Source organism: Alnus glutinosa, chromosome 9 (assembly GCF_958979055.1).
Source record: "Alnus glutinosa chromosome 9, dhAlnGlut1.1, whole genome shotgun sequence".
NCBI classification, from domain to species: Eukaryota; Viridiplantae; Streptophyta; class Magnoliopsida; order Fagales; family Betulaceae; genus Alnus; species Alnus glutinosa.
The window spans coordinates 19,295,095-19,433,364 of record NC_084894.1 but is presented as its reverse complement, the minus strand read 5'-3'; the positions used below and the strand labels follow the sequence as shown (position 1 = coordinate 19,433,364).

General features: G+C 37.0%; 8 protein-coding genes and 1 pseudogene across 9 annotated transcripts; 4 read left to right on the top strand and 5 right to left on the bottom strand.

Annotated features, from left to right (window-relative positions):
- Positions 1-23,796: 23,796 nt before the first annotated feature.
- LOC133878365 (exonuclease V, chloroplastic-like) lies at positions 23,797-41,107 on the bottom strand. Its single transcript, XM_062316907.1, has 7 exons — positions 40,520-41,107; positions 27,020-27,124; positions 26,231-26,352; positions 25,391-25,540; positions 25,137-25,290; positions 24,829-24,905; positions 23,797-24,286 (listed from the first exon to the last, which is right to left on the bottom strand). Exons 1-7 carry the CDS (start codon positions 40,904-40,906, stop codon positions 24,076-24,078), a joined length of 1,206 nt encoding a protein of 401 aa, XP_062172891.1. The 5' UTR covers positions 40,907-41,107; the 3' UTR covers positions 23,797-24,075.
- Positions 41,108-43,942: 2,835 nt separating this feature from the next.
- Positions 43,943-49,227, bottom strand: LOC133878190 (exonuclease V, chloroplastic-like; annotated as a pseudogene).
- A 3,658-nt stretch (positions 49,228-52,885) lies between these two features.
- On the bottom strand, positions 52,886-58,218 carry LOC133878643 (exonuclease V, chloroplastic-like). The gene is made up of 7 exons (XM_062317217.1): positions 57,775-58,218; positions 56,290-56,394; positions 55,691-55,812; positions 54,580-54,729; positions 54,355-54,508; positions 53,898-53,974; positions 52,886-53,399 (listed from the first exon to the last, which is right to left on the bottom strand). The coding sequence occupies exons 1-7, from the start codon at positions 58,111-58,113 to the stop codon at positions 53,171-53,173; spliced, it is 1,176 nt and encodes a 391-aa protein (XP_062173201.1). The 5' UTR covers positions 58,114-58,218; the 3' UTR covers positions 52,886-53,170.
- Positions 58,219-64,123: 5,905 nt separating this feature from the next.
- On the top strand, positions 64,124-68,996 carry LOC133877140 (probable LRR receptor-like serine/threonine-protein kinase At3g47570). The gene is made up of 2 exons (XM_062315386.1): positions 64,124-67,207; positions 68,376-68,996. Exons 1-2 carry the CDS (start codon positions 66,280-66,282, stop codon positions 68,744-68,746), a joined length of 1,299 nt encoding a protein of 432 aa, XP_062171370.1. The 5' UTR covers positions 64,124-66,279; the 3' UTR covers positions 68,747-68,996.
- Positions 64,281-66,082, top strand: LOC133876818 (LRR receptor-like serine/threonine-protein kinase EFR). The gene is made up of 2 exons (XM_062315062.1): positions 64,281-64,574; positions 64,733-66,082. Exons 1-2 carry the CDS (start codon positions 64,281-64,283, stop codon positions 66,080-66,082), a joined length of 1,644 nt encoding a protein of 547 aa, XP_062171046.1.
- A 6,934-nt stretch (positions 68,997-75,930) lies between the features above and the next one.
- LOC133878192 (vicilin-like seed storage protein At2g28490) lies at positions 75,931-78,457 on the top strand. Its single transcript, XM_062316706.1, has 5 exons — positions 75,931-76,477; positions 76,893-77,074; positions 77,158-77,238; positions 77,310-77,717; positions 77,813-78,457. The coding sequence occupies exons 1-5, from the start codon at positions 76,021-76,023 to the stop codon at positions 78,275-78,277; spliced, it is 1,593 nt and encodes a 530-aa protein (XP_062172690.1). The 5' UTR covers positions 75,931-76,020; the 3' UTR covers positions 78,278-78,457.
- A 2,150-nt stretch (positions 78,458-80,607) lies between these two features.
- LOC133877079 (protein disulfide isomerase-like 5-1) lies at positions 80,608-85,710 on the top strand. 2 transcript variants are annotated; one of them, XM_062315314.1, is made up of 5 exons: positions 80,608-80,836; positions 81,079-81,137; positions 81,253-81,428; positions 85,174-85,274; positions 85,444-85,710. In XM_062315314.1, the coding sequence occupies exons 1-4, from the start codon at positions 80,717-80,719 to the stop codon at positions 85,266-85,268; spliced, it is 450 nt and encodes a 149-aa protein (XP_062171298.1). In that variant the 5' UTR covers positions 80,608-80,716; the 3' UTR covers positions 85,269-85,274; positions 85,444-85,710. The 2 variants fall into 2 exon arrangements, with proteins under 2 accessions (XP_062171298.1, XP_062171297.1); XM_062315313.1 differs by having other exon boundaries at positions 85,174-85,279.
- An 18,289-nt stretch (positions 85,711-103,999) lies between these two features.
- On the bottom strand, positions 104,000-106,721 carry LOC133878617 (elongation factor 1-alpha). Its single transcript, XM_062317181.1, has 3 exons — positions 106,585-106,721; positions 105,321-105,801; positions 104,000-105,223 (listed from the first exon to the last, which is right to left on the bottom strand). The coding sequence occupies exons 2-3, from the start codon at positions 105,780-105,782 to the stop codon at positions 104,342-104,344; spliced, it is 1,344 nt and encodes a 447-aa protein (XP_062173165.1). The 5' UTR covers positions 105,783-105,801; positions 106,585-106,721; the 3' UTR covers positions 104,000-104,341.
- Positions 106,722-129,533: 22,812 nt separating this feature from the next.
- On the bottom strand, positions 129,534-132,716 carry LOC133877047 (elongation factor 1-alpha). Its single transcript, XM_062315279.1, has 3 exons — positions 132,581-132,716; positions 130,861-131,341; positions 129,534-130,763 (listed from the first exon to the last, which is right to left on the bottom strand). Exons 2-3 carry the CDS (start codon positions 131,320-131,322, stop codon positions 129,882-129,884), a joined length of 1,344 nt encoding a protein of 447 aa, XP_062171263.1. The 5' UTR covers positions 131,323-131,341; positions 132,581-132,716; the 3' UTR covers positions 129,534-129,881.
- Positions 132,717-138,270: the final 5,554 nt, after the last annotated feature.

Genomic DNA, 138,270 nt, shown 5'->3' with positions numbered 1-138,270 from the left:
ATTAAGAAGCAGGGTGCCAACTCCACACCCAATTTGTTAAACTCCCAACATTTCTGGTAATGTCTTCAATTGTATCGCTCTTCAATGCCACCACAATGTCCTCAATCTAGATAACTTTTTTTCGCCTCCTAAAGCAGAACTTGAAAGATTTCACACTTAATAATATTGTTTGAAAGCTTCGACTCTGTGTAACCTCTATCACATCAATGGTTTTTGAGGGTCAATAAGATTAGAGAGAGGGACCAAAAACAAGGACAAAAAAATCTAGTGACATGGAAAAAGGTAATGGCAGTACCTTTAGAGTGTACATGCAGGTGAATATTAACAGCCTGCTTCCGCTATCTGCAACTATTTGTTATCCACACATGCAGATGCGGATAGCCAAAATTACTATCTGCACATATGGATTTGGATAACAATTTTAGGGTATGCGGATGCGGTTAATAACTATATCCGCATATCCTTTATATATTATATATTTTATATATGAATTATATTTAATACATTAATAAAAACGACGTCATTTTAGATTATATATATGTTATGTTTTACTGTTTGGTTGGCTGTATTGCTTTCTCGGGCAACACTTTGGCAAAAAGGCAAAAGTAATACGAAATCAATATATTTCAAAAGATTAGGGCTTAAAAAAAATAAAAATTAAAATAAGTCAAAAATACTCAAAATCCACCTAAGTTATTTTCAAAATCGTTTAAAATAACTAGGCCTTAATAGAGACCAAAAGAAGGTCCAAAAGACTAAAGTAGACTCATTACCTAATATACAGATAGCGGATAATAACTGCAATAACCGTGTGGATGCAGATAGTAAAAACATGACGCGGGTGCGGGTCCGGATATCTAAGATGATATCCGATTTTTTGCGTATGCAGATATTGCAAATAACCGCATCTACATCTATATGTACACTCCTAGCTACTACCTCCTACTCAAGCGATCATACAACACTGAGTTGTCAGTGTGAAGCACATGCAACAATTCGATCAAACCATCGCTCGGGAAAGAATTATCACAACCATGGTAGTCAACTATGTTCCCTCCTCCTTACATCAAATCCTCAAGCTCATCGCAAACTTGCAAAGTCAACACTTTATTATTGGACCTATCACCAATATTACAATGAACGTATCATATGCATTACCAATTTTTGCTTGAATTCAGACGGAAATAATTTATAAAGGATTCAACCTCAACTCACACAGGGAATAAGATCCTATCAATTTCAAATGAAATTAATAGTATTTATTTTTTTGTCAAGATTTGAAGTTGCTGTATTTTACGGTATACATGATATCAATATTGGCACATCTTTTAATTTTTTTTAATAATATAATATCATATACACCTTTATATGCATTAACTTTAAATCCTAACTATAAAATAGATATTATCTATTTCAAATGGAATGAAGAGGATTCTTGTCTACATCACACTCCACCCCTTATTTTACGGGTTCGGATATGCACCATTTGGTCCAAAGACCATTGTCTAATCATGCATTGTGAGTTGTCAATTACATATTCATGTTTCTTTCAAAGTATCCATGGAGACTCACGTAATCGACATCCATTCTTCATAACCATAAATTGGAACTGGTTGGAGAGATTTTAATTGCCAATCTATGGTTATGAAGAATAAAAGTTGTTTTTCTATACTTTGTATCTTTGGTAAATAGTTTTTGTTTTTCTTTTGATTATTAGTTATCATAATTTCATTATTCTCTTTTTTGCTTCTAGTTATGTGTTTTGTCATGTATACCTAATAGGGTCTTACCTTTTTAAGAATATATTGATTACTTATCAAAAAAAAAAAAAAAAAAAAAGATACTCTCCAACCAATACAACACCATAAGGCAAAAAACCATGCAGAAGTAAATTCAAACATTTATGGAAAGATAACAAAAGCAAATATATTATTACTTCATTCTTTCAATGAAATCCATGCTCTCTATACCACTACAAAAAAAAGATATATAATATCCGGATTTTCTATTAATTTGACTAAACAATTTATCTCAGATTAACAAGGAAACATTATTTATACTCTCATCAAGCATGTTAACTTATACCTCTATTGACGAAGCAAAAGCGATAAACATAAAAGAGAAGAAAAGAAGGGAAAAATACAATTTAGCCCCTCAAACTTCTATCCTTTCGCCAGATTTCCCCCTAAACTACCAAGGCTTGCACTCTGGCCCCCAAACTACCAAAACCTTTGAAAAATGCTCATTTTGGAGAAATATCCCCATAATACCCCTGCCACATAACATTTTTCAATTAAAAAAAAATAATATATTCAAAGCAAAAAATATATTAAAAAAATTAAAAAAAAATAGAAAAAATTAAAAACTAAAAAAACTAAAATTTTATTTTAATTTTCTTTTTAAAAAAATATTGCAGTTGACCAAAGAACGTACTGCTTCTTTCCAGCATTGTCGTTCGGCACAACGTACGCCTGCAGTTTAACAAACTCGTCACTGCCTCTCCGAACGCGGGCATGACTAATTTCCTATCCTTCAATGTTTATGATATTGATCTTTCGAAGGTTATGAATGATTCCAATCTGAATCTTGTTTTGTTACAAACGATGAGCAAGTCTATCATCGTTGTGGAAGACCTCTATCGTTGTGGAAGAGCTTGTTTGTTGATGTTCATATCCATTTTCCTCTCTGTGATTTTTCAAAACGTTGGTCAATAGCTACCTAGAGCTCAAGGATCACAAACTTCTCTCTCAAGTGGAGAATATTTTCCAGAGCAAGGTGAGCTTGAGCTCGGCCGACATCAGCAAGCTAATGATTGAGAATCAGAACTGGCCGAGCCAGGCTATAAAATCCGTCATCACAGCGTTGCAAACGGATGGTAACTGGAGGAGTGTCGGGAAGATCGGGTCACGGTTAAGAAATAACGCCACCCCAAACACCCATCTTATTTTAAAAAAAAAATAAAAAAAAACTAAAAATAAGAAATAAAATTTTAGTTTATTTTTTTTAAATTTTTTTAATATCTTTAATATTTTTGAAATTAATTATTTACCTATTTTTTAATTGAAAAATGACATGTAACAGGGGTATTATAGGGATATTTCTCTAAAAATTGGCATTTTTCAAAGGTTTTGGTAGTTTGGAGGGCCAGAATACAAGCTTTGGTAGTTTGGGGGGTCATTCGGAGAAAGAGTGGTAGTTTGGAGAGCTAAATTGTATTTTTCCCAAAAAAGAACAAAGAATAAAAGAAAAGGACAAAAACTATAAGTCTCTCTTAGTCGACACATAAACAAAATGAAAAAGAAGAAACAAAAAGAAAAGATAGAATGAAGAAAAATAAATGATTTTTGCAAAAATAATATTTAAAGCATTTGGTGAGTTTCTAAATAAGACTTGGATTTATTTTATGTAATTTCTAAGTTATTAGTTTTTTTTTTTAATATTTTGTAATTTTGCAGTTTTTATTATTTTAAGTATCTAATGTTTAAAGTTATGTTTTAATAGGGTATTCCAAATGGCATATTTAAGTAATAAGTCATGCCGTTGTGATGCCCAAAAAAAAAAGTGATTATTTTATAAAAGTGTCATTACGCCACTCAAATATTTTAAAGTATTTTTAAGCATTATTAAATGCAGTTATTCAGCCCAGACTTTATAAGATTAAAATAAGGTTATTTGTGATATTATTCCATTCACTTGTTTTTAAAATGTAAATCTCATTATCTATATTAATGTAGTTATTAAGTTTATTTGATATAAAAATAAGCCATATGTTGGCTTAAATCTATTTTGGTATCTCACCATTTCAGTTAGAATATCTGAAACAGTGCCTTAGAAAAAAAACTGAAATAGTGGCTGCTTTGATATTATAAAAGTTCAGATATTTTGGGTTGCAAAACTTTGTTGTAAAAATAGTGAGTTTTAACTATTATACCTATTTATATATATATATATATATATATATATATATATATATATATATATATATATATAAAGAAAAAAAGAAAAAAAAAGGTATTATGAGATCTATATGGATAAATAGATATTAAAGGCCTTAATAAATACCGTGGTAAAGTCCGCATAAAATATTAGTACTAAAATGTAATTTGATTAATTTTATATGCCGAGATAATGTTTAAGCAAAAATAGAGATTATAGTAAGGTTTAAAGGTCAAAAATCAGAATAGTGTTTAAATGCATTTTTAGTGAATTATACTAATTCACTATTATTTGTACTAAAATATATTGCAGTGAACAATTATTTGTGAACACTATTTGAAGAAAATAATTGTGAGTATTTCTTACTGACTGGGGATGATACGTAGTGGTCTTTGACGATGTTTTGATTTCTGCTTTATTTAATTGTATACGAGTTGTTTGGAGCATTGCATATGTTACGGTTTTTGCATATTAGACTATTGAGAATTATGAACCTATTAATAAGAAAGACCGATGGTTAATGTCCCAATGCAAAGACTGCGGGTTAAAGTCTCAAAGCACCATCAATCAATCTTTGAAGACCGAAGGTTAAAGTGCCATGGCAAAGATCAACGATTGGAGTCCTGAGGTAATACTGATTCAAACCATAGGTTCAAATAAGACCAAAAGTGGTTAGAGTCTCCAGACACTAATCAATAATAACCAATAATAATACGGCTAGGGTTTAAGTCTTTAAGACAATAATTATTAATAAGACCAACGGTTAAAGTCCTAAGGCAATAACTGGGGGTTCAAGTCTCGAGGCAAAAATAAGTATAGAAGATTATGCATACATATAACTGTTATCATATGATTGTATAGTGTACTTTTAAATGATGCAATATTTCATTATGCTATTGAGGACTGTTAACTCACTTGACCACAGTACTGTGGGATTGTGGTGATAACCACAATTACATGCGAGTTTATGCAGGATGGAAGGAAGGAATGAACTACTAACATTTATGTTTAAGGCTGAGACCTTTTAATATGTAATATTTTTATGTGTTCGTTTGTATTATGATAAAACAGTGGTTAAGTATTATTAAGTGCCGCATGTGGCACATATGTTATTGCTTGGAATGTATCTATTATATTAGAACACATGGTTCGTATTTTTTTATAATGAGGTAATTCAGTTAGCTCTGAAGTGTTATGTTCCCAGTTGTTAAGAAAAAAAAATATATAATTCCCTGCCAATTCTTAATTCTGATGATGTCGTAATGTCACATGGAACTTGAAATTTTCACTTACGTTTTTTTGTAAAAAGCGAGGCGTTACAAAAGAGAAGTTGTTCTCAATACACAACATTAACACAACTTATAGAAACTGATAATAAAATAAAGAGAGAAAATACAAAGATTATGATGGTTCGGCTTATAGCTTACATCTATACGTTAGAGCCTTATATGCTACATCTTTCCTTCATATTTGATTTGAGAACAAGACTTTATTTATAGAGCTTTACATGTGATTTGAATAACTTTCAATACAAACATATCTCTTAGATTAGGGTTAATAATCATTTAATCTACGGTAATCAAATCATTTAAATATCTCAAAGGATTTCTATCCTATAACACACGTTAATAAATAAAACTAATAATATTGGCAAAAACTTACTATTCCAATACAATTGATCCAAACTTATAGTAAAACCCTAAAGCTACAAAATGAAATAAAATTCTCTTAAGACTAGAAATAAAAAAAAAATTGAGAAAAATACAATATTTATGAAAATACTTGATTGCTACGTCAATCTTAAGATGGAAATATTCTAAAGAAATTAAGAGAATTATGGGAAGTGATCATGGTGGAGATCTTCATAATCAATCAGTCAAATATTTCCTTCTTTGAGAACATCTGGTAGTTGACCATTTCTTTTCTTTCTTTTATCTCCTTGGTTTGGTTCATTAATATGATATATGTTATGATCTAAAGAATCAATTTTGTCGGCACATCATAACCCAATTAATTAATTCCCATCAGTACTAAAAGTCTCGCTGGTAATTTTTTCTCACTCATGACTGCCGGTCATTTCTTGCTCTTCTTCGACCTGCCGATAATTCATCTCTAGCCATCAACCCGACTAGTAATGTACGATGCCTTTTCCTTTTGTACTTCCACCGCTAGAGATTGGTTGAGTTGACATTCTGTTTACTCGATGCCGACGATTCAAGATGTTCTACTTAAAATCCTTTATCCGTTGGAACAACAGGATTCTGACAGTAAAACATTTTCGTCCTAGCTTATTAATAATTGGTTGGTAAATCCCTTTTCTAGATGGTAAGGTTGCTCCTGAGTAACCCTGCTTGTAATTAACCCAGATGGTAAAACAAACCCCTTCGAAAATAGGAGGCCATTGGAAATGTGACGCCCCACATCGCATGGGTATGAGAATGAGGATGTGCTTATATATATATATATATATATATATATATATATATATATATATATATATATATATATATATATATATATTCGCACCATTCTTGACACAATGTGTTTTAAACTCCTGATGGTCATTAACCTATTAAAACTCTGTAGTTAAGCCTGCTTCTGCGATAGTAATACCAGGATGGGTAGACTTCCTGGGAAGTTTGGTTTGGGAAGCCAAAAACAAACAATATTATGACAAGTAAACGCTCATGCAAACACACAGGGAGAGAGAGAGAGAGAGATGTAATACTCTAAAAAAAAAAAAATACAATTAGCTAGTAAATTTTACAACAATAAATCATCTTTATCGATCCCTCATTCCTATATAATGAATACAAAATAATGGTAACAAATACATTTGATTTGATGCACAAATTATCCATACATGTCTAATACACTATTGACTACTGTGCCATATCCCACAAAAAAAAAAAAAAAAAAAAACCAATGTCGTATGGCTTTGGTCAGTGGAAAGGTTACAATATTTGCTTACCGCAACAACATCACGAAGGCAGTTGATAAAAGCAACATAGAAGGAGGACAGTGATTTCTCCTAACTTGGTGTACCATCTGCATGCTTGGTTTGAGTGGGACAGAAATTAGCAAATTGACAAAACCAGCATTTCCAACGTTCTGGTGTGCAACGACCTTCTCACTCTCCCATCCAAAACTTGAGACAAGAACGAATTTCACTCTTGACCCAATCAGAATCAGAGGGAAAATGTTCTTCACCATGCACTATATTATCCTTTTAAAATTCATATCTGCTACAAGTGAACCAAATCAAGTCCTTGCTAAAAAGGAATGTTACAAGGTTGTTGCATGCTAAAAAGTACCGAGGTACAGACATGAAGAAACATCCTAGTATGAATATTAGTGAGTTTGCAAGTGTGGACCATCACGGTTCCTCTAATGCATGAACAATATGGCAGTAAGTGCAGCAACAATTTCAAAGGTGTCATTGCCACTTCAATCAAGGTGGAAAAGTGGATATCTTCAAGAGTTTCTCTTTCCTAAAACCATTTACTGTAAACTAATTACCTTTGTTTGCTGATGTTAACTAGCCAGTCAGATTAGATTACACGGGAATAAGAACCCATGCAGTTTAATTTTACTCTCTCTTTCTCAGAAAAAACTTGAAATTAAATTTGAACCGTTGAAAAATCTACAGGAGATCAACCTCTGGTAGTTCTTTTTTTACATCATCCTCTGCATCTTAATGATAGTTCCTATTATTGGAAGCTCAACAAATCCAAAACGTAAAGAAGTTAAAAGTTTTTAATAAATAAAGGCATTTGGTTTATTAAATTGATGTCTTAAGTTTTCTTAAACCAAAGCCTTAACTTAGAAGAGTTATTGGGGTTAATTTATTGTAATAAAGAAGAAGAAGAAAAGCCTTTGGTCGTTTGTGTTTTGTATGCCTATATATATAGGCTTTGTAAGGTGTTTTGAAATAAGAAAAAGTGAAGAATATTTCCTCAACTCTTCTCTAAGTCTTATTTTGTCTTCTAGTAATAAAAGAGAGAAAGAGTGAAAGAGAGATAGAAAAGTGACTAGTTAGTAAACTAGTTTGTCTTTCAAATTGGTATCAGAGCCCTGTACATTTCGCCAATTCCCATTTTTTGTCCATTCTAGAAATGGGTTCCAACATGGTCTAGCAACAAATCCCTAAATTATTAAAAGATAACTATGGGTCGTGGTCTATCCAAAGGAGAGCCTTGTTTAGGTTTCAAGATCTGTGGGAACTCATTACTGACGGATATACAAAACCAACTAAGGATCAGGAAGTTGAATACACAGCAGATGAGAAGAAGAATCTTAAGGAGCAAAGGAAGAAGGATAAAAAGGTCTTGTTTCTACTTTATCAAGCATTGGACGAGTCTACCTTCGAGAAAGTTGCCGAAGCAATGACAAGTAAACTAGCATGGGAGATTCTAGCTTCCATCTTCAAAGGAGACGAACAGGTAAAATGGCTCCGTCTGCAATCATTACTGGGCTAGTTCGAGGCTCTTCACATGAAGGATGGAGAATTGGTGTTTGATTATTTCTCACGATTGTTGGTAATCGTGAATAGTTTAAAAAGAAACAATGAAAAGGTTAATGACATCTGAGCCGTTGAAAAGGTACTTCGATTCCTTTCCTCTAAATTTGAGCATGTAGTTGTAGCTATTGAAGAGTCTAAGGACTTGAAGAATCTTACAATTGAGGAGTTGTTGGGTTCATTACAAGTACATGAGCAAAGGATGCAGAAAAAAGCTAATTCTGGTGTATTAGAACAAGCACTAGAGTAAAAAATCACTCTAAATGATGTCAAGGCAAATTCAGCTCCAACCATGGTCGTGGTAGAGGCCAGGGGTGTGGTATTTCTCAACAACCACGTCAAAGTCAGCAGGAGACTCAAAGCTTTAGAGGTTGGGGACGAGGAGGCTACCGAGGAAGAGGAAGATCACATATGGACGTGGAAACTCCAAAAATATCCAATGCTACAATTGCAAGAAGTTTGGACACTATGTCTCGAATTGTTGTCACAAAGACGATGAATAAGGTTCGTAGTGATTCTATTTTACTTCTCGCTCATGATGATTCAAATTCAATAGATGAGGTTTGGTACCTCAATTCTGGCGCAAGCAATCACATGTGCGGGAAGAAAGATCTGTTCGTAGAACTCACAGAAGGAGTTCACGAAAATGTGAACTTGGGGGACTCCTCCAAACTATTAGTTGAAGGCAAAGGGAAGATAAAAATCTATCAAAATGATGGTAAGAAAGGGTACATTTCTAATGTTTATTATGTGCCTAACATGAAAAGAAATATTCTTAGCATTGGGCAGCTGCTCGAGAAGGGGTACACCATACATATGGAGAACTACTCTCTCATTTTAAGAGATACACATGGTGGAATTGTGGCTCATGTTCCAATGGCCAATAATCGCATGTTCCCGTTACATCTTAACATAAAATCCGAGAAGTGCTTCTATGGACTTAAGGAAAGTGAGTCATGGAAGTGGCATTTTCGGTTTGGTCATCTACATTTCAGCGGCCTAAAGCTACTATCTTCAGCTAGCATGGTGCATGGGTTACCAGTGATCAAGCCACCGAGCAATGTTTGTGAAGGATGCATACTTGGAAAGCAAGCAGGACTTTCTTTTCCCAGCGGAAAATCTTGGAGAGCAACATCACCATTGCAACTAGTTCACACTGACATATGTGGACCAATAGACCCCATGTCCTTAGGAGGTAATAGATACTTTATTACCTTCATTGATGACTTTAGCAGAAAACTTTGGGTTTATTTTCTTAAAGAAATATCAGATGCATTTACTGTATTCAAGAACTTTAAAGCTCTTGTTGAAAATCAAAGTGGTCATAAGCTTGTAACTCTCCATTCTGACCGAGGTGGAGAATACACCTCAAAAGAATTTGATAAGTATTGCAAGGAACATGGCATAAAGCATCAGTTGACTACTGCTTACACACCACAGCAAAACGGGATTGCCGAAAGAAAGAATCGTACCATTCTAAATACGACCAGAACTATGCTCAAGGAGAAAGAGCTGCCAAAACAATTCTGGGCAGAAGCTGTGGCGTGCTTATCTTATCTACTCAACTGATGTCCTGCCAAAAGTGTCAAGAATATGACACCTCAAGAGGCATGGAATAGCTACAAGCCAAGTGTTGCACAACTAAGAATCTTTGGGTGTGTTGCATATTCTCAAGTTCCCGAATCCAAGAGAAAGAAGCTTGATGATCGTGGTGAAAAATGTATCTTCCTTGGATATAGTGAAGAGTCGAAAGTATACAAGCTCTACAATCCACTAACAAAAGAATTAGTGGTTAGTAGAGACATTATATTTGATGAAGAAAGAGTATGGAGCTGGAGTGATGAAGAGAAGGCCAAAGAACAACAACTCTTGGAGGAGCCTGAAGAGCTCACAACAGAAGCTCCATCAAGTACCCCACCATCTTCTCAGCCTACCACACCGTTCGCAGCACATAGAGACTCTACACCTTCTATAGGAGGTAGCAGCAGCAGATCCTCCACAAATCAAAGTAAGATGAGAAGTCTTAGGGAAATCTATGAGCAAATAGAAGATGGAGGACTAATCTTTTCAGCCTATATGCTGATCATGAGCCTCTTACCTTTCAAGAAGCTGTTGAAGAAGATTGTTGGAGATTCGCAATGGAGGAGGAGATACGTGTTATTTAAAAGAATGACACTTGGGAGTTGACAACACTCCCACCAAACCAAAAGGTTATTGGTGTCAAGTGGGTGTACAAGATCAAATGCACTACAGAAGGTGAAGTTTCTCGATACAAGGTAAGACTAGTAGCTAAAGGCTACAAACAAAAGTGAAAAATTAGATAGACTTCTAATTTAACAAGTGTGTGCAAAAAGTGTGCAACAAAATATCAAAATGCAGAATTAAAGAAGGCATATATTTTATTGATGAAGTGAAAACTCAGTTAAGAGAAAAACCACTCCGAGGCAGCCAAACCCAAGATATTCACTATTCAGAAGACAAGACTAGTTACAAAGCAGTAGCACTCATATAACCTTATGCAGTGGTCGTACCTTGAACTCTGACGTGTAACCCAACACGAACGCCTTCCAACCAGGTCTCCTACCTAAAGGGATCTTTGATGGAATCCTTTACTTTAGGGCCAACCCCTAAGATAGACTTCAATTTAGCTCAGCAACAGCACACAAACAACAACAGCTTAAGAGAGACTAACTTCGCATAATAACTCTAAAATATAACTTTCTAAGCACTACGGAATTCAATACTAAATTCTTACAACTTTCAAGCCTAGTGACCTCTATTTATAGGCCGCAGGTTCAAATGAGCGTCTAGCTTTAAATACCTAGGCGTTGTTCGGATGGTAGACATAAGGCGTCCAGATGGACAATTGTGCGATCGGCTTTCCAAAATTCGCAGAAATTCTTTCTTGATTTGAGCCGCGTCTGGACGGTGTTGCCTTATCATCCGGACCGTCGCACTTTAGCTGCACGCAATTTTCATAACAAGGCTTGGTGCGTCCAGACTATAGGATCCGCCTTTCGGACGGTTGATTTGATGCACGCAATTTTCATTTATGATGCTCGCGCGTCCAGACCAAGAAGACTGACGTCCAGACGTCTTGATTTTGAATGCACGACTTGCCTTATGGATGAGCGCGTCCGGACGGGAATCCCCATCGTCCGGACAGTTGCAGCTGTCTTCCCATATATGTGTTTTGGAAAGAAATCCATAGCTGATCGAACATTCAGTGGCGTCTGGCCGTGCTGCTGAAACATCTGGACAAATGTAAGTTGGAACAATGAAAAGCTTCTTGACACAGAGGAAGGTCTAGACCGAAAGTTCTCGTTGTCCAGATGGATGATGCTTTGGATAATTGGGCGTCCAGACGGTTGCAAGGGAACCGAATTTAACTGCTTAGAAATCTTCACAAAGTCTTCTTGAAGAACATAAATAGAAGAGTAGACCCTGGATAAAACAGCTTCCCTATGTAAAAGCATCATTACGCAGAAGTGATTTTGTCCAACAGAATGAAGCCAATTACACCAACACACCCCGCATTTGGCCATTATGGGACAAAAATCACTTGACCAGTTTAGAAATGCAATCCCAATCCAAATCAAAAATTACTCCCCCTTTTCGTCACAAATGGACAAAGGGTAAAACAGAGTAATGAGAAAAACCACACAACAATTACTCCTCCTAAATGTCTCAGAAGGACAAGGGTAAACAGAGTTATAAAATCCAGGAGTTAAAATAGTTTAACAAATTATCCCAAAAATAGACAGAAAAATTGTCTCAAAAATAAAATCAAGCAGCCTTTGCCATAGATGCATCTTCCTCATCATCACTGCTGGATGGATGATGGTACTTGAGACACTCCTGGAGATCTAGCTGGTTCTGCTCTACACTGAGGTTAATAAAGTGAACCTCTTACTGCATGGTAGAGATGGACTACTGCATAGATGACATGGTCAACTGCATGGAGCTCATACCCCCCTGTATAGATGCCAATGCCTCCAAAATCTGAGCATAATTGGCATTCTACTGAGGTGGTGGAGCAGTCTGAGAAGAGGATGCCATATCCAGTACTGCTATAGGAATAGGAGGGGGCTGTGGTACATCATTATTCTGATCATCTCACCGCAGCTGGGCATTGGACTTCATCAAAGTCTGCTTGCTGATGGGATCTTGGATCTTCATCTTCAGCTCTCCAACAACACCGATGCCTGACTGTAGAATAATCCGTGTGAGCAGACAGCCAAAAGGGAGACAAGTGTTGCCCTCATCGCGGGCCTCCAGGATAATCCCCAAAATATACTTGCACAGGCAGAAGGGCAAGTGAGGACAGATGGCATATACAAACTGGGCCCTCTTCAAGATCAGATCATTGTGCCTAACAATGGGCTAGAGGTTGTGCTGAACAATCTTGGCAAGCATGCAATGTGGAGTAGTCAGGGCACCGATCCTGATAGAAGTGGCATTCTCCTCTCCCTGAGGGACAACATGAAAGAATTCTCTGAGATCATCTAGAAAATGAGGCAAGACTACCTCATTATATGGATTGGCATAAATCTGGAGTACTGGCACCCCAATGAACTGACTGATGATCTGAGGATCAACAGTGATAATATGTCCGTCCATCGAAGACTGAAGAACTACTCCATGATCATCAGTCTGAAGAACCTCGAGGTTTGCATAGAATAATCGGACAAGCCTGGTGAGCACAACACAGGCACAATTGTGCAGATAACCCCAGTTGTAGGTTTGAATAATCTCGTGGATACTGTCCAGAGGAACCACCATGATGTTTGAACGAACCACATTTCTCTCGGCAATGACTGGTCTGTCCATAATTTTAGCTCGAAGGGCTGCCTTATCTCCTTCTGTCCTCTGTCGGACTCTGCGTCGTGGACTGCCAGCAGACATGATTTTGCAAAAATAACCAACAAGGTTTGCCAAAAATAATCTTAAAAAGATTAGATTCTTGTTAGTTCCAAAGAAAATCCGACATTATAACGGCAGTGAAATAGACTTTTTCAAAAAATTACACCCAACAAAAATCACAATATGGTCCAAAATTCCACTGAAACATAAGATCCCAACACAGCAGAAATCACAAATATGCATTTCATATTCTCAAAAACATTCCAAAGGATATTCAATATTCTATCAATTATTAAGATACTGAGAGGAATAAAGAGAACATAGAAAATACCTGGAAAGAAGAGAAAATAAGCACAAGAGGACAAAAGGAGCTGAGATTTTGAGAAAACAACGAGAGAAAGAGCAGTAGAAGCCAAAAAATCGAGTGGGGACAAGGATATACGGCTGCTAGGGTTAAAAGCTCGATTTAAAACCTAGGGGGTCCTTGTCCGAACGATTCACTAACCCGCCCGGACGCGCGTTGCCATATAAGCATGAGACAGGCCGCGCACGTTCGGACATATAACCTTACCGTCCGGCCGTCTGTGCCGCATCCGTCCGGACAAAGGAGATGCCGTCCAGACACTTCACATTGACAATACAGAAAATGAAGGAAAAATTTGCAGACAAATATTTTTCCTAATGTCAGCTTTAGAACACGCTTGTATAGTCAACTAATAAAACAGTCAGATAACATCTCAAAACTATGCAGAGATATAAAAGAGAGTTCAGAGTTCAATCAGAACAAAATTTTCCTGTAGACAGAAAATTTAAAATAGATTACTCAACTCATGCAACGCATGTATGTGTGAAGGCTTTTACAAAAGGTTATGAAATTCACTGATATGACTTAAAGCAACCAGATTTTCTAAACAAGAGAGAATATCAATGAAATATCAGTCAAAAGTCAAACCTTATAAGGTACTAGGGCCTAGCTACCCTCATCTGATATACTCCCCCTAAGATGCAGCACTCAATTGTTTTACTTGTACCATGAAGGACAAGGTAAAATTTTTACTTGCACCATGAAGGATAAGATATAATGCTAATTTAGCACAAAAGCAGTGAATATAAGCATATAGCACAGAAATCAGAAGAATTACTGCTTGTTTCTTGTTTGTGCTGCAACCTAGAGAGAATGCTAGAATTTTAAGGCTCTAGGTTCAACGAGCATGTTGGTCAATTTGACTATCTTATCAAAAACTTCTCTTTTATTCAGAATTTCCAGAAGCAAAAAGTGAGAGAGGAAAAAAAAAATATACCAGGGGAGCCTTGGATAGTGCATATTTTCCTCGCATGAGGAAAGTAACTATCCAACTTTTGCATGCACAGGAAAAACTTGACAGATATAGTCGTAAACTCTCAATCATATCTAAGCAAAGTAGATTGATGCACAATGAACTAAGATATCAAGCAAATATACAAGCAATATCCGACATGCTAAGAAAAGAAAAGAAAATTCTTGCATTTTCTCCCAAATTTTATTTTATTTTATTTTTATAAAAATAAAAGCATGTTATATGGAAATAACATCATAAAATAAACATGCAAGACAAGATCAAACCTGTGAAGGCTCAACGTTGCCAATACAGAAAAACAGTTGCCCGACATGCTTTTTCTGTCTTCCCCAGATAGTACCTGCAATGTTCTCTCAAGAGAAATAGGGGGGCAAATAATAGTGGTTCCAAGATTGCACTGTAAGCACCAGATATAGTAAGTAAAAGATCAAGCAATCAAACCTGATGCCCTAGGATTATGAACCAAATCCTAGGCATAAATACCTTCACCGACTAGGTCAGTTCATTCCCTCTCATGGGGTGAATGTCTTCCTTCTTCCTGAGCCAAGCCTGCCTTCCTATGGGTGGTTGTTGCCAGGACTTCATTTGCTGATCCATCCACTGCATCATGCATTGCATCTAGATAGGTGGCTCCCTACAGTATAGATCATCTTCCTCCTTCTGTGGCTTTTTAGAGTGTTTGGATTTGGTCTTGGATTTGCCACTATGACTGGCAGGTACAAATCGCTGATGAGGCCGCTGATGTTGAGGAGCCCGGCGCCGTGGGGCATGATGCCATGAGGCTTGATGTTGAGAAGCCTGATGCCTGAGAGCTTGCCTCCATGGAGCTTGATAAGGATCCTGATGCCATGGAGCTTGATACTGAGTTAGAGGTCTTGTGCCGTAATTTGCTTTTTTGGGTACTTCTTTCTTGACCTTTGCTCTCTGAGCTTTGAGGACGAAGCACTAGGGTCGAAGATGCCCACTTAAACCGTAGTGATGGCATATAGGAGATTTTCTGATGGTAGGAGGCTTTTAAGTACCCGAAACATCTCCAGTGACTTTCTCCTTCCCTTTTTCTTCAACAACGGGTGGAGGCTTGGGGACTGTAGGCTTAACAAAGACAGTCTTGGAAGTGGAGAGAAAATTAGAAGCAGGAGCTACATACCCGAGACCAGTCTTGTCAGTTGGGCTTTTCTGGATTGACAACGTGTGAGTCAGCTTTTCATTAGTGACCCTCTCCAATTGAAGCTGTGTCTCTAGTAGCTTCTCCTCCAACCCCTATATCTTGAGCAGCAACGAACTCTTCTCAGTCTGTAAACTGTTTAGATCATGAATGTGCTGCTTGCGAGCTTCCCTCAGCTTTTTGAACTCTACATAGAGGGTTTTGTAAGCCTCCTTGAGTTCTTCCTCATCATCACTGTGCTCTGAGTAAGAATCTTCTTCTTCTACATGCGGAGCCACAAAGGCTAGAAATTTCTCTTGGTCAGGAGCTTCTTCTTCTTTGGGCTTATCACTGAGAGTCGCGTTATATGCCTTCCCATTTCCCTGCTTGAGGTTCCCACAGTCAGCCTGGATATGCCCAAACCCTGACCATTCAATACATGGGCCTCTGGGATCTTTCTTCTCAGCTTCCTCATGTTCAGATTCTTTGGGGGCCTTCTTTATTCTTTCGGAAAACTTCTTCTTGAATCGCTCATTCCTCCTTAATCTTACAAAATTTTTGGCCAGCATGGCCACAACTTTTTCTTCATCCTCAGAGTCATCTTCAGATGAAACTTCGACCTTCTTTTTGGAAGCTTTTAGGGCAATGGTCTTCATTTTCTTGACCAGGGGGCAGGAATAGCTCATAAGTTTGAAGAGATCCCACAAACTCTTCAATCTTCATTTCTTCCAAATCTTTGCTTTCTTCAATAGTTGTTACCTTGATTCTAAAATGCTCAGGCAAAGATCTTATAATTTTACTGATGGGTTTTACATCCGAGACGGGTTTCCCAAGACTCACCATTGAGTTTCTTAGGTCGCTCATTTTGGAATAAAACTCTTTGAATGTCTCATCCTCCAACATCTTAATTTCTTCAAATTTAGATATCAACATTTGAAGTTTGGCAGATTTAACAAGTTTAGTGCCTTCATATGCTATTTCTAAAATTTTCCACGCTACTTTAGCAGATTCACTGTTTGAGATTCTTGCAAATTCAAATGGTGAAAGCGCTTGACGAAGAGCATGGAGGGCTTTATCATTGGAAAGTCGTGTGGATTTTTCAGTGACTAGTTCGAGAGTTGTATCTGCTGGCTTGGCCCAATCAGTTTCAACAATATTCCAACAGTCAATAGATTTTAAAAAGAACCGCATACGAGCTTTCCAATAGCCATAGTTCGTACCATCAAAGGCAGGAACAGTATTAAGATTTTGAGACATTGAAATACAAGTAGAAGTCAAAGGAAAGATAACACTCAAGAATTGAATCTAAACAGAGTGTACCAAGCTCTGATACCAAATGAAAAATTAGATAGACTTCTAATTTCACAAGTGTGTGCGAAAAGTGTACAACAAAATATCAAAATGGAATTAAAGAAGACAAATATTTTGTTGACGAAGTGGAAACTCAATTAAGAGAAAAACCACTCCAGGGCAGCCAAACCTAGGATATCCACTATTCAGAAGACAAGACAAGTTACAAAGTAGTAGCACTCACATAACCTTATTCAGTGGTCGTACCTTGAACTCTGACATGTAACCCAACACGAACGCCTTCCAACCAGGTCTCCTACCTGAAGGGGTCTTCAATGGAATCATTTACCTTAGGGCAACCCCTAAGATAGACTTCAATTCAGCTCAGCAACAGCAAACAAACAGCAACAGTTTAAGAGAGACTAACTTAGCATAATAATTCTAAACTATAACTCTCTAAGCACTACGGAATTCAATATCGAATTCTTACAATTCTCAAGCTTAGGGACCTCTATTTATAGGTTGCAGGTTCAAATGAGTATCTGGCTTGAAATACCTAGGCGCCGTCCGTACGGTAGACATAAGGCATCCGGACGAACAACTGTGCGATCGGCTTTCCAAAATTCGCAGAAATTCTTTCTTGATTTGAGCCACGTCCAGACAGTCGCACTTTAGCTGCACGCAATTTCCATAACAAGGCTTGGCGCGTCCATACCATAGGATCTGTCGCCCGAACGGTTGATCTGATGCACGCAATTTCCATATATGATGCTTCCGAGTCCGGACCATCAAGACTGACGTCCGGACGTCTTGATTTTGAATGTACGACTTGCCTTATGGATGAGCGCATCCGGACGGGAATCCACATTGTCCGGACGGTTGCAGCTGTCTTCCCATATCTGTGTTTTGGAAAGAAATCCATAGCTAATCGAACATTGAGTGGCGTCCGGACATGTTGCTGAAACGTCCAGACGGATGCAAGCTAAAACAGTGCGAAGCTTCTTAAAAAAGAGGAAGATCTGAATGGAAAGTTCTCGTTGTTCGGACGGATGATGCTTTGGACAGTTGAGCGTCCGGACGGTTGCAAGGGAACCAAATTTAACTGCCTTGAAATCTTCACATAGTCTTCTTGAAAAACATAAACAGAAGAGTAGACCCTGGATAAAACAGCTTCCTTGTATAAAAGCATACACATAAGTGATTTTGTCCAACAAAATGAAGCCAATTACACCAACAAAAAGTACGACATCGACTATGAAGAGGTCTTTGCACCAGTTGCGAGACTTGACACGGTGAGATTGTTGATCGCACTTGCCGCTCATCACAATTGGAAGATAAACCAACTTGATGTCAAGTCAGCCTTTCTCAAAGGCATCCTTGAAGAAGAAGTATACATAGAACAACCGGAATGATTCATAATGGAAGGAGAAGAAAGCAAGGTGTACTGCCTTAAAAAGGCATTATATGGCTTAAAGCAAGCACCAAGAGCTTGGAATGCACGCATCGATAGTTACCTTCATCGAAATAGCTTCACCAAATGTCCATATGAGCATGCTGTTTATATGAAGAAAAACCATCGAGTTGAATTTCTAATTATTTGCCTATATGTTGACAATCTGCTATACACAGGAAATAGTAGTGAAATGTTCAAGGAATTCAAGCAATCAATGTTTAGGGAGTTTGAGATGACAGACAAAGGGTTGATGTCCTACTTTCTTGGCATTGAAGTGAAGCAACAACATGATAGAATTTTCATATCTCAAAAGAAGTACGTGAATGAGATATTAGAGAAATTCAAGATGGAAAGCTGTAACTTTGTGAGTACCCCAGTTGAAACAAGTATAAAGTTGTCAAAAGAAGGAGATGGTCGAGTTATTGAACTAACTCTTTACAAGAGTTTGGTTGGAAGTCTGAGGTACTTGACGATCACAAGGCCATATATTGTCTAGGGATAATTGCACCGTTGGTCCCTGTGTTATACCATAATTATTTTTCACTCTCTATGGTTTAAAAAGTTCATGGGAGGTCCTCATGGTATGTAATAATTACAAATCGATCCCTAACGTCAAATTCTGTTAAAATTTTTAATAGATTCCTTCAAATGCCATGTCAGCGACACGTGTCCCAATAAGATGGCGATACGTGTCCATCGTAATAAAAAAATATAAATTTATTAAAAAATAAATAAAAATACTTATTTTTTTAAAAAAATAATAAAATTAAAAAAAAAAAAAGAAAGAAGAAAGCTCAAAGGGGTGGCCTGGCCGCCCCCAGCCACCACCCCTTTGAGCTTTCTTTTTTTTTTTTTTTTTTAAAAAAAAGTATTTTTATTTATTTTTTAATAAATTTATTTTTTTTTTTATTAAAATGGACATGTGTCTTCATCTTATTGGCGACACGTGTCGCTGACGTGGCATTTGACGAAATCTGTTAAAAATTTTAACAGAATTTGACGCCAGGGATCGATTTGTAATTATTGCATACCACGAGGACCTCCCATAAACTTTTTAAACTATAGGGAGTGAAAAATAATTATGGTATACCACAGGAACCAACGGTGCAATTATCCCTATTGTCTATGGAGTTGGACTTGTAAGTCGATACATGGAGACACAAATGGAGACTCATTGGTAAGCTGCAAAAAAGATTTTAAGGTACATCAAAGGTACTCTGAATCTTTGGTTTATTCTATGCATATGGTGATGAAGCAAAATTAGTTGGTTACTCGGACAGTGATTAGGGATGTAACCAAGATGAGAGGAAAAGTACTACTAGCTATGTGTTCTATTTTAGTTCTATAGCATTTTCTTGGACATCCAAGAAACAAACAATTGTAGCCTTATCTACCTATGAGGCAGAGTATGTGGCGGCTTCGTCTACGGTTTGTGAAGCTATATGGCTAAGGAATCTCTTGAAGGAACTAGAACATCCACAAGAAGAACCGATTGTGATTTGCGTGGAAAACCAATCAACTATAAAGTTAGCAAAAAATCCAGTACAACATGGGAGGAGCAAACACATTGACACTAGGTTCCACTTTCTTAGAGACCATGTGAAGCGGAAGACAATAGAGCTCCAATATTGCCACACCACTGAACAAGTAGCAGATATATTTACTAAGCCATTATCAGGTGCAATTTTCACGAGGCTAAGAGACATGCTTGGCATGAGGACAGTTTTGATTTGAGGGGTGTGTTGGAAGCTCAAAAAATCCAAAACGTAAAGAAGTTAAAAGTTTTTAATAAATAAAGGCATTTGGTTTATTAAATTGATGTCTTAAGTTTTCTTAAACTGAAGCCTTAACTTAGAAGAGTTATTTGTGTTAATTTATTGTAATAAAGAGGAAGAAGAAAAGCCTTTGGTCGTTTGTGTTTTGTATGCCTATATATATATGGGCTTTGTAAGGTGTTTTGAAATAAGAAAAAGTGAAGAATATTTCTTCAACTCTTCTCTATTTTCTCGACTCTTTTCTAAGTCTTATTTTGTCTTCTAGTAATAAAAGAGAGAACAAGTGAAAGAGAGATAGAAAGGTGACTAGTTAGTAAACTAGTTTGTGTTTCACCTATAACTTCTACTAAAAAAAAAAAAAAAACCAAACAATAATAATATAGAGAAAATTAGACAACATTAGTTTTGTACTTACCTCAATAACAGCAGGTCATGAGCAGGGGGCAACATGCTGCATGTATGTCATCGATCGTGGTACGATCAATGTAATCGATTGTGGTACGATCAATGTGATCGATCATGGTACGATCTAAGTGCGATCGATCGTGGTATGAGCAAGTTATGAGCAGAGGGCAGCATGCTGCATGTATGTCATCGATCGTGGTACGATCTATGTGATCAATTGTGGTTCGATCAATGTGATCGATCATGGTACGATTTAAGTGTGATCGATCATGGTACAATCTAAGTGTGAACGATCGTGGTACGATCAATGTGATGGGTGGTGGTACGATCTATGTGATGGATCGTGGTACGATCTATGTGATAGATCGTGGTACGATCTATGTTATGGATTGTGGTACGATCATGTGTGATCGATCGTGGTACAATCTCTGTGATCGATCGTGGTACGATCATGTGTGATCGATCGTGGTACTATCTAAGTGTGATCGATCGTGGTACAATCAATGTGATGGAACGTGGTACGATCTATGTGATGAAACGTGGTACGATCTATGTAATCGATCGTGGTACGATCTAGTGATTGATTATGCTATATATATTAATTAATGTTATATATAGTATATAGGGTTAGAGTTATTATAAATGGAGTCGTTTTTTATTTCATAAAACGGCTCCAATTGGAACTGTTTTAACAAAAATGGCTCTAATTTGAGACATTTTTTTTTTTGTTTAAACAACTCCAATTAGAGCTGTTTTGATCAAAACGGCTCCATTTCGAATCCTTTTTGTTAAAATGACTCTAATTAGTATAGTTTTCACTAAAACGGCTCAAAATTAATTAGAGCTGTTTTAAAAAAACGGCTCTAATTCGAGCCGTTTTAACTACAACGGCTCAAATTAGAGCTATTTTAGTTAAAACGACTCTAATTAGAGCCGTTTTGTTAAAGCAGCTCCAACAAAAACAGCTCAAAAAACCTTTTTTTTGTAGTGAAATCAGTACTCTGTAAGTGGACCAATCCCCAATACAATGAGCGTATCATATGCATTACTGATTTTTGCTTGAATTCACACGGATATAAAGGATTCAACTACACCTCACACAGAATATGATGGTCTCAATTTCAAATGAAATTGTTAGTATTTGTTTTATGGTCAGAATTTAAAGTTGCTGCATTTAACGGTGTACATGATACCAATATTAACACATCTTTCAAACAATTTAAATAATATAACATTATGTACAATTTTATTCCACCAACTTTAATTTAAATCCTGACTATAAAATAAATACTATCTATTTTAAATGAAATAGAGGATTCTTCTCTACCATACCTCACACTCCACCCCTTATCATGATTTCATTATTCTCTTTCCTGCTTCTAGTTATGTGTTTTGTCATGTATATTTCTTGTATTCCTGATAGGATCTTACAATTTTAATAATATATTGATTACTTATCAATAATAATAATAATCTCTCCAACCAGTACAACACCAGAAGGCATAAAACCATACGGAATTAAATTCAAACATTTATGGAAAAATAACAAAAGCAAATATATTTTTAGTATTTTACTTCATTCATTCGGTTGAAATCCATGCTCTCTATACCATTACAAAAAAAGGATATAAAATATCTGGATTTTCTATTAATTTGACTAAACAATTTATCTCAAATTAACAAGGAAACATCATATATATTACTCTCATCAAGTATGTTAACATATACCTCTATTGACGTAGTGAAAGCGATAAACATAAAAGAGAAATGTGTTCTCAATACAAAACATTAACATAAGTTATAGAAACTGATAATAAAACAAAGAGAGATAAAGAAAATAGAGAAACTACAGAGATTATGATGGTTTGACATTTGGCTTACATCTACACGTTAGAGCTTTATAAGCTACATATTTCCTTCATATTTGATATGAGAACAATGCTTTATTTATAGAGCTTTACATGTGATTTGAATAACTTTAAATACAAACAAATCCCTTAGATTAGGGTTAACAAATCTTTTAATCTACGGTAATCAAATCATTTAAATCCCTTGATTTATGGGATACAAAAACAGTTATCTCAAAAGATTTCTATCATTTAACACGTTAATAAATAAAATTGATAATGCTGGCAAAAATTTATTATTCCATTGATACAATTGATCCAAACTTATAGTAAAACCCTAAAGCTACTAAATGTAATAAAATTCTCTTAAGAATGGAAATAAAACAAAATAAGAAAAATACAATATTTATGAAAATACTTGATGGCTACGTCAATCTAAAGATGGAAATATTCTAAAAGAAATTAAGAGATTTATGGGAAGTGATCATGGTGGAGATCTTCATAATCAATCAGTCGAATCTTTCTTTCTTGGACGACATCTGGTAGTTGACAATTTCCTTTCTTGCTTGTATCTCCTTGGTTTGGTTCATTAATATAATATATGTTATGATCTAAAAAATCAATTTTGTTGGCACCTCAGAGACCAATTAATTAATTCTTATCAGTACTGAAGGTCTCGCTGGTAAATTCTTGCTCATGACCGCCGGTCATTACTTGCTCTTCGTTGACCCACTGGTAATTCACCTCCAGCCATCAGCCCGGCTGGTAATGTACGATGGAGATTGGTTGACATTCTGTTTACCCGATGCCAACGGTTTAGGATGTCCCGCTTAAAATCCTTTATCCATTGGAACATTGGTAAAATATTTCCTTCCTAACTTACTAACAATCAGTTGGTAAATCCCTTTTCCTAATGGTAAGGTTGCTCTCGAGTAACCCCGCTTGTAATTGACCCTAACGGTCAAACAAACCGTACCCCTTCAAAAATAGAAGCCCATCGAGAATGTGACACGTCCCACATCGCCTTGGTGTATATATATATATATATTCGCACACTTTTTGACACAACGGCCATGGACCTCCTAGGAAGTCTAGTTCGGAGGAGCTAAAAGCGGACAATATTGTGACAAGTAAACGCTCATGCAAACACATGCCCGGGGGAGTGGGGGGGAGAGAGAGAGAGAGAGAGATGTAATAATCTGAAGAAAAAAAAAATACAATTAGCTAATAAATTTTACAACTACAAATCATCTTTATCCCTCATTCCTATGGAATGATCGAATACAAAATAATGGTAATAGATACATTTGATTTGATGCACAAATTATACATACATGTATAATAAACTATTGACTACTGTGCCATATCCCACAAGGAAAAAAAAAAAAAAAAAAGAGCCATTGGCATATGGCTCTGGTCAGTGGAAAGGTTGCATTATTTGCTTACCGCAACAATATCACGAAGGAAGCTGATTAAAGCAACATAGACGGAGGTCAGTGGCTTCTCCTAACTTGGTGTACCATCTACAGGCTTGGTTTGAGTGGGACAGATATCAGCAAATTGACAAAACCTGCATTTCCAACCCTCTGGTGTGCAACGACCTTCTCGCTCTCCCATCCAAAACTCGAGACAAGAACGAATTTCACTCTGGACCCAATCAGAATCATAGGGAAAATGTTCTTCACCAAGCACTGCATTATCCTTTTGGAATTCATATCTGCTCCAAGTTAACCAAATCAAGTCCTTGCTAAAAAGGAATGTTACAAAGGTTGTTGCATGCTAAAAAGTACCGAGGTACAGACATGAAGAAACATCCTAGTATGATTAGTGAGTTTGCTAGTGTGGACCATCACGGTTCCTCTAATGAATGAACAATACGGCAATAAGTGCAGCCACAGTTTCAAAAGTGTCATTCCCACTTCAATCAAGGTGGAAAAGTGGATATCTTGAAGAGTTTCTCTTTCCTAAAACCGTTTACTATAAACTAATTACCTTTTTTAGCTGATGTCAACTAACCAGTCAGATTAGACTACCCGAGAATCAAAACCTATATATGCAGTTTAATTTTATCCTTTCCCTTTCTCGTAAAAAAACTTGAAATTAAATTTGAACAGTTGAAAAAACTACAGGAGATTGATCTCATGTAGTCCTTTTTACACCATCCTCTGCATCTTAAGATAGTTCCTACAACTTCAGCTAAAAAAAAAAAAAATCCAAGCAATAATAATATAGAGAAAACAACATTAGTTTTGTACTTACCTCAATAACAGTAGGTCATGAGCAGGGGGAAGCATGCAGCATGTATGTCTAAAATACCTCACCACATCATCAAGGGTCTGCACAACCAAAGTAAAATAACAAACAATTATCCAAAGCCCTTTACCTTTGACTCTATATTGCTTGCCATTTTACCATTGCCTGTATAAATTCATCCCATTTTCTTGGTACAGATTAAAGTAAATGATAAATCACTAACCACAAGCCAAATAAAGGGAGCACCATGCAATTTGGCCTCCCTGATTTCTAGATTGCAGTAAGTAGTAATTCAAGACGGAGAGGATCTATACCTTCGTAGGAAACCCTGACTTAGTACTGTTCTTCGTGATTTCTTCGGACAAGATATAATAAGGATTCAAGGAAAAGAAATTGAAAAACTGTGTAGAGGGGAAGTTATCAGCTACTAAATTGTCCCACAAATACTTGTAGCACATCAATTGCAGCCTGCCAATATAAATGTGCATGTCATGATTTTGTTGATGCATTAGCTAACAGTCGCTCATCTCAATCACTTTGGAAGGGGAAGCCACTATAATTTGCATACCTTCCGTTTCTTTGTTGTGGTTCAGCAGGAGGTGTTTTTGTCATACGAGTCTTTGTCTCTACTAAGATTGCGTTTGTATCAGTTTCAGTTACTGATATCCGAACCTCATCAATCTTTCCCACCATCCATACACCTTCTACAAAGCCTATCCTGATTTCGTTTAGTCCATTGGCAAGGGAAAAAGAGGTAATAAAGATCAATCCTCCAAACAGAAATGAAGCGGAAAAATCAAATTTTAGAAAAGCATTGCCCCAGCCAAAAACAGAAAAATGTACATGTATATACCAAAAAGAAACGGGTAATTACCTTTTCCCCCATCAACTACCAAAAATTACGCGATGCCCTCACAAACTATATCAACTCGACCAAAATAGAGCATCCAACTACTAACTTTACATATTTCGCCCCCTTTCGTCAGTCAGACCCGTTAACTTGGACGGAATATGTAAATTTTGACTGTTAAATTTGATTAAAAGACAAAAATGCCCTCAATTGGTCAAAAAAATATTAATAAAAACATTTTTTTAATTTTTTTTTGTCTAAATTGAGGGCATTTATGTAATTTTTGAATTTGAATTAGGGTATTTAAGTCTTTTCACGAGTTAGACTGACAGAAGGGGGCTAAATGGATGAAAATGGTAGTTGCATGCTCTATTTTGGTCAAGTTGGTAATTCGTGAAAGTATCGCGCAATTTTTGGTTGTTGATGGGAGAAAAGGTAATTACCCAAAAAAAGAAACATTCTTACGAGCTTTGCCAAAGGGAAAATATGATTTTATAAATTTCTATGTTGGTAAATCACCACTTTTCCTAATTGATTGCCGCAAATGATTGAACTTACAGTGGCAGCTCGCGTGTTAATCCTTCGAATAATAATTGATTTGCACGAATTATAAAATTCATCAGCCTCACAGCCCATACGTCCTCAACTGATCTGACTCGAACTTCCACCTTTTGTACAACCTGCCCAGAAATAGAATCAGGATCAGATTATTTTACAAGTGAGTTTGGGAGGACATAGAAGTTGACAAATAGAAAGCAAAGCATTCATTTTGCTGACCAAAAGAAAATAGATGGGTTAATCGAATGATCTTCAAGAGCAAAATTACTTTCAGTGGCTAAGTTGACGTCTAGTAACTAATTACTATGTCCTCCAAGTCTGCTACCTATATTCTCTGTGCACTTTGTATATAGTATTTGGTTACTCACATCAATTTTTTCAGGGAAAATTGATGCGAACCTACTAGTAACAAACACAGGAAATGATATATGGGCTCGTTCGAGGGAGCCGTGAATTTCATTGGCAACTTCAAGGGAGTCTTGACCTCCGGTCAAAACACAGAAAACCGTATTATAAAACAATAATCAACTTATATTTTTGTTATCGATAGTTCCCTTTAAATAGGAACAATATACCACTGATTACATAAAAGACCAATTAGGTCTTAACTTCTAGGACTAGCTAGGACTCTGACTCTAATAAGAAAAGAATTTGAATTAAAAATCTATTCCTTATTAGATCAGATATATTCTTTATTGGACTCTAACATGGCACTAGGCAATACCAAATAATTATGACCACATCAAAAATTAACTAAGAAAATGTGAAATATTGAGGTTAAATGCATACCTCTCCTTCAAGTATTGCATGGCGAGCCATTCCTGTTCTCATAGCTTGTGTACTCTTTGGCTCTTGATAGAGAAGAACAAACTCCTTTTGTTGTTCGCACCATTCCTATTGTAAGCATGAAATGAGAAAGAATGTGAGACAAATATGTTTCAAATTAATTCGATTAGTTGAATGGACTTAATCGCATGATAATGAAATTCAAATTAGTAAATTTTCTATAACAAAACTCAGCATATTAGGCTTGACATTACAATTACTACATACATATGATTTGACATCTGAAAAGGGCCTAAAAATTTGTGAGGCAGGACCCGAGCCCACACATACACACATATAAGGGTGATAGGTTACTGGTGATTGAGATGTAACTGGAAAATAGGATTGGCCGGACGATGGAATTGTAAACTGGAAATCGATTTGAATGAAACAGTTCCCTATTTCAGGTAGGAGAATGTACCATTTTATTAATAACTTTATTAACAACAAAAATGGTCTTTAAATAGACTACATTGATAAGATTTCAAGTGTTAAAATAATGCTAAGATTAACTTTAATCGTAATCTTAAATAACCTAATCGTATTTAATTGAAATTCTATTTTAACTCAACTCCTAAACCTATCTCACTCTAAATTCATTCCTAACAGAGGGAGAATGAGAGAGAGAGAGAGAGAGAGAGAGAGAGAGAGAGAGAGAGAGGAATAAATTCTTGATAGTTTCTAATTGCCAGCACAACCAGTTATTGTTAAGATTATGATATTCATAAGTGTGATAACAAAATTGTTCATCGCTAGTATTGTGAGATTAGTAAGTAAACCCACATAAGATATTAGATCATGTCATTTCTTAGGGAATTTTTTTAAAATTTTTTTTATTTGGCCTTGTTCAACTGTAGTAGTAGATTTGTTGGGATTCTTCCACCCATCCCTGTATCTTTTTTTTTCTTTTTTTTTGGATAATCAAAGTATTCGGGCTTCGCCTCGACTAGATTTTTGGGACATCATGTAAAGCGACTAAATTTTTGCGTCGGACAAAGCTCGGGTTTTCACCCGTGAATGTGACCCCAAAGAATTGTTTGTATTCATGGGAGTCGAACTGTAAATCTGATGCTTTATGAGGCATCATGGTCAAGTGACTTACCACTCGAGCCATCCAGTTTGTATCTTGCTTCTATTTAGTCAATAAAACTTAATTAATATTCCCAATTAAAAATAAAAATAAAAATTTGCAACCTGAAGCATTACGATTCACCCACGATTAAAGACCTTCACTTAGATGAATAATTAGACAGGGATGTTCATTGTAAAATCCCACCAAAGTAGGGTCCTAGATGGAGAGGCACTTGTGCCTGCAGCCCAAGACTATCACCATTAATGGCAACTTGTGATAATTTCATAGTGCTCAGCTTTTTTTCTTTACCTCTCAAGCAAGAAACTAGAGAGCACGGTGTCTGTTGGGGATAAAATTAACCCCGAAGACACTTGGATTCTAATATGGAAACGTCTCGGTGTTATATCTCGGAGTTACATCTCGGTCATTTGTTACGACCCAGCAAAGGAAGATCATCTAGGTATAATGACGTCTCGGTATGAAATATCCCGAGATCTCCTAGTCTAGTCGGAGCGAACATATCTCGGATATTTATACCTCGGAGATTTAACAGAAACTACAAGACCATACAGGAAGTTTGAGTTACAACCCGAAATAGAAGATTGCCTCGGAGTAATAACACCTCGGTGTGATAACACCTCGGATAATATCATCTCGGCATAAGAACATCTCGGATCTCCCACAATCCTGTTATGGTGCGGTAATATCCCGAGATCTCCTAGTCGGAACGAACATGTCTCGGGTATTATCACCTCGGGGGTTGGTCGAAGTGCACCGCAGTAGTCTTAGAATTTGACAAGGCCAGTATCCCAAAAGATCAGGGATAAGCCTCCATTCCATAATTAATGGGATAAGGTAGATAAAGACACGGAATTAAAAAGGTATGAATGCAATCCAATTTGAACTCTGCAGCCTCATTCGAATTCCCTGAAGGTAAGGACAGGGTTCAAACAGAATAGGACTCAAACTCCTAATCCAACTGCGTTTCAAGGAATCTAATAAGATTACAACTGCCGGCCTATAAATAAGACCACCGCACCAAGTATGAAGGTACATGCATTCTCTGTGCTTTTGAGATTACAGATATTCTTCAGAAAATCGGTTTAGATCTGACTTAGGCATCGGAGTGGGCGTAGTTGGCACCCCCGACGAGTTGTTTGTTCTTTTGCAGGATTGAGGTTGTAGATCAGAACCCAGCAGCGAATCACTAGGCGACACGTCACCATACCGGAAACTGTATCAACAGTTTGGCGCCGTCTATGGGAACCGACTAGTTGTTCTTATGAAAATCAAATCCGTAATGGTGACTACGAGATGTTCCAATCCGGTTCAAAACGAAACCCAAGGAGAGGTGCAACCTACTAATCAAGATGATGTCCGTGGAGAAGCGGAATCTACTGGTCCAGAGGCCAGAATAACCCAACTAAGTCAACAGTTGGCCCAGGCGCAGAAGAATGTAGAGGATTTGCTGGCTCAGAATGCTTTGCTCACAGCTGCTCAGACTCCGCCACCATTCAATCACGAGGCGGTTGAAGGAACAAATCCTGATGGAAACCCCGAGGGGTAAGGGGAGAAAGCCGTGCCACGAAATGAGGACCATGTGGTGCCCGTCAATTTGGTTCCACCTACGGACTCCGAAAAAAGGCTGCAGAAGATGGTCCTAGACTAGGACGCAAAGTACGATGCACTATCGAGAACTATTGATCAGAAACGTGACGAGAAGGAGTCTTTCGTTGACAACCTTTTTCAGCACCAGGAGTCAATATTTACCGAAGAAGTATCCAACTTCGACCTGCCCGAAAGGTTTAAGGTACTTGATATCCCTATTTTTTCAGGTAGTGAAGATCCGGTAGAGCATTTGGATAATTTTCGATCTCACATATCCTTGCACAAGACACCTAACGCTGTGGCGTGCCGAGCTTTTCCTCTCACCTTGTCAGGAAAGGCCCGAGACTAGCTCAGAAATCTTCCCCCAAGGTCGATTGATAGTTTCGATGCTCTTGAGAGGAAATTCCTGGCCCAGTTCGTGTCCGGAAGAGCCAAAAGAAAACCTAGAGGGTACCTACTCTCTGTGCGGCAGGGACCGAACGAGTCTTTAAAAGACTATTTATGGAGATTCAACCAGGAGAAACTGGAGACAAAAAGCGCACCAGACGACTTCATTTACGGTGCAATTTTCCAAAGGTTGAAGAAAGACGGACCACTGATGGCGGACTTGGCGTTGAAACCACCGAAGGATCTTCATACCTTTATGGTAAAGATAGACAGGTACATTAATCAAGAGGAAACACTCCGAGCCTTTCTCGATAATTCCCAGCAGCAACACCAGCCTTCCATCGAGAAGCCCAAGAAGAAGAAGAATCCCGAGCCCATGCAAGACGTTGGTCCCGGAGAGTATAAGAAGGTGAAGAAGAATTTCAGAGATTACAAGTGGACTCCATTAAATGCCTATCTCACTGAGGTGCTTATGGAGCTCAGAAAAGATCCGAATTACCAGAGACCGAGACCCATTCCAGGAGATCCACCTCCGCGCTTGGCTCACAAATATTGTGCCTTCCATGATTCATATGGTCACCACACCGAGCAATGTGTGTCACTGAGGCAGTTGATTGAGAAGTTCATTGAGAACGGGAAACTAGTCCGATTCCTCGTTAATGAAAGAAATCAACGGGAGCGGGACCAATATCCGCGGCCAAGGAGGGAGGAAGATCGGAATGAAAGGAGAAATTATCAACCGAGACAAGAAGAAAGAAGAGGAAGAAGCCGAGAGCCAGCACCTCAACCTCGGAGGGACGAAAGAAGGGAGAGAAGTAGGAGCAGAGCTCGAGTGGCACAGAAAGGCAATCTCCCTATCATCCACACTATCTCGGGAGGATTTGGAGGAGGAGGCGAGTCCAACTCGGCTCGGAAGGCGTATGCTAGGCAGCTGAATGATTTCGAAGTATATTCGGTCCAGAAGCCCCCAAAGTCTCGGAAATAGGGTTCTCGGATGATGATTATGCTGGGGTCTCGCTTCCGCACACAGATGCCCTTGTGGTTACCTTAACGATAGCAAATTATCAGACTCGGTGGATCCTCGTTGACACAGGAAGCTCGGCTGATATTCTGTTTAAATCAGCTTTTGATTATATGGGAGTTCCACGATAAAAGGTGGTCCCGGTCTCATGCCAGTTACAGGGTTTCGCTGGAGAAAAGGTGTTGCCTCTCGGTTCTATTGATCTACCTGTAACGGCAGGGACTTATCCGAGGCAAAAGGTCATTATGGTAAAGTTCCTGATAGTTGACAGAGTCTCGGCCTATAATGCCATCATAGGACGGACAACTCTCAACGACTTCAAAGCTGTGACTTCAACACCGCATCTCGGCATGAAGTTTCCAACAGAAGAAGGAGTTGGAGTGGTTAAAGGAGACCAGAAGGAGGCTAGGCGTTGCTACAATCTATCCTTAAAAGACACTCCGAGGCAGCACAATCTAGGTGAGAAAACTAAGGAGGACGAAAAATAGCAGTCATCGTTGGGGGAGCCTGTGGAAGCCTTGGAGGAGTACGAAATAGGTGACTCAGGAAAGAAAGTTTATATAGGCTCACAACTCCCTCAACCCATGAAGGAAGATCTGGTGGCGTTCTTGAGGCGCAACAATGATGTATTTGCCTGGAGAAGATATGTCGGGGATTGATCCTTCGGTCATTGTCCATAAGCTAAATGTGGACCCAAATCATCGCCCTGTGAAACAGAGAAGAAGGGCTTTTGCCGCCGAACGAAACATAGCTGTTGCGGAAGAGGTAGAGAAGTTGCTGAAAGCTGGATTTATCCGAGAGGTAGATTATCCTGAGTGGCTAGCCAATGTGGTGCTGGTAAAGAAGTCTAATGGCAAGTGGAGGATGTGCGTAGATTTCACTGACTTGAATAAGGCATGTCCGAAGGATAGCTTTCCTCTGCCTCGAATAGATTTATTGGTCGATTCGATGGCCGGACACGAGCTCTTAAGCTTTATGGATGCCTTCTCGGGATACAATCAGATCTACATGGAAGAAGCAGACCAAGAAAAAATTGCTATCACAGACCGAGGACTTTACTGCTATAAGATGATGCCCTTCTGTTTGAAGAATGCGGGAGCCACATATCAACGACTTGTGAACCGAATGTTTCAAAATCAAATTGGCCGAAACGTTGAAGTATACGTAGATGACCTGCTGGTTAAAAGTATTCGGGCAACCAGACACATAGAAGACCTCCAAGAGACTTTTCGGACTCTAAAAGAATACAACATGAAGCTCAACCCCACGAAGTGTGCCTTCGGAGTTTCTTCAGGCAAGTTTCTGGGGTTCATGGTGTCACAGAGGGGCATTGAAGCAAATTCAGAGAAGGTCAGGGCTGTCCTTGAAATGGAAGCCCCGAAAACAATAAAGCAACTCCAACGGCTGACAGGAAGGATTGCGGCCCTAAATCGGTTCATATCAAGGTCAACAGATAAGTGCATTCCTTTCTTTAAGATTTTAAGGAAAGCATTTATGTGGAGTGAAGAGTGTGAGGAAGCTTTCGGGAAGTTGAAGGAATACTTAGCCAACCCACCATTGTTGAGCCGCCCAACCGAAAGGGAGATACTTTATCTCTATTTGGCAGTATCCCCTTCAGCGGTAAGCTCGGCGCTAGTCCGAGAAGATTCAGGAGTTCAGAAACCTGTTTACTTTACAAGTAAAGCATTACATGGCGCGGAAGAAAGGTACCCTCGGATCGAGAAGTTGGCATTTGCTTTGATTATCTCAGCTAGAAGATTGAGGCCATACTTTCAGGATCATGCTATCAGAGTCTTAACTGAGTATCCGATGAAGAAGGTTTTGCAAAAACCTGACCTCTCGGGAAGATTAGTCAACTGGGCAATGGAACTCGGACAATTTGATATCGAGTTTCATCCACCGACGGCTATCAAAGGACAAGTTCTGGCAGATTTCCTGGTAGAATTCTGCAACATTCCTGAAGCAGAAGAACTTCCTAAGGAGTCAACCTGGGTTGTTTTTGTAGATGGCTCTTCAACACAGGGCAGAAGCGGAGTAGGTGTTCTCCTCAGGAATCCTGAAGGTCAAGAGTTCGATTTTGCTGTAAAACTGGACTTCGTCACAACGAACAATGAAGCTGAATACGAAGCGGTGATAGCGGGTTTGGCATTATCCCGAGAGATGGGAGCAACTAATGTCGAAATCCGAAGTGATTCTCAAGTGGTCGTAGGCCAAGTCCAAGGACAATTCGAAGCACAAGAAGACCGAATGGCCAGGTATTTGGAAGAGGTGCGCCGATTCCAATCTTATTTCAAAAGGTTCGTCATCACAAAGATACCTCAGGAGGAAAACATCCGAGCCGATGAGTTCTCGAAGATTGCATCGGGAACAGATAAGGAGATTGAAGCATCTAGAAGGCAAATTATTGTTCTGACCGAGCCGTCAATAGCCCCAAGGGCCAATGTTATGGAAGCAGATTCAACACCGGATGAACCAGAGTGGGCAAGGGAGATAATTCAGTTCCTCAGACATGGGTTGCTGCCCGAAGACAAGGTCGCGGCTCGGAGGGTGAAGATACAAGCGGCACGGTTTTGCCTTCTCGGAGAAACACTGTACAAAAGAGGATATTCCGAACCCCTGCTCAAATGCCTCTCCAAGGCCGAGTCGAATTATGTTCTTAGGGAAATCCATGAAGGTGTGTGCGGAGACCACTCAGGAGGAAGGATGCTGGCGCAAAAAACCATCCGAGCAGGCTACTATTGGCCTACAATCAAAAAAGATTCGGCTCTTCTGTCAAAACCTGTGACAAATGCCAGAGGTTCTCAAGAATTATGAAAGCAAGTCCCGAGAAGCTTACCCCCCTCACTTCTCCATGGCCATTTGCGAAATGGGGGGTGGATATAGTTGGTCCAATGCCGATAGGGAAAGGTGGACGGAAGTTCTTGGTTGTAGCTGTAGACTATTTTACTAAATGGGCGGAAGCAGAAGCATTAGCAGCTACAACCACAGCAAATATTATAACTTTCCTTTGGAAGTCGGTGGTGTGCCAGTTCGGGATTCCTCATGCTTTCGTCATGGATAATGGGAAGCAGGTTGACTGTGAACCATTTCGGAAGTGGTGTTCGGAACTCCATATCCGAAACCATTATGCTTCGGTACTTTACCCAAAGGCAAATGGTCAGGTAGAGGCAACGAATAAGACCCTGGTAAAGACTCTGAAGAAAAAGCTTGATAAGAAGAAAGGAGCATGGGTTGAATATGTTCCAGAGGTGCTGTGGTCGTACCGAACCACAAGAAGAACTCCAACAGGCGAGACACCATTCTCACTTACGTATGGAACCGAGGCGGTGATACTGGTCGAAGTAGGATCTTCAAGCTTTCGTGTAGCTCACTACAATCCAGGACTCAACAACGAAAAAGCTAAGGTACATCTGGATCTTTTGTAGGAGAAAAGAGACGACGCTCAAGTCACATGGGCAGCATATTAGAATCGAACAACTCGGTACTTTAACAAACAGGTAGTACCCAGAAAGTTCCAGCTCGGAGATTGGGTACTCAAGAAGGTGAGCTTAATGACGAAAGATCCAACGGAAGGAAAAATGGGACCTGAATTGGAAGGCCCCTATAAGGTAGTAGGATGCCATCAGAAAGGGGCTTACCACTTAATGACCAAGACAGGGAAGATACTTCCGAGATCATGGAATGCCGAGCACCTGAAGAAATATTTCATGTAATTTTTTGTTTTTTCCAAACAATTTTATATTCAATAAAGAATGTTTCTTTCCAGTACATGTCATCAATTGTAGAAATCCAAGAATCAATCTGAGCTTCCCCCTCGAACGACTCAAAAGAGTTATGGGTGACACTTAGAAAAGAATCCACTTGCATTCTTTCCTCGAACAACTCGAGATGGTCATGAAAAGAATGCAGTAGAAAGAAACCCCTCGGTTAGGGGTTAAGGGAAGGCTGAGAAGGTCCGAAGTTTCTCAGTTAGTCCAACACTGAGAGCAAGAAAGAACAAATAGTCTCCTGGATTTGATCGATCTATGAGCAGCAGTCTGAGATAGCATGGAAACACTTCTTCATCAAACCTCCCCGAAGATGATCAAGCTACATCAGCGTCCATCTGACTCCTCACCTCGAACGACTCGAAAGAGTTATGGTGGGATGTTCAGGAAAGAAATCCGTCCGAATCCTTTCCTCGAACAACCCGAAAGGGTCATGGAAAGGATACAAAGGGTTGAAACCCCTCGGTTGGGGGTTTCCGAAGGATGAGGACTAGAATCCGCCCGATTCCTTTCCTCGAACAACCCGCAAGGGTCATGGAAATGATACAAAGGGTTGAAACCCCTCAGTTTGGGGTTTCCGAAGGATAAGGCTAAGGATATCCAAAGAAGAATCCACCTGGATCCTTTCCTCGGACAGCCCGAAAGGGTCATGGAAAGGACACAGAGGGTTGAAAAGTCCCGGTTGGAGGTTTTCGAAGGATAAGATGTTGGATATCCCGATTAGAATTCCCCCGAATCCTTTCCTCGAACAACCCGAAAGGGTCATGGAAAGGATTCAATGGGAAGAAACCCCTCGGTTGGGGGTTTCCGAAAGGATAAGATTAAGAATGGGTCCAAATCCTTTCCTCGAACGACCCGAAAGGGTTATGGAAATGAAACAACGGCAAGATTGAAAGTTTCGGAAAAGACAGGAAACCTCTTGGTTGGAGGTCTCCAGATGCTATGAACACAGATCATCTAAATTCAGAAATGAGGAAATTGAAAGGATAAGACTCCAATTAGGTAATTTCATTTCATTGATATATAAACTCTTTTACAGATTACAAAATTTTAGAAATAAGGAAAAGATTCAGGCCCGAGGACAGCTTCTAGCTTGTAGGATCGTCAAGAGGATCCTCTCGGGGATCCGGTGCGTCGTCATCCCAACTTGGAATGTCTGGCATGACTTCTTTACCGAATTCATCCATTTCTAAGATTGCTCTCTCAGGAAACCCAACCAGTTGCGGCCCAACTGTTTTGGGGTCAAACTTATATTTGGAGCTTGTTACTAAAGTTCGAAAGTTCTCGAAACCCCAATTGCATCCCCGAGCCCAGCTCTGGTCCCGAAGGACCGGCACATAGCTCAGTTGCTTTAGATAGCGCTTCAGTTTTGCTTGACCCGCATCATATCTAGCCCTAAGCCTAATTAAGAGACTCTCCGAATGATCCTGCGCTTTAACAGCTTTGTTTCTTTCATCCTCAAGTCTTTCAACTTCGGCCTTCAGCTTGTCCTTTTCTGCCTCAGCATTTAAGGCATTCTTGCACGCTTCCGAGCATTCGTTCTGTACGGCTGACAAGCGAGAGGATAACTGATCTGCACAATCAAGCTCGGTAGAAAGACTTGCAACAGAGAGAGTATACCGCTCATTGGCCTCCATCACTTCCTTCTTCAAACGAGCATTGGCAGAGCGCTCCTCGGATATAATCAAGTCCGGGGCAGCGAGCTCTTCATCTCTAGATTGAAGGAGGGCCTTCAAAGCTGCCACTTCTTTCTCCAAACTCGAGACTTGAGCTTGCACTTTAGGGGCTGGAGCGATAGGTTGAACCTGACGATTTTCATACCTCTGCCAGAGGGCAGTCATCTTCACCAGAAGCTACAAGAAAAAGGTAGGCAAACTCTAGATTAAGAACTAAAAATGGGTCTAAATGAAGGCTTGTTCTCGGAAACTCACTTGATAATGAGATATAAGAATGCCTTGCACAATTTTGTCGGGGGATGAAACCCCTGCATTTCCTAAGAACCCTTCCGGAATCAGATTCTTTATGGCCTCCATTGGATGACCAAGAAGGCCTCGGCCCAAGACCTCAAAGCCCGCGGAAACTCTGGAAGAAGAACTGGGGCCTATAGAGGGAGCGGTTTCTGCATTCGGAGATGCCTCAGACCCAAAAGGCCTTAATTCAGAAGTGCTGGCCTCAGTATGGGACCTGTCCCTAGCAGAAGCTTCGGGAAGCAGATCTGCTTCGGGAGTGATGACTTCGGTATGGGACCTGTCCCTAGAAGCTTTGGGATGCAAATCTGCTTCGGGAGTGATGGCCTCGGCATTAACCCCCGATCCTTCAGGCTCTCCGAGACCAACGCCCGGTGTATCCCAAACACCCTCTCGCTGAGAAGTCTCTGGTTCTCCGGTATTCCCCCTCTCAGTTGTTCCTGTTTGAGCTTCGTTTGGATCAGGAGCTGTACATGGTTCTTGGGGGGTTTCATGCCCCATTTCACAATCACAACTGGGGGGTGGCGGAGTTTTTGGACGCTCTGATGAAGGAGTCCGAGGAGTGCCATCTTCCACAAAGCCTTCGACCGAAGCTTCATCTCGGAAAGTACCAACATCCTCATCCCTCTCTTCATCAGATTCACCACCCGAAGGGGCAGACTTTTGCCGTACCTTCTTGGCGTCAGAAGGCCTTATAACCGCCTTACCCCACATCCGCTCAGCCTCTGAAATTATTTCGACAAGATGATCTTGAGCATTGAATTTTCGCTTCCTTGCCGGATGCTTCACCCTACGTGTGACTTGCACGTCGCAGGCCTCAGTTCTTGGTTCATCCCCCTCTTCAAATCTCCCTGGGGCCGGACTATTTATTGTGGAAGCTCCAGCATGAGTTTCCTCAAGAGGAGTCTCGGGGCCCTGATACGATGCCTCGGAGCCGAACTCATCCCTTAAGATAAAAGGGGGCGTAGAACCAGCTTCTTGTGTAGGAGAAACTTCCAGAACGAAACCCTGAAAGCTCTCTGATCCCTCTTCGGTATTGGTTCCAGCCATAGACACTCTCAGAGGGGTTCTCTTCACACCCGAGGCAGCCAACGGGATTTTCTGCGTCTTCCTCAAAGGAGCGTCCTCAAGAATTTCTTCAGCTCGGCCAGAAGGTCTCTTCTTGATGAAAGGCCTTGGAGACGGAGGCGCATCATTTCTTCTCTTGACCGCCCCTCTTTTGGTGATTGTCCTCTTGTCTCTCGGAATATTGTATCCGAGAAACTGCCTCAAATTCTCCTCGGTCACAAGATTGTCGAAATCGACTTCCTCAAATTTCTCAACTTTGACCCTAACTGCAGACCAGTCACTTATCTTCTTAACATCCTCCTGTTCGGACATACTAAGTGAAGGAGTCTCGCTTCGGTCGGGCCGTAGCAATTGCCAAGTCCGAGGCATCCTACGGTTCTCGGGCAAAAGAGTACCTTTGGAGCATTCCCATTCCCCAGAAACTCGAAAAAACTGCTGCTCCCAGAACTTGTTGTTTGTTAACCCACTCTTGAGTTTGATGAATATAGGGGGGTGACAAACATATAGTTCAATCATTCCCTCTGAAGTCTGCCTTGGTCTATAAATGTTGAAAAACTGCAGAATCTTCATCTCCTTCTTCAGTACGAGCCTCCAGAGGATGTATGAAGCGAACAGATATCTCCAGGCGTTAGGCATGATCTGACTAGGAGTTACCATCAGAAACAGGACAAAATCCCGAGCAATCTCCGGAAAAGGCAACTGGAGCCCAGCAAGAAACATCCGCTCGAATAAGGTGATGTCGCCGCCATCGATAAGCCAAGCATCAGGTGCTTGATAAAACATCCTCACTGTTGGAGGAATGTCATAGTTCAGACACTGAACACCCTCATGCCTTTCAAGAAGAGCGGTTTCCACCCTACTCTCTAGGAGAGAAAGGTCTATGAAGCCGTCGGACCTTTTAGTTCGGGCCCGAGATGTAGCAGGAACATTTGAAGCTGCCTTCTTGGGAGCCATTTGAAAAAGGAAGGAGGAACAGAGGTTTCAGAGAAAGAAAAGAACTTAGGAAGAGGACAACAATGGAGGATAAAGAAAGAGAACGAGAATATGTCAAAGAATGAATAGTGAAAGTATTCCAAAACATTAAATCCACTCCCCCCCCCCCCCCCCACGTGTCTGAAATATCAAAGGGCGCCATCATGTCAATATCTCCGAAAACTGAAAAGGCGCGCGTTTCAGATCTAGGAATTAAATGGCACTACCTCGATAATATCGCGACATGATGATAAAGGACGGCGGTACAGAGCTGACGTCGTTACTGGAAAAAGAAGCGGTAAGGTTCAAACATTTTAACTTTTGAAAAGACGTGCCCTTTACAGTAGCAGGTACAGGTTGGCAGACAACTAATAATTCTCTTATTTCGATTTATTTTTGAAATTAGAGAATTAGGGGGGTAACTGTTGGGGATAAAATTAACCCCGAAGACACGTGGATTCTAATATGGAAACGTCTCGGTGTTATATCTCGGAGTTACATCTCGGTCATTTGTTACGACCTAGCAAAGGAAGATCGTCTAGGTATAATGACGTCTCGGTATGAAATATCTCGAGATCTCCTAATCTAGTCGGAGCGAACATATCTCGGATATTTATACCTCAGAGATTTAACAGAAACTACAAGACCATACAGGAAGTTTGAGTTACAACCCGAAATAGAAGATTGCCTCGGAGTAATAACACCTCGGTGTGATAACACCTCGGATAATATCATCTCGGCATAAGAACATCTCGGATCTCCCACAATCCTGTTATGGTGCGGTAATATCCCGAGATCTCCTAGTCGGAGCGAACATGTCTCGGGTATTATCACCTCGGGGGTTGGTCGAAGTGCACCGCAGCAGTCTTAGAATTTGACAAGGCCAGTATCCCAAAAGATCAGGGATAAGCCTCCATTCCATAATTAATGGGACAAGGTAGATAATGACACGGAATTAAAAAGGTATGAATGCAATCCAATTTGAACTCTGCAGCCTCATTCGAATTCCCTGAAGGTAAGGACAGGGTTCAAACAGAATAGGACTCAAACTCCTAATCCAACTGCGTTTTAAGGATTCTAATAAGATTACAACTGCTGGCCTATAAATAAGACCACCGCACCAGGTATGAAGGTACATGCATTCTCTGTGCTTTTGAGATTACAGATAATCTTCAGAAAATCGGTTTAGATCTGACTTAGGCATCGGAGTGGGCGTAGTCGGCACCCCCGACGAGTTGTTTGTTCTTTTGCAGGATTGAGGTTGTAGATCAGAACCCAGCAGTGAATCACTAGGCGACACGTCACCATACCGGAAACTGTATCAACAGTGTCTGTCAACCATTTGAAAGCAAGTTTCAATTTGGGCCTTCTCCAAGTTATCAACTGTCACAACGTTGAGATTGTTATGGTTGTTAATTCAGGGTTAACAAACAAAGCCATACATTAATACATATTGATCATCATCACTCTCTAGCTGTGTAGCATTCATCACCATTTCTGAAAACTTCAAACCACAATCAAACATGAAAATCTTCAAAAACTAAATCACACCCATTGCCAAAACCCAAAACGAAAGCAAACTAACAAAAAAAAATTCCATACCGTGGAAGTAACATCACTGACGTACAATCCAGTCTTGCTCCTAAATCGGTGGAAAAACGACGTCTCGACCACTCTGCTCCTCTTTTGGGCACTCCTAAGACTGCCTAAATCCTCAATATCGGATTCCGCACAAAACGACAACTTTCTCTTAGCCTTGGATGGGGGGGAAGTGATTGGTTGGATAGACTTCCCTTTACTCTGGAACTGAGAGGGTGAACGAGTTGCAGGAGTTGCAGAGGAAGAGAGAGGAGAGGGAGTGGCGGCCGCTAAGGCAGCTTCAATGGAAGCCATTTCTTCCTCGCTCACGAGCTCCATTTGAATGCCGAGATCACCACTGTTGGTGGCGGTGGTGGTGTTAATGGATAACTTGGAGAGTGACTCGTGCATTTTCAGATATACCAGTCTCTCTGTTCCGAAGGTTTCTGGGTTTCAGACCTTTTGGCCGTTGCACCGTGGGGTTGTAGTGTTACTTTTGTAGATTCCCTGCTACATGTTACCGTTACTAACAGAAACTAAAGTCCACATATATGGGTCCTTCCTAACCTCCTTGCTCAAAGAGAAGTCCATGTTCCTTACCAGGTAAGCAAAGTCCAAGTAACCATGCCGTATTCTTTTCTTTCTTTTTCTTTTTTCTACTTCTTTTCTTCGCTCTTCTTTTCTTTTTCTTTAAAGCAAAGATGTCACACGCAGCAAAGTGGGAAATAAAGCTAGTCTTGCCTTTGTACGTACAGTTTGGCTTTCGTTCTGATTCAGTGAGAACAAGGCGTGTTGATGACGCATGCATTTTCAATACGATTGGTCTGGATAAATATATTGGAAAAATAATAAAAGAAAAAGAAAAAGAAAAAGAGAAAGACATCTAGAGAAAAAACATTTTATAAGAGATTGATGTGACACAAATTCAAAGGATAAACTTAGGTTTTAGACGTGTAGGTTTATTTATTTAATAGATCTATTTGGGGAGGTGGAGGATGGGAAAAAGGAAATGGTAAGAAATTAGACTCAGTGACCATTCTTCAGTTTGAAGTTCTTTGAAAAAGAATAGAACAGGCGTTGTATTATTTCATTCCTATCAAATCCTAGCTTTTTTTGTTATCCAAAACTAGGTGGAACACAAGGATACGAGAAGTAATGCAAATTACGTTTTTTTTTTTTTTTTTTTTTCGTTAAATTTATCATTAAATTTGTAGAATTTTGTGCGGTTTTATAAATTTTATAGTAAATTTGTAAATCTCTTGTATAAAAATTAACAAGAGAATAAAACTAAACATTTCTCCAAAATAAAATAATAATTCTCAACTTTTATACAAGGTTACTATAGAAATATTTGTAGAATTACATTCCTAATACTCTATATTCCTTTTTAAATATTTGCAAAAAAAGAGAAACGATTTTCATTTATTTTTCTAACAAACAACAAAAAGAGGAACTTAATTATATTTTCTATTTCTTCTTTACTTTAGTTTTCTATTTTTTCAGTTCTTTAATGAAATCCCAAACCCACCGTAAAAAGAATATGAATGATTTGTAAAAAGAATATAACAGATGAACAAAAATTTTCTTCCAAACTGGATTAGATTAATTTTCTCAAACACAGTCTATAAAATTGACACCCGTGAGGCCTTGAACATTTGAAAAGCACATATTATAAAAAAAAAATAAAAAATAATAATAAAAATAATAATAAATAATAAATAAAAAAATAAATTTCACAAACTCTGCTTCAAAACATGCATTCCCTTCCAAAATTATTTAGTTTTCTTCTTCCCCCACTTCATAAAACCCACCAACCCAACCAGTAGTATTGCGCACAGACCCCAGTGAGAAAAAGTCCATGTGTTAGTCTGTGATATGCACTGGTTTTGCTGAAGATGAAGAGCGGAGGAGAGAGGGAATGGTGTGAAAGAGTCATGAATGGATCTCATCAATCTATTGAACCAGAGAGCCTTCGGTTTTTAGATGATTTCAAATAGGACTCTCATTTAACTTATCGTCTAGTTAATTAACAAAATGCAACATCAAACTAAGATTAATGTCACATCGCTTTTGTTTTTACGTACCACAGGAAACAATGACTTTAAATTATAAATATACTCACTTTTTTCAAATCTTTCATTTAAAAAAAAAAAAAAAAGAAGAAAAAACAAAAAACAAAAAAGGCAAAAGTATACGTAACTCCCCCAAATTATTACTTTATTGTCAATGTCTCTCTAAACTATCAATTATGTCAATATTTCCCCCTAAATTATCAAAAAATGTCAATGTCCCCCTAGTGACAAAAATATCTTTCATAAAATAATTAAAATTAAAAAAAAAAACCAAAAAATTATTAAAAAAATATAAAATAACAAAACATTATATAAAAAAAAAATTAAAAAACTAGTTTTTCTTTTTCTTTTTTTTAAATAAAATTTTCAGTAATTTTTTCGTTTGTTTTTTTTTTTTTTTTTTAAAAAAAGATATCTTTCTTTTTTTTAATTTAATAAAAAAACAGGTTTTTATTTTTTCTTTTTCTTATGTTTTTCTTTTTTTAAAAAAAAAAAAAAAAAAAAAAAAAAAAAAAAAAAAACTGTTTTTGTAATTTTCAGTTATTTTTTTCGTTTTTTTTATTCAATTTTTTTTTTTTTGTTTTAGTTTTTTTTTCGAATTTATAACGACATTTTTGTCTTATTCAAAAAGTTTTAAGGTTATTTTTATCTTTTTGTTGGTCTTAGGGGGGGGGACATTGGCATTTTTTGGTAGTTTGAAATGGGATATTAACACAATTGGTAGTTTGGGAGGTATATTGACAATTGGGTGGTAGTTTGAAAAGTACATTAACAATTAGATTATAGTTTAAGGGGGATATATATATATATATATATATATATTTCCAAAAAAAAAAAAAAAAAAGAGGTAACAGGCCAACTTTGTCGCATAGTGCGCACAATTTGGACATGACATGTTAAACTAAACGAGAGCCACGTGGCATTAATTTATTGGTTTGATATGGCATATCATTAACCTGATTGGAAAGTTGATGAAATGACTTATTTGAAATCAGAGAAAAACCAAATGACCTAATTGCCATAATTGAAAACTCTAGAATAAAATTAAAACTGCATGAAAACCTAAGGACTAAATTTAATTTTTGCAAAATCAGAAACTTCCAGCAACTTTTACAAAATGAAACTTGTAGCTTTTAAGCTCTATCATTAAATGAGCTAAACATCAATGAAAAAAATGGTATGTTCATATTTGTGGAGGTTGTCCAAGTGCTTCCCAAAGTTTTTGCAACAAAAACGCACACCGACACGAACACATATTCTGGTGTTGATATACATGCATATTCTTAACAGAAAGAATTTTATTTTTTCAAATTTACAACAAATACATTTTTGTGCGTAGAAGATACATAATCCACTCAGGTGCTTCAGGTCAAAGAAAGCTTCAATAACATCGATCTATGCTTCTTTGCATGAAGGCGGCATGTTTTGCTCACTGAGTTTATAGAGAGAACTGATTCGAAGACATTAAAAGAACATAATGTCAGTACTTTTCTCTAGCTTAGTTTACGATTTTCCTAGGTGCTTGTACGGTTTGGAGTCATAGGATCAGGAATCAGAATCAGTGTTTGCAGGACAGATAGAAGCAAACTGACAGTACCGGCATTTCCAACGCTCTTCTTCTGGAGTGTAACAGGCTTCCCGCTCCCCTAGCCAGAACTCAAGACAACCCTGAATTTGATTCTTGAGCCAATCTGAGTCAAATGCAAATTGATCTTCGCCAAGCAATGAATTATCTTTTTGGAACTCATATCTGCTTGAAAGCAACCGGGTAAATGTCTTGCTAGAAGCAACTGACTAATATTGTCACCAAATATATCCACATGAAGCATATATATCAGACAATAAGGAAAATTTCAATAATGCTCAACAACCCACTTCCCAGTAGGAGTTTCCTCCTTTATTCATGAAGAAGATGGCTATAGTTGAGGCACTAACATAAGAAATGCTAGTCCAATATCAGCCAGAGTGGAGTAGCCAACTAAAAATATAGCATTCTCTGCTTTCAGAAAACATTTCATGTAGACTGGTCTGTCAAACTTAGCACGCAGAACATGCAATTTTATGTGGCAATCCAGCTTCATGCGTACTGATAGAAACTTCTTAAACCTTTTTTTTTTTTTTTTTTTTTTTTTTTAATTAATCAAAATTTATTAAAAATCGAAAGGGCGAAACCCAAGTACACGGAAAAGAGAAATACTTAAATAGAAAAATAACTATTTTACCAAGGGAAGAAAAGCATCAATTTTCTACTCACCTCAACAAAAGCTGGTCATGAGCAGGGGGTAGCATGCTACATGTATTTCTGTATAATCTCACCATGCCATCAAGGGTCTGCAAGGCCAAAGTAAAAAAGATATAAATAAAAGCATGGATGGAGTTCTTAATTATCTGAAAACTCTCTAATGCTATAATATTATTCACGTTTTCACGGTTATGTAGAGATTCACGCAAATTAGTTGGTAGACATCTTCTAGGACTTATTATCAAAAACATGTCAAACCACTGATGAAAAGAAGCTACCATCACATTGTTAAAAGTGTTTTAGTAATTTTATTTTCAATAACATGTATAAGTACCTCTAAAAAATGTAAGAAGGACTTGTTTTTCTTACTTGGACAACCAAGGAAATGAGCATTATGATGATAGGAACATCACACACACACTCTCATCTCTCAAACTATTTAATTAATGATTTAAGAGAGTAAGAGAGTGCTTACCTCTGCCGGGAACCCTGAGTCAGCGGTTCTTTCCCTAATTTCTTTAGATAAGACAGAATGACGATTCAGGGTAAAAAAATCAAAAAACTGTTTGGAGGGGAAATGGTCAGCAACTAAATTGTCTCACATATACTTGTAGCACATTAGTTGAAGCCTGGCAAAATATAAGTGGATGTCAAAACTTTATTCTGATGCATTAGCTAACAATTCTTCATCTATGCATACCTTCCATTCCTTCTTTGTGGTTCAGCAGGAAGAGTGTCTCGAACACGGGTCTTTGTGTCAACTAATATCGGGTTTCTATCAGATTCTGTTGCAGGCATTCGGATCTCATCGATCACTCCCACCATCCATATACCTTCTGCGAAGCCTATTCTGATTTCATAAGCAGCTATAGTCCATCAGCAAGGGGGAAACAAATATTAAGATCGGTGATCCAAATTCCATCCACGTATGAGTGAGACAGATGCAAAAATAGAAAGGAAAAAGATACCCTCTGACAGAAAGACCAATATATATTATTTCTTATCAAGTTTTAGAAAAGCATTCTATTGCATGTGTAGAGGCATTTTCTCTCTTCTTCCCAACAAAAGAGGAAGCATTTTATAAACTTTCCATGTTTTCGTTATCCATACTGATTTCAGTTTATCCAAAGCATTATACAATTAGGACAATACGATGGACTTTGGTAAAACACCAAGTAATAAATAATCAAATCTGCTGCACTTTATCAAAGGTCAGCACACTCTTTTCAAGCTGGGGCTCATTTCCAACCCATACAAAACTGTTCTCGAGGTATCTGCTCATCATTCACATAGAACTATGATCTAGTTATCCTGTGCTATTCAATAACTAATCTATTTTAGATGCTATAAATCACTCAATTAGGATATGATAACCAATAATATGGAAAAAGTTCAATTCTAAATTCAAATAATTTTTCAAAACTAAATCCTGCATCCAGAACAAAGTAACATTTAACTCAAATAAAACACAATGTGCTTCAAAATTATACAATGAACCACTAGCAAGTGCAGAAAAAACATTAATTGCCATGTGGTCATTAAGAGCTAGCTAAACCATGGCAAGCTAGAAATTTAGTTGGGAGACAGCCAGATATGATTGAACTTACTATTAAATCATCAATTCTCCAAAAAGCTTAAGTTAATAGAAAATAGTGAATTTAATCATTAATTTAATATTTTTAACACTTGCGCCTTACACTTTATTAATAAGATTGGTTTCTTACTTATAAAAAATAAAAATAAAAATTAATATTTTAACACTCCCTTGGGTGTGGGACTAGACAACGCATAAAATATTTTAAATAAAATGGGGGATAAACTGTTGAGCTAGGGTTCAAACACATGACTTATGCTCTAATACTATATATTAAATTACTAATTATTCCAAAAGCTTAAACGGGTAGGATATGATCCTTCAAACAATAATTGATTAACACCAATTATAAAATTTAATTCAATATTCGAACACTTACAGTGGCAGCTCACGAGTCAATCCTTCAAACAATAATTGATTGACACCAATTATAAAATTTAGAAGCTTCAAAGCCCATTTGTCTTCTTTAGATTTGCCACGAATTTTTACTTTTTTCACAACCTGCCAAATATACAATTGAGATGGATAATTGTACACAGTGGACATAAGAAACACATAGAAGGTGACTAAACAAAACATCTATTCACAGAAAGGAACCGCAAGGTTGAGATGGAGGGGATTGATATTTACCTGGAGTCCGTGGAGGCTCTTGTAGTTACAAATCTGCACGGACACCAAATTGATGAAATTATAAGAATGAATACAATATGCACTTATACTATTTTAGTAATATACAGTACTGTGCATGTATACGTACTGTAGCTAATATTATTTCTATTTCGTTCACTTAATTTCAACAGTTTCTTAATTTCATACAACAGCATTTCAGCCAAATATGTCTGCTATATTATTTAAGTTTGACAGGTTGATGAATTATACCAAATTTACCAGAAAAACAATCCATTTTGGACTTGGGGAGTTACGGGTTCATGGCAACAAGAGGCATATATGCATGTAAAATGCAGCATTAGTTGTATATCATGAGTTTAAAAGCGTACCTCTTCTTCAAGCTCTGTGTGCCGAGCACTACCTGCTTTCATAGCTTTAGTAGTTTTACGCTTGCCACGGAGGAGAACAAACTCCATTTGTTTTTGGCACCATTCCTGATGTGAACATGAAATTAAACCAATGTGAGATGAATACGTTTCGGTTTCAATAAGTTATATGGATGACACATTAACTTCATGACATCAATATATTATGAACTTTACCAGAAACAATGTAATGTGCAATGAAAGCATTCTCCTGCTTTCATCTCAGCTAACTGTCTCACTTTTGTGCCACATAAGCTAAATTAAGTTTAACTTTCGGACTTCTCCAAGTTATCATAAGCAAACATTTTTGTTTGTTATGGTTGTTAATTCAGGGTTAACAAACAAAGTCATATATTAATACATGTATATTCGTCATCACTCTCTAGCTGTGTAGCTAGCATTCATCACCATTTCTCCAAACTTCAAACCACAGTCAAACATGAAAATCTTCAAAAACTAATGTTCCGTTTATTTTGGCACAAAATGATTTCTGAAAAATGATTTTGGCATTTTACGGTGTTTGGTAAGGGCGAGAAGAATGGTCAACAAAAATCATTTTCAGTTTGACCGTAAAAACTTCTTTAATTTTTTGAAAACGATTTACGATTTTCAAAACTCTAAATCGTTTTTCGAAATTAAACTCTTCGTCCTTGCAGACATGTTTGATATCTGATTGCTGGAATCCGGCAATGGTTAGTCGTCAGAATCTAATCAGCGCCGGAATCCGACAACATTTTGCCACCAGAATCCTACCAGCATTGGAATCCAACAACATCCGACCACCGTCGCCAAATTCCGGCGGACCAAAATCCGGCCGGATCTCGGTTATGGTCAGAAGCAGCCGGATCTGGATGGATCTAGCCGGATTTGGCCAAAATGGCTAGGATCCGGCCAAACCTGCTAGCCTGAATCCGGCAACAGCGGCCGAAAGTTGCCGAATTCCGGTGACAGTTGCTAGATTTTCGCCTTTCATAATTTTTTCGTGCGAGCCAAACGCCGTAAAATATTTTCAATAAAATTATTTTTTTAAAAATGATTTCGCCGAAAATATTTTATGATAAAAATCATTTTACGTCGAAACAAACGAAGCATATATCACACCCATTTGCCAAAACCCAAAACGAAAGCAAACTAACCAAAAAAAAAAAAATCCATACCGTGGAAGTAACATCACTGACGTACAATCCAGTCTCGCTCCTAAATCGGTGGAAAAACGACGTCTCAGCCACTCTGCTCCTCTTCTTGGCACTCCTTTTTTTTTTGGATGAATTCTTCTTGGGACTTCTTTTTTCTTTGGATGAATTCTTCTTGGCACTCCAAAGACTGCCTAAATCCTCAATATCGAATTCCGCACAAAACGACAACCTTCTCTTAGCCTTGGATGGGGGGGAAGTGATTGGTTGGATAGACTTCCCTTTTCTCTGGAACTGAGAGGGTGAACGAGTTGCAGGAGTTGCAGAGGAAGAGAGAAAAGATGGTGTGGCGGCCGCTAAGGCAGCTTCAATGGAAGCCATTTCTTCCTCGCTCAGCTCCATTTGAATGCCGAGACCACAACTGTCGGTGGCGGTGGTGGTGTTAATGCATAACTTGGAGAGTGACTAGTTCATTTTCAGATATATAGTCGCTCTGTTCTGAAGGTTTCTGGGTTTCAGACCTTTTGACCGTTGCACCGTGGGTTTTTACTGTTACTTTTGTAAATTCCCTGCTACATGTTACCGTTACTAATAGAAACTACAGACTACAAGGCTCCTTGCTCAAAGAGAAATCCGTCTTCCTTACCAGGTAAGCAAAGTTCAAGTAAACATGCCATATTCTTTTCTTTCTTTCGTTTTTTCTTTTCTACTTCTTTTCTTTCGCTCTCCATTTCTTTTTTCTTTGTTTTTTTCTTTAAAGCCAAGATGTCACATTCAGCAAAGTAGGAAATAAAGCAAGTCTCGCCTACTTTAATATAGTTTGGCTTTCGTTCTGATTTGAGAACAAGGCGCGTTGATGTCTTGCTGGCAATTGCATTTTCAATACCATTAATGGTCTGTTAAATATATCGAAAAAATAAAAAAAGAGAGATGAGAGAGAGGAAGGGTAAAGAGATATATGGGCTACATTTTTACCATATTTAATTTTCCATAAAACTATTACAAAAGCCTCTATTTATAAAGAGCCATGAGTAAGTAGTGAATAAGTAAACCTAGTACGTAAACTAAGGAAAGCAAATGAACCCTAGAATGGAATGGAAATAAACATAGAGAATAATATAATATTCTTAACACGTCTTTTATAGTATCAGGATAGGGATATCTTGGGATCTAACAATTTTTTCTCTCTGTGCAATCGTGTAGGGGGTGGTGAGAGGCCTTCGATAAGGCCCCTTAATTGTTTGAGTAGGGTCTCTCTATTTATATTAGAGGTGTACATGCGGGTGGATATTAACCGTTCGCATCCGTTATCCCCACATGTGGATGCAGATGCAATTAATACCAAAATAATGTTGTTTTGAATGAGAAAATATGTTATATATACATTGGTTTGGTTGGTTGTGTTACTTTCTTATGTAGCACTTGGGAAAAAAACAAAAGTATTGTGAAATCAATATATTTTCAAAAGATTAACTTTTTAAAAAAATAAATAAAAAATAAAACAAGCTCAAACTACTAAAAATCAGCCTAAATTATATTCAAAACCATTTAAAATATGCTCTAATAGAGACCCAAACAAGGCCCAAAAAACTCATTACCTAATATGATGTTAGCGAATAATAACCACAATAACCACTCGAATGAGGATATTTAAAACACGATGTGAATATCTAAAAGTGATATCCGCATTTTGCAAATACGGCTGCAAATATTGCGAATAATCGCATCTATCCACAATAGCTTCTCTTAATTTTTTCCTAAACCATTAAAATATATATATATTTACTTTTACTTCTTTTTTTCTTTCATTTCATGACGCCGGACAAAATAACGATTATTCTATAGGCTAACCAACAGGTAGTTTGCAAGGAAGAAAACAAAAAAATTACCCCAAACACAGAAACAAACTCTGAATTCGATAAAATTATCAATAATCAACAACTGTTGGAAAAACGTCCACAAGCCGGGCTAATATAGCTGAAAATTCAGAATTTTACCAAAAATAGCAAAATCCCAAAAACTCTAATAAAACGAAATACAGAATAAAATAAACAGTCTGCCAAAAATATGGCCTAAATTGGACTTAGAATCACCTCCTAATCAATGATAAACGAAAAGTTACCATAAAAGGAAAAAAAATATATCTAAAATTAAGGTTTTGGAAGGAAAAACAACGGGTTTTGGGCTCGAAACGAGGCGCATCGAGCGTAGCTGGGTGGCCACGATGTGCGCACCGAAGAGAGCTTTCCGAATTGAGGTCATATGCGCAAATCGGATACTCGGAGCCAAAGTTATGGCCAAAATACTGCAGCGCACTCGAAAATTGCCCCAATTAGGCTAAATCACGATTTCTTTCCAATCTTGCACTGATCTGCCTGCTCCAGGTAATTTAGCGCCATCAATGTGCAATCTGACAACTCAGCATTATCTTATTTGGATCCCTCTGCATCATTTCATCTCTCTCTCTCTCTCGTCCTTGAAGGCAAACACTGAGTCAGCCACTCCTTCCCTCCAAATCGACCTTGTTCAACTTCTGATGTTCTAATTTTTGAACAAGACATATCTGAAGTCTTCTAATTTTGGACTTGGCTCAAAATCTTGGACTTGTCAGTGATGGGTTTACTGGAAATCTGCTGAAAAATCTAAACAAACTTGGACTTGCGTGGGAAGAGCCTTGCGTGGAAAGCAACTGAGGCAGCGGATTTTGATCTAGCTCCGGCGAGCTCTAGACCAGGATTGCCCTCCAATCTCCTCAATATCACTCTCTAGACCGGTTAAACCTCCAATCTTTGCTGACGGAAAGTGCTTCACCGCCTCCGACTCCTCCTCCAGTGAGCTCTCCACCTCCCACCTCACCTCCTCCAACTTAATCTCTCTCTCTCTCTCTCTCTCTCTCTCTCTATGCAAGAACTAAGGGGGAAGGGGGAATTGTTTGAACAAAAAAGAAGAAAGGGACGAAGGGTTGGGGCTACTGTAGAAGGAGAGAGAATGGAGTTTATGATTATAATAATCATTGGAAATGCTACGGTGCTTCCCAATTTTAGCATTCTCAATGCTTAGGAAACTTGTAGGGAATCTGCTACAAATGTTTTTTTGTGATTTTCTTTTACATTTTTCCTTATATTTAGGGAAGGGAACCATCTATAGGGTATCTGCTGCTAATGCTCTAACCATTTTCTCTAAATTTAAGGAACAAAATTACTTTTTATTTCCTTATAAAAAAAACATTTCACAACATATTCCCTTATATTGTCTTATATCAATTAAATACTCTTTCTTTATTCTTTTTCTACATTTCTACTTTTTGTCATTTTTATCATTATATAATTCATTGGGTAGCACTGCAGCTACCCAATGGTTTAGGAGAAATATAGGGAAACTAATGTAGATGATTTTTTGTGACTTTTTTAAAATTTTTCCTATATTTAAGGAAGTAAACTACTTATAGAATATCTGCTACTAGTGCTCTTAATCTGTGACGTGGACAGTAGTTTTGTTGAAGATGAAGAGTGGAGGAGAGAGGGAATGGTGTGAAAGAATCATGAATGAATCTCATTAATCCATTGAACCAGAGAGCCAAACTAAACCGAAATCGAAAGGGAAAAATGAAATTAATTTCTAATTTTTTTCTTGAATTTCAATTTAGCCTTTAAGTTTTCAATTTTTACAATTAAGTCCTTCGGTTTTTATATGATTTCAAATAGGACTATCATTTAACTTATCACCCAGTTAATTAACAGCATGCCAATCAGACTAATTAATTAATTTCTCATCACTCTTATTTGTACGTGTCACAGGACAATTAATTTAAGTTATAAATATACTCTAAAAAAAAAAAAAAGTAAGAAAGAAAGAAAGAAAGAAATAAGAAAAAAAAAAGAGAAGAAGAAGAAGAAGAAAAAGTGACCAGCCAACTTTGTTACATAGCGCACACAATTTGCACACGACATGTTAAACAATGCTACATGGCATTAATTGATTGGTTTGATGTGGCATATCATTAATTGATTGGACAAGAAGTTGATGAAATGACCTATTTGAAACGAGAGAAAAGCCAAATGACCTAATTGCCAAAATTGAAAACTTGAGGATAAAATTAAAACTGCATGAAAAGCTAAGGACTAAATTTGACTTTTCCCAAAAACATATAAACTTCCAGCAACTTTTACAAAATGAAACTTGCAGTTTTTAAGCTCTATCATTAAATGAGCTAAAGATCGATGAAAAAAATGGTATGTTCATATCTGTGGAGGTTGTCCAAGTGCTTGCCAAAGTTTTTGCAACACAAACGCACACCGACACGAACACATTCTGGGGTTGATATACATATTCTTTACAGAATGAATTTTGTTTTCGAATTTACAACAATGAATCGTCATAGCCTACAACAAACGCATTTTTGTGCGTAGAAGATACATAATCCAATCATGTGATTCTCAACCAGCTTCAGGTCAGCAATACACCGCAAAGAAAGCTTCAATAACATCTATGCTTCTTTGCAGGAAGGTAGCATGTTTTGCTCACTGAGTTTATAGAGAGAACCGATTGGAAGACACTAAAAGAATGTCAGTACTTTTCTCTAGTTTAGTTTACTATTTTCCTAGGTGTTTGTATGGTTTGGAGTCATAGGATCAGGATCAGTGTTTGCAGGACAGATAGAAGCAAACTGACAGAACCGGCATTTCCAACGCTCTTCTTCTGGAGTGTAACAGGCTTCCCGCTCCCCTAGCCAGAACTCAAGACACCCCTGAATTTGATTCTTGAGCCAATCTGAGTCAAATGCAAATTGATCTTCGCCAAGCAATGAATTATCTTTTTGGAACTCATATCTGCTTCAAAGCAACCGGGTAAATGTCTTGCTAGAAGCAACTGACTAATATTGTCACCAAATATATGCACATGAAGCATATATATCAGACAATAAGGAAAATTTCAATAATGCTCGACAACCCACTTCCCGGTAGGAGTTTCCTCCTTTATTCATGAAGAAGATGGCTATATTTGAGGCACTAACATAAGAAATGCTAGTCCAATATCAGCCAGAGTGGAGTAGCCAATTAAAAATATAGCATTCCCCGCTTTCAGAAAACATTTCATGTAGACTGGTCTGTCAAACTTAGCACGCAGAACATGCAATTTTATGTGGCAATCCAGCTCCATGCATACTAATAGAAATTTCTTAAACCTTGTTTTATTTTTTTTGATAAGTAATCAAAAGTTATAAAAAAAATTGAAAGGGTAAAACCCAAGTACACAGAAAAGAGAAATACCTAACTAGAAAAATAACTATTTAACCAAGGGAAGAAAAGCATCAATTTTCTACTCACCTCAACAAAAGCTGGTCATGAGCAGGGGGCAGCATGCTACATGTATTTCTGTATAATCTCACCATGTCATCAAGGGTCTGCAAGGCCAAAGTAAAAAGGATATAATATAAAAGCATGGATGGAATTGTTAATTATCTGAAAACTCTCTAATGCTATAATATTATTCACATTTTCATGGTTATGTAGAGATTCACGCAAATTAGTTGGTAGACATCTTCTAGGACTTACTATCAAAAACATGTCAAACCACTGATGAAAAGAAGCTACTCTCACATTGTTAAAAGTATTTTAGCAATTCTATTTTCAATAACATGTATAGGTACCTCTAAAACATGTAAGAAGGACTTGTTTTTCTTACTTGGAGAACCTAGGAAATGAGCATTATGATGATGGGAACATCAAACACACTATATCTCAAACTATTTAATTAATGATTTAAGAGAGAGAGAGTGCTTACCTCTGCTGGGAACCCTGAATCAGCAGTTCTTTCCCTGATTTCTTCAGATAAGACAGAATGAGGATTCAAGGTAAAAAAATCAAAAAATTGTTTGGAGGGGAAATGGTCAGCAACTAAATTGTCCCACATATACTTGTAGCACATTAGTTGAAGCCTGCCAAAATATAAGTCGATGTCAAAACTTTATTCTGATGCATTAGTTAACAATTCTTCATCTATGCATACCTTCCATTCCTTCTTTGTGGTTCAGCAGGAAGAGTGTCTCGAACACGGGTCTTTGTGTCAACTAATATCGGGTTTCTATCAGTTTCTGTTGCAGGCATTCGGATCTCATCGATCACTCCCACCATCCATATACCTTCTATGAAGCCTATTCTGATTTCATAAGCAGCTATAGTCCATCAGCAAGGGGGAAACAAATATTAAGATCAGTGGTCCGAATTCCATCCACGTATGAGTGAAACAGATGTAAAAATATAAAGGAAAAGGATACCCTCTGACAGAAAGATCAATATATATTATTTCTTATCAAGTTTTAGAAAAGTATTCTATTGCCTGTGTAGAGGCATTTTCTCTATTCTTCCCAACAAAAGAGGAAGCATTTAAACTTTCCATGTTTTGTTATCCATACTGATTTCAGTATATCCAAAGCATTATCCAATTAGGACAATACGAAGGACTTTGGTAAAACACCAAGAAATAAATAATCAAAACTATTGCAGTTTATCAAAGGTCAGCACACTCTTTTCAAGCTGGGACTCATTTCCAACCCATACAAAACCGTTCTCAAGGTATCTGCTCATCATTCACATAGAACTATGATCTAGTTATCCTGTACTATACAATAACTTATCTATTTTAGATGCTATAAATTGGTCAATTAGGATATGATAACCAATAATATGGAAAAAGTTCAATTCCAAATAATTTTTCAAAACTAAATCCTGCATCCAGAACAAAGTAACATTTAACTCAAATAAAACACAATGTGCTTCAAAATTATACAATGAACCACTAGCAAGTGCAGAACAAAGATTGCCATGTGGTCATTAAGAGCTAGCTAAAACCATAACAAGTTAGAAATTTAGTTAGGAGATAGCCAAATATGATTGAACTTACTATTAAATCATCAATTCTCCCAAAAGCTTGAGCTAATAGGAAATAGTAAATTTAATCATTAATTTAATATTTTAACACTCGCTCGTGTGGAACTAGACAACACGTGAAATATTTTAATTAAAATGGGGGATAAACTGTGAAGCCAGGGTTAATACAAAAGCCTAAACTAGTAGGAGATGATGAATTTAATAATTTAATTTAATATTCTAAAACTTACAGTGGCAGCTCACGAGTCAATCCTTCAAACAATAATTGATTAGCACCAATTATAAAGTTCAGAAGCTTCAAAGCCCATGTGTCTTCTTTCGATTTGACACGAATTGTTACTTTTTTCACAACCTGCCAAATATACAATTGAGATGGATAATTGTACACAGTGGACATAAGAAAGACATAGAAGGTGACCGAACAAAACATCTATTCACAGTTACAAATCTGCATGGACAACATAGAGGTAAGTTGAATGACCTTCAAGGTATTAAATGTAGAATGTGTACCAAAAAATTATTTCCAAACACCAAATTGATGAAATTATAAGAATGAATACAATATGCACTTATACTATTTTAGTACTATACAGTGTGCATGTATATGTACTGTAGCTAATATTATTTCTATTTCATTCACTTAATTTCATACAACAGCATTTCAGCCAAATATGTCTGCTATAATATTTAAGTTTGACAGGTTGATGAATGATACCAAATTTACCAGAAAAACAATCCATTTTGGACTTGGGGAGTTATGAGATCATGGCAATAAGAGGCATGCATGTAAAATGCAGCATAGTTGTATATCATGAGTTTAAAAGTGTACCTCTTCTTCAAGTTTTGTGTGCCGAGCACTACCTGCTTTCATAGCTTTAGTAGTTTTACGCTTGCCACGGAGGAGAACAAACTCCATTTGTTTTTGGCACCATTCCTGTTGTGAACATGAAATTAGAACCAATGTGAAATGAATATGTTTCGGTTTCAATAAGTTAAATGGATGACACATTAGCTTCATGACATCAATTATGAACTTTACCTTTAGGAAATATTATGATGATACCAGAAACAATGTAATGTTCAATAAAAGCATCATGAAAAAGTTTACTAGAATTCTACCTGCTCAGATGCCTTGCAGGACTATAGAATGAAATTAAAAAGAAATGGAATTGTTGATGTAAATTAAGTTTGATAATACAATTTCTATAACAAATAATATCACATTCAGGAGTACGAAAATTAGGTCTGCTCATTAATTTGGGTCATAGAAAGGAATGCAAAAGCCAAATTTGGAAAATAAATTAACTTAGGTTGTCTATAAATGAGGCAACCAACATACATAAGATAGGAAGGTGCTTGCTCTAGAAAAGAAACAGATTGGCATTTGCTTCACAAGCAATTTCCTATGATCCTTGCCCTCTCTAACTTTCATCTCAGCGTTACCTCTCATTTATGAACCATCTGGATGAGTTTGTGTTTCCACTTGTGAGCTCAAGAGGAGTTACAAGTACTAGAGATTAAGCAAACGGTATCAACCTCCTATCGTTATGGAAGTCAATTCTATATAATCAATTTGTCCAAAATCCCATGGCCAACTGGCCATCTAATAGATAAAAAGGATCAAGATAATACAAACCTAAACCTCGCTATTCTAGCTTCACGCAAGTAAAAGTTGATAGCACAACTACAACCAAAAGTACAATGATTCTCATATAATGATTCATACATGGGAAATGCTCATAGCAGTCATGCGCAAGTCAACTTGACTTTTAAAATATAAATGGCATTGAGAACTAACAATTAAGAGTATGTCTACAATATAAAGCAGAACTCCTTCATGCTATCTCTACACATACAAATTGTGCATACGTATTGCATTAAGATTACAGTGATCGTTGATTTACACTTACAGGTGAGCTTACCACCGCGGCACCGCCTTAAGCACTATAGTTTGCTGAAGAGAAACCATATATGCAAGTTTTCGGAAGTTGCCGCAATTAGTCAGCAGCATTTGTTTATGCAAGTCTCAAACTAAACAAAAATGGTTGCTTCCCTTATCAAAATCAAAATTACGGTCCCTATATGCATCAAATAACGTTAACATAAATATAAACGAACCTACTTGCACACACAAATCAATCTCTAGCATTCATCATCACAAAAGCTTCAAAAGAAAACCACTAAACTTAAAATTCTAGCAAAAACCAGTTCAACCCATTTCCCAGAACCGAAAATTTCTATATTCAAAGCAAAAGTTGAAACTTCAACAGAAACCAACAAGAACCCAGACCCATTATGAAAAAATATTCAATACCGTGGCAGTGATATCAGTGACAGACAAGCCCTTGTTTCTTCTAAACCGATGCAAGAGGGGCACAGCCTCTTTACCCTTCTTCTGGGTGTTCGCAAAGTCGCCCGAATCCTCGATGTCCACTTCGGTGTGACCCGAGAAGCTCCTCTTGGACAGGACAGTGATTGACTGAATAGACCTCGCGTTCCTGTGAAAATCAAAAGGTGGACGAATTGCAGGGATCGAAGAGCGAGCGGCGGATAAGGCGGCTTCGATGAGAGCCATCTCTTCTTCGCTCACGATTTCGATTGGGATCTCGGGAACGCTGTTCTTAAGGGGTGACTCGGAGAGCGACCCGCTCATCCTGGGCGTCGTGGGCGATCGGGTGGGTTTCGTGGAGAAATGACCGTTGGGATCGGCACGCTTGAGGGGCGAGTCATCGGTACATTGTCCTGTAAATTTAACGTTTTCAAGTTCGGACCGATTTTGCGTGTCACTTGTACCTAATTTATATGTACCCTTTAAACATTTTATTAATAATTAAAATCAAACAAAAAAAAAAATTTTTGAGACAATCATATTGGATGATTAACAATTATTATTATTTTTTCTCTATCGGATGGTTCAAACAATTATTAAATCACATCAGAAATTGGATGATTCAAAAAAACTATTGGATAACTGAAATTTTAAACCCTTCATTTTCATTTATTGAGATTTGACTTTCATTTTAGGGTTAAAGACATATTTGTAACATTTGATTTAAAAATTTTATTTTTTTGTATTTCAGTTTCATTTCGTTTCACAAATGATACTCGAGTTTTGAAAAAAGACTGATTTTGTATCTCTGTCTATTTTTTCGTCCAAATTTTAACGAACTATTACATGTCAACCAATTAAAAATGACACATGGCATAATATAAAAAAATTAAAAATAAAAAACTTAAAAAATTAATTAAAAAATTAAAAATAATAAAACGTAAAAAATATTAAAAAAAAAAATTGATTAAAAAAAGAAAAGAAAAAAATAAGAGGGGCGGCTAAGCCACTCTCTTGACTGGTCTGGGGTGTCAACCACCCATTGCCAAAGAAAAAAAAAAAAAAAAAATTGAAGAAATAGGTTTTGGCCTTTGGGGGTTGCTTAAGAAGGGGGTTTTGACCCTTGACGGTAACCGAACCACCCTTGAGGGCCCACAGGGTTGTTTGGCCACCCCCAAGAGCCAAAGAAAAAAACAAAATTGAAGAATAGAGTTTTGGCCTTTAGGGGTGGCCGAGGGCCAAACCCCTTCAATTTTTTTTTTCTTCGGCCATGGCCATCCCAAACCGTTCAAGAGGTGGCTCAGACACTTCTCTTATTTTTTTTCACTTTTTTTTTCAATTTTTTTTTTTTTGTTTTTTCAATTTTTTTTTTTTTTAAGTTTTATTATTTTAAATTTTTTTTAATTAATTTTTAAAGATTTTATTTTATATTTTTTAATTAAATTTTTTTTCATTGTGACACGTGTCAACCTCTGAGGGTTAACACGTGGTAGGACATTAAAATTTGGACGAAAAAATAGACGGAGGTACCAAGTCAGTCTTTTCCCAAAGCTCAAGTACCATCTGTGAAGCAAAATGAAACTTAGGTACCAAAAATTAAAGTTTTTAAACCACATATACCAAATATGTCTTTAACCCTTCATTTGATTATCTATTTTTTTATAACAATTAATCCATTTATAATAGTTTTTTAAAGTAATGCTATATACAACAATTTTATCTCATTAAGTTAATGTGGTAGTGTCAATCAGTCTTTAAGTAATGCTATTTAGTATACTACTATACAACAATCATACAACTAAAATGCTGTGGAAGTGAAAATTAGGGCTTCTTTTTATTTTATTTTTATAAATTTTATTGTCACATCATCAATTTGTATGACAGTCATATAACAGTTTAGTAAATAACATTATTCATCAACCTTTATATATATATATATATATATATATATATATATATATATATATATATATATATATATATATATATATATATATATATATATATATCTTAACAACGTTTAATAATGGGATAGCGGTGGAACGGGATTGTAATATATATCATTTCTAAACCTTTTATTCTCACCTAAAAATGATCAACTTTTATAAATAAAATTTATGTGAAGATATCGAGCCGATGGTTTTCACTGGGAGGGGTTGGTTTTCCACCTCCCCCTATCGGTGTTGGTTTCCCTCTGGCTTCTCGTGAGTCAGGGTGTTTTTTGTTCCCCCTGAGACGGTTCAGTGAGGTTAGTTTTCTCCCAACCTCTAGGGTTGTGGAGCTTTTGTTTCCTCCCGGCTAGATCTAGTGGAGGCTGACCATCCTCTAGCCTGCTTGGGCTATGGAGGCTTTGTTTAACGGTTTTTCTTTGTTTTTCTTTCGTTTTGGCAAGATTGTTCATCTCAAGATGTCTTTTTTAGGGAAGTGGCCGAGCCAAAGTGTCGTCAACGGGATCTTTTGGCCGATTTTTTTACTGTTTTTCTTTTGATTTTAGAAGCCAGATTTACACATCTCCGCCGATTTTTGATCGACACGCGCTCCCCAGCCGCGTTCCCCGGCGTTTTCCGCCCCTGCCACCACAAGCACCGGTCGTATTGGTCGTCAGTGATCGGCGCGTGGTGTACACGCGCCTGGGAGCTCTTTGCTCCTTGGTGCACGTGTGGTCACGCTCCACCTTTTTTCGGGCCGTGCTTGGTGGCAGCGGGTTCTCCGGCGTCGGATCTTCGTCTGGGTGGGTCCGGTGACGGCGCGTGTAGTACACGCACCTCCGTTCGGCGGTTTTTAGCCCCCTCTCCCACTGCCGGCAGCTTGTTTTTGGATTTTCTGCTTTTTGTGTTTTGTGTTTTTTTATCTTATTTGTCTCTGGTCTAGGCCTGCTTGTGTTTGGATCAATTTTTATGAGAATATTTGTTTGCAAATTGCTAGATTAACCATCTTTCTTTAGAGAATGAGCGTTATTGTAAGAGAGGCCAAAACGTCATTTTTGTAAAATTTGTATTTCTGCTTAGGCAGCTGTTTTACTAGAGAGTTGGGGGGGTCATATCCCTTACTTTCAAGTTGTAAGCCTATGGGTTGTCTGCAGTATTAATGATAGCACATGCTATTTTGTTAAAAAAAAAAAAAAAAAAAAAAAAATTATGTGAAGATCTATTTTTTATACTAAAAAAAAATATATCATGTTTCAAATATTAAATAAGATATTCAGAACCGAACCATGTGTAAATCACGGGGAGTTACCTGTAGATGGATGGACCTAACGATACCATATCAACCTTACAAAGGGCTCCACCTTTATCAGATGAAGTAAAGAAGATTCCTTATTGCACCGTTCAAATTGCTTTTTCCTTTTAAAAAAATATAAACTATTAAATTAATAGAGAAAAATACACTTATCCCCTCGAACTATTATTTAATTGTCAATATCTCACCCAAACTACCAATTGTGTCAAGGTTCTCCCTCAAACAACCAAAAAATATCAATGTTTTCCCTAATGGAAAAAATACATTTCATAAAATTATTATAATTAAAAATAATAATAATAAAATAAAATTACAAAAAGTTATAAAAATAAAAAACAAAAAACAAAAACTGGTTTTTTTTTTTTTCCTTCTTAAATTTTTTTTTATAATTTTAATTTTTTTAAACAAAAAAAAAAATATTCTTTTTTTTTTTTTTGTTTTTTAATTTTGTTTTTCTTTTTTTTTTTTCGTTTCTTCTTTTCTTTTTTATTTTTATTTTTAGTTATTATTATTATTTTTAGTTATAGTTTTTTTTTTCTGAATTCATAATGACTTTTTTGTCTTATTCAAAAAAATTTATAGTCATTTTTTTGTTAGTTTTAGAAGGACATTAACATTTTTGGATAGTTTAAGAGGAGATATTAACACAATTAATATTTTAGAAGGAATATCATTTATTTATGCATTTTTCTTTTGACCGTTGGGTCATTTAAACTCTTTTACAAACCATTGATTTGATTTAGAGATTTGTTTAGTGCTATTAACTTACATATTTTTTTTTTAAAAAAAAAATTATCATTAAATTTGTGAGACCAATATGTAAGTCCGACAAATTTAATTATGAATTTACACATTTTTGTACAGAAATAAACAAGAAAAAAAGAAAAAAAGAAACTAAACATTTTTGTTGTTGTTCTAACGACTAGATGATGTTACTATTGAATTTCATTTTGACCGTTCGGACATTGTAAATTGATGTTCTATCGTTTTGACGGTTGGTCATAAATCATCTCGAGAATTCTCTTCATTTAGAAAAGTATCAAGTGACATTGACACGCGATCTCTATTTTATAACCTTTGTTTTGTATTTCTTCATTGTTTTCTTTCGATTTAGTGTTGCTGTTAGGGAGCTCAATCTTTTTTTGATTTTTGGTTCTTTCACTCTCTTCTTTTTTATTCAGGAATGGTAAGGATTCTCCCTTGATTTTTCTATTCAATTATAAAAAAAAAATAAAAAATAAAAAACTAAAGATATGTACTTATATATAGAATTTTTCCCATACAAACTTTGTGAGCTTTACTACTAGCAGCATAATGACTGATTGCAAAGTTCACCTAGTGTACATGACTTTTATTCTTAGTGTTTTTCTTTGTGGTTTTTTATTGAACAGATTAAATGGTTGTTTATTTTTGACCTTCATATTTAGAAGCGTGCCCTTAACAAAAGTAGCTAGACGCTATGTATAATCTAATCCTAATATAAGAGATTGCGTATCAAAAAATTTGATTGGACCGAGTTAAATATTTCGGAAGGGAAAAATTTAATTAGTCCTCCATTTAATAACAAGACAAAATATTTAAAAATATGTATATTAATGTCAAAAAAAAATTGGTCTAACACGAGAGGAAAACAAATTACATGCACCCATTAATTTATGGCCATTGAGAATATGGTATATATCGGAACAATTGCTCTAAATTAAAACTGCCTCCTTTAGGAGCATTTTGCATAATAAAATGTTGCCATTTCTCGAAACTAGCTCTTTACAAGAAACTTCCCGTCGTTTATGTAAATATGTGTCGTATGTGTTAATCAACTTATATTTAACGCACGTTTTTCTTACGAAAGCTAGTGTATAAATTAAAGACATATATAATTTACAAGTAGTTGAACTTTTTTTCTTTTTTTTTAGAAGTAAAATATATTATATTAAAAAAGAGAGGGTTCCATTGAAAAAATATATCCCAGAGAGGTTGGGCTCCCATCGAAACAGAGGACGTATATGCATCAAGATTCAAAACAGAGGACAAGCAAGAGCATGATTCTCACGAGCAAAACCAGTATGGACACCAAAACAAAGAAAGAACAGAGACATGACGATCACGAGCAAATAGTTGTACTTGATATATATCTCTCAGCATGAGCTTATATATGCACACGTACGTACATAAGCTCTTTTTCTTTTTTGGCCTATTTCAAAATGTAATGACAAAATGCTAGTGAATAGTGATCATACTCTTCTCTCCAAATTAATAAGAGAGTTTAGAAGTCTACAGGCTACTGCGTGCTGAAAGGGGTAGTCAGGAAAAGTAGACATATATTGAATAGCTTCAAACTACTACAGAGCTTTCGTGGCTCTCTCTGATTTAGTCTTCGGTCATTAGCGAGTGAGCTTTGGGTCCATTGAATGTGGCCGAGTGTGGTGGACTCCACACCACGTGGTCTTTTTCCTTTGTTTCTTTGTTTTTTTTATATGATACCACCACAAACAATTGAAATTATCCTGTGTCTAAAGGCATTGATGAAGTTGGAATTATGAGGAGGAGTAATGCTGTGAGAAGACTTTAGTCATCCTCCTTATAGTATTACTCTATAAGAATTACTGTAAGTCTGTAAGCTGAAAGTAACTCATTGGGTCACAATATGATTACTTCAACAAACAAAGCAGAAAGAGTAGAGATAAAGAGGAATATTTGTTACGTTAAAATAACAGATAAAGAAAGTTAAAATTCTACCCAATAAAACACTGTAGCTTACCCAATATTTGTGAAAGGTGCAAAGCATCTGATGTCCGTGACTTTTTGGAAAATTTTGAGAATTTTCCCACATGACATTGCAAAATATCTAAAGAGGAGACATTGCAAAATATCTGAAGAGGAATGCTTTAATTGAAATTTTTGAGAATTTTTCCACATGATATTGCAAAATATCTAAAGAGGCATGCTCTAATGGAAATTTTTGAGAATTGTTCCACATTATATGATTGATATCTAAAGAGGAATTTGTGTGGCTCAGACTTCCAAGTGCATGGCCAATTATTTAAGAGGAAGACGCGTGACTTACGCTTCCTAACTATTTCCAGTCATGGAAGAAGACTCAAGTCTTCTGCGCACTACGTACAGACTCAGCCCAAACCAAGAGAGTCTAATCTTTCACTTCCACTATATATATATATAACCCGCGTCAACACCATTGTCATCCCCACCGCCACCACTCAAACCCTTCTTTCTCGCGCGCACTACGATCAACCATGCAAATAGAAAGGCCATCCCTTCTCTTCCTCTGCTTGAGTTTTCTGTTGGTGCAGTCATGCATGTTTCAGCTGTCTCAATCGACTTTCAGTAACTTTACTGATCGATTAGCTCTCATTACCTTCAAATCCAATCTCAGTTCTAGTCCAAACCAAACTGTCCTGGCTGCTAACTGGTCCACAGCAACCAACTTCTGCAACTGGATTGGGGTCTCGTGTAGCCGGCGCAGGCAAAGAGTCACCGCTTTGGACCTTTCCTACATGGCCTCCAAGGCAGCATTTCTCCTCACATTGGTAATCTCTCCTTCCTCGTCTCGCTTGATCTAAGAAACAACAGCTTCTCCAGCTTTCTGCCCCATGAGATCGGTCGCCTCCGCCGCTTGAGAATACTCCAGTTGTCATCCAACCTATTGGAAGGTAATATCCCTCCCACTTTGCATTACTGTTGGAAGCTTCAAAAAATAGAGCTTAGCACGAACCATCTTGTGGGTGCCATTCCGTCGACCCTCGGCAATATTTCTTCGTTAGAGTACTTGAATCTGCAATTCAACAGCCTCACTGGTCCACTTCCTTTTGCCATCTTTAACATATCCTCTCTAACCAAAATTGGTCTTACAGAAAATCAAATTTTGGGAACTCTTCCAATGGATCTGTGCAGCCACTGTCCTAAACTTCAAGAACTTAATCTTACGGACAATAAATTCAGCGGTCGGCTCCCTTCACAGATGAATTATTGCACAGAACTTGTAGTCTTGTCGTTATCATACAATAAATTTGATGGGACCATTCCAAAAGGCTATGGGAGTTTGGAAAAGCTTAAATATCTGGTTCGTGGAGGCAACAACTTAACTGGTAATATACCTCCTACCATAAGTAACTTGTCGAGGTTAGTTGAGTTTGGAATTGAGATAAACAACATTAAAGGAAGCATTCCCAGTGATTTATGGCGTCTTCCAAATCTGTATAAATTGAATTTTGGATCCAATGATCTCATTGGGGCAATCCCCCAAAGCCTTTTCAACAGTTCCTCTCTACGACAACTCCTCTTGACCAATAATTCCTTTTATGGAAATCTTCCATTTGATAATGGCCTTTCTTGCCCTAATATTGAATATGTGGTTTTTGGTATGAACCAATTTAGTGGTCGGATCCCATCATGTCTTTCAAATTGTTCCAAGCTTTCCATTGTAGATTTTCATACAAACTTACTCTCTGGGCCAATACCCACAAGTCTTGGACGCTTAAAAAACCTTGAAGAAATTTATCTGAATAACAATCAGCTAATAGCAGAGCCAGAAGATCAAGAGCTTAATTTTCTTTCATCATTATCTAATTGCAGATATTTGAAAATGTTGTCCATATCAAAGAATCCCTTGGATATTACTCTTCCTCGTTCCATTGGAAACTTTTCTGATTACCTTAAGTCCATTGTTGCATCTGAAACCCAAATAAAGGGTCATATTCCTATGGAAATCGGTTCCTTGAAAGGCTTGAACTGGCTTCATTTGAGCAGTAACAATTTGACAGGAAGCATACCGTCCACGATTGGGGGATTGGAGAGTTTGCAAAGATTGTATCTTGATATTAATAAGATTGAAGGATTCACTCCAGAAGGCGTATGTCAGTTAAAGAACATAGGCGAGTTAGATCTCTCAACAAACAAAATCTCTGGATCCATCCCAAATTGCATGTCAAATCTCAGTCATTTGCAATATCTAAACCTTAGTGTTAATAGATTGGAATCATCACTACCATTAAATTTATGGAGCCTTGAATATCTACGGGTTTGGACCTTTCATTGAATGCCCTTGGTGGGGATTTGTCTCCAAACATGAATAAATTGGATGTTATTGAACACATAGATTTATCTTGAAACCAAATTGTTGGAAATATTCCAACCATCATTGGAGCTTTCGAAAGCCTAAGTTTTCTTGACTTATCAAGGAACTCATTTCGAGGAGAGATTCCACAAACTTTTGGAGACTTAAAGGGATTGGATATGTTAAACCTCTCATATAATAATCTCTCTGGTTCAATTCTTAAGTCTCTTGAGGCACTTTCATTTCTCAAGTACTTGAATGTGTCTTTCAATGAACTATCCGGAGAGATCCCATCAGGTGGGCCTTTTGTGAAATTTACAGCTGAATCATTTTTAGGAAATAAAGCACTTTGTGGGAATCAACTTTTCGATGTTCCACCTTGTCCAAGTTCTGCAAGCTCCAAAGGATTAAGGGTGAAAGAAATTTTGCTTAAATATTTTCTACCTGGAATTAGTTCAATTATTATCCTCCTAGCACTGGTTTATATGCTGAGAAGATATCAAGAAAGTAAAATGCAAGTTCCAAGTTTACCTAATGCAATGCCTCTGTTGGAGCATAGAATGATATCATATCAAGAACTTTGTCAAGGGACAAACAATTTTTGTGAAAGTAACTTGCTTGGAGCCGGAGGTTTTGGTTCTGTGTACAAAGGAGTGTTGTCTGATGGGACAATTGTTGCTGTCAAAGTTCTAAATTTGCAATTGGTTGGTGCTTTCAAGAGTTTCGATGCTGAATGCAAGGTGTTACAAACAATCCGACATAGAAATCTTGTTAAAGTCATAAGTACATGTTCCAACCCCGAGTTTAGAGCTTTGGTCCTGCAATACATATCGAACGGCAACCTTGAAAGATGGTTATACTCTCACAACTACTGCTTAAATCTTCTTCAAAGAGTAAACATTATGGTTGATGTTGCATCGGTGTTGGACTATCTCCACCATGGTCAATCAGAACTTATCGTTCATTGTGATTTGAAGCCCACCAATATCCTTTTAGATGAGGACATGGTTGTACATGTTGCTGATTTTGGCATTGCAAAAATTTTAGCCAAAAACAAAGATTTCATACAAACCAAAACTCTTGGTACACTCGGCTACATCGCACCAGGTAGACAACTTTACCTTTGTGTTTTTCATTGCTAAAGGGCTTACTAATAGTGGCTAACATCATGATCAATATATAGTGTGAAATTTCAAGAATAAGCTAATATCATTAATGACAAACTTAACAGTAGTGGCTATTTCAAGAATAACAATGTACATGCATGTCAATTTTCCGTTTTAAATCTAGGCATTAAATTCATAGTTGCACTCACAAAAAAAATTACACAAAATATGATTGCTTAGTCGATGGATAATTACCTATTTATTTCTTTATGTATTGATTGCTAATTATTTCTACAATATGTTAATATATATATATATAGTAAGGAAATTTGTGTTATATGAAGTAATTCATTAGAATCAATATATGTAGTGTAAGTTTCAATATTGGACTCATAAATGATTAAATGCAACAACTATTTTGGTTTGACTTATCGTATGCTCACTTTATACACATTTTTATAACATTCTTAGAATATATTGACAAGAAAAGTTTAAGGGCATGTTTAGGTGTGCTATTTTTTTGTATTATATTTTATTATTTTTTACTATATTCAAAATTGTAAATATTGAAAAAAATTTATTTTTTGAAATTATGTTTGGATGGTTTAGAAAACCTTTAATAAAATTGAAAAAAAAATTGAATAAAACTTGAGTAGAATTCAAATTTAGCAAACAACCCATGTATTTCAAAAATAATAAAATATAATAAAAACAAATGTACTACCCAAACCCTTAGTTGTAGTGCTGATCAACACCCAATACAAAATAAATTCAAAGTCAAACAAGCACATTCATATGCACGTATAAAGGTCTATATATGAAGATATTTTGGCCATGTAATTGAAGATATTTTTACTTCTGTAAATAGTTATCAAAAAAAGGAACATTGTTGTTGTGATGCATTAAGCGTATGTAACAATTATTCCCAACAATACAATTCAGCACATGAAACATATATATGGACTCATCAAAAGTTGTTCATATCATAATTATAATTCCTTTTCAAATAATCTGTTACACATATTCTTGGTGTACGTGTTTGTGTGTGTAATAAAAGCTTATATTAATTTGTAAAATACCTTTTTAGTTTTTGGCTAAAATATGTGGATTCCTTTATTTTATTATTATTACTAACTTAAAGCCTTCTTGAAAATTGCGAGGGTTGATAGAGTTTGGGTCTGAAGGAAAAGTATCCATTAAATGCGATGTTTATAGCTATGGCATAATATTGTTGGAGATGATAACAAGGAAGAAGCCTACCGACGACATGTTTGTAGGAGAATTGACTTTGAGACAATGGATAAATGGATCACTTCCTGACAAAATGATGGAAGTTGTGGATGACGGTTTATTAAGAATAGAACATGGAAGAGACGTAATTTTCATGGAAAGCATTTTTTCGTCTATAATCGAATTAGGCTTAAAGTGTTCAGAAGAATTACCTGTTGAGAGAATCGATATCAAAGACGTGCTTGTCAAGCTTAACAAAATCAAATTGACACTTTCTGAAAACAGAAACAGGGGTGCTCGATATCTTTGATATGGGTTTTGCATGTTTTTTCTTTTTACTTTTATAAAGTTCTTTTTTTTTTTTTGTTCTTTTTTTTCTATTCAAGTAGAGAAAATAAGAGTTACAAAAGGTAGTTCTTTTTCACTTTTTATGTAGTAGTTAAGAGTGGTATGTAATAACTTTGTATGTCTTTTCATGTTTAAACAAATGGTTTGGGATTTCCTACCATCTTCTCCCTGTGACTTTTATCATCTTCTTTCTCCTTATCATTCTCTAAATTCTAATAAGAATCCATGTTATATATATATTTGGTTTTTATTATATAATCTTCGATAATCTATTACTCTAAACCAAAATGTTAAAAGAATAAAATAACAATAAACACAATGAAGATTTTATTGTCACATAATGATCGAATACATGGTTCTTAAAGCTTAATTAGGTGCAGTAAAAAATCTACAATAGTTTTTCCAAATTGTCAGATTTAATTTCAATTTTTTCATAAGACAGAAATTGAAATTAAAGACGATTGAAAAAATTAAAGCATATATACACTAAAAAAAAATCGGCATGTAATATAATTTTTTATAAAAAGCTTTGGAGTAAGATAAAGTGGTGGTGAAAGAGATTAATTAAGTAGCCATTACAATGCATGGTCTAGCTAGAGTTATTGATGCCGCGGTAGAGATGAAACTCACTAAATATTCTCACCAAATTCTAAAAGACTAAAACCAAAGGCCAAACTGTTGAAGAATTAAGTTAAAGAACTGAATTAATCTTCTTCTATTTTTCTTTTTTCTATTACTCTCCCCTGCTACCAAAAGCCAAAGACCCAAAGAGCTAGTAGTGTTTCTTGCACAATTTTCGTGCAATTTTTGTACAATTTTAACTTTTTTTAAAGTCAATCATTAAACATTTAGGGCTCACATGTACGAAAACAAATTCAATGATTGATCATGAGAAAAAGTTATTAGGGTTGTACCAAAGTTGTACAACAGTCATTTCTGAGCAAAAAGCTTTGTTTCTCTAACGGGTTATTTTTTTTAAAAAAAAAAAAAAAAAACTTCACTTATAACGCTTGATCTTACATCACTTTTTCAATTATGGTATCTATCTTTAAAAAGTGTTAATTTAATGTATCAATCTTTTAATTTTTTTCAATTTCAACTATCTGTTAGAATTTTCCGTTAAATCCTGTCAAAATTCTCAAAATACCCTTATTTTTTTTAGGAAAAAAAAATGTAAAGATCTAGGTGTTGGTCAGAATTTAACGGAATTTGCAAAAATACTCATGCCTAAATATTTGAAAAAATAAAATACAGGGGTATTTTGGAAATTTTTATAGAATTTAATGGAAAATTCTAACAGATAGTTAAAATTGAAAAAAATTGAAATATAGATATCCTAAATTAACACTTTTTAAAGATGAATACCATGATTACAAAAGTGATGAAAGATAAGTTATTATAAGTAAATTACGATTTTAATGACGGATTAGAGTTTCGACTGCATGATTAAGGTTTTTACATGTGTAGATTAGTATTCCTAGCATATGGTGTCTAATATTAGAACATGATTTACAGTGAATTGATGATTAAGATTTCCAAAAGTGAGGAGGATTGCCCAAGGTAAATAAGTACTTATAGAAATGTATTTTCTCAACATGCAATATGTTAATGAATTGAGCATGCTTAACTTTTCAAAAGAATATGTCATGAAGACCTGAGCCTACTAATTTTCACAACATGTGTATAAATGCTTCAAATAGGTATTTGCTTATTATACAATTTATACTAATTGAACATCTTGTGTGAATCATCATGTATGGATGGCGGACACATGTTATATGGCTTGACCATATGGTCAAAGAAATTTATTAGGAAAATATCATTTTAGCCTCTAAAATTACCACTTGTTTTGCAACTAGCCCCACAAACTGCCAACACTCCGACTCTAACTCCCCAAACTACCAAAACATTTGAAAAATGTCTCATTTGGTAAAATATCCCCATATTACCCCTGCCACGTGTCATTTTTCAATTAATAAATAAATAAACTAAAAAAGAAATTAAAAAATTGAAAACTATAAAAACTTTTTCTTTTTTTTTTTTTTTTGAAAAAAAAAATAGAAAGTAGGTGTTTGGGGGTGGCTCGCAGGTGGCCGATGCCACCTCTGGGGTGGCTCACGCGCCAATCCCCGACCCCCTAGGGGTGGCTTTCGGGCCACTCCTAGGCCACTGAGGGTAGCTGCGTAGCCACCCCCAGCCACTAGGGCTGCCCGCACGGCCACCCCTTCCCCCAGGGATGGCCATGCACCACCTCGACCCCTAAGGGTGGCTTTCGAGCCACCCCTAGGCCACTGGGGGTAGCTGCACGGCCACCCCCCAACCCCAGAGGTTGCCGCGCACCACCCCCTGACTCCTGGGGTGGCTCACGCGCCACTCCCCAACCCCCTAGGAGTGGCTTTCGAGCCACCCCGAAATCCATTTGGGGTGGCTTTCGGGCCACTCCCAGGCCACTGAGGGCAGCCCAGGCGGCCACCCCTTCCCCCAAGGATGGCCGTGTAAAGGATGGCCGTGTACCACCCTTGACTCCTAGGGTGGCCGCGACCCACCCCCAGAGGTGGCACCAGCCACCCCATTTTCCATTTTTTTTTTTTTTTAAAAAAAAAAGAAATTTAAGTTTTTTTTTTTAGTTTAATTTTTTATTTTTACTTTTTAGTTTTTTTAGTTGTTTTTTTTTTAAAAAAAAAAAAAATTATTGAAAAATGACACATGGCAGGGATAATATGTGGATATTTCACCAAATGGAAATTTTTTCAAGGTTTTGGCAGTTTGGGAGGTCGGAGTCAGAGTGTTGGAAGTTTGTGGGGCTCGTTGTAAAACGAGTGGTAATTTGGAGGGCTAAAATGATATTTTTTTCAAATTTATTTCATGTTTAGCCTCAGATCCAATGGTTATTTGTGAAGGGCGCACCATGTACGGATGTACCATCATTACAGTTTTTCTAGTAGCCTAGGCCACTTGAGATTGAACTCAGTCGAGTATGTGGCAATATCCTAATCACTAATTTTGTATTACAGGTCCTACGAGATAGCACCAAATTGAGCGGGAATGGGTTAAGGACTCGAATAGACCATATGAAAGAAAGCTATGACTACTAATACTTATATACTTATATATGTATAATACATTTCTTGCATTAAGATACAAGTGAATTGTTACCGTAATTATGCCTATTTCGTCTCAAAATAAAACACATTTTCTGTGGCATAGTAACAAAGGCAACACTTATGATTTTGTGAAAGAAAACACATGCATATCTAAGGAGCTAGGTTACATACTATTATTATAATTATTACTAACTTAAGGCCTTCTTGAAAATTGCGAGGATTGATAGAGTTTGGTTTCGAGGGAAAAGTATAAATCGAAGGCAATGTTTATAGCTATGGTATAATATTGCTGGAGATGATAACAAGGAAGAAACCTACCGACGACATGTTTGTGAGAGAATTGACTTTGAGACAATGGATAAACGGATCACTTCCTGACAAAATGATGGAAGTTGTGGATGACAGTTTATTAAGAATAGAACATGGAAGAGATGTAATTTCCATGGAAAATATTTTTTCGTCCATAATCAAATTAGGCTTAAAGTGTTCTGAAGAATTATCAGATGAGAGAATCGATATCAAAGACATGGTTGTCAAGCTTAACAAAATCAAACTGAGACTTTATGAAAATAGAAACAGGGGTGCTCGATATCTTTGATATGGGTTATGGGTTTTGCATAGTTTTTCTTTTGACTTTTATAAAGTACTTTCTTCTTCTTTTTTTTTTCCTATTCAAGTGGAGAAAATAAGAGTTACAAAAGGTGATTCTTTTTCACTTTTTATGAAGTAGTTAAAAGTAGTATGTAATAACTTTGTATGTCTTTTCATGTTTAAACAAATGGTTTGGGATTTCCTAGCATCTTCTCCCTGAGCCTTTTATCATCTTCCTTCTCCTTATCATTAATTCTCTAAATGGATCTAATAAGAATCCATGTTATGTATTTGGTTTTTATTATATAATTAACCTCGAATAATCTATTACTCTAAACCAAAATGTTAAAAGAATAAAACAACAATAAGCACAATGAAGATTTTATTGTCACATAATGAATACATGCTTCTCAAAGCTTAGGTGCCGTAAAAAATCTATGATAATATTTTCAAATGGTTAGATTTAATTTCAAATTTTTTATAAGAGGGAAATTGAAATTAAAGACCATTGAAAAAACTAAAGCATATATACGCTAAAAAAAATCGGCATGTAATATAGTACTTTTTGGAGTACGGTAAGGCGGTGGGTGAAAGAGGTTAAGTAGCCATTACAATAATTAAAAATAAATAAATAAAATAAATAAATAAATAAAAGAAGAAGAAATAAATAAATAAATAAATAAATAAATAAAAAGAAAGAAGTAGCCTTTACAATGGTCTAGAATTGATGCTTGACGTGGTGGAGATGAAACTCACGAAATATTCTGACCAAATTCTCAAACCAAAGTCCAAACTGTCGAAGAATTAAGATATAGAACTGAACTAATCTTTTTCTTTCTTTTCTTTTTTTTTTTTTTTTTTTTTTTTTTTATTATTTATTATTTTTTTTTATTTTATTACTCTTCCCTGCTACCAAAAGCCAAAGACCCAAATCCTTTTTTTTTTTTACGACCCTGAGCAAAAAGCCCTGTTTCTCTAAGGGGATATTTCTTTTTTCTTTATTCTATTTTTTTTTTCTATTTTTTATTTTAAACTTCACTCATAATTCATGATCTTTCATCACTAATTAGGGTGTCTATTTTTAATGTCAATTTAATTTATCCATCTTTTAATTTTTTTTTTTTCAATTTACTATTTGTTTGAATTTTTTGTTAAATCTTGTCAAAATTCTCAAAATACCTCTATTTTTTTAGGAAAAAAAATTTGTAAGGATTTAGGTGTTAGTCAGAATTTGAAATTTTTTTAAAAAAATTAAAAACATAAAACACATGGGTATTTTGAAAATTTTGATAGAATTTAACGGATAATTCTAACGGACGGTTGAAATTAAAAAAATAAAAATAAAAAAAATTGAAAGGTGAATATCGTAAATTGACACTTTTTAAAGATGAATACCCTAATTATAAAAGTGATGAAAGATTAGTTATTTTAAGTAGATTACGGTTTTAATGACGGATTAGAGCTTCGACCGCATGATTAAGGTTTTTACATGTGTAGATTAGTATTCCTAGCATATAATGTCTAATATTAGAACATGATTTGTAGTGAATTGATGATTAAGATGTCTAGAAGTAAGGAGGATCGCCCGAGGTAAATAAGTGATTATGGAAATGTATTTTCTCAACATGTGATATGTTAATAAATTGAGCATGAATAACTTTTCAAAAGAATATGTCTTGAACCTACTAATTTTCATAACATGTTTATAAATGTTTCAAATGGGTATTTGCTTATTATACGATTTATAAATATTGAACATCTTGTGTGAATCGTCATGTACGGATGGCGAGCACATGTTATATGGGCTTGACCATATGGTCAAAAAAATTTATTTTATGTTTGGCCTTGGATCAAATAGTTATTTGTGAATGGCACACCATGTACATATGTGTTATCATTACAAATTTTCTAATAGCATAGGCCACTCGAGGTTGAACTCAGTCAAGCTGCTAGTACATGACGGTATGTGGCAATATCCAAATCACCGGTTTTGTATTATAAGTCCTACGAGATAGCACCGAATCAAGCGGGAATGAATTAAGGGCTCGAATAGGCCATACGAAAGAAAGCTATGACTACTAATATTTATATATGTATAATGCATTTCTTGCATTAAGATACAAGTGAATTGTTACCGGAACTATGCCTATTTCGTCCCAAAATAAAACACATTTTTCTATGGCATAGTAATGAAGACAACACTTATGAGTTTTGTGAAAGAAAACCTATGCATGATCAAAGGAGGTTACATAATGTTATTTAAGTTTAAGGTTCATATCGTTGCATAAAACTATTTCTATAACAATTTATCTACTAAGTCATGGACTTACACAATACTTCCTTTCTATTGTGAAACAATCGGGTGCGTCTCGGGTTAGGCTGAGCGAAACAAAAAAGGGAAGGGGTACTTTTATAAAATTTAGAAACTTGGTCACCAAGTTCCAATTTCTTGAATTTCTACTTTTGACCCCAAAACTTATCTTAATTGCAACTGTGGCCATCACGTTGCATTCTCTAACATAAGATTTTGACCCCTCTACTTCTGTTAATTACGGACATGCCTACAAGTTTAAGTCTTCTAAAATTCGACTTTGACCCGATGATTTCTCTTAATTAGAATTTAGCCCAGATTTCATTTATTCCTATCTTTATCTTATCTCCTTTTAAACCCCAATCTTGGTCGCTACAAATATTCCTTCCCCCCCGCCCCCCCTCTCGCCCATGCATGCTAAAATGGTATAATTTCATTTGCATGCGGACTGTCACAGTTTGAATATTTTGTTAAGCTGTACCGTTGGAACGGTCCATGAAAGGTTTGATCAATGCCCCTTCTTCATCGGTACCAACCATTCGATCGGTCTTCCATAAATACCCTAAGTGTCCAACAGTTCCCCCATTTTTCTCTTTTTTGGAATTTAAAGCTAGACCAACTATACCAAACATACTTATTCCTAAATTAAGGGTGTTCTTAATCCTAATTTAAATACGTGGTGTTATAGGCACATTGGTGGTTATGTGAACATTTTTCTTTAGTCAATACAAATTTTTTTTTTTTCAAAAGTTATATATATATATATATATATATTATTGACAACTATATTGTTAAAACAGGGTTATTCCATATATCTCACTCCAAACAACTCTTAGAAAGAGGAGCATTAATTTATTTTTATTTTTTTGTTTAATGCTTTGTGAGTGCTTATTTCTCTACTAGAATCGTTAAAGAAGGGAAAAGTTCTAGTACAATTAAATTAAACAACTCAAAATTAGTGGAATACTATTAACAGACAAATTTAGGTATAGTTGAAATAAGTGGAGAGTTATCAAAGAACCATTCACTCACTATTTGATAACTTTCACCCACGTGGACGCTCGAAGTAATTAAGGAAGCGAAGAATTAGTAGTAAGTAAAGACATCTGAAAATGATGTTTCGTTTGAGATATTCAAGCAAGACTTTGTCTCTCAGTGACCGGATGCTGCTTGCCGGATCTGATCAACTGTGTCTAAACCAAAACCCGCCAGCAAACCCACGAACTCTGCATGCACGACACGCGTCCCCCTCAACTCTCTCTCTCCCCTCTTCTTAAACCCCTCCACCCAGCAGAGAAACTGCCACAGAGAAAGCCTGCGAGTGATAGAGAGAAGAGAAAAATGGGAAGCAGAGCGGCCCTTTTCGTCTTAGTAATTGTACTGTGCTATGGATTGGCAATGGCTGTGAGTTCTGTAGGAGATGAAGACTGGCGGAGGGAGAAGGAAGGGAGGGAAGACTGGAGGAGAGAAAGAGAAGAAACAGAGGAGGAGGAAACAGAGGACTGGTTCTTGTTGCAAGACTCAAAGAAAGTGGTGACGACCGATGCAGGGGAGATGAGAGTGGTGAGAAGCCTTGGAGGAAGGATTGTCGATAGGCCCATGCATATTGGGTTTATTGCCATGGAGCCCAAGACCCTCTTCATCCCTCAGTACCTTGACTCCAGCTTGATTCTCTTCATCCGCAGAGGTACGTATACTTGATGTCTCCTCTCTCTTTCTCCTACCCAAGAACCATGCAACAGAGAAATGCATGTTTTTTTTTTTTTTTTTTTTTTTTTTTTTTTTTTTTTTTTTCTAATTAGAATATTAATTACATAATAGATTCAGGATTTCCTATCAAATTAATCTTTATTATCTTCTAATTTTTAGGATAACTTAGTATTAAACAATTTTTAGAATAATTAGTATTGGAAGAGTAGACGTCCAACTTTACTCCACAATTTATTCCTAATTTCCATAAATATTCACTCTTTTTATTCTTTAAAAAAAAAAAAAAAAATTAAGTCACTTTAAAACCATATAAGTATGATAAATGGGTGTAGCATTATTCGGTTGATGGGGTGGGTCTTTGATGATTGATTTGTAAGCACAATTTGTTGCAGGGGAAGCAAAGATTGGATTTATATACAAAGATGCACTGGCGGAGAGGCGATTGAAGACAGGGGACGTGTACCGGCTTCCAGCCGGTTCGGCATTCTACTTGGTGAACACAGGGGAGGGGCAGAGGCTTCACATTATCTGCAGCATTGACACTTCTGAGGGCTTGGGCCTCGGTACTTTCCAGGTACATTCATCGACAAGTACAACCTTTTCAATCCCTCTTCTTTCTATCTATGATTTCCAACGTTGCAGTTTTCACTTCTGCAGTCTTTCTTCATTGGTGGAGGATCCTACCCAACTTCTGTTCTTGCTGGATTTGATCGTGAAACGCTTTCGCATGCATTTAACGTAAGCAAACAGTTAACTTCTTTAGCAGATTGTAATACTAAAACCTGCAACTAATAGAGCCTCCATCACAGGTCTCATTCTCAGAAGTAAGAGAGATCTTGACCAGGCAACGAGAGGGTCCGATCGTGTACGTGCCAGATGCTCGTTCCCCAAGCGTCTGGGCAAAATTCTTGCAAATGAAAGACCAAGACAGACTACAACACCTCAAGAGAATGGTGCTGGACTTCCAAGAAGAACCTGATCATGATCATCAAGAAGAGCAAACCTGGTCATGGAGGAAGCTCTTGAATTCAATGTTGGGAAAGGAAACCAAGAGAAGAGGCGACAAGGGAACCGGCAAATCCCCTGACTCGTACAACCTCTACGACAGACGCCCCGACTTCAGCAACAACTATGGATGGAGCCTCGCTCTCGATGAATCTGATTATGATCCTCTCAAACGCTCCGGAATTGGCGTTTATCTCGTCAATCTCACTGCGGTAATCCATTCCACTATATTTGTTTCTTATATTCATGTATATATGATTCATGAAAACCGCAATTTAGTCAATAGATATATACATTTATATGACAGGGATCGATGATGGCGCCGCATGTGAATCCAACTGCAACAGAGTACGGCATTGTGTTAAGCGGATCTGGAACGATACAGGTTGTGTTTCCGAATGGAACCTCTGCGATGAATGCTAAGATAACGGAAGGGGACGTGTTTTGGGTGCCAAGATATTTCCCATTCTGCCAAATTGCGTCAAGAACTGGTCCGCTTGAGTTCTTTGGATTCACAACGTCGGCACGGAAGAACCGGCCACAGTTCTTGGTTGGTGCGAGCTCAGTTCTCCGGACCATGCTAGGCCCTGAGCTCGCTGCCGCCTTTGGTGTGGACGAGGAAAGGCTACGGGACGTCGTTGAGGCTCAGCAAGAGGCTGTTATACTGCCTTCAACATGGGCGGCGCCACCCGACAAGAAGACGAAGAAGTTTGCGAGGGCGCCAAGGGTCATCAAGAGCTTTGGGAATGATATGATTATGGGTTTTGATTAGAATGCTAGTTTGATCTATTCTATCTATTCAGCTTTCTTTTCTTTCCTTTTTTCCTTTTTATTTTAGTTTTTTGTGGCTTTTCTCACTCTGGTTCTTCTTCCTCTTCGTTTCTGTTCAGAGTTTGTTCATGAATTTCCAGAGTTGTGAATAAGATAGATCGACTTCTGTTTTTTGGTTGAACTAGATTTACTTCAAGTCTTTATCCGCTTTGCTTAAGAATGGTTTCTTCAATCTGTGGCAAGATTGTAAAGAAGAAACAGGTTGCCTTCTAAGTGAAATGTTGACCTTCCATGGTGTCTGCATCATAAAAGAGTAATGCTACACATCATCTCCCTATCTTTTTTTTGTCCTCTCAAAATTGACGTGGCTCTTAAAAACACCATTGAATTTTTGATATATCACTCTTGGATTTTGATCCAATGGTAATTTTAAGAGCCACATCAATTTTAGGAGGACAAAAAGAGGACAGAGGGATAATGTGTAACATTACTCATCAGAAAAAGGCTTCATTTAGGCAATCATTCTCTTCTCTCCAGTTTTGGTTATGGCAATGCCCAAAATTGCATAACATTATCAAAGAGCAGGGAAAGGAAATTGTTAGTGCGGTGTGAATGGCACGCTCTTGCATGTTTTTTACGTTTTTACGATCATTACAAAACAAATATAATTAAGAAAATTTATTGGGGTGTCGATGGGTTTCACTTTGATATCTAAATAAGTCTTTGATTAAAAAATAATAAAAGAAGAAAAAAAAGTTTGCTTAATGCACAATAAATCAGTTACTAGTTTATACCTAGTATAAAGACTTATTTATAAACTAAGAGTTGGAGGCAAAAATTGATAATAAGAAGGAAAGAAAGAAAAACACAGAGGACTTCCTTAGTTAATGTTTTTTTAGGGAGTATTTTTTTTTTATTAAATATTTTATATTTTATTAATATTTTCCTTTTTTTTTTTTTTTTTTATAACTAAAAAAAGAAGAAGAAGAAGAAGAGAGAAGCCTACACTCACATAGAAACAAAAACAAGCGCAAACAATAGAATCAAGAAATTTTATTAGCTAAAATTTACTTTTTTCTATTTTATTATTAACTTCTCACTGACTTAACTATTTTAACTATTCACTTTTAGTATTCTATTAGATATATTTCCTCATAGCTAAACGGGGGTGGCTCGGCCACCCCCATTTTGCTCTTTGGGAGTGGTTCGGCCACCCCCTTTATTTTTTTAATTTAATTTTTTTTTCATATCTTAAATTTTTATGTGACAATGCTATTATAGGAATATTTCAACAAAAGTGATATTTTTGGTACTTTTTGATAGTTTGGGGCCCAGAGTGCTAGTAGTTCAATGTGCTACTTAAAAAACAAGGATAATTACACCACTGGTCTCGACTCTCTAGGGTTGGCCTAAATTATGAATCACTCCTTGTAGTACAAAAAAGTTCATGGAGAGTTTTTGTTGTAAATTATAATTACAAATCACTCTTTAAACCCGTTTTTCGTCCATCAAGTTAACAGAATTCTTTAGTTTGTCACGTCATATAAATAGTAAAAACAACCTCTAAATATCATTTGTATTGTAATCTACTAATGGACTTTGTGGACAGAAAACGGGTTCAGAGAGTGATTTGTAATTATAGTACCATATTGAATGATTCGTAATTTAGGCCAACCCCAGGGACCAGTGGTGTAATTATTCCTAAAAAATGGTGGTAGTTTGGAGGCTTAAATGTAGTTTTTCCTTTCATCTTTTTTTGCTTTGGGGTGACGGTGACAATTTTTTGTTAGTTTGAGAAATATTATCAATTAAATAGTAGTTTGAAAGGGGTAATGGACTTCCCCCCACCAAAAAAAAAAAAAAAAAAAAAAGTCCTTTCAATCACATGCTAACACATCAACAAGTTATACAAAAGAGTTGTAAGTCTATTGCTTTTCTTAATTTTATCTTTTTTTACTTTCTCTCAAGAGAAGAAAAGTATATCCCTTTTAAAAAAAAAAAAAAAAAACAAAAAAAGTATAGGCTTAGTTTGGTAACAATTTTAAAAACACTTTTCTATCTTTAAAACAAAAAACACATTTGTTTTTTTTTTTTTTTTTCGAAACAATTAACAAATAAAAACAAAAAAAATTCAAAACACAAAATACTTTTCAAATCTAATCCCACCAAAAAGCATTTCTCACATTTGTTTTAAGTCAAAATACTTTTTCAAACTAAAATAAAAATATTTTTCAAAACCATTATAAAAAATTATATTTTTAAAGAAAATAAAAATGAGGGATATATCTCACGTGCAAAGCACATGTTACTTAAACTCCCTTCTTCCTGCATGTTCACAAAAGCTAGAATACATTTTTTCCGAACTGGGCTGTGCTCTCAGGGTGTTACCGATCTATCAGCGGAAAAGAAACGCTTCAGACTCTGTTCAGAATCATCAGCGATGAAAGCGAGCCCTCGTTCTCTCACTCTCGTGTCATTTCTCCTTCTCCTTCTTCTGCGGCTAACGATTCACACCAGAGCCGAAGTCATAACCCTAACTGCCGACACCTTCTCCGACAAGGTAACGACCCCCAAAATAAAATCCCTAATTTATCTTTTAACCCCTTCAATTTCCTTATTTGCGCTCAATATCACATGTCAAATAAGCACCTCATTTTTTATCGCTTGGAAATGTTTAATATCCGAGCCCTAACAACTTTGTAGCCGTCCGATCTAGAGCGTAGTATGCAATTTCTTGATATTTGCCTATCAATGGAAGAAAAAACCAAAAATTTCAGTTTTTGGTATATCTTTTTTGTTTAGGTGAAGGAGAAAGGCACGGCGTGGTTTGTGAAATTCTGCGTTCCGTGGTGTAAGCATTGGTAATTATGGAATGTATATATATGTGTATATTTTTTGAATAAGCTAGAATTAAATTGTGGAATTTTTATTTTTTATGTTTTTTAATCTTTATATTTTTGTCAAATTGGGTTTCAGTAAGAACTTGGGGACATTGTGGGAGGAACTTGGGAAGGTGATGGAGGGAGAGGATGAGGTAGAAATTGGAGAGGTTGATTGCGCTGTGAGTAAACCAGTGTGTTCCAAAGTTGATATCCATTCGTATCCTAAGTTTAAGGTCTTTTATGATGGAGAAGAAGTTGCTAAATACCAAGGTAAAGTTCACATTTTTCTCTCTTTGCTAGATGGATATTGCATATTATTTTCATTGTTCAGTTGTGTTGCTGTCATAATGTTTGTCGATATTCATCGATTATGTTATTCCAATGCCTTTGAAATTCCTACTTAAGAAGCAAAGCATTTAAAACATCAACTGAGGCACTATTAGTGTGGTTCCTAGTATATATTTAGGTTTCAAAATAACTAATAAAAAGGTCAAGACAAGGAACGCCAATAGTGTTAAATGGGCTGAAAACTCTGTAGGCTAGTGCGTGAATATGTCGTGCAAATTTTTATGTGCCCAATGATATAGCTTCGCATTGGAAATTGCAATTTGGTGGGGAACATGCAAGTCTGGAAATGGAGTAATTGAGTTCTCACAAAAGTGATGCCACTTTAAAATTACCATTAGATGTGTGATAAATCACTATTGAATTTTGATCTAATGATAATTTTAAAGGCACATCACTTTGGGAGAACTCATGTCCTGTCCCCCTTATAGCATTACTCGTGAAAATGTCCTCACAAATGAGAAGCACATACCAGCTCTTACTCATTTAAGCGATAAAGATGAGTGATATAGGAGAATCTAACGGTATCCTTTTGTTAGGTTTGTGAATTATACGGAAATTCCAAGCAGACAAGGCTTGTGCATTTACTTCAGCTACCTTATGTGAAATAGCATTTTTGAAAAGCTTCTATAAGGAAGCATTGAAAGTGCTTTATATATTCATATAGATTTCGCCAAAATTACTTATAAAAAAAAAATAGATTTCGTCCAAATTAAGTCTGAAAAGTTTCATATATCAGCCATAATTCTCGAGCACTTCAAAGAACTAATACATATTATACATGTTGGTCTTACATATTGTCCAGCAGCTTAAATTGCCTTCTAGATAGTTGTGAAGTTGGAGCTACAGCATTACTTGGAGACGTTGTACAAGATGAAAATATCAATTTTATGTGACAAGGCCCAAAACTATGAAAACATATTATACTCCTTGGCCTTTCATATCGTATGAGCATGCCACTTTTGAGGGACATGCATCACAAATATTCACATGTTATTCATAAACCTAGGGCTTAACAATTTGTGTGGATGCTTATATGTCTATACCTGTTGATCAGATATTGGAGCTATCAATTATAATTGTACTCCAAACTCCACAGGTGCTGGAAATTGTATGTTTTTAATCTTTGGTTGTGATTATTGGTAAAAGAATGCAAATAATTAAGTTGCTTATCTTTACATAATTGAAATACCTTAAGTGAGCAAAGTTGTATCGATGCTTGGATGTGATTTAGTCCTCTTAAGTATTTTGAAGCGGCAATTCATAGCTCCACCTTGGACTCAGTGCTTCCATCCCAAACCAGAATATAATAGTATATGTGTTTCTGACATCTTATGTTACTTAAACAATAGTTTCATATCAGTTGACACGATAACCAAAGTGGTGGCAAGGGTGATCATGTATGGGCATCATAAGATGTGGGGTTGAGAATAATGGTGCTGGTGGTTGTAATTAGAATGGCATGAGTTATGGCTCATGAGTGATAATGATGATAGCCAAATGTGATTGTGATAGATTATGATATTGATGACTGGTAGTCATGATGTTGTAATGTCCTAAAAGAAAATCCATGATATTTTAAAAAAAGATAGTGATGGTATTGATGGATGGTTGCATCGGAATCGATGATTAGATCATAGAGATTGATGGATGTGGAATAATTCATGTGATATGAGGACAGTGAGAACAAGCTTTAAAATGAAATGATGGTGGTAATGATGATAGCTAGGTCACGTTGACAGTTGTGTTAGCAGCAATGCTGAATACGTGATGATATGTTACTTCGATCCTGGCCAAATACTTGTGTTCCACAAATAGGTTCAGGCTTCCAGATTTCTACATAAAGCAATTTTCTTTATTTGCTTGGTAGTTAACTAATCATGCATCCAATGGGATTTGAACGCTTGATTTCACCTACCACCCTATACTTGTGGGAGATGAAATTGCCATTAGGTCTGAAGTCCATTGGCTAAATATGGCAATTTTATGACAAAAAAAAAAAAAAAAAAAAGGTCAAATTGAGGAAAATGTTTGTCTAAATTTCCTCTGAATGTTAGCAAATAACCGTCATTTGCTATAAGAACTGAATCAAGGATTTGCCTACCCTTCACAATAGCATTCTGAGGTTTCGAGATAACCTTCTCCACAACCCTTCTCAATCTATTCGCAATAACTTTAGCAATGATCTTGTAGACTCCACTCACAAGACTAATAGACCCAAAATCTTTAAGATCCATCGCCCTATACTTCTTCGGGATTAGAGCGGTGAAGGTGGCAATAAGGCTTTTGACAAACTTACTATGAGCGTGAAAGTCATGGAAAACCCCCATGATATCAGTATTGATCACATTCCAGTAGTCTTGGAAGAACACGATGGAGAAACCATCAAGACCTGGAGCCTTATCTCTGTTCATGGCTCTAACTACCTCTAAAACCCCCTTTTCCTGAAAAGGAAGTTCTAACGAAGAGGTCTCCGCCGCATCCAAAGAGTCGAAAGCAAGGTCATCCAGCATAGGCCGCCAAATGTACGATTATGCAAATAAGGTCTCGTAAAACTGAGCAGCATAATCGCTAATAATTGGCTAATCAGAAGAAACTAAGCCGTTTACATAGAGAGACACGATGGAGTTGAACCTCCTATTCTAGTTGGCTACTCAATGAAAAAAATTTGTGCATTTGTCATCCTCTTTAAGCCAAAGAACCCTTTACTTTTGTCTCCAACTAATCTCCTCCTGAAGAATAGTATTTTCCAGATCTCTAATGACCAAACATTTCCTCACCTTCTCTTCAAGAGCTAACCCACGCTCCTCCTCCAATTTATCAAGAGCACTCAATTCTTCCAAGCAAGCTTTTTTAAGGAACTTCACATTACCAAACTCCTGCTCGTTGGATGGTTGCAGTGGAATTGATGATTAGATCATAGAGACTGATGGATGTGGAATAATTCTTGGGATATGAAGACAGTGAGAGCAAGCTTTAAAATGAAATGGTGGTGGTAATGATGATAGCATAGTTCGTGTTGAGCAATGCTGAATACGTGATGATATGTTAGTTCGATTCTGGCCAAATACTTGGGTTCCACAAATAGGTTCAGGCTTCCAGATTTCTACATATAGCAATTTTTTTCTTTTGCTTGGCAACTAATCATGCATTCAATGGGATTTGAACTCTTGATTTCACTTACCACCCTATACTTGTGGGAGATGAAATTGCCATTAGGTCTAAAGTCCATTAGCTAAATATGGCAATTTTATGACTTGTACCACTGAAACAAAAGTCAAATTGAGGAGGAAAATGTTTGTCTAGAGTAGATCTGAATGTTAGCAAATAACTGTCTTACATTTATGAGTATGAAAAGTTTAGGCTTCCAAATTTATATTCAGTAATTTATCGTCTTGTATTTCCTTCTTTTTTATTTTTATTTTTTTTTAAAAAAAAATCTTTTGGGGCATCATGCTCACACAATGAAAGAAATTAAATTGTTATGTTGAAGCCCTGTAGATGTCAGCGTTTTTTGTGCTCTGTACATTATTTGTTTGGTTGATTTGACACGAGCCAAGTGGTGCTATGTAGTAAATTTTAGGCTGATGCTTTGAGCCTTGTCCAAGCAAAAGTTATTCTTGTAACCAGGAGATCTGACTTTCCTTTTGCATATTGCACAAATTATCAGGACCAAGGGACGTCGAATCACTTAAAAATTTTGTCTTAGAAGAAGCTGAAAAGGCAGCAGCAAAAGCACAGCTTGGCATTGATCAAGAATTGTAATAACGTGTAAGGTAGAAACCTTATCTCTCTTTATTAGCTTTTCTTGTTGTACCCTGGAAAGGTTGAGTATGGAAACCACTCTTGATAAACAAAATTTCTGTTTGTTTTACTCCAGTGAGATCTTTTGTGAATATTATTTGGAGAAAATAATTTTAAATACTTTCTTGTGGTGCAGTTGTGGAACTTTCTACTTGAACAAGGAGCGCCATAGCTCTATACAGCAGACTTCACATTTATGGACACCCCAGCTCAGTTATCATCTTGTTGTGGGTTCTAGCAGTAATTATAGAAAATGAACTCCACCTTTGTTCTTGTGATCAGAATTTGTTTAATCACGAAGAGACCAACCTAGAATTAATCTTGGGGACAAAGAGAATCAGTTTGTGTTAATGAACTTTGAATCTCATGAAATCATGTTTATGAGAAATTTTTGTTTTCTTCATTTATAATTTTTGAATTAAATTAAAAAAGAAAAATGGATTGAAGGTTGCATATTATCAAGCGTAGTAGCCAATTATCTAGCCTTTGTATTTGGGTATGGAATCTTACAAATTTATTCTAACTGTTTCAGATCATCTGACGAACTATTTTTTTTTTTATAAGTAGATCATCTAATGAACTACTCTGTATTACAGTCAATCTTTCATATTGCCGTCGCCCAGCCATCATCTGAATGTTCAAAGGGGAAGTATATGCTATTAAAAAAATATATGTTTATATATGTTAAGGGACACATGGTACTTGTAGATATTAGGTTGTGGGGAAATTCCTGTTTCTTTTTTGACGTGAAACCCCCAATCCCACCTTCAGTGGGACGGGTAAACCCCTACCTGACCCATCGCAAGAGATAAGTATCGCTTAAGACCGGGGCGTTTGTGTAAGGAGTCAAATCTGAGCATTCCAGTTGGGTAATGGTATCCCAAGCTGACCCTACAGTCCAGTTTCTAGGAAATTTTTTTTTAGATAAGTAATAGCAATATGATACTTTCATTATAAAAAATAATAAATGTCTAATAAATTCTTGAGCCAATGTGTGATTTGAAATCGATCTCACTTTTGAAAAATTGACTTTTGCTGCTTAAATTTTTTACGGATTTGAAATCATTCATTCCATGATTTTTCGGTTCATTTTTGTAACTTCCGCTGGTATTACGTTAGCTTTTTCGCCACATCATCTTAAAATATATTTTTTTTATCCTATTATAAACTTGAAAACTTAAAATTTTATTTTTTATTTTATTTTTTTAAAAAAAATGAAAAGTCAGGGGAGTTTGAGGTGGTTGGCGCCACCCCAGATGGGTTTGGTGGCCGTGCGGCCACCCCTAGCCCATGGGGGAGGCCACGAGCCACCCCAAAAATGGCGTTGGCAACCTTTGGAGGTGGTTGCGTGGCCTCCCCAAACTCTGGGGTGGTCGTGAGCCACCTTAGAGGTGGCTCGCAGTTCACCCCCCTCCCCAAGGGGAGTGTGGCTACCCACAAACCCCTCCCCCTTTTCCTATTATTATTTTTTTAAAATAAAAATAAAATTTTAAGTTTTTAAATTTGTAATATAATAATAATAATAATAACTAATATTTTAAGATGATTTGGAGAAAAGGCTAACGTGGCACTAACGGAAGTTGTGAAAATGGACGGAAAAATCACGGAATGACTGATTTCAAATCCGCGAAAAAATTAAGTAGCAAAAATTGATTTTTAAAAAATGAGGGATCGATTTAAATCGCGCATTGACTCAAGGAGTTATTAAACATTTACCCTATTATACATTTAAAATACGGTAAGTTGCAATACGGTATTTTAAAAGCAAAATTGTCCCATATCTCCTAATTTGGCCTTGTGACATATAAGTCTTTAGTTTCTAATTTTAACAATTAAATATCAGAATGTTGACAATACGACAAATTGGTATTTTCATCAAGTTTTGAATTGTAGAAGTGCCGGTTGGTAACTTCTCCGCATAAAACCAATGAAATTAGGGTAATGAATTTTTTACATCACATTGGTGTACATCAAGTCTACACCAAGACACATAAGGCGTGGGACCTACACATGTGGATCTCATATACATGGATCCCACACCCTATGCGTCTTGGTGTAAACTTAATGTAAACCAAAGTGATGTAGAAATAACACATCTCATGAAATTATACCATGTGCATTAAAAAAATCATGTATGGTTGTAAAAAAACAAAGGGTTAAATAACTCGTAGGTACATGTGGCATTTGACTTGGAATAAATACCATAGGTATCGTAAAATGTCATAAGATATGCTGAGTTGTCGTCACAGGGACATGTGTCGCGTTTTTACTGGTAGTGACATGGAGTTTTGTAAAAGAAAATGGATAGAACCTAGATGAAAGTACCAAATGAGTATTTCCATTAATGAGAGATATCACATGCGATGCTTTTTAAAATTGAGGCGATCGTTTGATTATGACCATACTACATGTACCGCTGAGGTATTTAAAAAAATTTTAAAAATAAAAAATAATAAAAATAAAAAAGGGAGGGTGGGGGGGGGAGGGAAAACAAGAAGAGCTCGGGCTACTGAAGAGTAGTGCTTCTACAATACGGCAACCATGTTGAAAAGAAGGGATCTAATGTGTCGGGTATCCTTAAATACACACCTATGAATCTGTCAATCCAAGTTAAGGTCCCAATCTCATGAACCATTGAATGTATGGTCCAAGTCTTCCACTACCCTCCAAGCCTCCATCCATGTACCGAGGTCCATACCCACTATGAAATGGATGAAGTGGCTTTATCATGGATGGAGCTAGAAAGTGTTGGTACAGTTTTTGATATGGTTGTGACAGCTCACTCCTTTTCCTTGGTCTTCGTCGTCTGTTCACTGCAAAAGAAACACAGTGAAGAGAACACGCTGGGGTTGACCGGCGTTCCTCCCTCCAATGCCTAAGTCAGTCATCAAGTGTGTATTGAGTAAAAGTGTATAAAATTGTAGTCTTGCTTTCGTGCCTGAGGTCCTGACATATTTAGAAGTCGGGTGTTAATTACCTTCTTACCCCTAGGTTTTGTCTCTTTCTCCCTCCCTTAGGAACATTGTCGAGCTCAGACTTTAGCTCATAACCGCCCACCTTCCATGTCGACACTCTTTCTTTAATAATCTCAAGGCGAGATTTACAGAGGTAAATCCAGGATTAACATAAATCCTAGATTATTTAGGGCGAGGCACGGTTTCTAAATATTAGGGATAACGCGGGATTCGTTCCCTGGATACTTGGGGTCGGACATAATAGACTTCTAGTCTGTTGTGTTCCTTCTGGGCAGTATGGTGACCGGGACTTCTGATTGCCTATTCTTGCAGGCTTATATCAAGCGGGCCTTGGGCCCAGGCTCCAGCCCGAATAGACATGGGCTGTCAGGCTTGTGGCTCTGAATATGGGCGGGGCCGGAGTGAGATTATTCCCAACAGTTACCCTACCAATTCCCTTATCCGAGCTTAAAGCTTGGATAATGGGAATTATTAGGGTTAAATACCTTACACACTCCTGTGGTTTCAAAACTTTATTTTTTACTCCTTGAGTTTTCATTTTTTCATAGGAAGTACATGTGCTATGGGAAAAGACGAAAATAGTACCTCCGTTAATTTTTTCATCCAAAACTAACATCTAGCCATGTCATCGGACACGTGTTAGTGTACCTGTGCGACACCTGTCCTCAGATGCAACGTTAGTGTTGATGTGGCTACTACATATATATATATATTTAAAAAAAAAAAAAAAAAAAAAAAAGGAAAGAAAGAAAGAAAGAAAGAAAGAAGAAGAAGAAGAAGAAGAAGAAGAAAAGAAAAGAAAAGAAAAGAAAAAGAAAGAAAGAGGCCTTCGGAGTGGCTGAACCACTCCCAAGGGTCACGGGGGTGGTTCGGCCACCCCCAAGGGCCAAAGTGGAAAAAAATAAAAAAAAATTAGGTTTTCCCCCATGGGGTGGCTGAACCACCCCCATGGGCCAAAAAAGAAAAGAAAAAGGTTTTCCCCCATTGGGTGCCCGGCCACCCCTATGTGGCCCAAAGGGATGGCTAAGCTACCCCTACATTTTTATTTTTATTTTCTAAAAAGGCCATAAAATAAAAAACCAATGCACCATTTATGATACTTATGCTCCGTTTGTTTCGACGTAAAATGGTTTTCGTTGTAAAATGGTTTCAGGGAAGTCATTTTTCTGGAAAATATTTTTTCCCGAAAGCATTTTTCGGTGTTTAGCGCGTACAGAAAATCACAAATATTTTTCATATTTTCATTCAATCATATTAACCTATAAAAATTAATTTTTATTCAAAAAATATAAATATTAATATAAAATAATATAAAAATCATCGATGACGAGATTCGGTCACTGACCGACAAGATTCTGACCATTTTTACCTGATTCCGACTAATATAGCCAGAATTCGAGATAAAGGCTGGAATCCGGACAGTTTCGTCGAAATCTGGAATAGCCGGATTCCAGCGAAAGTGGCCGAATTCCGGCAGTTTCGTCGGAATCCGGCAGGCTGGCCGGATCTGGCCAGATCCGTTCGGCCAGCCGGTCATTCTGGCCAGATCCGGCCTTTCTGGCCATATCCGGTTAGATGGCCGGAATCCGGCCGGTCTGGCCAGATTGGTTGCTGGAATCTGGGCTGGTCGGATTCCGGCGACATTAACCGGATGTTGTCGGATTCCGATACCGGCAATATTTCGATGGTGGTCGGCTGCTTGAACATGAACGTCAATTGTGTCGTTTAAAATAGATCGACCGCGTCTGGCGTCTTCGGAAAACGATTTACGCTTTTAAAAAGCGTAAATCATTTTCTGAAATTTACTAAGCATTTTTGGTTAAACAGAAATCATTTTCCGGTTGACTATTATTTTCGCCCCTACCAAACACCGGAAAATGCCGAAATCATTTTTCAGAAATCATTTTACGCTGAAACAAACGGAGCATTATTAAAATCATAGGGGGTACATCATGAAATTTATAAAACCACAAGGGGTATACAATTGAAAAACCAATGTACTATTTGTGATACTTAATGAAACCACATGGGGCAAAACATGAAATTAATAAAACCACTCGGGGTTCAAAGTTACATAATTCACATACATATGTCAAACTACAAGTCAGTATTCACGTGGTGCTAGGGGATAGGTGTCACAATATTACACCGACACGTGTTGGATGACGTGGCAATCTGTTAGTTTTGGACGGAAAAATGGACGGAGGTACCATTTCCGTCTTTTCCCATAGTACAGGTACCTCCTATGAAAAAAAATGAAAACTCAGGGGAAAAAAAATAAAGTTTTGAAACCACAGGAAGCAATTAGGTATTTAACCCGAATTATTACCACTCTTCAAACTTGGGCCTCCATTTTCCAGGGATTTCAGACGACTTGACTGTACTTATGCCACGTACTGTGACTATTCCCACGTGCCGTCGTCTCGAATTCTCACCAGCTGTAATCCTCGAGACTCCATACCCGTGACGTAAGTTGGGACACGCATCCAGTATCTGGTGGTCCACCGTCGAGTCATAATGGGTTGTCTCCATGTGTCACGTGTCGACAGGCTCGTTTGACATTCTAACAGTTACACTTCTCAATGTACGACATTCTGGGTTTTCATGTGGTGTGTTCAATGATTACCTTCCATCCTCCAATACGATGTTGCCACGTGTCTCGGAAGGCCGAAAGGTTGTACCGCTACTAAAAGGTCACTAGAAACTCGAGCGTCGCCTGACTCCAATATTTTGACCGTTGTACTTCTCGGGGTGGAATTGTTGAATCCCTATCTCGGGTATTTAATGACAACTGTTGCGATCATGCCACACGTTCTGGGGCTTCTAGTATAAATACCTCCTTTCTCTCTTCTGAAATCCTCTCCATCATTCGTGCCTTTGCCTTTAAAAGTTTTCTCTCTCTTGAGCTTTGCAACTCAATCCTCCATTCACCAGAAACAATGTCTTCCTCCAACGGTTCTCTGGCCTCTTTCTTCGGTGACGATGACAGAAATATCGATCTTGCCCTCCTCGACGTTGATCAGCCTGAGCTGGTTATTGAGGGCGGCGAAGTCTCCGCCACGAGCGAAGTTCTGCTATTCGGAGATGTTCCACTAGACATGTAGCATGCTCGTGGGTCATGCTCTATGTACTAGCCGGCGGACGAGGCCATCCTCCGCCATAATTATGATATCCCGACATCCGTGAAACTCCATTTTCCTGAACCGGATGGGAACGTCTTCCCGAAGCCTGGGTTCGGGGATATCTACCTTAATAGGCGGATGCTCATGGCGGGCTTTCATTTCCCCCTCCAACCCATCATCCGAGAGTTGCTCGCCTTCCTCCAACTGTCTTCATTCCAGGTGCTTCCTAACGGATGGAGGTTGTTTTTGGGGTCGTACGTGGTCTGGCCAATGATCCATCCAGAGCACATGATGTCTCTGTCGGAGATCTTCACCATCTACCGTCCTCTTTTCAAAGACTCCAGGACAATGTCTTTCGCTGCCCGAGGGAAGCTGAGGCTTGATTGGGTAGATTCTAAGGGCCCTTATTCAAACAACAAGCACTGGGACCAGGAGTTCTTCTACGTCTCGGGATAGTGGGAGTCTCCCATTGGTGAAGTTCTTCCAAAGGAACAAAAGGTGCCCCGGCAATGGGGCACACTGAAGGAATGGGACAAACTCCCGAAGCTAACCCGCGACCAAAAGAAGCAGGTGAAGGCGGCCCTTAAGTTCGTTAAACCAAAGACAAACGCCGAAAGGGGCTTTGATATGGTGTTACCAATGCCGCCCTCCGGGAGTTGTTTGGATATCAAATTCTGAAGGGGAAAGTCCTGATGAAGCGGCAGTAGTCAAAGAGCAAGGCCCTGGCTACCAGGTCTTCTGGGTCGGCCAAAAAGAAGTAGGATAAATCTGCTTGGGCGTTGTGGGCACCGACTCCAACGGCGGTCTTAACAAAGAAGCCCCCAAAGAAGAATACCTAGAAGGATAGGAGGATCCCAAGCTTGGACGAGCTTTTTTCTAAGTCTTCAGCTTCTCCTGCCGCAAATCGAACCCCGCCTGGATCTCGCGAAGCTACTTCTTCGCCCCCTCTGAAGTCTCCTGTCGCACCGAGAGAGTCCCTAGCGGTAGACTTCGTTGAGCCACTCAACTAGTGATACTCGTACCATGGTGGCCCCACCATTTAGGTGGTTGCGCCAGTCACAATAGTACTCAAATCCAATATACAAATTGGCATAACTAGGCCATAGGGTCAAATCTATATAAACTAGTATGCACATGCCACAAAGTTTATTTTCAACATATTCATCAATAATTCACTTATGGCCATGTCATACAAATTATCTTCCATTATTTTTATGTTCATGTTTGTAAACCATGCAATTGAGTGTATAAAAGCCCCCACATTTCATTCCAAATCATAGGACTCGTAGCATATAATCTAAAAGGCAATTTATGGCAGTATAAAGATGCACATTTCATATCAAAATAAGCATGCTAAAAACCATTGTTTTAGGATTTCACGTGAGTTTACTCACCTTGGTCGTAATAATCCTCAACAAAGTATATCCCTCAAAGAGCTCAGCTCCCTCATATGCAATGTATTCTATTGTTAGTTTGGGTTCGTAAACCAAAATCCATAACCTATAGCCTAAACCTAAGATTTTTAACACTTCATCCAGTTTACCCGATATGTGCCCGTTAGAACAGTGACCTTGTTAAAAGGATGTGCATATGAGCCTCATTATAACAACAGTTTGAACAAGCCTTGTTAGAATGGCAGTTCGAATGAGACTTGTTGCCCAAGTCTTGTTAGAACGGTGGTTCGAACAATGACATTGTTCATCATCTTTTCTGAACCACCCTTCATCCAAACTCCCATAGGGCCCCTAAAAACCACTCATTTACCCTCTTAACTCTATCTTGAACTTAAAAATTCAACCTTTAAAAAAATCTCAAACTTTCTTCCTACCATCATTTTTCCTTTAACCAACACCCCAAAGGCCTATAGATCTACCCATCAACACACTCAAACCCTAAAGACTCCTGATGAGTGCCAAATATTGTATATTTAGACCCCTTGATTAACATTAGTTAGACCTTTGGCCTTGTTATTTTCTGATGTTTTGGCTAGTTTTTGTATTTTGTAGGACATTAAGAGAGAAATGGCAAAATTTCAAGGAGAAATACTCTAAAATTCAGAAATCCTGGAAAGTCGATCGATCGAATGTTAAGTTCGATCGATAGAAATTTTGCCCGATGTCGATCGATCGAAATTTCCCAGAACTGACTTTTGCAGACGTGCACCAGAACGCCCAATCAGGGGCTTCTCCATGACAAAAAGTATTTCACCCTCTGATTTTCGCAGGAGAACACGCTGGTTTCATGACCTTGGTTGTCTCTAGCAAGAGAGGAACCCTAGAGAGGGTAGATGAGTCATTTTACATGGGTTTCTAACCCTAATTTCCTTCTATAAAGCCACAGCCATGCCTCCTTGTTGGAGAGTAATTCTCAGAGCAGTAGCTAGGTTTAATTTCGTGCATTTTGTAGTTTATTTCAGTAGCTCTTTTCTTTAGATACTTCTCTTTGTAAAGTTTTTCTTCTAATTTCATGTTTGTTCTTCAAGTTCTTGTGGTGTTTTTAGTCATGGGAGGCTAGAACTCTCAACTAAGGTTGAGGATGAAACCTTACCATTGATAACACTCACACTTTTGTTATATTACTTGCACATTTAATGATCTATCCATATGTTGGTCAAGTTCCATTCACTTTAATGCTTTATCTTTTAGAATGAATGTGGTTGGTGGTAGAAGTAGGACATTTAATGTGTTTCAACCGATGGATACATTAATTTATCGGTTTGAATGAGGATATCCATTGTGATTTGTTCTTTAAATGGATACAATGGATGATTTGATTTCAAACGGGTACTCTTTGTGATTTGTCTTTAAGTTTAATTCATTTAATGGTTCTAAGATTTGTGGTTAAGAAACTTGAATGACACCTTAAGCTTAAATGTTCTTTGGGTGTTCAAGTAGAAACCAAGAGTGTGTGTTGTTGGATTTGGTTTGGTGGATTCCTTAGCCTTAGTTCTTTTTACACATTTTATTTCATCATTTTTAAATTAGTGTCATAATGCATGCTTAAACCTCAAACATTTGGAACTAGGTTAAAATGAGGTTGATTAAACAAGACACTGATTCTTGACCATTTCCCTATGGATTCAACCTCGCACTTGCACATACTATATTGCGAACGATTCGTGCGCTTGCGAGTACTCTTTTAAACAAGTTTTCATGCGCTTGCGAGTACTCTTTTAAACTCACAACAAGTTTTTGGCGCCGTTGCTGGGGAAATCGGTTCAAAAATTGGATTTTTTTTTTTTATTATTAATTTTGTTTTTCTACTAGTTAGGTAGATTTATTTTTCATATTACTATTGATTAGTTTCTGTTTTGTGCTAACAAAAAAAAAAAAAAAAACAAACAAACAGAGTTTCTGTTTTTATTTCTGGTTCTGGTTCTGCAGAATTTCGGATTGTCGATCGATCGATTGATTTCAACACAGGAGGCAGTTCTTAGAGAAGTTCAGTAGCAGAAATTTTTGCCAAAACATTTTTTTGGTCCAATCTTGTAAGTTTTAATTTTTACCCTTTTTGGTATCTTTGTTTTGTTGTATGTATTCGTGTTAATCTTCAATTTTCTCATTTTGTTTGTGCTATTTTTCTTTTAATCTTCAAAAGAAAAAAAAAAAAAAAAAAAAAAAAGGATTTTACAAGTATGGGTCTACTTAGCTATCTAAGGGGCAATATCGAGGTAAATTTTGGCTATGAAAGGTCTTGGGATTTAAGAGGTCCGTGTGACCCCCCTCACCTACCTGGGAACTAACCTAGATTGTACCTTGGAGAATTTTGTTCCCTACTTACAATTTCTTTTCTTTATTTTGTTTGTCTTTTGGTTAAGAATCTAGACTTGACAACTTTAGATCCCGAGATTGAGAGAACTCTTTGGAGAAGGCTTAGAAATTCTGTTGAGATGGGAGATAACATGCATGGGGGTGAGAATGAGCGGAATAGGGGAGAGAATGTTGATCATACTATGACACTTAGGGATTTGTTTGCACCCGTTGCGACAAATTCTCCTTCGTGTATAGTGTTACCCCCAACCAATGCCACACACTTTGACCTCAAGCCTCATGTCATCCAACTCCTACCTGTATTCCATGGCTTGGACCTTGAAAATCCTTATAGCCATGTGAAGAAATTCAAAGACATTTGTGTCACATTTAAATTTCAAAATTTTTCTGAAGAGTCTGTGCACCTTAGGCTTTTTCCTTTCTCACTCCATGATAGAGCCAAGGCATGGTTGGATTCAAACATGCCTAGTTCAATCACATCTTAGGAAAACTTGCTGAACAAGTTCTACAATAAATTTTTCCCCATGTCCAAAGTCAATGAGTGTAGGAAAGAAATAAGTTCATTTACTCAAGAAGAGGATGAGAAATTTTCTAAGAGTTGGGAGAGATTTCAAGATATGCTGATTAAATGCCCTCCACATGGATATGAGAAGTGGAGACTTGTGCAATTCTTTTACCAAGGATTGACTCAATCCAACCGTAGCATGATCGAGTCAATGAATGGAGGCGCATTTCTGAGTTTGACGGGAGAGGAGGCGTATAGGACCTTAGATCAGTTGTCCGACAATTCCCAGCAGTGGGATTTTTCAAGCTATCGAGATAAAGCTGCTCGCATCCAAAAGAAGGGAGATATCTATGAGGTGAAAGAAGATGTTGAGTTGAATAGGAAGATAGATGCCCTCACAGAGAAGGTCGAAGCTCTCGTCGTGAGCAAGTCCATCAATGCTGCGAACCCATTCCTTGTTGATTGTCATTCCATTTGTGCTAGTCCCATGCACTTAGCACAGACTTGCCCATCCTTGTCGGCTTTTGTCGAGTCACCAATGGAGCAAGTGAACACTTTCAACGACTTTAGGAAGCAATCCAATGGACCATTTTCTGAGACTTACAATCCTGGGTGGCGCAACCACCCTAACTTTTCGTGGAAGCAGAACCAACCAATGAATCAAGGGGGGCCCCCTCATCAAACCCTTAATCAATACCCCCATAGATTTCACCAACTGGTTCATCATCAAGGTCGTCCAGCGCAGCCAACACCAACATACCAAGCACCCAGTCAAGCCCCAGCCTCTTCTTCACAGTCCACTCTGGAAGACACTCTCAAGGCCTTCATGCAGCTTATAGGGCAATCCATCAATGATGTGAAGAATGCTACCATGGTGAACACTCAAGCTATTGCCAAGATGGAGACCCAGATTAGGCAAATTGCTAGTCACCTGGGGGAGAGAGAGAAGGGAAAGCTCCCTAGTCAGCCTGTGCCGAATCCAAAGTTGCAATTCCATGAGGGAAGTTCATCAAATGCAGTGCATGGGCAAGAGCATGTGCAAGCTATTGTCACACTTAGGTCAAAGAGACAAGTGGATAACCAAGTGGTTCTTCCTGAAGAGAACCCTGCTGCACAAGAAGGACAAGGAAGTGGGAGCACAGAGGAGAAAGATGCGGAGTCATCTACAGCCACTCCCACTATTGAGATTCCTCCTAGGTCTTTTGTACCTAAGGCGCCATACCCTAACAGATTGCTAGCACCCAAGAAAGGAGGAAAGTTTGAGGACATTCTGGAGGTATTCAAGCAAGTGCAGATCAACATTCCGTTTTTAGATGCCTCCAGCAGGTGCCGTCTTATGCCAAGTTCTTGAAGGACTTGATCACTGTCAAGAGGAAAACCAATGTCCCAAAGAAGGTTTGTTTGATCGAGCAAGTCAGCTCAATCCTCCAATGCAAGCTACCTATCAAGTACAAAGACCCTGGGTGTCCTACTATCTCTTGCACGATAGGAGTCAGCCACATTGAGAAGGCTCTGCTTGATCTTGGAGATAGTGTCAATCTCCTACCCTATTTGGATTACCTTCAATTAGGGTTAGGAGAATTGAAGTCCACCTCCATGACACTGCAGTTGGCTGATAGGTCAGTTAAGATACCACGAGGAATTGTGGAGGATGTTTTGATCAAGGTCGACAAGTTTTATTTCCCCGTAGATTTTATAGTGCTAGATACAGAGCCGGTACAGAACGTTGGAGTTCAAATACCAGTGATCCTTGTGCGACCATTCTTAGCTACGGCTAACGCCCTGATCAACTGTAAGACAGGGGTAATGAAGATCTCCTTCGGCAATATGACAGTGGAGCTGAACATCTTTGACATCGGCAAGAAGCAGAGGGAATGCTATGAGATCGGAAGTGTCTGCTTGATTGAGGAGATCATAGAGGAAGTTATTGAAGAATCAAGCATTGAAGACCCCCTGGAGGCATGCTTTGCTCAGTTCGGAGAGGATTTGGACTTGGACATGTTACTTGAGCAAGCCAATGCCATTTTAGAGTTTGCTCCTTTGGAGAGCAATGAGAAAGATGAGGCAGCAGTACCTGAGCCTCCAAAGAAGGAACTTAAGCCCTTACCAGACAATCTCAAGTATAAGTTCCTAGGTCCAGCAGAGACTTTGCCTGTGATCATAGCTTTAGATTTACTTGCTGCTCAGGAGGAGAAGTTGTTAGATGTCTTAAGAGAGCACAAGGAAGCTATAGGCTGGGCCATTGAAGACATTAAGGGAATCAAGCCCTCGGCGGTGATGCACAAGATATACTTGGAGGAAGACGCCAAACCATCGAGGGAGCTACAAAGAAGGCTCAACCCAGCCATGCAAGAAATGGTGAGAGGAGAAGTGATAAAGTTATTGGATGCTGGTATCATCTATACATTTTCTGACAGCAGGTGGGTGAGTCCAATTCATGTTGTGCCCAAGCGAGCTGAAATGAAGGTAGTGTAGAACAAGGAGGGCGAGTTGGTACCGACCCAAGTTCAATCAGGATGGAGAGTCTGCATCGACTACCGCAAGTTGAACACCGCCACCAGGAAGGATCACTTTCCTCTTCCTTTCATTGATCAGATGGTGGATCGCTTGGCAGGGCATGAGTACTACTGTTTTTTGGGTGGTTATTCTGGATATAACCAGGTCCCTGTGGACCCTGAAGATCAAGAGAAGATGACCTTCACTTGTCCATTTGGGATGTTCGCCTACCGACGCATGCCCTTTGGGTTATGCAATGCACCCGCTACTTTTCAGCGGTGCATGATCAACATTTTTTCTGACATGGTGGAGCGTTTCCTAGAGATATTCATGGACGACTTCTCGGTCTTCGGTTCAACATTTGAGGAGTGTTTGCACCACCTCACTCTAGTCTTAGAGAGGTGCAAAGAGAAGAACCTGGTGCTCAACTGGGAGAAGTGTCATTTTATGATGAAGCAAGGGATTGTACTTGGGCACGTTATTTCTCATTGGAGGATAGAGGTTGACAAGGCAAAGGTGGATCTGATATCCAACCTTCCACCCCCACGTACGATGAAAGAGGTTTGCTCTTTTCTGGGACATGCAGGATTCTATCAGCGATTCATCCAGGATTTCAGCAAGATCGCCAGGCCCTTGTGCAAGTTGTTTGTGAAAGAGGCCCCATTTATTTTTTATGAGGATTGCAAGAAGGCATTTGGGGCCTTAAAGACAATTTTGAAGTCCACACCTGTCATTCAGCCCCCCAACTGGGGTGCACCTTTTGAGATCATGTGTGACGCGTCCGATTATGCTGTTTGAGCCGTTTTGGGGTAGCGCATTGATAGACTCCCCCATGTCACCTATTATGCAAGTCGGACTCTGAACGATGCCCAACTGAACTATTCGACCACTGAGAAAGAGTTGCTGGCAATCGTTTTTGCTTTGGAAAAGTTTCAATCCTACTTGCTAGGATCGAAAGTCAACATCTACTCGGATCACGCGGCATTGAAGTATCTTTTCTCCAAAAAGGATGCTAAATCTCGCCTCATTCGGGGGATTTTGTTGTTACAATCGTTTGACATTGAGATTCGGGACAAGAAGGGTTCCAAAAATGTGGTGGCCCATCATCTTTCGAGGGTTACCGTTGATGTCACTGAGGAGGCCACCCCTATCTCTGAGACCTTCTCTGATGAGCAGTTGATGCACATTGCTCACACTCCTTCACCTTGGTTTGCTGATATCGTAAACTATCTTGTCACCGGTCAAATGCCTTTGCATTGGGGGCGGCAAGATAAGTCCAAGTTTATGGCCATGGTGAAGTACTTTTTCTGGGACGATCCTTATCTGTTCAAGTATTGTCCCGATTAGATCATTAGGAGATGCATCCCTGAGCCTGACCAATCCAATGTCATCTCCTTTTGTCATGATCATGCTTGTGGAGGTCACTTTAGTGCAAAGAAGACCGCTGCAAAGATTTTGCAGTGCGGATTTTACTGGCCGACCATCTTCCAAGATGCTCACACTTATAGTGTCTCGTGTGAGCGCTGTCAGAAGCTAGGGAGTATTTCACGCCGAAATATGATGCCTCTCAACCACATTCTTATTGTTGAGATCTTTGATGTGTAGGGCATTGATTTCATGGGACCTTTTCCAAACTCCTTCGGCTATCTGTACATTCTTGTTGCAGTGGACTACGTGTCCAAATAGGTGGAGGCGGTTGCCTGCAAGACCAATGACCACAGAGTTGTGGTTCATTTTTTAAAAGACACTATATTTGCTCGTTTTGGTATTCCTCGAGCAATTACTAGTGATGGTGGGAAGCATTTCTACAACCGGATTTTCGAGCAGCTGATGAAGAAGTATTGCATCACACACAAGGTTGCCACTCCATATCACCTTCAAACGAGTGGTCAAGTGGAGATTTCGAACCAAGAGATCAAGAGGATTTTGGAGAAGACGGTAAACTCGTCAAGGAAAGATTGGTCTCTTTGTTTGAACATGCATTGTGGGCGTACCGGACAGCCTTCAAGACCCCTATTGGCATGTCACCCTACCGTATTGTATACGAAAAAACATGTCATCTGCCAGTGGAGTTGGAGCACAGAGCTTACTGGGCCATTAAGCAGCTGAATTTCAATCTCACAAAGGCCGACTCACAGAAGAAGCTTCAACTCAATGAATTGGAAGAGCTGAGGAATGATGCATATAATTGTGCAAGGTTGTACAAAGCAAGGATGAAGAAGACTCATGACCAGAACATATTGAGACGATCTTTTGAACCTGGTCAAAAAGTTCTTCTTTACAATTCACGTCTGCATCTTTTTCCAGGGAAGCTTCGATCTCGATGGACATGCCCATTTATTGTTCGATCAGTTTTTTCTCATGGGGCCATTGAGATTGAGGATCCAAGGAATGACAGTACTTTCAAGGTGAACGGACAAAGACTGAAGCCATTTTTGGAGTTGCAGAGCCCGGAGGTTGAGACGACCCTTTTGGAGGATCCGAGTTACTCGGAGTGATTGTCGTCAGGATGGAGAGTCTGGCTGAAGACTGAAAACTTAGCGCTTGTGGGAAGCAACCTTCATTATTTTCATTTAATCTTGTTTCTTTTGTTTTAGTTGTGATTTTCAGGACAGTGTCTGCCGTTCAAGTTTGGGGTGTGCCCATCTTGCATCGCCCATTTCGGTATTGTATTTCTAGTCACATTGGGGACAATGTGTCATTTTAGTTTGGGGGTGGGTTAGACATTTCTGTCTGTTATTGTTGATTGTTTTTGTTGATATTTTGATTTGACTGCTTTCATTTTCAAAAAATAAAAATAAAAATAAAAATAAAAATAAAAAATTGCTAGTTGAGCATGGTTACATCTTACTACGATTTGCATATCATTGGTTTGTTTAACATGTTGAATATTGCATGTCATTAAAATCTGAAATCTTTTGACTCATCAGTTGGATTAGAGAGACTTCACATGTTTGAATTGTTTATCACAAGCACTTTAGCATAGGATCTGTGAGGTATGAAATGTGATTTGAGTATGTGTGTCTTGAGATTTGTAGGATGACTTGTTGATGAAACCTTGGCTTAATAAAAAAATAAAATTAATATGGCATAAGAATAATATCATCAATTTGAGTTCTCATTAAGTAACCGGGCCTCTTGCCTCACTAAGCATTAGCTGTTCGCGTAAAAAGATGAGAATTTCAAGTTGGTTGATTGTTTGGCTAGTTTGACTTTGTAACCTTTTTGACTTGAGTAATTAAGCCCTTATGTATGTTTTTATATCTAGTGCCCTAAAACCATCTGGTTTGGGAGTCATTGGCCCAACACTTGTTACAAGGGTCAATTAGAAAGCTTAAGGGAGTCAAGCATTGCACAGCCTACAAAAAAAAAAAAAAAAAAAAAAAAAAAAAAAAAAAAAAAACAGTTGCACATTTAAGCCTTGGTTACATTCATATGATGGAATTCCTGTGAGTTTTTGGGTACACATGCTTTGAGAAAAGTTGAAACCTCATGAGTCTATGTTCATCACACCTTACACTTATTTGAACATGTGTTGTCTCAATATTCCAACTATGAGTTGATCGATTTTTGATGTGATATTCATTTTGTTAAACATGCTCATGATGCATGAACCATATGTGTGGAGATTTTTGCTTAATTGACAATATAACACTTCAATGTTTGTGGGTATCATTTCTGGCAAACCCTCATGAGACTTCACTCGTCCACTAGGGAGTCCTATGAGTTTAAAAGGCTTATTGCATATGCTAAATGCAATCGTCTCTCCCACGAAAAAGGATTTATGTTTCATGCTTTGATTTTGTTTTTTGTTTTTCATTTTGTTTTGCTAAGGGACTAGCAAAATATAAGTTTGTGAGTATTTAATGAGTGTCAAATATTGTATATTTAGACCCCTTGATTTACATTAGTTAGACCTTTGGCCTTGTTATTTTCTGATGTTTTGGCTAGTTTTTGTGTTTTGTAGGACATTAAGAGAGAAATGGCAAAATTTCGAGAAATACTATGAAATTTGGAAATCCTGGAAAGTCGATTGATCGAATGTTAAGTTTGATCGATTGAAATTTTGCCCGATGTCGATCGATCGAAATTTCCCAGAACTGACTTTTGCAAACGCGCACCAGAATGCCCAATCAGGGGCTTATCCATGACAAAAAGCATTTCTCCATCTGATTTTCGTAGGAGAACACGCTGGTTTCGTGACCTTGGTTGTCTCTAGCAAGAGAGGAACCCTAGAGAGGGTAGATGAGTTATTTTACATGGGATTCTAACCCTAATTTCCTTTTATAAAGCCACAATCATGCCTCCTTGTTGGAGAGTAATTCACAGAGCAGTAGCTAGGTTTAATTTCGTGCATTTTGTAGTTTATTTCAGTAGCTCTTTTCTTTAGATACTTCTCTTTGTAAAGTTTTTCTTCTAATTTCATGTTTGTTCTTCAAGTTCTTGTTGTGTTTTTAGTCATGGGAGGCTAGAACTCTCAACCAAGGTTGATGATGAAACATCACCATTGATAACACTCACACTATATTACTTGCACATTTAATGATCTATCCATATGTTGGTCAAGTTCCATTCACTTTAATGCTTTATCTTTTGGAATGAATGTGGTTGGTGGTAGAAGTATGACATTTAATGTATTTCAATCGATGGATACATTGATTTATCGGTTTGAAGGAAGATATCCATTGTGATTTGTTCTTTAAATGGATACAATGGATGATTTGATTTCAAACGGGTACTTTTTGTGATTTGTCTTTGAGTTTGATTCATTTAATGGTTCTAAGATTTATGGTTAAGAAACTTGAATGACACCTTAAACTTAAATGTTTTTTGAGTGTTCAAGTAGAAACCAAGAGTGTGTGTTGTTGGATTTGGTTTGGTGGATTCCTTAGCCTTAGTTCTTTTTACACATTTTATTTCATAATTATTAACTTAGTGTCATAATGCATGCTTAAACCTCAAACATTTGGAACTAGGTTAAAATGAGATTGATTAAACAAGACACTGATTCTTGACCATTTCCATGTGGATTCGACCTCGCATTTGCACACATTATATTGCAAACGATTCATGCACTTGCGAGTACTCTTTTAAACTCACAACAACTCCATTATAGTGTTCGGGCACGCGAGTGCAAAAATGCACTAACATTTATCGTAAATACATTCCATAAACAATAATAATAAACAAAGAGAGTGTTATATCGTCAACCATGGATCACCCAAAAAAGCTCCATTCTTTCTCTTTATGGAGGCAAAGGCACATGCCGGATGGTGTCCTAGAGTCATCCTTGGGTTTTATACACGCCCCTCCTCCGTGGTTTGCGAAATTTTAGCTTTATCTAATGCTCCGTTTGTTTTGGTGTAAAATTATTTCTGAAAAATGATTTCGGTATTTTCTAGTGTTTGGTAGTGCGAAGATAATAGTCAACCGAAAAATGATTTCTATTTGACCAAAAATGCTTAGTAAATTTTGAAAAATGATTTACGCTTTTTAAAAGCGTAAATCATTTTCCGAAGACGCCATACGTATTCAATCCCTATTAAACGACACAGTCGACTATCACCGAAATCTTGCAGGTATTGAAATCCAATAGTATCTGGTCAATGTCACCAGAATCCGGCGACAGAATCTGGTCATCTTCATCGGGATCCGGTCAGCCCAAATTCCGGCGACCGTATTTCGGCCATCTGGCAGGAATCTGGCCAGAAAATTCCGGCCAGATCCCTGCTGTTTAGAAGAAGAATGATTAACAATAATATCCTCATTTATAGAACAATATCAAACAACATTCACGAGAAATACAACATAACATAGAAGTCGGTTCAGAAGAAGAATGGCAGGAGATATGCTGATTAAACTGCTAAAACCCATGAAGTTGACATCAAAATGAAGCTGTTCATCGACAATAAATTCACTACACAACTCATCTCAATGCTATAAAACAAAAAATATGAAACGGAAACCAAAGCTTCCACAGCTTGCCGAGCACCCAGAAGGCATCTGCCTGCTCAACCCCTTCATCCTCGTAAGCAAGCTTAGGGACTGATGGAAACTTTGTGTAGCTGCCCTCAAAACTTCCATTACGGCCAAAACAAAATTGAAAATGATTAACACCAAAGATAGAGAAAACAACTCTATCTACGATAGATCTATAAAACAAACTTCACTTCTTCTTCACTGCAGACTTGGTAACCTTAGCACCAGTAGGATCCTTCTTCTCAACACTCTTGATGACACCAACAGCCACGGTCTGGCGCATGTCCCTCACGGCAAAACGACCAAGAGGTGGGTAGTCAGAGAAAGTCTCAACAACCATAGGCTTGGTGGGAATCATCTTCACAAACCCTGCATCACCGTTCTTCAAAAACTTGGGCTCCTTCTCTATCTCCTTACCAGATCGCCTATCAATTTTGGTCACCAGCTCGGCAAACTTCACGGCAATGTGGCAGGTGTGGCAGTCGAGCACTGGAGCATAACCATTACCAATCTGACCGGGATGGTTCATGATGATGACCTGGGAGGTGAAGTTAGCAGCCTCCCTGGCAGGATCATCCTTGGAGTTGGAAGCAACAAAACCACGCTTGAGATCCTTGACAGCAACATTCTTCACGTTGAAGCCAACGTTGTCACCAGGAAGGGCCTCCAGGAGAGCTTCATGGTGCATCTCAACGGACTTGACTTCAGTTGTTAGTCCAGTAGGCCCAAAGGTCACAACCATACCAGGCTTGATGATACCAGTCTCAACACGTCCAACAGGGACGGTTCCAATACCGCCAATCTTGTAGACATCCTGGAGAGGGAGACGGAGGGGCTTGTCTGTGGGCCTCTTGGGCTCCGAGATCAAGTCAAGAGCCTCAAGGAGGGTGGGGCCCTTGTACCAGTCCAGGTTGGTTGACCTCTCAATCATGTTGTCACCCTCAAAACCAGAGATGGGGACAAAGGGGATCTTGTCAGGGTTGTACCCAACCTTCTTCAGATAGGATGAGACTTCCTTAATGATTTCATCATACCTTGCCTTAGAGTACTTGGGGGTTGTGGCATCCATCTACATACAAAAACAACATTAGTACAAGGCACATTTGGCACTTGCAACCATAAGTGACTGTAAGTATTCATTGCAATTTATATATCGTAGAGCTAACCTTGTTACAGCAGCAAATCATCTGCTTCACACCAAGGGTAAAAGCAAGTAAGGCATGCTCACGGGTCTGACCATCCTTGGAAATACCAGCTTCAAAACCACCAGTGGTGGAGTCAATAATGAGGACAGCACAGTCAGCCTGTGAGGTACCGGTGATCATGTTCTTGATAAAGTCACGATGTCCAGGAGCATCAATGACAGTGCAGTAGTACTTGGTAGTCTCAAACTTCCACAAGGCAATGTCGATGGTAATACCACGTTCACGTTCAGCCTTGAGCTTGTCCAACACCCAGGCATACTTGAATGACCTCTTGTTCATCTCAGCAGCCTCCTTCTCAAACCTCTCAATAACACGCTTGTCAATACCTCCAAGCTTATAGATCAAGTGCCCGGTGGTTGTCGACTTTCCAGAGTCGACGTGGCCAATGACCACAATGTTGATGTGAAACTTCTCCTTACCCATATTAGAATGCTAGAAAATGCTGTTACAAAAGCCAAATAAGCATCAAAGAACTAACCACAGATAAGCCAAAGGAGTCAAAGCCAGAAGCTATACATTGGTACGAGTACCAAGAATTAGATAACCGATTAAGTTATGATCAATGACAAGCTAAAGAGGGTATAATGTGTTCTAATTAGAACTTCAAATTCAAGTAAATAAGATGCAGTCCGAGGATTGTCAACGTGCCACAAAAAATATCAAACAGAAAAAGAATAATAAACTCATTCCGGTTGGTGGACTAGATTCAATTTTAAACCCAAAAAAAACAAAACAAAAAAAAAAACCGAACAATCAGTGACAAACTTTAACTCTTTCTACAAAAAATTTATGCTTCTATGAATAGGAATGAACTAATTTAGATCCACTAAATAAGAATACCGAAATCGTTAGCACAAATCAAATACATCTACTAACTATGACTTTTCCCGATAAATTTGGGCACCGAAGTCAAAGCCTCTGTAAGTTATCGAATATTTTCCTTTCTCAGCTGAGTTGAAATCTAGACAATCGAATTTCATTTTCCGATCTAATACGAGAATAGTAAACGAGGAGCTAAATAAGGTAGAGATCAATCTGCTCAGAAACTAAAGAAGAAACCAAACAGTTTAACAAAATACAAATTAGAAATCCAACACATTCATATATACATGTTCAACACCCAAAACCACAATCAGAGCATCTCAGAATCAAAGAGCGAAGACCTAATCTATAACAACAGAAAACATTAAAAAATCCAAGCCTAAATAGCGGGCAGATCGCTCACCTCGTAAGAGAGATCTAGGGCTTAAACCCTAGCCGCAACAGATACAGAGTTAGCAAAGAGAAGATTCGAGGGACTGTAAATGCTTTGCGTGGTACTTATAGACGATAGGCACGTCACAGCTAGGGCTTCGAGTATTTTATTTTTAGAAGACGAATTTCATCTGAATTATTATTATTATTATTTTCTTAAGCTATTTTAGAGCATTCCTAGTAGTCTCATCAAATTTTATTTATCAAAGTTGTTAAAAATCACTTATCTCTATTATGGTAGGCCACTTTTAAAAATTCTCCCAGCAGCCTCACCATTTTAACTATTCGCTATTATTATCAGGGACGGAGCCAGACATTTTAGTGGGAGTGGCCAAATAATTTTATTTTTTTTCCCTTTTTTTAAAGTAAGGGTTAAAGTGTGTGTATATATATATATATATATATATATATATAAAACCAAATTTTAAGTAAATTAAACATAACCCAATTTTTATATTTTTAATATTCCTTTCAAATTTAAAATTAATAAACAAAATTGAAAAGAAAGTTTACTAAAAAAAAAAAGTATCAGTTTCGAAGGGTTTTCCAAATAGGTAGATCATCTCCAGAAAACATAAATTAATGGGTTTTGTTTGGTTGTCATTTAAGTATGGGAAAGAAATATTTAAAATATAATTCTAAATCATAGACTATCAATAATTGTCATCCCAGAAAACAAAAACTTCTACTCAGGTGAGCTAAACTAAACAGAGGAATTTGCCAAACTCTCGGTGAACTTATACAATCAAAAAACCTAAAAGTCAGCATAAACATAATATTTATGACTTTGGTTTATATTTAATTTCTCACATTTTTTTCTCAGCAACCAAACGGACAAAAGAATCATAATGCTGCAACATACCCAGAAAACACAATCTAAACAGCCCTTACCATCACTTGGATTAGTCACTGCACGTGATACCCGCGCAGCACAGATCAACAAGAACAACAACAAAAACTGTGCAAAGATCTTCAAATTCTCAGACTTCAGAGCAGATCTCTTCCCACCCACTAACCCCACACTGAACCTCATTCCTCAAATCACTCGTTTCCCACAAAACATCCTCCAATATGCAAACCAACCCACAACCAAAATAAAACTCCAGAGTCACTGATCTTATCACAGCCCAGCAACCCAGAACACCCACAACCCAAATTGCAAAAACTGAGAACAAAAAATACCCATAATTCTGCAAAAACACACTCACATGCCACATACAAACATAAATTCACGTATATACAGAAGCTAGAAATACAAACGAAACAAACTTACAAAGAAGAAGAAATTTTGGCAAATGCAAAAGAAAATGAAGCGACAAAAGTGGAACAAAACTCAAACAAAAAAGAGTGAAGAATTTTTAATGTTACTTGGGGAAGATTTCATTGCCGATAAAGTATTTTTCTTCTTAAAGTTGAGGGGGGGTCATGCCCCAGCCGCCGCCCCCCCCTCCCCCTCCCCCTCCCTCCGTCACTGATTATTATTTCATTTAAATAATATCTTTTTCAGATTTCTTTATTCTTTCTCTATTTAATCTTTTTATTCAACAAGCTACTATACATTTTCATCTTGAGATTATATCATTGCTAAGAAATTCACTGAAGTTTTCATTTGCTTCTCAACCAAATTCAAAAAAGAAATAAAGAAAAGATAAATGAAATAACCACAAAGTTTATGTCTGGGACAAAGAAACCTTCATGTCCATGAAATAAGGACATCATCATGTGAGAGAGATGGGAGATGAGAGAAAAAATGAAAAAAGTGTGCTAATCATGTGTGAGAGAAATGAGAAACAAAATTGGTGATAGAGTTGGTGAGTGAATATTACTCATCAAAATTGGTGAGTATTTTCACTCACCAAAACTTTTTGGTTAAAGTGGTGAGGCTGCTAGGAGTAGTTTTTAGTATTTTCATCAAATTGACTCATCAAAATAGCTAAAAAAGCTATTTTGGTGAGACTACTAGAAATACTCTTATAGAAGGTGTTGATCTTTTAACAGTCTTACTTATAGCGATGAACTTTTTATACTTCATTTTTCTCTAAATTTTTAACAAAATCAATTAAAACTATCATTTAACAAACTCTTTACCAAATGTTAAGTTTAACATTTGTTAGTATCTCTCTTTACATTCAAAGAGTCAAAAAAGTGGATGTTATAATTGTTGAAAAGTAAATGGTTTATGTTGGTTAACAAAAAGTTTTCATTAGTTAACGAAGAGTTTACATTGGTTAATGAAAAGTTCATATTGGTTAACGAAAAGTTTTTTGTATGCCCAATATTTGATTGCTCTTTTTAAAGCTTATCTGCAAGTCTTGAATTTGTTATTCCTTCAAGGCACCGATTCACCGAATGACGTTTAGTCTTCCAACGTCTACAATGCATTTCTCAATGTCTCGTTCATGCATATTTTTCTCCTATAAAATGGAGTTTGTTTCAGGAACTAAGTAGATAGATTTGTGAGAGAAAATTTGGTGTATTTGGGATTTGGGTTTGTGAGGGTTTAACACTCTTTTGTGTACTCCTTTTGATATAGTGAAATATCTCACTACTGTTGCACTATGGGCATAGGCAAATTGTCGAACTACATAAATCTTGTTGTCTTTTTTTTTTTTTTTAACACTATATCATGTTTGTTCCACTTGAGTGTTTGTGTGAGAAATTCATGACTTTTCGCACAACAAATTGGTATCAGATCTTTAGGTTTCGACCTAAGCAATTTTTTTTTTGGCTGATTTTAGTATTTATTTAAAAAAAAAATTGAAATACTACGATGGCTGAGGGATCAACTTCGAAATCTGCTGGTTCTGCACTTGTGGTGAGATCAGTTGTCTCGAATGCTAAATTCGATGTGGAAAAATTTGATGGAAAAATTAACTTCGGCATATGGCAGTGCAAAGTTATGGATGTTTTGGCTCAACAAGAACTTGATACGATTATGGAAGATAAGCCAGAGGAGATGTAAGAGGCAGATTGGAAAAAGCTTAATCGTCAAGCTTGGGAAACAATCAAGCTCTATCATGCAAAGGATCAAAAGTATTTTGTTATGAATGTTTTGGCTTATCACTTTGCACTGCCATATGCCGAAGTTAAGCCAGAGAAGATGTAAGAGGCAGATTGGAAAAAGCTTAATCGTCAAGCTTGGGAAACAATCAAGCTCTATCATGCAAAGGATCAAAAGTATTTTGTTATGAAGGAGACTATGGCAAGGGAATTGTGGAACAAGTTGGAAAACAAATATTTGACCAAGGGCATCGAAAATAAGCTATTTTTAAATAGAAAGTTTTTCAGCTTCAGGTATGTTGAAGGTACTTCTATGCCAGAGCATTTGAATAATCTTAATAAAATACTTGTTGATTTGCAAAATTTAGAAGTTGAAATTGCTGATGAAGATAAAATTGTGATGTTAATTAATTCGCTTCCGGATATATATGAACATCTTGCTACTACTTTAATGTATGGTAAAGATACGCTTATATTTGATGATTTATCTAATGCTTTGACGAATGATGAGTATCAAATGAAGAATAAGCAAACTCACAACGAAACATCAGGAGCATTAACAGTAAGAGGCAGATCTCAAAGTAAGAGGCCCTCGGGTAAGCACCATTATGCTTCAAGGAAAAGAGGTACTTCGTCAAACAAGAAAATTTTAGCGAAGGATGAATGTGCGTTTTGTCACCAGAAAAGCCATTGGAAGAAGGATTGTCCTAAGTTGCAAACTAAGGGCAAATAGCACAAAGCTAATGTGGTGAGTACGAAAACTAAGGATTAAGGTTCAAATATTGCTTTGGCTGGAACATCTTTTGTTTGCAATTCAGAGGTATGGATTATGGACTCTGCCTGTACCTTTCACATTTGTCCAAACAAGGAGTGGTTTTCTATTTTGGATTTGATTAATGGTGGAGTAATTCTTATGGGAAATGATGTCGCCTATAAGATGAAAGGGGTAGGAAAAATTCGTTTGAAGTTACATGATGGATCAGCTAGAGTTTTGGAAGAAGTTCGGTATGTACTGGACAAGAAGAAAAATTTGATTTCTGTGGGTACTCTTGAAGAGAAAGGCTACAAGATCACTATGGAGAATGGAACCATGAAAGTAATTTCGGCCGCACTAGTGGTGATGAAAGCTACTCGACAAAATAATTTGTATAATCTACAAATGACTACCATTGTAGGAGCAGTTGCCATAATTTCTGACAACTCTAAAAAGGTAATTCCTGATAATAATAAATTATTGCATATGAAATTGGGTCATGCAGGTGAGAAGGCTTCGCAAGGGCTAGCAAAGCAAGGTCTATTGGATGGTAACACGGCAGACAAATTTGAATTTTGTGAGCACTACATTCTTGGCAAGTAGGCAAGGGTTAAGTTTGGCACAGCAGTTCACAACACGAAAGAGACTCTTAATTACATTCACACAGATGTTTGGAGACCTACGAAGGTTCCATCATTGGGAAGTAAACATTATTTTGTTACATTTGTTGATGATTTCTCTAGAAGAATTTTGGTGTACAACATGAAGCATAAAGATGAAGTTTTGGGAATTTTCTTAACATGGAAGAAAATGATTGAAACTCAAACTAGCAGAAAAATTAAGAGACTCAGGTCAAATAATGGTGGAGAGTACACATCAAATCCATTTTTGAAGATATGCCTGGATGATGAGGTTGTTAGACACTTCACAATCAGCGGGACTCCGCAACAGATTGGAGTGGCAAAGCCCATGAACCGTACTATTCTAAAGAATGTACGATGTATGTTGTCCGATGCCGGAATGGGCAAGAGTTTTTGGGCTAAGGCTGTGAATTATGCGTGTCGTCTAATAACGGGTTGCCAGCTGCTGCAATTGATGGAAGAACTCCTATTGAAGTATGGTCAGGTAAACTGGCTAATGATTATGATAAATTGCATATTTTTGGTTGCCCAGCATTTTTTCATGTCAGAAACAGCAAGTTAGATCCGTGAGCCAAGAAAGTTGTATTCTTGGGATTTAGCTTAGGTGTAAAGAGCTACAGACTCTAGCGTCCTAAGTTGAAGAAAGTTATTCTCTCAGTAGAGATGTAACTTTCAATGAAGATGAAATGGTTAGTCAGTGCAAAGAGCATAATTCTCAAATTGAAGAATCTGATCATTCTACAGAGAAAAGTACGCAACAGGTGGAACTTGAGGTTCCAAGAGTATCTGTGCAACCTAAACAGATAAATTTCCCAATTATGACTGAAGAAGAGAGTTCAAATGAAGTCGAGGAAAAGACCCCAACCCAAAGGTCTCTAAAACAACCAGATTCTATTGTAGTCAGTAGACTAAGAAGAGAAATACGGAAGCTTGCTCGGTTTACTGATACAATGGCCTATGCACTACCAATTACTGACGATGATATTCTGTTAACCTACAGAGAAACAATTAGCAACTTACAAAAGGCTAAATGGAAGGAAGCTATGGGTAAGGAGATGCATTCTCTTTACAAGAATGAAACTTGGGAGCTGGTTCATCTACCAAGAGGGAAAAAGGCGATTGGGTGCAAATGGGTATACACCAAGAAGGAGGGTTCCATAGAGCAAGATGGTATAGATTAGTAGCCAAGGGTTACACTCAAAATGAAGGTATTGACTATAACGAGGTATTTTCTCTAGTTGTTAAACACTCTTCCATTTGTGTTTTATTGGCTTTGGCTGCTCAGTTTGATATAGAATTAGTACAACTAGATGTGAAAACTACTTTCTTGCATGGGGACCTAGAAGAAGATATTTCTATGACTCAACTAGAAGGGTTCAAAGTTATTGGTAAGGAAAATTGGGTTTGAAAACTGAATAGATCATTGTATGGTTTGAAGCAATCTCCTAGACAGTGGTTCAAACGATTTGATCGATTCATGATAGGGCAGAGGTACACAATAAGCCAATTTGATCACTGTGTGTATTTTCTCAAGCTACAAGATGGTACTTTCATCTATTTACTTTTATATGTTGATGATATGTTAATTGCATGTAAAAGTACTGTGGAGATTGATAGGTTGAAGACTCATTTGAAAAACAAATTTGAATGAAAGATCTTGGAGAAGCCAAGAAGATTCTTGGTATGGAAATTACTTGAGAAAGGGCGAAGGGTATTGTTTGCTTAACTCAGAAACAATACTTAAAGAAGGTATTGAAGCGTTTTTTTGGTATGGATGGTAATACCAACTCAACAACTACACCATTGGTGCCACACTTCAAGCTTAGCGCCGTTATGTTTCCAAGTATAGATGAGGAACGTGACTACATGGCTAATGTTCCATATGATAATTTAGTAGGTAGCTTGATTTATGCTATGGTGTGTACGAGACCAAATATTTTGCAAGCAGTCAACATGGTAAGTAGATATATGCATGATCCAGGAAAAGGGCATTGACAAGCAGCAAATGGATTTTAAGGTATATTATGGGTACTATAGATGTTGGTTTGAAGTTTGAATAAGTTGATAGTGGACTCGATCAAGTTTTGGTTGGTTATGTGGATTCGGACTATGCTAGTAATTTGGATAAAAGGCAATTTACTATAGGTTATATCTTTACACTAGCCAGAGGACTTGTCAGTTGGAGGTCAACATTGCTTTGTCAACTATTGAAGTTGAATATATGGCAGTTGCTAATGTCATAAAGAAGGCAATTTGGTTACATGGTTTGATTGGGGACTTGGGTATTTTTCAGAAACATGTGAAAGTTTTGTGTGATAGTCAGACTGCTATTCATTTAGCGAAGAATCAAGTTCATCATTCTCGAAAAAAAAACACATAGATGTTCGTTTCCATTTTGTTCGTGAAATCATAGAAGAAGGTGATATTCTTCTTCAGAAGATTAGAACTATAGATATGCTAACCAAAGTGGTTACTGGAGCTAAGTTCAAACATTGTTCGGACTTGGTCAATATAGAGGAAATTTGAAGCATATTGGAGTGCAACAGTAAAATGGAGAATATTTGCTAAGGTGGAGAATTGTTGAAAAGTAAATGCTTCATATTGGTTAACGAAAAGTTCGCATTGGTTAACGAAGAGTTCAAATTGGTTAACGAAAAGTTCATATTGGTTAACGAAAAGTTTTTGGTATGCCCAATATTTGATTGCTCTCTTTAAAGCTTATCTGCAAGTCTTGAATTTGTTATTCTTTCAAGGCACCGATTCACCGAATGATGTTTAGTCTTCCAACATCTGCAATACGTTTCTCAATGTCTCATTCATGCATATTTTTCTCCTATAAAATGGAGTTTGTTTCAGGAACTAAGTAGATAGATTTGTGAGAGAAAACTGGGTGTATTTAGGATCTGGGTTTGTAAGTGTTTAACACTATTTTGTGTACTCCTTTTGATATAGTGAAATCACTCCTTGTGGTTGCACTGTGGACGTAGGCAAATTGTCGAACCACGTAAATCTTGTTGTCTTTTGTTTTTTTATTTAAATACTATACCACGTTTGTTCCGCTTGAGTGTTAGTGTGAGAAATTCGCGAATTACAAAAGAGGATTCATGAATTCCCCAATTAGTTAGGTTTTGAGGCATAATAGGACCGAGTTATATCAGAACCACCAAATAAGTAACCATTAATGCCTAAATCAACATGTCAAACTCACAAATAGAACAATAATTTAAATGTTCTAAATATGTGAGAATAAGATACATGCATGGTGCTATGTAATATAAGGTGGTGATAGGATTTAGAGTTAATCCATTCTTCTTTAGAAGAACTTGTGTTAAGACCAGCCTGAGAGCTTCACCAAACATTTCCACGACGACTCCAACACTGACCAACTCCATGTTCAAGAACACATCAGACTTTAATTTTTCAATGCCACAGACAACTGTAGTGAGGAATGTCACCACTGGCTCTGTGAAAAAATCCAATTTTTTTGTATGTTTAGCCTTTTAGTATTTTCCAACGCATACAAAATATTAACATACTCAAGGCTTTAAGCATATGGATGAAGGCAACATAAATGTATAGATAATCAGTGTTGCCAAACCTGTATAAACACAAGGAATGCAATAAAGATTTGGAATATAAAACTCAACATGTGAAAACCAATGTGAAAGCCACGCCATGTAACTAATCAGTTTTGCTGCAGTATGGTTTATATTGTTTATATATATATATGTAAACGGTTTATATTGTTGAATGGCCGTTAATTGTGATGTGTGTAATTGTTCCAAATTTGTAGGTAGGATATCCCTTGTTGAGGTTTGTTTCAGTCTTGATTGATCAAGTATTGTGCTTTGTATTAGTGATGGATTCACAAACTCACCAAGGCAGCTACTACACCAACCTTGTTTTAAATGACGACGATCTTTTTATAGAATCCACAAATGAGGAGTGTGAACACCAAGAGTCTTCACCCTATGTTAAGGTTCAACCTACCGGTAAAAAAACACATCGGGGTGGCAACTTCACCGTGAACAAGGACAATATGCTTGTGTCGGCGTGGCTTTATTTTACCATGGATGCGGTAATAGGAAATGAGCAAAAACATAAGGCATATTAGAAAAGAGTTTGTGACTACTATCACAAGCAGTAGACCTTTGGATCTAACCGTAGTTAGACATCTCTAATGAATCGATGGTCTGTGATACAACTTGTAGTGAATAAGTTTTGTGGTTTCTTAGCCCAAGTTGAAAAGAGGCAAGCAAGTGGTTTGACTAAATAGACAAGGTATGTTCGAAACTTATGGCTTTTCAACAATTTACTTGGAAAATGTGATATTTATTCCAAAAGATTTAATTATTTTGTATTTGTTAATTTTTCAGATTGCGCAAGCAAAAGAAATGTTCATCAAATTCGAAAAACACCATTTTACTTTGAACATTCTTGGATTATCTTAAGGTTTCATCCTAAAATGGGCAGCTCATATGGAATGTGTAAAACAGAAGAACAAATCACATGTGATAAATCTAGGGGAAAGCTAGGCCTCGCAAGGAGCTTGTCTAGACTTGGAGGGACCAATAGGTCGAAAAGCTGAAAATAAGAAAGGAAAGACTAAAGAAAAAACAAATCCGAGTGTTGTGTGATACTAACTGACATGAATGAAGACAAGAAGTAGAAACTTAAAATATTTGAAGAAGCATTTGAGCAGTACAAAGAGATGTTTCTTCTTAAGAAATAGGAATTGCGACGTAAAGAAAGAGTGATATTGTTGAAAGAAGAGAAAAAGGAAAAATAATTTATGTTTATGGATACGAGTATATTGGATGAAGATGAGCAAGAATATGTTTGCCGACGCAAAATAAAATCCTTGAAAGTCTAAAAGACAATCATTGATGGCCAAAATATCACTTTTCTAGCATGCCCTAGAGGCTTAATCATATTTTGTAGCCACTTGAAGGCCTAATCATATTTGATTTTTGACTCCATATAGCACTTCTGATTGTATTTTTATTGTTGTGATATTAGAACTGCATTATGCTATTTGCTATTTGTGATTGTTTTAGAACTACATTGTGTGCCAATTAAACAGTTAGTATCTCTTGAAACTGTGGCATCATTCATGATCTCTTCACAAGACATACTTTAGACCATAAATAATGCATTTGAGTATGATTTAGAGATGCAGGAAAGCAAATATTTGTTTTCATTTTTAGCCAAATCGTTTAGACAAGAAGTGGTCATTAAACTAGTCTTTAAATATCGCCCAAGAAATAGTCCTCCCAAGACCTAGCTAGCTCCATAACTAACAAGTCCTTCCTAGTCTGCCACCACCTCTTAGCTTCCCCAAAAAGCTTGTAGGCAGTATAAGTCAAATTTTGCTCCTTCGTGCATTCGGTAGCTTCCAGAAGCTCCTCTATGTTATTAATCCAATACTCTGCGACAAGATGCCCTCCAGTTCCATCGAAAAGAGGAAAAAACTAGTTATAGAATTCTCAAAATGAGCAATCTTGCTCTTTTGGACGAGGCCCAGGCACATGTGAATTCGCTATGGATTCCACTAATTGAGCAGCTGTGGTCAAAAGCCAAGCCACGTCAAGGTTTCAGCCTCGTGTATCAGGACCTCCACATGTCCATTTGTCAGTGGGTTGTCGTTTCCTTCTTGACCTCCAACATCTCCGCCACCCGCTGTGTTCCTTCTTGGCGGCATGATCTGCAAGATAGCAGAGTCAATACTAGCTCGAAGGTCCTTATCCTCTTTCTTCTTCCTTCTGCAACCAGGTCTGATCTACTGGGTTTGGCGCTACATCTCAATGCACACACCCTCCATTTGTCACCTTTAGTCTCCTTCACCATCCTCCACTGTAGCGTGTGCTCTTCACCCAGCTCCTTCGTACTCGTGTGTTGCACGCACCACTCCCATCTCCATTTTGTTTTGGGCCACACGCTTGCTTCTCGTCTTCCCCGAAGTATATGTAAAGGATCTCCATAATTGGTTCTCTTTTTTGGGCTATGAAGTTTTGAAAATCTTGTTGCATATTTTTTTTTTTGTGGTGTCCTTCAACACTAGGATGGTTCTCCTTAGGTGGTACCCTTTGAAAAATATAAATTGTCTCCTAATTTAAGTGTGTGTGTGAGATCAACAATTCACCAGAATATAAATGCGGAAAAGTAAATGAGACAGATATTTTGGTGATAAAGTGAAAACTCTTATCCAAGAGAAAAACCACTCCGGGGCAGCCAGACCCAGGAAATTCACTGACAGAAGAAATAACTAGTTACAAAGCAGTTGTACTCACATACCCCTGATCCAATAGTTGTACCTTGAACTTTAACACGTACCTATACGTAAACGCCTCTCAATCAGACCTCATGTCTGAAGGGTTCTTCAATGGACTCTTTTAGCTTATGGCTCATCCCTAAGCTAGAATTCAATGGGTTGATCAAATCACACAAATAAAAACTCTAAGAGAGCTAGTTGATCTCACAATCTCTGCCTAAACACCCTCTCTTAGCACACTGGATTCAATACTGAATTCTTACAAAACAATAGCCTAGAAGCCCCTTTAAATAAACTTAAGAAACCCTAAATCGACACTGATACGGATTTCACTAGGCGGCATTCAGACTTGGACAGAGGACGTTCGGACATCAAGCAGCAACCGACTTCAAAATACACCATTTTCTTTAGAAGTCTTCAGTAGCTCGTTTGGACAGTGTTGCCCTAGCATTAGGACGGTTGCATGCTATCTTCACTGTTCGCAACCCTCAGTTTGCTGTTCGGACACTACATCGAACATGAGCTCTTAGGTCTAGGTGTCTGTTGGGTTGTCCGGACATCTGTGCAAACATGTGCTCTCTGTGATTGGTGTCTGCTGAGGTGTTCAGACACTTCTTTGAACACTGGTGAGCGTCTGGACGCTTTCTCTGGCTGTCCGGATGGTCACTAGGGAAAATCACATTTTCTAAGCTATAAAGTCTTTAGGTTCTTCCTTGTACTAGAAACCTTCCTTTTTTTGAGCAGTATATTGCAGATCTTGCTTTGTCTAGTCCTTTCCATGTTGGAGAATTAATTCTGCAACAATACCTGAGTAGCTTCTGAAATACGATGTCCCTGATTAAGCAGTGCACAGATAAGGAATCTTTTGTCAGCAGAATAAGAACCAATTAAGAACAATTAATTATGCAGAATATTTTCCACATCACAGATCTTTCATTTCTTGATTAATATATTCTGCAATATTTTCACCATTCAGCTCTTTCATTTTCTTGAAGAATATTCTGCAATATTCTTTCTTTATTGGCTCTTTCCTTTTCTTGAGGAATACTCTGCAATATTATTCCTTACTTGGCTCTTTCCTTTATTGAATAAATTAATTAAGTTTTGACACCAAATTTGTCAATAATTAAAAACCCAACACCTTTTTTTTTCTTTTTTTTTTTTTTTTTTTTTTTTTGTTATTGTTGAAGGAGAATTCTTGATCTAGATGTGTTGTCTACCAACCTTATTTCTCTGGGTACCCTCTTCATTGGATGCCACGGTGGTGCTCCCTTATGGCAACTTCGGTTTAGCCAACTTCACTGCTCCTCCTACTGTGGTTCTCAATACTTGTTATAGTAGGTATTTCAGGTAGTTCACTGGCCCCTTCAAACCGCCATCTAAGGCAGCCCGATCCCTCTCTTGGGCTTTGCGTCATGAACCTAGTGAATCAGGCCAATCTTTATGCCCATCCCCAATAGGTTTTAGGTTTTTTCAAGCACTGCCCTGGTTGTTCTTTTGTTTTGATCTTTGTTGTTTCTTTCCCCTCTCCCTCTACCCCTCCCCGGTAATTTGCTTTGAAAAAAAAAAAAGGTAACAACCATTCAAATTTAAAAAATTCAAATTGAGCAAATTGAGGAGTAACATTTGAGCCAATTACCTTGCTTTTTTTAGGCAGCCTTCCGAAGAAGTGTTTTTGTGTGTGTCGATATACGTAAATTGGATTGAAGAAAAAAAATTAGTGTTAAATACATATTTGGTACCTGTGGTTTAAAAACTTTATTTCTTGATACTTCAATTTTATTTTGCTTCACAGATGGTACCTGGGTTTTAGAAAAACACTGACTTGGTACCTCCGTTTATTTTTCCATCCAAATTTTAACGTCCTTCCACGTGTCAACCTATGAGGGTTGACACGTGGCACAATATTAAAAAAATAAAAAAAACAAAAATATTTAAAAATTAAAAAAAAATTGAAAAAACAAAAATAAAAAATAAAAAAATAAGAGGAGCCACCCCCTTGGCTACCATGAGGGAGGCCGGCTACCCCCATTTTTGAGCCACCCCATTGACTAGTATGGGTGGCTGAACCACCTCCATGGCCAAAGAAAAAAAAAATTGAAGAAGCGGGTTTCGGCCACCCCCAATGGCCAAAACCTCCTTCAATTTTTATTTTTTATTTTTTATTTTCTCTCTTTGGCCATGGGTGGGGGTGGTTCGGCCACACCTATGGTGGACCCCTCTTATTTTATTTATTTTTTTGTTTTTAATATTTTAATATTTTTTAATTAATTTTTAAAGATTTTTATTATTATTATTTTTAATATTGTGCCTTGTGTCAACCCTTAAAGGTTGACACATGGCAGGACATTAAAATTTTGACGGAAAAATAGACAGAGGTACCAAGTTAATCTTTTCCCAAAACCCAGATGTCATCTGTGAAGCGAAATAAAATTGAGTTATCAAAAAAGAAAGTTTTTAAATCACAAGTACCAAATATGTATTTAACTAAAAAAAAAATTATTAGGTCACGTGTTATATACGGAATAACTATTTCGTTGAAAAAAGAATTGCTATTATCGGGAATAAAAGAATTTGGAACAAAATAATTATTCAATATTCATTTGTAAGGTTGTAAAACTAAAATAGAACTTTGAATATGTATTTCACTTTTTGATATAGTATAATACGCTAGTAAATAAAATTATATTGTAATCGAATTTTGGAAAAAAAAAAAGAAAAAAAAAGAAAAAAAAAAAAGCCTTTACAATACAATTTTATAAAAGAAACAAATTAAATACATGTCCAGGCAATAAACAATATACTATGCAAGGTTCTCAAACAAGAAAAAACCAAAACAAAAGCTAAATCGCATGCACAAAACAGACACCTCATTTTAGCTCTTTTTTGAATTTCCAAAACTTTGTTTCGGCTCTACTACAAATTAAAGTTCCTGAAATCTTTAATTTCACTAGGAAAAAACATAGAGAAGTTCATCGAATATACAATAGAATTTTCCCATAAGAACTAATTAATAATTCTTAATCATACTTAGACATAATGATTAGAATCATATGATAATACTTAGATTATATGATTTACGTATTATCATTAAATTCTTAGGATATATATACATGATTCATAATTCATAAGTACATACAATTACAAATTAAGTTATAAATATAAATTATAGTCACATAATGCCATATAAGTATACAAATTCATACTTATATAATGATTAAGTATCTAGATACTTAGGTACAATGATTAAGTATGATCTAAGTATCTAACGATTCATAATTATACTTAGATATAATGATTAAGTATCTAAATTAAGTACATATGTAAGTATCTAGATTATGGTTTAAGTATCTAAGTATCTAAATTAAGAATGGTTGATTCATTATTCATAAATATGTATAATTAGAAGTTAAGCTATAGGTTTTGAGTTCAAATAATCACATTTGTATAAGTTTGAGTTCACATTATTACAAATTAAGTTATATATATATATATATATATATATATATATATATATATATATATATATATATATATATATATTAAGCTATAAATATAATTTCATAATCATCTTTATATTTCTAGTTCACATAGTCACATAAGTTTAAGTAATATTTATAACTTAATTCATAATGGATAGCTTAATTTGTAAAAGTGTAATTAGATAACCATATTTTCTTTTATAGTATTTAAGACTTAATTTACATGTTAACGAAGCATTCATGGGTATGCTATACAAAAGAGATAATTCGTAGCTAGCTATGACAAAAGATCATATTCAATTCATTTGAAATGGATATGAACCAATGGTGAGATTAAATATATAGCTTTAACCTACCACTATAAATGCTTTATTAATATTAGTTTGAATAATATTCTACTTTTTTTAAAAAAATAAATCATATTTCATTTAATTTTTTTCAAATTTTATCTCACAAAGTCAAACATCGTAATTCATGCAATAAATTTAAATAATATTCGAATTCAACACCCAAACGAACCTGTACACCCCTTCAATTCTTGATGCACGTCAGATGACTCCACCATCATTATTTCAGCTATTCCTTGAGCCCAGTTCATCTGTTTTTTCTTTTCACTATTTTTATTCTTCCTATACAATACAACTAATTGATAAGTGCCAAATATTGTCTATTTGGACCCCTTGATTTACATAAGTTAGACCTTTAGCCTTGTTATTTTCTGATGCTTTGGTTAGTTTTTGTGTTTTTATGTTTTGTAGGTTAATAAGTGAGGAATGGCAAAATTCATGTGGAATTGCTTGAAAAATTCGGAAGTTCTGAAGAATTCGATCGATCGAACTTAAAAGTCGATCGATCGAATTTTGCCCGAAGTCGATCGATCGAATTTTGCCCGAAGTCGATCGATCGAAATTTCCCAGAACTTACTTTTGCAGAAGCGCGCCAGAACACCCAATCAGGAGCTTCTCCATGACAAAAAGCAGTTCTCCCTCTGATTTTCACAGCAGAACACGCTGGTTGCATGACCTTGGTTGTCTCTAGCAAGAGAGGAACCCTAGAGGGGGTTAGAGGAGTCATTTTACATGGGTTTCTAGCCCTAATTTCCCTCTATAAAAGCCATAGCCATACCTCTTTGTTGGGAGAGTTCAGAGAACAGTAGCTAGGTTTAATTTCGTGCATTTTGTAGTGTATTCCAGTAGCTTTTGTTCTTAGACACTTTCTTTTTGTAAAGCTTTCCTTTTATTTTCATGGTTGTTCTTCATTTTCTTGTGGTGTTCTTAGTCATGGAAGGCTAGTAACCTCAACTAAGGTTGAGGATGAAACCTTTCCATTGATGACACTCACACTCTTGTTATAATACTTGCACATTTGATGACATATCATATTTGTTATTCAAGTTCCATTCATTTAAATGCTTTATCTTTTGCAATGAATGTGGTTGTTGGTAGATATAGGACATTTGTATCCATCGGTTTGAATGATGATATCCATTGTGATTTGTTCATTGAATGGATACATTGGATGATTTGATTTCAAATGAGTACTCTTTGTGATTTATCTTTGAGTTGGATTCATTTAATGGTTCTAGACTATGTGGTTGAGAAACTTGAATGACATCCTAAGCTTAATGTTCTTTGGGTGTTCAAGTAGAAACCAAGAGTGTGAGTTGTTGGATTTGGTTTGGTAGATTCCTTAACCTTAGTTCCTTTTAATTTGCACATTTCATTTCATCTCATTTGTTTAGTCTTTTACTCTTGAATCAATCCTCCAACCTTTGGAACTAGGTTAAAATGAGGTTGATTAAACAAGACACTAATATTTGACCATTTCTCTGTGGATTCGACCTCGCACTTGCACACACTATATTGCAAACGATTCGTGCGCTTGCGAGTATTCATTAAAACGCACATCACTAATCTTCACAAAACACTTCATTTTGTTTCGAGTAATGTTTTATGTGCAACAAAACTGATGTGAAAATTATTTTTATTTTTAAAAAAAAATTAGACACATTGACTTTGTTGTACGAAGTGTGTACATTTGTTGTACAAGAAACACTACTCTTTTGTCCCACGTTGCACACATTGCATCCAATCCCTTGCCAAATCCTGGCCGTGTGATTTAAGAAGAATAAATCCTAACTGTTCGATGCGTGATTGTGGGTTACAACTGTAATGCATGTACTCCCATAAAAAATTATTTCGTATTCTACGTGTCCATGAAAGCACCCAAATCCAACGAGTTGCATTAAATCATCAAATGCCCAATTAATATCAAAGGCGAAGATCTTTGATTTGGCTGCCCGTGCATTTGTGTTAGTGGTGCTGCCCACCGATTTACCTTGATGTACCTTGGGAATTTTGGAAGACAAATGGCCATCTCAATTGACTGACTTCTCTCAATCTTTCCACCACTCTTTCCAATCTTCTCCTTTCATTGTTTCTTTGCTTGCTAACTTTCAATGTAACCCAAATCATGTAAATCATATAACCCACAAAGCCTTCTAGCTAGGGGTGTAAACGAGCCGATCTTGAGCGAGTAGTGCTTGTTCGAGATCGGCTCGTTCAAGTTTTATTCGAGCTCGAGCTCGAGCTAGAGCTTGGGACGAGCCAAGAAACTGTGATCGAGATCGGCTCGCCAAGGGTTAAACCTTGTGCGAGATCGAGCTCGAGCTCACCTATTAGACGAGCATGAGCTCGGGTAATTGGCTCGACTCGGCTCGGTTTAAGCAATAGAAACGGCTGGCACCCAAACGGTACGAGTTCACCGCCCAAAGGTCGGGAACTGTGTGTGATGGCTTCTCCGACGTGCTCTCTTGTCGGAGACTACTGCGATGGCCAGCGACACGCCTAGCACTGCCCCTTTAGCCCCTTGAATCTCTCTCCCAACGACATTATACCCAATGCCGGAACATTACCCGAAGATGGCGGCCCACGGAACAACTGAGACCAAGACCTTTGCTTGATGTTTTGTAAGAGGTAGAGGAAGAAAGGTGAAGAAGGAGGAAATGGAGTATTCGGCAGGTTGCAGAGATAAGATAATTTGGAGAGACTTGTGAAATTAGACATTAGGCGTGCGTGATGTGAAGTATTGAGACGTGTGAAAGCCAACCACGAGCAGTGCGATCAGATGGAGAAATGTGTCGTTGTGTTCAATAGTTGGACTAGCGTATCTAAGAAGCATCTTGAAATATATGTAATTAATAGAAGGCTTTTGTTACGCACAGTTTTGAGTAAATGTTAATAGTTGAGCTAGTGGGCTTGTAAAGCTATAAAGGTGGGGATCTGTTGGTGGTGAGTTGTTTTTTTATTAGGTAGATTTGTCTTTTAAGTTTTAGGTTTTTAATTAATGTAATTTTTGAAATAAATTTTTAAAATTTTAATTTTAGTTTAATTTTTAAATGGTTTGTGACTTTTAGAGGGGGGGGGGGGGGGGGGGGGGAGATTTTTTCAAAATTAAGGGAGGGCCAAAAAATAAAAAAATCTTGAGAGAGATTTTAGTGAAAATTTTAAAAGATAATTAATTTTTTTATTAGGTGAATTTGGTCAATACAATTACCATATTTGCATTTGCCCATATCCTTTATAATTATAAGATTTCAATTTAATATCATCAAATATTTGAAATCAATAATATATCGTATTTATTTTTGTTAAATCAAATTTAAGGAATGTGTTCAATGCAATGAAATAATGGGGTTTTAGGTTTAAGTCTTTAATTAATGAGATTTTTTAAAGAAATTAAGAATAATTTTTCAAATTTTTTATGCAACGTGTGTGACTTTTGGAGGGAAGAATTTGGCAAAACTAAGGGCTAGCTGATTATAGGAGAATTTTGAGTGAAATTTAATGAGATTTTAGTGAAATTAAACTTAGATTGTTTCGTTCAAAAAAAAAAATTATTTTCCTTTTGATTTTGTCTTGCGATTTAAAAAAATCAAGAGTGAATGAGATCATGTAACTATGGAAAATAGAATTTTCAAAAAAAAAAGAAGAAGAAGATTCTTTTAGATAATTAAGGAAAGTTTGATTGTAAAATCTTTAATGAAAAATTTGAAATAATAAAATCTTTGTTTATTAGCCGTATTTGGTCAATCCTATTTCCATATTTTCAATTACCAAGATCCTTTATAATTCTGAGATTGCAATTTAATATCAAATAATATTTGAAATCAATAATTCATTAAATTTGTATTTAATCTTCTTATGAACTTAGACTTTTAATTTTAAAATACATTTTTTTTTTCTCTTCCCAAGTGATCCAATTAGTTGAATTATACTTGATTAGGTTACTTTTAGCACCTACTTAATTGTTTAATATTCATAACTTAATTTGTAATTATATGAATATTATAATGTGATTGTATGAACTCAAACCTATAACTAATTTTCTAATTATACATTTATAAATTATGATACAAACAATTCATAATTTATATACCTACTCATAATCTAGATACGAAATGTATATAATTACATACTTAATATATAACTAATGATCGTATCATATGATCTCGAACAAAAAAGTATTATTATTTGATTTTGAATCATAAAATGTGATATAATGATTCTTAAGTATCTAATGATAGAAAATTGTAACAATAGTCAATATAAATATTAACTATCATATATTGAGTTAATAACATTAACAATGATAATTATTATATAATCATATGATCATATGTATTTAATGATAATATTTAGGTCATATAATCATATCTAATGATTATATGGAACAATTTTTGATCATATGAGCACGTGATCTAAATTGTAATGATAATACGTAATTTGTGATTATAATTAACAAATTGGTGATTTTAATCTTAATTACTTAATCTGGGATTATATGAATCAATTTATCATCTAGACATTCAATCATTGTATTAGTATGAATTTATTACTTAATTTATGCTTATATATAGTATATTGTTTATTAATATATTATATTATAAAAATAAGTTATATATTAACAAATTAATATATATATACATATATATACGAGTCGAGCCTTAATAAACGAGTCGATCCTTATACGAGCAGGTTCACGAGCTTTAATCGAGTCGAGTCGAGTTTATAAGAGTTTGCATTGTTTAATAATCGAGTTTGATTTCTGTGTTAACGAGTAGCTCATTTAATAATCGATTCGAGCACGAGTCGAGTTTATTCGAGCCGATTTCGAGTAAGCTCACGAGTAGCTCAGCTCGTTTACACCCCTACTTCTAGCACTTACAATGGCTTATTTATATCTCAATTTAAAATAGCTAACTACAATCCACTTTATCTGCTTTAACTAATGGGTTTTAAAAGTTACCATACATCCAATTATCTATTATTAACTTTACATTCTTTCTTTATTCTTTTTTAATTATCATATATTATGACTTCTTTTTTTTTTTTCAAACTGTCATATTTGGTCATATTTGTCGATGGCTGTTTTATTAAAACAGTCATTTTTTTGTTAAAAAAAAAAATTGTCAGGGCAACCAATAACATAATTTATTTTATAGGAATAGCAATTTTATTTCTGGATCTACTCTTGGGTGCCAAATGTACCCAAAATTCATACTAATTCACAATCCAAAGGGCCTTGAATTGGCCCACGAGCCATCTTCACCATCGGCAAACATCGAGGGACAAAGAATAGATAGGGTAAAAGTTACTTCACTACAACCAATTCCTCGTTACAACATTGCGTAATAGCAAAAGATATCCAAAAAATGTATAACAAAATTGATATATTTGCTTCTTTTTTTTTACATTGGTATTGTTAAAGTGTTCCACATTGCTAAAATTTTCTTCACCTGGACACTTTATAAGCCATGATGTCCTTTTCTCTCTCAAAGCGTCTTTTGAGAGTGAGTAAAGCCTATAGACTTTCCACAGGTATATTTGCTTTAACAAATAGAAACTGTACAATTTTCTATACAAAGATGAAGATGGTAAATGTCATCATGCTTAAGCAACTCCTCCCTTTTTCACAAGTATATCATGCACTTTATCAACTTCACTCGGTTCTACCTTGAACAGGCTATGGGCATCGGACTTGTTGGTGACATTGCCCTTCAAAATTTCTACTGATAGACCTCCAGCGTGTTGACATAATGAGAAGGCAGTATTCTGATCTCACCACAAAGCCGTTTCTCCTGCATGTAACATTATGACAAGACCATAATCAAAATCACGAGCTTGGAGGATACAAACTTCAGGCACAAAATTAATCACAATTTGCTACATAATTTTTTTTTTATGCTTTTGTCCTTCCAACATGGATCCACTAGTTTGGTCAGTCATTACAATCTGAGGATTGGTAGAATTGTAGAGAGAACCACTATCAGATAATTAATTAACATTCTTACAGTTTCAGAGAGTAAATCGACCCCAACAAATCCATTCCTATGATCTTTCTAACCACTCCTCTATCTCTTGTGACAAGAACCATACTCCAAAGACAATCTTCAACCCATACCTAGATGTAATCGTCATTTAGTTTTTCCTTTTGTACACTGGTCTTCAACCTTTATTAAGTCTATATACTGGTCTATCTTGTAACCAAAACATGTAATGAAAATCAGACAAGATGTAGTCCTTTAGTTTACCTTCTTGTTCTCTTCTTCTTCCCTTTACAAACATCCATGTAAATAGGTGGTGTAAACATGCATGTTCATCAGCAATAATGATCCCATAAGTTTTTAGGTGGGTTCAAATTTCGCTGTATGTTCAAATTTCAAATTTCGCTGTATGCTCTTCGGCTTTTGCAGAGCCCATGAAGCAACACATTATACATCACAACACTCAAATCACATCCATTCAACTCTGTCCGCCGAATCATTTCCTTAGCTCTAAAAAAATCTTTCAATTCACACAAACTCCGAACCACCCGTGTAAATATAAACATCGGGCAGAATACCCGCAATTGCAACCCCTTCATCAAACTTCCTCTCCCTAAAGAACCCCTTAATCAAAGTATTAAAACTAACAACATTTGGTCTGCACCCCTTCTCTCTCATCTCCTTAAACAACTCCAGAGCTAACCCAAACTGCGAATTTCAACAATAACCACTAATCAAAATATTAAACGTATACACATCCGACTTAACCCTACTCTTAATCATTTCATCAAACACCTTCAATGTATTCTCATGCTGCCCACATTTCACAAATCCTTGAATCAAAATATTATACATCGTCACACTGAGCCTCCCGTCGATCATTTTTCTCAGTTTCAAATGCAACCACAACCACATCCAATCTCCCAACTCTATAATACGCATTGATCAAAAATCTAAAGATGGGTTCGGTGGGAGGGCACGAGAAGATACCATCGGAGCAGGAGCAGGGGCAGGGGCAGGGGCTAGAGGCCATTAAGTGGAGGAGGGAATCAAGGTCGTTGAAGCGGTCGGTGACAACGAGCGTGCGGGCCATCCATTCGAGCGTGAAGAGATCGTTGCAGAAAGAGTCGATGGTGGAGGCTCAATTGAAGATGTGGAAGTCGTAGTGGGTGAACAAAGGGTGGTGGTGGAGCTTGGACTTGAGGAAATTGAAGAGGTGGGTGGGGGTGATAGGTGGTGTGAGAAGGTTGTTGAGGAAGTGGAGGAGGTGACTGTGGTGGGTGGCCGTGTGGTCGAAGAGAATGAGAGTGGGTGTGGGTGTTAGGTGGTGTGAGATGGTTCTTGAGGAAGCAAATGAGGTGGCCGTGGTGGGTGGCCGTGGGGTCGGAGAGAGTGAGAGTGGGGAGCACAATGGGAGGGGTTTGGGATTGGAGAGAGTGTTGGCGGTGGTTTTCCATCATTGAAGAGGTTCGGGTTTTAGGAGCTTCTTGAAACCTATTTGCTTGAGAATCCATCATTTTTGCAAAGACAGATATGTGAATAGTGCAACGTTACATGTAACGTTGCACTATTTACAGAATTAAGCAAAATCTATTTTAGAGTTGGAATATATGGCCGATAGAGTATCTTTTTAACACTTTTGTTATCTATTTTAGCCTAAAGTTGCAAATAGACAATCAATTGGGAGTGTTCTAAGACACAGCCTTTCTAAGTTTGAAATCTCTCTCGACCATGGCATTCATTCACTCATCGATCTGCGAGGTAGAAACAAAGAGCATAGCTGCATAGACAGAGACTAACAATGCCTTCGAAAACTAGAAAAAACTAGTAGAGAAAGCGCATGACGAGCTAAAGAAGCCAATAGAGAGATTTAAACTTACGTCTTCTTCACTCCTCTCGTCATTTTGCATTTTATTTATTTTTTTTAATTTTTACTTAAATTGAAAAATTAAAAATCCTGTTCGAGCCGAGCCGAGCCCCCGAGCTTTTGCTCGGCCAAAATGCTTGAACTCGAATCACTCCTGTCAAATTCGTAAAAAATTCAACGAGCCGATCTTGAGCAAACACTACCCGCTCAAGCTCGGCTCATTTCCAGCCCTACCAGAAATTGAATAGATATACTGTCTTTAACTTAGTATTTTAATGTTGAGAATAGCTATTACACAGGAATACTTATTCCTAATGAAGGAAAATAATAACTAATCATTTCAGAATAACACATCGTATTATTCTTTCAATAAAAACCCTCAAAAAGAATGCTTGAGAAAACTGCGACAGACAAAACCAATCGTCGTCAACTCCTCTCTCTACTTTTGATGAAATAAATACAAAATAATTGCAAAATTTAATCTGAATACTGAAATATTTCAAATCCAGGGCGAAGACTTGTGGTAGTCAAAGATGAAATTCACATTAACATAATTAAAAATATTTGGAAACCCAGGGGCTCGGGCTATAAAAAGTATATATAGAAATTAGTTTATAACTCCGACAGAAACAAATAAATGACAAAACTTTTGAGCCGCCTCAGAAAAACTGAAGCACCTCGACACAAAAATACAGCAAAACAAACACAAATAACTTAAAAGACCCTAGGCCACAGAATCATGCCACCGCCTATCAAGCACCCAATTCTGAGACCGGGTACCCAACAACGAAGGTATAAAACTATGACATACAAAATAAAGCAAACATGCCAAAGCCGTACTGACAATTACCAAGTTTTTATCATAACTATTGTCAATGAAAAAGTAGGCATGATCTGCAGAAATCTGAATATGAAGAACCTGCACGGTTCACTTCTTCTTAGCAGCAGACTTGGTGACCTTGGCACCACTTGGATCCTTCTTCTCTACACCCTTGATGACTCCAACAGCCACAGTCTGGCGCATGTCCCTCACCGCAAACCGACCAAGTGGAGGATACTCGGAGAAAGTCTCCACCACCATGGGCTTCGTGGGAATCATCTTCACGATCCCTGCATCACCATTCTTCAAAAACTTAGGCTCCTTCTCTATCTCCTTACCAGATCGCCTGTCAATCTTGGTCACCAGCTCAGCAAACTTCACAGCAATGTGGCAGGTGTGGCAGTCGAGCACTGGAGCATAACCATTACCAATCTGACCGGGATGGTTCATGATGATGACCTGGGAGGTGAAGTTAGCAGCCTCCTTGGCAGGATCATCCTTGGAGTTGGAAGCAACAAAACCACGCTTGAGATCCTTGACAGCAACATTCTTCACGTTGAACCCCACGTTGTCACCAGGAAGGGCCTCCAGGAGAGCTTCATGGTGCATCTCAACGGACTTGACTTCAGTTGTCAGTCCAGTAGGCCCAAAGGTCACAACCATACCAGGCTTGATGATACCTGTCTCAACACGTCCAACAGGGACAGTTCCAATACCGCCAATCTTGTAGACATCCTGGAGTGGGAGACGGAGGGGCTTGTCTGATGGCCTCTTGGGCTCCGAGAGCAAGTCAAGAGCCTCAAGGAGGGTGGGGCCCTTGTACCAGTCGAGGTTTGTAGACCTCTCAATCATGTTGTCACCCTCAAAACCAGAGATGGGGACAAAGGGGATCTTGTCAGGGTTGTACCCAACCTTCTTCAGATAGGATGAGACTTCCTTAACGATTTCCTCATACCTTGCCTTGGAGTACTTGGGGGTTGTAGCATCCATCTACATACAAAAGCAACATTAGTAAAAGGCACATTTGGCACTTGCAACCATAAGTGACCGTAAGTATTCATTGCAATTTATAAATCATAGAGCTAACCTTGTTGCAGCAGCAAATCATCTGCCTCACACCAAGGGTAAAAGCAAGTAATGCATGCTCACGGGTCTGACCATCCTTGGAAATACCAGCTTCAAAACCACCAGTGGTGGAGTCAATAATGAGGACAGCACAGTCAGCCTGTGAGGTACCGGTGATCATGTTCTTGATAAAGTCACGGTGTCCAGGAGCATCAATGACAGTGCAGTAGTACTTGGTAGTCTCAAACTTCCACAAGGCAATGTCAATGGTAATACCACGTTCGCGTTCGGCCTTGAGCTTGTCCAACACCCAGGCATACTTGAATGACCTCTTGTTCATCTCCGCAGCCTCCTTCTCGAACCTCTCAATAACACGCTTGTCAATACCTCCAAGCTTATAGATCAAGTGCCCTGTGGTTGTCGACTTTCCAGAGTCGACGTGGCCAATGACCACAATGTTGATGTGAAACTTCTCCTTACCCATATTAGAATTCTAGAAGATGCTGTTACAAAAGCCAGATAAGCATCAAAGAACTAACCAAAGATAGGCCAAAGGAGTCAAAACCAGAAGCATAATAAGTACACACAGGTACAAGTACCAAGAAATTAGATAACCAATTAAGAACTTATGATCAATCGCAAGCTGCATAAGATATAATGTGTTCTAATTAGAACTTCAAATTGAAGTACATATATCAAGCATCAAATGAGTTCTATTCAAAACTTAAAACTGAAAAAATAAAAATGAGACAAGTTGCACAATCCAGTAAAAAAAAATTACACCAAGTATGCAGCATACCTTTCCTACCGCAAAGTAAACACTTCTAGACATGTACCTATCCCGCCTCAAAGTAAAGTTCCAGACATACGATTTTTAAGGGAAATTTTACACACTCATCCAAAACAGTTGGTACAACCAGAAATCCCCTAAGAGTAGTACACAACTCATTCAAAGGTTACTTATCCCAAAAAAGAAAAAAACTCATTCAACGGTTGCTCAGACACTACAAATAATAGATCAAGATAAGAAACATAGACAAACGAAGTCAACCTTTTCACAGCTTAAAGTTCACAAAAAAAGCCCAAAGATAGACATCTAAACCCAATCAGAAACCAAAAAAAAATAAGAAAAACCCATCATGTTATCATTCAACAGGAGTAAATAAGATGCAGTACGAGGATTGTCAACAAGCCACAAAAAATATCAAACAGAAAAAGGAATAATAAACTCATTCCGGTTGGTGGACTAGATCCCATTTTAAACCCAAAAGAAAACAAACCCGAAGAATCAGTGACAAACTTTACCGCTTTATACAAAAATTTATGCTTCTATGAATAGGAGCGAACTAAATTAGATCCACTAAATAAGAATACCGAAATCGTTAGCACAAATCAAATACATCTACTAACAATGACTTTTCCCGATAAATTTGGGAACCCAAGTAAAAGCCTCTGTAAGCTATCGAATATTTTCCTTTCTCAGCTGAGTTGAAATCTACACAATCGAATTTCATATTCCGATCGAATACGAGATTAATAAACGAGAAGCTAAGAAACTGAAGATGAAACCAAGCAGTAAACAAAATATAATTAGAAATCAAACACGAATCCAACACATGCATATATGTGTTCAGCAACCAAAACCACAATCAGAGCATCTCAGAATCAAACAGCGAAAACCTATTACATAACAACAGAAAACAGTGAAGAATCCAAGAGTAAATCGCGGGCAGATCGCTCACCTCGTAAGAGAGATCTAGGGCTGAAACCCTAGCCGCAACAGGGAGCAGAGTTCAGAGAGCCAAGCGATAGCGAAAGAGAGGATTAGAGGGTATGTGAACGCTATGCGTGGTACTTATAGACGACAGGCACGTTACAGCTAGGGCTTCGGGTTTGTTATTTTTATATGATGAAATGACTTAAATACCCTTCATTTCGAACTATTAAAGATTGGTTTGTTTGGTTTACGAAAAATACGACTTTAAAACGTATGATTTAAAAAAAAAGTAAGTTATGTTTTAAAATTTTACTTTTTAAAAAAAAGTATTCCTCAACCTATAATTTTAAAAAACAGATTTTCTGTTTTTTCAAATCTTAATTTTAAAAAAATGAAATTCTTAAAGGATTCTTATTCTGTAATTTAGTTTAAAATCGGACATTTAAGACTAAAATTTTCTACAACATGCCTATAAAAGAGATGTAACTTAGTGCACCTTCACCCGGTTCTTCATATGGCTTATACTATATTTAATTATTATGAACAGCTTTATCTCTCCAACAGATGCCTTAAAATAGAGTATCTTCATCCATTTGGCTACGGTAAACTTTTATATATGAAAGTTAACTATAGCACATTTTAGTCTTTTTTTATTATTTTCTCTCACCCTCCCCCCCCCCCCCCCCCCCAACTTTTATAACAAAAAATATATTGAGAAATAATATTTAAAGAAAGTATAGAGTATAATTTGTTAGAGTTTATATTGAAAAATTAGTAGCTAAAATAATAAATAAATAAATAAATGTGTATTTTGAGTAGTTAAATAACCACTACTACTAAAAAGCACATGTTTTTTTTTAAAAAAAATATATTATGCGCTTTTTATATGCTTTTTTTTAATAATATTAATAAATTAAAAAATATATATATATGTTTCTTACTTACTTAAAAGACACATATCACTTTTAGAGACTGGTTTATAAGAAATTTCGACAACTCAATTTGTAAGAAATTTATGTCAAATGAACCATCTTATAAAAAGTATTGATCTTTCAACACTCTTACTTATATAATTAATAATGATAATTTAGAAGAAAAAAGTATATTATTTATAAATTTGAGTGATTGGTATTTGTGGGATATTTTAGTCTTGTAAATTTCTCTTTAAATTATAACAATAAAAATTTTCATTATTAATTATGACACTAGAAGAATTATGGGTAGATATTTGGGATCCAAACGACAGATTCTAAAAAGAGAATTCATCGGTCATTAATAATATATTAAACTATCCATACCTAAACTCTTTAGAGGTTTACAATTAGATGCAAGAATATCATCAAGACTATGGTACCTTGTGCTAAATTATGGTTAAGAATACCTTAAAATGGTTAAGAGAATAAATAAGGGATAAAGAATAAGGTGAAAACTAGAAGAAGAAAAAAATGGGTACGAGAAACACTTGGTGAAATTTGTCTAAGACTATTCTATTGGTGAGAAGAGAACTATCGAACAATGTGCCATGTAGGAAGTCGTCAAAACCCTATTGTTCTATCGATGGTCACTACCCTTCAAGTGGTTAGGTGAGGAGCCTTGTGGGTTGCAGAAAAAAGATATCTTTCGATCGATAAAAAGTAACGATCGAGCGGTATTATGCGAAGCCATATAGAACAAATTGAAAAATCCTGGCAATTGAACGACACAAACACCTATCTAACAATGACAAACTACATGTGATTTACATAAGTCCAAAAGTTGCCAAAAAAGGGGAAGTGTTATTTAAGCATATTTTCATAACCTTAGTGTCCATTTGGTCTTCTACAGCCACCAGCTGAGAGAGAGTGAGTAAATGGAGAGGAGAGGGAGAAGGAAAACGGGAGCTTTACTTAGAGGTTTTAGAAATCCAAGGCACCAAGAGTTAATCTCTCACCCTAGCTCAGTCATTGTGTTTAACTGCCTTTACATTTTAGTAAGTCGTATAATATATGAGTATGTGTGTGTATGTTTTGAAAAAGGGTATAAGGATGGAAATGAGTAAAATTTTTTGTATAAAACTCTAACTTTATGGTAGATAACGTTTTTCTTAGGCTCTGTGAGATCAAACCAAAGTCAAGTCTTAAGCTCCGTAAGATGTAGATATAGGTTGCCATATAGAGTTTTTGGTGAAAGAAAAATGGTAGACATGAAAAGTTAAGAGCTTTATGCCTATATTGTAAAAAAACTCGACTTCAGGCCTTAAATAGTGTTAAACTTAGACATAATAAATGTGAAACTTTTGGGGTTTTAGATACTCTGGGGCGCTTGGGCGCCTGTAAGTAATAAAAAAAAAAATCAATTTTTTTTGAAGGTATAGACGATGAACAGTGTTGTACTGTTCGAGCTGTTAGAATGATATTGTAACGCATCGAAAAATTAATTGGTAATTAACTTCTTGATTTGCCTCCAGTCTCATTTACCAAATAAATAAGACTAGGGGATCTTAAACTCTCTCAACATAGACTTACAGTGGAAGACTTATCACTTTACAATAATAAAAATAATCACTCATTATACCCACAATAAATAAATACCAAAGCAATTTTAAAACATCAAGACATAACATAACATAATCATCTAGTGACTTATTCAATCCAAAACAAATCCTCAACGAATACAAAACATCAAATACCACATATAAAGAAACCCTGGGGGTGTACAACCCAACTCTGCGCCACCAACCTCCGTCAATGCTACATACTCAGGCTCGGACCTAAAGATCAACTTAGCAAGATCATCCAAAGACATCCTCCTACTCAGGCACCCAAGTACCACCAACTATAAAACAACACATGTTTTACAGATGAAAAGATAAAGATAAAGCAAGTCCATGACTTAATGAGTAATAGCGCACAAAGTAAGCATGTTATCAAATGGTGAACTCAGTTGTTTGACAAAAAGGGTTTATAAATCACAAGCAGTAACATAATGTGTAATCCTTTGTTAAATAATATTGATTTTTATAAGGGCATTACAATATACCTCCGGCTATACGCGGCATGCCAACCATAAAATTGAGATTCAAAGATGACAATGAAGCTGAGGTGCCAAGAAGGGACACTTGCTGTTGTGCAACATCGAGACACGCAAACTTCACTGTAAGAGGGTTATACGGTGAATGATTATGACTATGGAACACAGGTGGTATTATATGTTTATGTAATGCATCAGAATGATTTTCTACCTTATTTTAGGGGTGTACAAGTGGGGCAGTTATTAACCACTAATAATCAGAAACCTAATAACCGCCAACAAGCGCTAACCGAATAACCAGAAAATCAAAAATAACCGCAACCGGATAACCAGGTACTTGGGTTGCAGTTATCGGTTATGGGGTTTTGGAACAATCAATTTTCTCCTTAGACTAAGTACCATCATGGAGATAACCAACTTCTAGCTGGAATTGTGATGGGCATTCCAGAGAAGGGCTTAATGATATGAAAGAAGCCCATGCAAAGTTGTATTCCTTTCAATAGCCTAAGAATGGCCCTACCCAGATTTTGCTTCTATTCAACGAAGCTTTATGAAAAAAATTTGTTGGGGCCAGTTTCATTTTGCCATATCACATATGTGGTTTTCCCAGATGTAAATCATCGACCCACTTGAAAGAGAGCGAAATTAATGATCAATAATGTATACCACAGGCGCAAAAAAGACAGTTGTATAAAAACCAATGTATATTGGATTAAAAAAAAAAAAAATCAACAATGTATGAAAACCAATTACCTGATTAATAACCGATTTTTAATAACCGGATAACTGACGGTTGGTAATAATCGATTGGTTATGGTTATTAAAATAGGAATAACCAGGTACTCCCATTGCGGTTGTGGTTATGAGGAAATAATTGCAGCCACAACTGGTTGTACACCCCTACCTTATTTACTTGTTGGAAACCCTGTTACATGATAATGTGTGTTTTTTAAATGATTGAGTTCACTATACGCTGACATGTTTCATTTATTATACTCACTAAGTCGTAGGCTTAAATTATATTCTTTCATTTGTAAAACAATCATGTTCTACAACCAATCAATTTTTAAACAATGGTGAAGAGGGACCCATACCAAAGGCTAACACTTGATAGCCTAGTAAGGCTTACTTTCGGCCAAAATGAGGAGCTTGTTGTCTATATGAAGGCACATCATTGAGAATGGGGATGCTCTGTGTTAGCATTTCTGTGGTGGTGGTATACAACATTTCACTAGAACCCTGGAGTGTAACATCCTCAGCCCAAAAAAAGGTAGGTTCGTCAACTTTCCCATTCAAAGGCCCAAACAATTATAAGGTATACCAAAGCAGTTAACTAAATGAGATAATAAATGCATGGTAAAAAGAAAACATTACTGTAATTAAAATTTTATTTAAATGCGGAACTATTTGATCAAAACTTGTAAAGTGATATTTCGATAGTAACAAGTTCATAATTCAAAATGCTAATGTGCCACTGTACTTATTTGATTTAAGAAAAATCGTTCATGATATGTTCCCTATGGATATCCTAGCCCCACATCCCAGCTACCTAGTCCTTGCTCATGAACTGAAAACAAAAAGTAAACTAAATGAGCTGAAATGCTCAGTAAGTAAATCCCCAACCATAAAACAGTTGGGATAAATTCATTTTCTTTAAAACCTTTCATTGAAATCGATTTATTTCTTGTAACACTTCAAAGCATATTTATCACCTAACTCTATTAGGGCGAAGATAAAACCTTATTCTTTAAAAACCTTTTTGTTCTTTGAAAATCACTTTAAAGCATATTTAACACATATCACTTTTTAAATGAAGACACAAAATAATTTTGAAATGAATCGATTTCCAATAAAGCTACGGTAAAACCATTCATCTTCTTCATAACACATAAATATATTTATTTATAACTAACATTCTCATAATAGGGCCCATGTACACTATTACCCCCCGCGTACTAGGGTTGAGCGGTCCTTTCGACCATGGCAACGCATGCGGCTGCTGACGTGCCCTCTGGCCAGCCGATTAACTTACTTGGTGCACTCAACATGACAAAAAGCGATTGAATACCACCTTATGGCAGAGCCTTCTTCAATGGTTGTGCCTCCATCCCAGCATCAGTACCGAGCCGTGCTTTTTTTTTTTTTTTTTTTTTAATTCTCTTGGGCCAAAAATATCTCCTCTGCACGTGCCCTTATCTTAGAAACTTTTTCATCTCTTTCTCTTCTCTTGATTTCTTTGGGGCGACGTGTAGGAGGGTTTCCATCTTATACTTCTCATAATTATTACTTTAAAAAAATAAATAAATAACATTTTCCCAATTTGGAAACTTTCCGAAACCAAAAATTGAATATATCTAGAAATTATTTCATGATAAAAACTATATATATATATATATATATATATATATATATATATATATATATATATATATATATATATATATATATATTTCCTCAATGAAATATTTTTTTCATAAATGATGAGTGCAAAATATTGTATATTTGGACCTCCTAATTTGCATATGCTAAACTTTTAACATTGTTATTTTCTAATGTTTTTTATTAGTTTTGGTATTATATTGTTTTGCAGGACATTAAGAGAAAACAGCAGCTTTAAGGTGAAAAATGCAAAGCTTGGAAGAAAGCACACTTTGAGAAGACCTAGATGATGTGATTATGTTTAACCAAATCAATGAAATGATTAAA

Excerpts from the sequence above, each read along its gene's own strand:
- LOC133878365 (XM_062316907.1), bottom strand. The coding sequence starts at position 40,906 with ATGCACGAGTCACTCTCCAAGTTATCCATTAACACCACCACCGCCACC. Across the intron at positions 26,353-27,019 it reads ATGCAATACTTGAAGGAGAG|GTTGTACAAAAGGTGGAAGT; the intron begins GTATGCATTTAA and ends ATTTCTGGGCAG. Across the intron at positions 25,541-26,230 it reads TTAACACGCGAGCTGCCACT|GATAGGCTTTGTAGAAGGTG; the intron begins GTAAGTTCAATC and ends AAACGAAATCAG.
- LOC133878643 (XM_062317217.1), bottom strand. The coding sequence starts at position 58,113 with ATGAGCGGGTCGCTCTCCGAGTCACCCCTTAAGAACAGCGTTCCCGAG. Across the intron at positions 53,975-54,354 it reads ATTCAGGGTTCCCAGCAGAG|ACCCTTGATGACATGGTGAG; the intron begins GTAAGCACTCTC and ends TTGGCCTTGCAG. Across the intron at positions 53,400-53,897 it reads CATGACCAGCTTTTGTTGAG|ATATGAGTTCCAAAAAGATA; the intron begins GTGAGTAGAAAA and ends GCTTTGAAGCAG.
- LOC133876818 (XM_062315062.1), top strand. The coding sequence starts at position 64,281 with ATGCAAATAGAAAGGCCATCCCTTCTCTTCCTCTGCTTGAGTTTTCTG. Across the intron at positions 64,575-64,732 it reads CAGCATTTCTCCTCACATTG|CTTCAAAAAATAGAGCTTAG; the intron begins GTAATCTCTCCT and ends TACTGTTGGAAG.
- LOC133877140 (XM_062315386.1), top strand. The coding sequence starts at position 66,280 with ATGTTAAACCTCTCATATAATAATCTCTCTGGTTCAATTCTTAAGTCT. Across the intron at positions 67,208-68,375 it reads ACTCGGCTACATCGCACCAG|AGTTTGGGTCTGAAGGAAAA; the intron begins GTAGACAACTTT and ends GAGGGTTGATAG.
- LOC133878192 (XM_062316706.1), top strand. The coding sequence starts at position 76,021 with ATGCACGACACGCGTCCCCCTCAACTCTCTCTCTCCCCTCTTCTTAAA. Across the intron at positions 77,075-77,157 it reads TGGGCCTCGGTACTTTCCAG|TCTTTCTTCATTGGTGGAGG; the intron begins GTACATTCATCG and ends TCACTTCTGCAG. Across the intron at positions 77,718-77,812 it reads ATCTCGTCAATCTCACTGCG|GGATCGATGATGGCGCCGCA; the intron begins GTAATCCATTCC and ends TTTATATGACAG.
- LOC133877079 (XM_062315314.1), top strand. The coding sequence starts at position 80,717 with ATGAAAGCGAGCCCTCGTTCTCTCACTCTCGTGTCATTTCTCCTTCTC. Across the intron at positions 81,138-81,252 it reads GTTCCGTGGTGTAAGCATTG|TAAGAACTTGGGGACATTGT; the intron begins GTAATTATGGAA and ends ATTGGGTTTCAG. Across the intron at positions 81,429-85,173 it reads AGAAGTTGCTAAATACCAAG|GACCAAGGGACGTCGAATCA; the intron begins GTAAAGTTCACA and ends ACAAATTATCAG.
- LOC133878617 (XM_062317181.1), bottom strand. The coding sequence starts at position 105,782 with ATGGGTAAGGAGAAGTTTCACATCAACATTGTGGTCATTGGCCACGTC. Across the intron at positions 105,224-105,320 it reads TGATTTGCTGCTGTAACAAG|ATGGATGCCACAACCCCCAA; the intron begins GTTAGCTCTACG and ends TTTTGTATGTAG.
- LOC133877047 (XM_062315279.1), bottom strand. The coding sequence starts at position 131,322 with ATGGGTAAGGAGAAGTTTCACATCAACATTGTGGTCATTGGCCACGTC. Across the intron at positions 130,764-130,860 it reads TGATTTGCTGCTGCAACAAG|ATGGATGCTACAACCCCCAA; the intron begins GTTAGCTCTATG and ends TTTTGTATGTAG.